At 45.5% G+C, this 144,179-nt stretch overlaps 3 protein-coding genes across 3 annotated transcripts; 2 read left to right on the forward strand and 1 right to left on the reverse strand.

The window, feature by feature from the left end:
* The first annotated feature begins 12,662 nt into the window (after positions 1-12,662).
* Positions 12,663-55,164, forward strand: LOC102463832 (all-trans-retinol dehydrogenase [NAD(+)] ADH4). The gene is made up of 9 exons (XM_006130140.5): positions 12,663-12,829; positions 28,015-28,116; positions 29,425-29,566; positions 38,750-38,837; positions 43,912-44,143; positions 47,199-47,459; positions 49,133-49,268; positions 53,649-53,787; positions 54,793-55,164. The coding sequence occupies exons 1-9, from the start codon at positions 12,812-12,814 to the stop codon at positions 54,815-54,817; spliced, it is 1,143 nt and encodes a 380-aa protein (XP_006130202.2). The 5' UTR covers positions 12,663-12,811; the 3' UTR covers positions 54,818-55,164.
* Positions 55,165-61,996: 6,832 nt separating this feature from the next.
* On the forward strand, positions 61,997-80,312 carry LOC102463576 (alcohol dehydrogenase class-3). The gene is made up of 9 exons (XM_006130139.5): positions 61,997-62,149; positions 67,275-67,376; positions 68,417-68,558; positions 69,888-69,975; positions 72,997-73,216; positions 73,977-74,237; positions 76,092-76,227; positions 77,804-77,942; positions 80,129-80,312. Exons 1-9 carry the CDS (start codon positions 62,069-62,071, stop codon positions 80,151-80,153), a joined length of 1,194 nt encoding a protein of 397 aa, XP_006130201.1. The 5' UTR covers positions 61,997-62,068; the 3' UTR covers positions 80,154-80,312.
* A 3,092-nt stretch (positions 80,313-83,404) lies between these two features.
* Positions 83,405-126,176, reverse strand: METAP1 (methionyl aminopeptidase 1). The gene is made up of 12 exons (XM_075929646.2): positions 125,874-126,176; positions 109,483-109,534; positions 107,754-107,866; positions 105,286-105,346; positions 100,241-100,332; positions 99,503-99,586; positions 97,430-97,568; positions 96,824-96,955; positions 91,888-92,031; positions 86,678-86,743; positions 85,120-85,307; positions 83,405-84,610 (listed from the first exon to the last, which is right to left on the reverse strand). Exons 1-11 carry the CDS (start codon positions 125,985-125,987, stop codon positions 85,144-85,146), a joined length of 1,161 nt encoding a protein of 386 aa, XP_075785761.1. The 5' UTR covers positions 125,988-126,176; the 3' UTR covers positions 83,405-84,610; positions 85,120-85,143.
* Positions 126,177-144,179: the final 18,003 nt, after the last annotated feature.

Genomic DNA, 144,179 nt, shown 5'->3' on the forward strand with positions numbered 1-144,179 from the left:
CAGGTCCTAACGCAGCTTTCCAAAGCAAGCTCCTTTTTTGAGGGTCCGTCTGTATCCTCTGTGCCTGGCTTTGGTGGAAGCCTGGAGCCAAGAGGAAGGAGGCCCAGCTCAAAGCCTTGCCCCCTATCCTGGCACCCCTTCAAAATCCACCTGAAACAAGGCACTCCCATTACACACCATTCACAATGAGCAATACGTGGACAAACCGGTTCAGGAACCAGCACCAGTGAAGAAAACCACCGCACTCACAAAGCCTACCCCATGTAGCCCAACCAGATCAGGACACAGCCCCGACCCCCGAAGGCAACACTCACCCCAGGTCCTAACGCAGCTTTCCAAGGCAAGCTCTTTTTTCGAGGCTCCCTCTGTATCCTCTGTGCCTGGCTTTGGAGGAAGGCTGGTGGCAAGAGGAAGGAGGCCCAGCTCAAAGCCTTGCCCCCTATCCTGGCACGCTTTCAAAATCCACCTGAAACAAAGCACTCACATTACACACCATTCACAATTAGCAACACGTGGACAAACCATCCCAAGAGACAGCACCAGTGAAGGAAATCATCCCACTCACAAAGCCTACCCCATGTAGCCCCACCAGCTCAGGACACAGCCCCGACCCCAGAAGGCAACACTCACCTCAGGTCCTAACGCAGCTTTCCAAAGCAAGCTCCTTTTTTGAGGGTCCGTCTGTATCCCCTGTGCCTGGCTTTGGTGGAAGGCTGGTGGCAAGAGGAAGGAGGCCCAGCTCAAAGCCTTGCCCCCTATCCTGGCACCCCTTCAAAATCCACCTGAAACAAGGCACTCCCATTACACACCATTCACAATGAGCAATACGTGGACAAACCGGTTCAGGAACCAGCACCAGTGAAGAAAACCACCGCACTCACAAAGCCTACCCCCATGTAGCCCGACCAGCTCAGGACACAGCCCCAACCCCCGAAGACAACACTCACCCCAGGTCCTAAGGCAGCTTTCCAAGGCAAGCTCCTTTTTCGAGGGTCCGTTTCCGCAGTGCCTGGCTTTGGTGGAAGCCTGGTGGCAAGAGGAAGGAGGCCCAGCTCAAAGCCTTGCCCCCTATCCTGGCACCCCTTCAAAATCCACCTGAAACAAAGAACTCCCATTACACACCATTCACAATGAGAAAAATGTGGACAAACCATCCCAGGAGACAGCACCAGTGAAGGAAAACATCGCACTCACAAAGCCTACCCCATGTAGCCCGACCAGCTCAGGACACAGCCCCAACCCCCGAAGGCAACACTCACCCCAGGTCCTAAGGCAGCTTTCCAAGGCAAGCTCTTTTTTCGAGGCTCCCTCTGTTTCCCCAGTGCCTGGCTTTGGAGGAAGGCTGGTGGCAAGAGGAAGGAGGCCCAGCTCAAAGCCTTGCCCCCTATCCTGACACCCCTTCAAAATCCACCTGAAACAAAGCACTGCCATTGCACACCATTCACAATGAGCAATACGTGGACAAACCGGTTCAGGAACCAGCACCAGTGAAGAAAATCACCGCACTCACAAAGCCTACCCCATGTATCCCGACCAGCTCAGGACACAGCCCCAACCCCCGAAGACAACACTCACCCCAGGTTCTATTGCGGTTTCCCGGCTCTCATGTACTCCGGGCGGACGGTCGATTGCAAGACGCGCTTGTCCCTGGCTTCTGTTCTTGCTCTGCCCGGCGCTGCCTCGGTTCCATCTGTTCCCTCAGAGTGAAGAGGAACCAGCCTTCACCCCGAGTCCTATCGCGGTTTTCCCACGTACCCGGGGCGGTTGCGCGACGCGGTTGCTGCCCTTGCTCCGCGCTTCGGGCCGGGAGCGGGAGAAGGCGGCGGGAACGTGACGCCGCGTGGAGGGAAACGCGCTGGCAGGAGCCGAGCTGCCTCTCGCTCCGGACGCGCTGCTGCTGGCGGGTGAGTGCGAGTCCCGGGCTAGGGGCGGGGCGGCGGGGCAGGGAGAACAGCGCTGGCGGGTCCCTCCCGGCGCGGCCGCTCACCTGTAGGAAACTTCCAGACGCCTCCTGGCAACGCGCCGCCGCTGCTGTTCCAGCCCGAGGGTCAGCGGCTCGGCGAGTCTCCTCGATAAACGCGCTGCCCGCCCGGCCGCACGCGGGTCGAGAGAGCGTCTGCGCGGAGTAAAAAAAAAAAGTGGGCGTAGTCAAAAGAGGCCTTTTTATACCTTCTTTTGGCGGGAAAATCTGCGCCTGCGCAGTCAGGAAACGCGTCCGCAGGCCGGCGTTGTCGGTGGGCGGGGCCAATGCGCGTGGGCGTGGCGATCGGGTTCCGCCCTCTTTTGGCGGGAAAATCGGCGCCTGCGCAGTCAAGGAACGCCAAAGTGGGTCGCGGTGGTGTGCGACGTCTTAGTGGCTGTGGGTGCGGTGCTGCGGCTGCCGTAGATGGCCAAGCGGTTTCCGCTTCACCATTCTCCCCCCCCCACCTTCTCCGCGCCACGCCCCCTGCGGCAGCCCGGGCCCCGCCCTTCTCGTTAGCCCCGCCCCTAGACCTAGCTGGTCCCTTGCGGTCGCATCCTGGTCCTCTGTCCGCATCAGTATCTGGCCTCGTGCCCGGGGAAGCGCCTCAGCCAGTCGCGGAGTCACTTTGGTCCTGTCCCTGGGGAAGTGGTGCAGGGGCGGGGCTGCTCCCCTGAGTTAAAAGACATGACTCGGGCACTGCCTGCAGACCAGGGCGCTCTGTTGGTTGGCGGCGGGTTCGATCTCTGCACGGGACATGGCTCCTGTTCTCAGGCGGGAGGCGTTTGCCTTTTCAGTCACTGGTGGGGACAGGCGCAGGGAGCAAAAAGGACCCCTGTAAAGTCTCCGTGCACCTCGGTGCTATAGCTCCTGTCGGGCCGGCACTGCCACCAGCGGGTGGGACAAGCAGAGCCAGTCCTAGGCACCAGCAAAACAAGCAGTTGCTTGGGTGGCACCTGGCCAGGGGCGGCTTTCTGGCCCATGGTAGGAGCAGGGCATCGGGGAGCCTCCAGAGGCCTGGCCGCGGTACAGGGCGGCTGTGGCTGGTGATGCTCAGCTCGGCAGGGCAGGCCGTGGCCATGGTGGCTGCTCCTGGCAGCCAGCTCACTGGAGCGGAGTTCAGGGAGTCAGCAGGCACTGGGGCTCTGTGGAGACCCAAATCCCGAGTGGGGAGCCCCGCAGACGCTGCCCCAAGCTAGGAGCCCCGTGCCTGGCTGCTCAGAGTCTGCGCATGGCTCTGGGGTGCTGGGAGCCCTGTGTGTGCAGCCCGGAGGCATGGCCACTGCTGGGAGGGCAGCGTGGGGCGATCGCAGCTGGTGAGTCGAGCCCGGCGGCCTCTTCTTCGTCTTTGTGAGTGCGGCCTCCCCGCCTATGTGCCCACCTGCTGGATGGCCATCCCTCTCCCCTGCGCCCTCCCCACAACTCCTCCTCTCCTGACCCCTCCCCTGCTTGTGTTCTCTCCCCTACAACTCCCCTAAGTGTGAAACCCTCTTTCCCGGCTGTCTCTCCCCGCCCCTGCTGGCCTGTGTGCCCCTGCCACTGTCCCGCGACCTCCCTTCTGTTACCTCCCCCCTCTCTTCGCCTCCCCCAACTCAGCCTTTGCCCATCAACCCCATCTCCTGGCCCACTGCAACCCTGCTGTGATCCTGTCTCCTCTTCTCCCCTCCCATTTGGATCCCCATCTCCCGTCTGGCTCTCGAAACAATCCCCCCTCCCCCTACTCTCTGGGCCCTGAACTCGCCTCCCCTCCCCCCCCCACACACACACCTGCCCAGGAACCCAGCCCCCTTGTGCTGTGTCCTTACAACCTCACACCTGCCTGGGACCAAGGTGCTTCTCCCTCTCCCTTTGTCTGAGGAAGGGAACTCTGCTGTTCCCAGTGCCCGTGTCCCCAAGTACCTTCCTGTCTGGGGCAGCCCCAGTCCCACTGGTGGGGCCAGGAGGTTACCGGAGATAGCCTCAGCATTGAGGGGGCAGGAATGGGAGCCTGCCAGCCCAGGGCGAGCGTGGGGCCAAGAGCCGTTTCTGGACTTTAGTCTGCTCCAGCCAGAAAGCTCCCAGCCCCAGCGCTGGGATCCTGATTAGTCACTTAACCAGTTAAATATTAGGTTAATCTAACTTTTATCCGGTTAGCTGATTAATCGGGATTTTACATCCCTACTATGGTCAGATAGAATTCTTTTACAGTTAGCATCTAAGCCTGATTAAGTTTGTTATCCCACTGCCTTAAAATGACCCATACAGGAGGACACATATGGCACAATAGGACTCTACACAGACACACGGCTCCTGCCCCATGGTCTGGAACCCATAAATTTATTTTTGCTCTGCCTTACTTGTGAGTAGAAAAGGGAGATTTCCTCATGACATTCTTTTTTTCTCATCATTTCCTTTTCCATCCATTAAGTTTTACAACTGTGAGATTAACATTTTACAATAGTAAAGAGAAGGAGAAGCCTAGCAACCAGCAAACAAATTAGCAGAGATGCATTGTCTATAGTTTTTCTATTAGCAATCATACCAGTTTTATTTTTCTGAATAATCCCATTGCACTTACAAGTTTACAGCAAATGTGTTTCTTTAAGGTTATATTGCTTAAATGATTAACAGAGCCACTACAAAAAGGGAAAATCCTGAGAAAACAGTAAAAAAGCTTTTTAGTTTTTATGTCAGGCAATCAACACCCAAATTAACTTCTGAAGGATGGGGACAGCAACTATTAGAAGGGTTGCTAAGTGGAAGTCTGAACGTGTGTTTCTTGGTTGCCTACTATAAGAGTGGTTGTTATCAGTTGTGATATAATGGTTTGAAACCTTTTCACCTGAATATTGCCAGTTTGAATTTGGATCTGGATTTCATATCCCAGAGTTCAGGAGTGTTTAGTTCTAGATGCGTGATACTGCTTCTTTTGGAGACAGAATGTAACCAATCCTGCTGTTGGACTGGATTACACAGTACAGATGAAGGATAACATACTTTATTTTAAACTCTCGGTTAGGAACTCTCTGGTGCTTTTCAGAGTAGGCATAGGAATTTTGTTGTTTTTATGGAACTATTTAAAAGATCCGTACTCCCTGTATTTGTCTTGAATTTTCTTTAGTTTCTTTTTTATTCTACTGGGCTGTGTCTACCCTGGCGCGATCTTGCGCCAAAGTGGCCGCTTTTGCGCAAAAACATGCTGCCTGTCTACATTGGTGGGGAGTTCTTGCGCAAAGACACTGACGTTCTAATGTGTGAAATCAGTGCTTCGTGCTCAAGGATCATGATGCTCCCGCTCAGGAATAAGCCCTCTTGCGCAACTGTTCTTGCACAAGAGGCCAGTGTAGACAGGCAACATGAATTTCTTGCGCAAGAAAGCCCGATGGCTAAAATGGCCATCGGCGCTTTCTTGCGCAAGAGAGCATCTACAGTGGCACGGATGCTTTTGCGCAAAAGCACATCTCTTGCGCAAAGGCATATGCCAGTGTAGACGATCTCTTGCGCGCAAATACTTTAACGTAAGAACTCTTGCGTTAAAGAGTATTTGCGCAAGATGGTGCCAATGTAGACGTAGCCCTGCAGTATAGTTTTCTCCCAGAAAATAGAACAAGAAATATTATTAATTAGCATAATTGTTTAAAATACACTTAGAGGCCTCAAGATCAGGCTCTCATTTGTGCTAGGCGCTTTAGGCAAACCTAATAAGCGCATCCACTATTGCAGTAACTGCAAAATACAAGATGAGAAACATATACTGAGACCAGGGTACACTTCTGAATTTGTTAAACCTTGCAGTGTATGGTTGCTATGTAGTTAGGAGAGTTTATTCATGTGTTTTGTAGCTTTCAGAACCTCACAGGTGTCATTTCCAAGCTATTCTTATATTTCCTGCTAAATATTATATCTGAGATGTATTTGAAATCATATTTCCATGATACAATAGAATCAGTTTTCTCATTATTTTTCAATCTAGGCAAGGTTTATTGTCTCTGTTAGTTCTAGATATGAAAGGACAAATGTGAAGTCACGTCACACTATTTAGTGACAGATTAGCAGAACACCTTAAACAGTCCTTACCATAAAAGATTGGCTGCAGTTTGATTTTAAGCAATTGTTTTCAATTTATTGTACAAAATATACCTAGCAACATATTCTGCATGAATGCAGGAGATAAAGAAAGAGAAAAGACAGAACCAAAAGCCATGAGCTGAGAATAGATTCCCTCCTAGTAAGCCATAATAATCTTTATTTTGATTATAAATCTGACCCCAATCCTCTTCTCATGGCAAAACTCCAATTGAATTAAATGAAAGAAAAATGGAACATTTAATTAATAAAATAATGCTTACCTACTGGACCATCCAGGAACTTGCAGTACTGAATAGCATTATTAAAATGTTTGTTTCTAGGTGTATGTGGGTAATAAAAAAATCCTTTTCTCTGTTAGCATATCTTCCATCTAAGACTCTCAAAATGCTTTACAAAAACTAATTACATAAAGCAAAACATCTCTTTGAGATTGATAGAGGTAGGTAAGTATTATAAACTCATCTAATTTAACAGTTGGAAACTAAAGTTCATAATTTGTGTTTGACCAAAGTCACACCGGAAGTCTGTAGCTGTGCCTGGAATAGTGCCTGGAATAGCATCCAGCTCTTCTGGCTCCGTTTTCTGTCTTAATAGCAAGGCCATCTTGCCTCCCCAAGAATTCACTTAGGTTAAATCCTACAGATACTGAGCAAGACTCTGGTCCTGATCCAGCAAAGTGCTTACTCATGTGCTTATCTTTTAAGTATGTGAGAGGTCCCATTAACTTTAGGAAGACTCCTCATGTACTTTAAATTAAGCACATAAGTAAGCACTTTGTTAGATCAGGACCAGATACTCATACTCTTGTGGGATCAAGCCCCTTAGTGGTTTAGTTGTTAGCAACAGTGACTATGTAAGGACACTGACAAATGGCACACATGCTGCTGGAAGAGAGCATTCATCAGAGCTAGCTACTATTCATTTTTCTAGAGTAATTTTCACAGATTGCTGAAAGAAATCATTTTAAAATATACAGTATCATCTAATGTTGTGAAGGGACCACAGGTCAGGCACCGAATATGGCATACAGGTGGAAAGAAACAAGTTATTCCTTGTAACATGTTCTCCAGGGCTGTATCTACACTGGTGTGATCTTGCGCAAAAGCAGCCGCTCTTGCGCAAAAACTTGCTGCCTGTCTACACTGGCCAGGTGTTCTTGCGCAAGTACACTGACGTTCTAATGTATAAAATCAGGGCTTCTTGCACCAGAACTCTGACGCTCCCGCTCAGGAATAAGCCCTCTTGCGCAAGAGCTCTTCCAGAAAAGGCCAGTGTAGAGAGGCAACATTTATTTCTTGTGCAAGAATGCCCTATGGTTAAAATAGCCATCAGAGCTTTCTTGCGCAAGAGAGCTTCTACACTGGCATGGATGCTCTTGCGCAAAGCACATACCAGTGTAGATGCTCTCTTCTGGAAGAGTTTTTGCAGAAGAATTCTTCCGCAAAAGAGTTTTTGCGTGAGAACGCGCCAGTGTAGGTGTAGCCCAGTTGTGTTGCATATGCCCATTACACCCGGTGAGCATGCACTTCATGTGCCAGTGCTGGAAAGATTTCCCTAGAAGTACACTAGGCGCATCCCTCGTGCTCCAAGCTGAGAACATGAAGGGTGGTAACATCTGTGAGTTCCTTTATCGGAATCTTAGCTGATAGACTCCAATGTGCTGGGGAAAGAAAGGAGGTCAGGTAATATAGTGGTTCTTGACAAGGGATACATGTACTCATGGGAATATGCACAGAATCTTTCAGGGGTACATCAGTTCATCTAGATACTTGCCTAATTTTACAACAGGCTACATCATAAGCACTAGCTAAGTCAACACAAAATAAATTTCATACAATGACTTGTTTATATTGCTCGATATACTATATATTGAAATGTAAGCACAATATTTATATTAGGCCTCAGTTGGAGTATTGTGTCCAGTTCTGGGCACCACATTTCAAGAAAGATATGGAGAAACTGGAGAAGATCCAGAGAAAAGCAACAAGAATGATTAACGGTCTAGAGAACATGACCTATGAAGGAAGACTGAAAGATTGGGTTTGTTTAGTTTGGAAAAGAGAAGATTGAGAGGAGACATGATAGAATATCTAAAAGGTATCTAAAGAGGTGTCACAAGGAGGAGGGAGGAAAAAATGTTCTTCCTGGCCTCTGAGGATAGAACAAGAAGCAATGGGCTTAAACTGCAGCAACGGAAGTTTAGGTTGGACATTAGGAAAAAGTTCCTAACTGTCAGGGTGGTTAAACACTGGAATAAATTGCCTAAGGAGGTTGTGGAATCTCCATCTCTGGAGATATTTAAGAATAGGTTAGATACATGTCTACCAGGGATGGTCTAGAGAATACTGGGTCCTGCCATGAGGGCAGGGGACTGGACTCGATGACCTCTCGAGGTCCCTTCCAGTCCTAGTATTCTATGATTCCAATTCATTTAGTTTATAATTATATGGTAATGAGAAAATAAGCAACTTTTCTGTAATAATGTGCTGTGACACTTTTGTATATTTATATATGATTTTGTAAGCAAGTAATTTTTTAAGTGAGGTGAAATTAGCAGCACATAAGACAAATCAGACTCCTGAAAGAGGCATAGTTTGACTAGAAAAGTTGAAAGCCACTAGTGTAATGGACTGTGTGTGCCTCTGGCCACATCTGGGACCAGACATCAAGCAGGTAAGGCGGGCAGCACCGACTTCAGCGGCCCCATCCCCGACACTGTGCAGCTGTGTTTCCCCTTCTGTCTATCTCGAGCTGGCTGCACAGTTGCCCCCTGCTCTGTCTCTTGGCCCATAGCTCCACCTATGCCACTCCCCACTGGCACTTCCCACCTGCTCCCCCACCAGTCTCCGTGCCCTGATCCTGCCCCGGAGGCCTGTCTCTCGTAGCTCAGGTGCTTTGGCATCAAAAATCATAAGGATATAACTGGCAGGAAGGAACTGAAGGATGAGCAGGGCAGGGGTGCCCTTTACATAGCCTTTCTTGGGAGCAGAGGGTATATCAGGGCAGGGCATGGCTGCCCCACATGTACTGCTGGGTAGAACTTGATCGTACCGGTGCACACAGCATAGATACAGCTAGTGCAATGGGCATATGAAATTGCTCAAAGAATATACATATAGGCTGTGTCTAGACTGCATCCCTTTTCCATAAAAGGGATGCAAATTAGACACATTGCAATTGCAAACGAAGTGGGGATTTAAATCCCCCCCGCTTCATTTGCATAAAAATGGCTGCCGCTGTTTTCCAGCTCGGAGCTTTGCCGGAAAAAAGCACCAGTCTAGACGCAGATCTTTCGGAAAATAAAGCCTTTTCCGAAAGATCCCTTATTCCTCTTAAAATAAGGAATAAGGGATCTTTTGGAAAAGGCTAAATTTCCAGAGGCAGGTATAAGCGACGGCCACATAAACACCACAATTTATTCCTGCCTCTGGAAATTTCCACTACATGCATCTGACGAAGTGGGTGTTTGCCCACGAAAGCTTATGCTCCAATACTTCTGTTAGTCTATAAGGTGCCACAGGACTCCTCGCTGCTTTAGTAAAGAAAAAGATTCCAGAGCAAAGAGAGTGCTAATTTCCTTTGAACTTAATTAATAGTAAAGACTGGTTTATCAATTGTAACAAACCTTCTGATAAACTGTCTGCTCTATTGGTTTTGCTAGGCTGGAAGGCTTGTTGTCTTGAAAAAATTAATTTTCAGTAAGATTTTTGGGAGAATTTTTAATTTTCAAAAAGATTTGAGTTTTTTGTGTGTCTCTTGGCAGTGGATACTTAGACTACATCCAAAATTTTTATATTTTGAAGGTAGTATTGGAATAGAGTGAATGGAATAGGTCTTTATGTGTAAAGGGATTTATTTATTTAAATAGAATTCTGCATTTTAATACCATCATATTGGTTTTATTACTTAAATAGCACTTGCTGTTTCTCTTGTAGCAGTCCGACATATAATTGGCTGTTCTTATCTATTCATCCATAGCTCCTTTGTTTTGTTTTGAGCAACACCCGTTAGTACCTAGCCACTGACGCTTATTTTTTGTTCTCTGTCTTTTGCACAGTTGGCAATAAGCAGATCATACCTCGGCTTTCCAACTGTGAAAGTTGTTTTTTATACTACCATCATTTTGTGTGTTTTTTTTTTTTTACTGTAGTGAATCAGAAGCAAAAAGTGCTATGTGAGTCTTTAATCATTTCCTTGAAGGCTTTCCACAGTATGGTTGGCAATGCAGATGAATGTAAAAGAAATTATTTACTTTTAAAAAATCCCTATTATATTCAAAGAGAGTTGGTTAGTAACTGTAGTTGGTCATAGAACAGAACTGAATATAAGAACGGCTATACTGGGTTAAACTAAAAACCCATCTAGACCTGTATCCTATGTTCTGAAAGTGGCCAATGCCAGGTGCCCAGAGGGAATGAAGAGGAACAGGTAATCATCAAGTGATCCATCCCTTGTTGCCCGTTCCAAGCTTCTGGAACACAGAGACTACGGACCCTTCCCTGCCCATCCTGGCTAATAGCTATTGATAGACCTAGCCTCCATGAATCAATCTAGCTCTTTTTTTTAACCTTGTTGAAATCTAGGCCTTCACAGTGTCCCCTGGCAAAAAGTTCCACAGGTGGACTGGGCACTATGTGGAGAAATACTTCCTGTTTGTTTTAAACCTGCTGCCCATTAATTTCCTTTAGTGGCCCCTAGCTCTTGTGATGTTCACTTTCTCCACACCAGTTATAATTTTAGACAGTCCCACACAGTTTGTGTTTTTTAGGCGAAATCTAGAGATTTCAACAAAATCAGAGCCTCATTCTAATGCACAAGGAAGCAGTTTATACTAATTGCTGCCTTTGCCCACTAATCTGTTTTTTTTTTTTTTTGGTGGGGGAGATGCCCAAAACTCACATTGACTTAAATAATATTAACGCTATTAAGACTGTCTTTTCCCAAACAAGGGTCCAGATCCTTTTTAATGTACATCTCGGATTCCTTCGCCCCTAAGTGAAAGTTTGTGGTGTACAAAAAAACTGGAATAGGATCCTTAGTGTGAAAAAGCAAAACTTGAGAGTGATATTAGATAGCAGAATGACGTAAGGTGAAAGTGGCCCTACTGGTGTACAGTATGGCTGTGTCTAGACTGCAACCTTTTTCCGTAAAAGGGATGCAAATTAGACACATCGCAATTGCAAATGAAGCGGGGATTTAAATCCCCCCCGCTTCATTTGCATAAAAATGGCTGCCGCTTTTTTCCGGCTCGGAGCTTTGCCAGAAAAAAGCGGCAGTCTAGACACGGATCTTATGGAAAATAAAGCCTTTTCCAAAAGATGCCTTATTTTAAGAGGAAATTTCCAGAGGCAGGTATTAGCGACGGCCACATAAACACCACAATTTATACCTGCCTCTGGAAATTTCCACTACATGCATCTGACGAAGTGGGTCTTTGCCCACGAAAGCTTATGCTCCAACACTTCTGTTCGTCTATAATGTGCCTCCTCGCCGCTTTTGCAGATTCAGACAAATATGGCTATCCCTCTGATACTTTCTGTACTAACAAACCCAAATAATGACCTCACAGATCAATTCATTTAGGTTCATAATATTACCACATAATTGACATAAAATTGTAATGACTACTGGTGATATTTTAAAACCTAGGCCCTGCTCTTGATGCAGGAAGAATCTGTGTAATGCATGTCGGACATCTGAAATGAAGGCTAAACAAAGATAAGTTATATTCTACTGACTGAGGTTCAATGAAACATACTAAATACAATGAAATACTGCAAAAGGTCCCAATCTTTCAAATGATTATGCACCTGAGTAACTTTATGCAACTTCAGTAGAGTTTGTATTACTGGCTGCTATATGCAATACAGATGACAGACTAAAAGAAAACAATTCAGATCACTGGCTTGTTAGGTTGAAGTTAGATGTACAACTTCACTTTACTACTACAGCTCCCGCTGACATTAATATTCAAGAAATTCAAGAAATTATCAATAAATGATTCTTTTAACACTGGACAGCTACTTTTTGGAACAGTAATAAGAGATCACTTCAGAATTATTTATAACTGTGAGTCTGCTGTATTAAACCTGAATCACCCAGAGCTTCAGGTTACCTTTAACTTATTTTTAGCAGTTTTGCTTTCACCAGCTGCAAAGTAAAGCACCAGTGAATTTCGCTCATCAATCTGGTTGCCAAGCATTTTTCCCCTTCTTGTTACTAGAGTGCACAATAAACCAAGAGAAGGCTTTCCCTTAAAGACTGAGGACTGTTCATTCTTCCTTTAAAGTAAACTGATAATAAAAAAATATATCTCTGTCCTGCCATCACCCATAAAGTCAACACATTCCAAGCCAAAGGAAGATGTATCTCTATTCCTTTTGCTTAGTATTTGCTATGCATCAAAAAGAGCACCTTTATTATTTTGCTAGACCATAGAAAACATATGGGATTATATACAAGTTCACCAGTAATTTAACATGGAATTAGAAACAGTCGCTTTTGTGAACTAGAATATTTAATATTTCACATCTCAGGCAAATCCTGGGAAGCACGGAGAAGGGAGTGCTGAAAGGGGAGGAGTGCTGTGGTAGGAGGGGAAAGGGGAGTGGAATGAGGGAAATGCTAGCTAGCTAGCTAGCTGCTATTTAGGACAGTGCAGGCAGCACCCTGGACAGACAGACTTTGTGGGCTGTACCTGGGGAGCTGCTGGCACGGCTGATCTGAGCAAGACTCTTTGAGACTGGACTCCTTCCTGAGGGAGAATCCAGAGAGGGGCAGAAGATGAGCACTGTGGGCAAAGTAAGACAATGGTGTATGCTTGCTGGTTGTTGACTTCCAAGCCTATTTGATAGCATAGCATGGGCCTATCTCCTCAGAGCACTATGCAGGTACCGCCATCTGCACTCTGCCTTTGCCTTTTCTGGGGCTTTTGGGAGAAGATGGATCATACAATTGCGATAGAGAGTGGCAGGGTCAGGCTAAGAGCAATATGTCTGGGCAGCAGTGTGGGGAATGGGCACCACTGTGCAAAGAAGCTGTTTCTGAAATTAAGATGACCAGAAAAGGGGTTTTACTAAATGCAAACTTTTGACCAGCAACAAAATGAGGCAGAATCATAGAATAGAGCACGTTCCTGGTAGATGCTCATAAAATAGAGCATATTCCTGAATAGAGCATGCTCTTGTGACCCAATTGAAGAAAACTGTGGATACCTGCAACCCAACATAATTATATCTTTTGACTGTGCCCCGGAAGTGGTCAGCAAGTGGCTCTGGCACACTGCTCTTGCCTGCATGAACTGTCCCCCCCCCCCCCCCAGCTCTCATTCATTCCCACACCCAAACTCTACTGCTGGCTGCTTCCGGGGCACAACACAGTCCGCAGTGCTGGGACAGGCAAGTAGCCTGCCTTAGTACCCTGCTGGTCACCTTACAGCAAAGTGACGCAGTGCAGTCCACAAACCAGTACTGGGGTCACGAGCCGTAGTTTGAAAACCACTGAATTATAGTATGGCTAGGTTAAATATATGGGACCAATCCTTCAGACTTTATTTCAGTATTGCTTATTATTACTTGTTTGTGTTATGAATATACTTTGTACTCTCCAAAACAGAATGGTGTACACAGCCTCAAGTTTGCCAGAAATCTATTTGGTGCACCTGAGGAAAGGGTGGGGCAAACATGGCTTGCAATAGCCCATAGGAGCCTGTACACAGATGGAAACTGCTGAAACGCAAAGCATTCCAGCCGTACTGCCTCTAGCCATAGGCAAAACACCCCAAACTCTGTCCTATCCCTGTCTCGAGTAACACAGAAGCAACGTATCGGCCCCTTTGAGTAGTGGTACAGTCCTTTTGCACCACATCAGCGGCCAAATGGGACCATGGCAAGGACAAGAATCTGACCCGATTTAAAGGACCCCAAAGAATCTACGCTCCCAGGGCCTGATGCTAGATACCTTTATGTCAGTGATTTTGTTTATGTGACAGTGGCAGTGTTTACATGAGTAGAATTATTCATATGCACAAACGTTGGCAGGAGCAGAGTCTGAAGAGGAGCTATTCAGGAGACATAGCACACTCAAACAACTTAGAGATTGTTGTTTTGTTTTCTGTATTGTTATAATTTTCAGTCCTCATGAGCATTGTGGTTAAAATGTTTTTCAGAGGTATCTCAATGAGGACAGAATAGTGACTTGCTTAACTAGGGCAAGAGAGAGGCCACATTAGGGAAAATTTCCTTCAACTTAAATGGAAACAGATTTAGATCCTGACAGCTACCCTTAATAAATTATTTTACAAGACACTCTCATTCCATTAATTCTGTCCACGTTCACATTTTTTTTCAAGAAACTGTACATTTCAAGAAAAATATAATACTAATAGGAAGAGTTGTGATGAAATATTGAGTGATGGCAACAAGAAAAAAATAACAGGACAACAATGGTTGCTAATTGATTGCAAGATTCCCTTCCTGTATAAACATCTAGTTACATTGGAAGCCAACAGGAATTCATTTCAGCTGTGCTTGAGGCTGTTCCACAGCAAACTAGGACGCTAACTTAAATAGATAGATGGGAAATTAAATTAGGACTGCTGCTGACAATGTTAATTGTTCTACTAACTGAACAATTGTTCAGTCAGACTGTTAGATTATTCCCCTAAAACACTACGATAGCTATGTCTACGTAGCAGCTGAAGTTCTGCAAGCCAGAAAATATTGTTTTAATTTGGAGGTATATTTGAATCCTATATCAGTTTTTTAAATTACATTTCAAGATTTAAAGGATGAAAACTAAATTGAAAGTTTACAATTACTACTTCCATCAAACCTAACAGAATCTGAATTAAAATTGTACATTAAAAGTTGGTCATACAGAAATTAATATAGTCTCTTTAAAGTACTAATATAGCCCCCATAACTACAGTATCCAAACCCCAGATCCACAAAGGAACATAGAACCCAGATTTAGGCTCCAATTCAATCCACAAACCCTCCCATGGTGCTATTTAACTCAATAGTTCCCTAAAACTCGCTCAGCACCTACATTTTTACTAAAAACAAGTTTCCTGGGCATGTAAGTTTCTACCTCCAGGCATCTGTACTACATTCCAATTTTAGTTATCTCGACACTTATCTCATGCATAAGCCTCACACTATGCCCAAACCAGGTGAAAATAGGCATAGCCCCACCTATCTTCCCTCTGGGACTTACTCTCTGGAATTTTTAGCAGATCACATGGCCAATGAGGGCATGGTAAGCTAGCCCAGCTTGCTAGCCACGAAATCACCACATGGACATGTCTTTACTTTGTAAGCTGGTGCCTATGACACTCGCAGGAAGATCCAGGTACAGCCATCTGCTGCAAAAACTGTTTATTTATCTAAAGTGGAATGGCTTCAACAGGAGTCTGTGGCAGAACTACAGATTGAAAGCAAAATCTGTTGAACGCTGATAAAAGATACTGTTGGTCATAGTATCATCTGTGAGTCAGACATGGGGAATTGTAGGCCCAAAATATACAGAACTTCAGTGGTAACTGTATTTTGCTATTTATTTGAAATATAAATAAATCTGAAAATCTCATGTTCAAGTGAAGCAATTCATCTTTCTAGTCCTTTACACTCTGCACAATTCTCAATTGCTCCACTAAGGGAGACCACTTCTGCAGCAGGATCTTTGATTGCTCCACTCCAAGAGTGCCACAGTGATTTCTTCAGTCTCCCATCTCCCTGCATTATTTCAGTCTCAGTTCCACCCAGTATACTCATTGTACAGTACATAGCACAGGGATTAAGGCAGCCTTTCAAAAGTATAGGAAGTTCCAAACTTATGAACAGGTTGTGTTCCAAATGTTTGTTTGTAAATCGGTTGGAACTCGGAACACGTTTTCTCATAGAAACAATGTTATAAATGGTAGTCAGGTTTCCAGGGTAATTTATTTAACAGAAGCCTATGTAACCCATATTGTAGCTGAAATACTCTATATTTGCAATGAAAACTAGTAGAAATAGTTTTTTTTATTTAACCTTGAATGCTGGTGCTTGAGGAAAGGCAAGTTTAATTAGAGGAGGAGGTGGAGATTCTGAAAAGGACTTCCGGGCATCCCCCAGCCACCCATACCCACCTGCAAGCTCTGCTCTCATGCCTGCGGCCAGCTCCATCCCTTGCTGCTCTGGCCTCAGCACCGGTGCCATTAGCCTCCATCCCCCAGCTGCCCCTCCTCATGGGCTGCGCCCGCCTCCACTCACTGGGAGGCAGTGAGTGACATACATATGGATTGGAAGACTCAGGAGCAGCAGAAGGAAGCCACGCTGCCGGTGTCTTGAGATAAGTGGTAGTTTCCCTTCAAAGCACTGCTTCTTTCCAGCCACTGGCTGCATGATTGCCCCCTGCTCCTCCAGAATCCTCCGGCCAGCACTTGCGCCACTTGTCACCACCTCGGCCTCTTCCTGCTCCCCTGATGCTGCAGGTGAGCTTTTGTCTGTATTTGTGGGGACTGGACTCGATGACCTCTTTAGGTCCCTTCCAGTTCTAGGAGTCTGTGTGATTCTATGTTGGTAAATCAGATGTTTGTAACTCAGGGAGTTTTTGTATCTTATTTTCATAGGGGCCATTCATCACTGCCTCCTGTCAGGGATCTGGTCATGCTCCCCCTGCTGGATCCTTGCCAGACTGCTGTGAGGCAATCCAGATGCTGACTCTCATATGCTTTAGCTTGCTCGGGTGGAGCAAAGTTTTTAACACTGTCCCTGGCTTTGGGCATCTTGGCAGACACTCTAGGTGCAGACCTCATTTCTGAAATCCCATAGGGACCCTGCTCTAATTAGAGTGCTGTCTGCACACTGTCTCTAGAAATCCACCCTTTTAAACATTCGTTCATAACTTAGATAAACAAATTCACTTGGAACACAGAATTACTCAGTTTTTAGATCACATCTGACATAGAAGCCTTAATAATGACAACCAGATACAGGTGACTTTTGCTAATGTTTTAAACCCCTAAGGCAGGGGTGGATTCAGTCCCCAAGGCTCAGTGTTCCCCCTCAGCATTAGGGAGTCTGTACTGACACTCCTGCCCCCTGAACCTCAGGTGTTCCAGGCTAGGAGATATTTTGTGCTCCAGCCCCGCAGGGGAGTAGCTGGGGGTCAGGGGAGAATATCTTTCTCCTCAGTGGGGGACCACGTTAGTCTGGGTTTTGTTGTTGGTGGTGGGTTTTTTTTCCTTCTCATTTGTGTGCAGCCCCTGCCTGATTTTTCTGTGGGTCAATGGCCACTGAGCCCAAAAAAACATTTCCTACCTCTCCCTAAGGCATGTAGGGCTTGTTCTTGTATAGGGGGTTATCAGGATGTGGCTGCCTGGGGAAGGAGGCATGGCTAAAGCAGCCCGTTCTTCAAATAAGTCTAGCTGCACAGTGGCTCTTGCCTTTTATTCCTCCACCCATTTTCTTATTTAGATTCCTTCTTGCCGATTGTCAGTAGGCAAAGTAACATGCTCTGTATATCTCTGAAATGGAGCTACGCTATATTCCATGGCATGCTGCATTTTCAACTAACATCTTCACAAGCTGGAATCTATGGTTTTCATAGTTTTGCTTTAAGCTCAGATAATGGGCCTGTTCTTCAGATCTTACGCATTCAAGATTTCAGTGGGAGCTTTGTCTGTGTCAGGACCAAAAGATCAGGAGCAATAACAGCTTCAGTATCTTAGAAAGTTATCATCATACTGTGGGCAAAACTGTTACTAAAAATCACAGATGATAACGAACACATATGTTAGATGCTTACAATACTATAGATTTCTTTCTAAAAATCTGTTACCACTGAAACAGATGCTCCAGGTATTATGGGTAAAGCAAAGCAGCACCTTATTTAGCACCAGTGTCTAAAATCTGTTCTATCTCGGGGACTCTCTTTTTGCCCCGCCACCCCCACTAACATGATACAGATCTGCGGTGATCTGGAAGCCTACTTTTGCCGTCTCCGTCTCAAGGAATACTTCTAACACAACACTGAACAGTGCACTGACACACAGATACCTTCCCACCAACAGCACAAGAAGAACTCCACATGGACGCCTCCTGTGGGCTGAAATGACAGTCTGGACTTCTACATAGAATGCTTCCGCCGACGTGCACAGGCAGAAATTGTGGAAAAACAGCATCGCTTGCCTGGCAACCTCAGTCGTGCAGAACACAATGCCACCCACAGCCTCCAGAACAACTCTGACATTATAATCAAGAGGCTGACAAAGGAGGTACTGTTGTTATCATGAACAGGCCTGACTACCTAAAGGAGGCTGCCAGACAACTCTCCAATACCAAATTCTACAGGCCTCTTTCCTCAGATCCCACTAAGGAATACACTACAAAACTGCACCATCTGTTCAGGACACTCCCTACACAAGCACAGGAACAAATCGACACACCCTTAGAGCCCCGACCAGGGTTGTTCTGTCTATTACCCAAGATCCACAAACCTGGAAATCCCGGACGCCCCATCATCTTGGGCATTCACACTCTCACTGAAGGACTGTCTGGCTAGGTAGACTCTCTACTCAGACCCTACACCACCAGCACTCCTAGTTACCTCCGTGGCACTACGGATTTCCTGAGAAAACTACAATGCATTGGTGATCTTCCAGAAAACACCATCCTAGCCACTATGGATGTAGAGGCTCTCTACACTAGGGGTATGTCTACACTACCCCGCTAGTTCGAACTAGCGGGGTAATGTATGCATACCGCACTTGCTAATGAAGCCCGGGATTTGAATTTCCCGGGCTTCATTAGCATAAGCGGGGAGCCGCCATTTTTAAATCCCCGCTGCTTCGAACCCCGTGTAGCGCGGCTACACGGGGCTCGAACTAGGTAGTTCGGACTAGGGTCCTATTCCGAACTACCGTTACTCCTCGTGAAACGAGGTGTACCGGTAGTTCGGAATAGGCACCCTAGTCCGAACTACCTAGTTCGAGCCCCGTGTAGCCGCGCTACATGGGGTTCGAAGCAGCGGGGATTTAAAAATGGCGGCTCCCCGCTTATGCTAATGAAGCCCGGGAAATTCAAATCCCGGGCTTCATTAGCAAGTGCGGTATGCATACATTACCTTCCTAGTTCGAACTAGGAGGGTAGTGTAGACATACCCAAACATCCCACATGCAGATGGAGTACAAGCTGTCAGGAACAGTATCCCTGATGATGCCACAGCACAACTGGTGGCTGAATTCTGTGAATTTATCCTCACACACAACTATTTCAGATTTGGTGACAATATATATCTCCAGACCAGTGGCACTGCTATGGGCACCCTCATGGGCCCCACAATACTCCAACATTTTTATGGCTGATCTGGAACAACACTTCCTCAGCTCTCGTCCACTTATGCCCCTTCTCTACCTATGCTACATCGATGACATCTTCATCATCTGGACCCATGGGAAGGAGACTCTGGAAGAATTTCACTATGATTTCAGCAGCTTCCACCCCACCATCAACCTCAGCATGGACCAGTCTACATGGGAGGTCCATTTCCTGGACACCATAGTGCAAATAAGTGACGGTCACATCAATACCACCCTATACCGAAAACCTACCGACCGCTATGCTTACCTGCATGCCTCCAGCTTCCATCCCAGACACACCACACGATCCATTGTTTACAGCCAAGCACTGAGGTACAACCGCATATGCTCCAACCCCTCAGACAGAGACCTACACCTACAAGATCTTCAACGAGCATGTAAACTACGATACCCACACAAGGAAGTGGGGAGACAGATTGACAGAGCTAGATGTGTACCCAGAAGCCTCCTGCTACGGGACAAGCCCAAGAAAGAAACCAACAGAACACCACTGGCCATTTTCTACAGTCCTCAGCTAAAACCTCTCCAATGCATCATTAGTGATCTACAACCCATCCTGGACAATGATCCCTCGCTTTCACAGGCCTTGGGAGCAGGCCAGTCCTTGCCCACAGACAACCCACCAACCTGAAGCATATTCTCACCAGCAACTACACACCGCACCATAATAACTCTAACTCAGGAACCAATCCATGCAACAAACCTCGGTGCCAACTCTGCCCACATATATACACCAGCAACACCATCACAGGACCTAACCAGATCAGCCATACTGTCACTGGTTCATTCTCCTGCATATCTACTAATGTAATATATGCCATCATGTGCCAACAATGCCCCACTGCTATATTCATTGGTCAAACTGGACAGTCCCCACGTAAAAGAATCAATGGACACAAATCAGATATTAGGAATGGCAACATACAAAAACCTGTAGAGGAATACTTCAATCTCCCTGGACACACAATTGCAGATCTAAAGGTAGCCCTCCTGCAGCAAAAAAACTTCAGGGCCAGACTTCAAAGAGAAACTGCTGAGCTACAGTTCATCTTCAAGTTTGACACAATCAACTCTGGATTAAACAAAGACTGTGAATGGCTTGCTAACCAAAAAAGCAGCTTCTCCTCTCTTGGAATTCACACCTCCAGATCAGCTTCTAGAAGTGGGCCTCATCCTCCCTGATTGGATCCACCTTGTCATCTCCAGCCTGATTCTGGCCTGCATATTTATACCTGCCTCTGGAAATTTCCACCTCCTGCATCTGACGAAGGGGGTCTTTGCCCACGAAAGCTTATGCTCCAACACTTCAGTTAGTCTATAAGGGTATGTCTACACTGCCACCCTAGTTCGAACTAGGGTGGCTAATGTAGGCATTCGAAGTTGCAAATGAAGCCCGGGATTGAAATATCCGGGCTTCATTTGCATCTTGCCGGGCTCCGCCATTTTAAAATCCCCCTTAGTGCGGACTCCGCGCCCGCGGCTACACGCGGCACAGAGTAGGTAGTTCGAATTAGGCTCTCTAATTCGAACTACCGGTACACCTCATTCCACGAGGAGTAACAGTAGTTCGAATTAGAGAGCCTAATTCAAACTACCTACTCCGTGCTGCGTGTAGCCGTGGGCGCGGAGTCCACACTAAGGGGGATTTTAAAATGGCGGAGCCCGGCAAGATGCAAATGAAGCCCGGGATATTTAAATCCCGGGTTTCATTTGCAACTTTGAATGCCTACGTTATCCACCCTAGTTCGAACTAGGGAGGCAGTGTAGACATACCCTAAGGTGCCACAAGACTCCTCGCCGCTTTTGCAGATTCAGACTAACACTGCTACCCCTTTGATACTTAAAATCCCACAGACAACGATGAGCTATTTTTCACCTAATTTATCTGGACGTATTATACATTTTCATAGATTCAGATTTGTCCTTATTAGCCTATGGCTCCATACTTGGAGATTTTTCAAATGCTTAATCATTAAGGAGGAATTAAATTGTAGAATACGTTTCAGATAACGTAAGAGCCATTATAAGGGCATATTCCTGTATTCTTTACTCAAGCAAAACTCCCTCCCTCTCAATCAATGACAGCTTTGCCTCAGCAAGGACTGGGAGAGACACATGCTGTTCTACTATGGGAGAAGTAGAGGGAAGAAAGAGTATCCAAGCAACTGTGACTCTGAACCTTTCAAATTTGAGTCAGATCCTTCCCTCTGGAGTGAGGTGTTTATGACAGTGGAGAGAAAAGGAGACGGGGCTGGAAACACCAGCAGACTCGATCTACGTGGATCTTTGAACAGAACCAGCCATTTGAGTTCCCTTTCCTGGCAACGTAACTCCCTTTGGAGAAGCGCTGCTATTGGTTCTGCTCCCTCTCCAAGTTGTTACAGCGTACAAAAGAGAATTAAGTCTGCATTATTTAGGAATCATTTAAAATCCACATATCCTGAGAGGTTCCTATTATACAGAGTGGCTAGTGCTGACTTCACCTCAGACCACAGAGCCCTGACTATACATGAAGTTCATCGAGAAGAGCTGCCATAATCCATAGGGGCTAAGGCATCACTTACACGATGCACACAGATCAGGATTGTTATGGTCTATTTTGCCTCTCTTCATCTAGTATTACATAGACGGGGCAGTGGGTAGTCCTATTGCATTTGGATCATAGTATTTGTGATGCTTCTATATCAGAGGGGGAAGAATTAATGTGTCTACAATGTAAATAACTTGGGATGGAAACATAAAAAGGCAGATTAATAAAGAATGAAACATTACTGTCTTTTTAAACAATGCTGATTATCTTGTATCTGAATTCCAAACTTGTCATAGATCTCAACTTCAAGCTGGTTTTATGCGGTATGGATTCCAATTCTGTTTGTTACACCAGCCTTCTTCTGGGGACCAACATTCATAGATTCCAAGGCCAGAAGGGACCATTGTGACCATCTAGTCTGACCTCTAGTATAACTCTTGGACCTACTGATTTAAAAAATGTTACCCCAGACCTTGCACTTGGGAGGAGGGGGGGGGATTCAGTGCTAGCAGCGGGGTTCAAGCCTGCCCCCACTCTTACCAGTGGCAGCTGAAGCCACAGGAAGAGGAGCAATGTGGCCCCAGCCTGTTCCACTCCCCCTCAGCAATGCGGCTGATAGCTGGACTCAAGAGTTCTAATGGGGCTGAAGCCAGGCACCTCTGCTTCCCACTGCTATGGTGAGAGGGCCACTCCCTGCTGACAGCAATAGACTTCCCCAAAACCCCCTAGGTCACATCACCTGGGGAAAGGGTGAAATGGGGGCGGAGCTTAGGGGAAGAGGTAGACTGAAGTGGGGTGGGGGTGGAGCACAAGTGGGAAAAGCAAGGCAAGGAGCACTGTCCCAAGACCCACATCTCCCTAGGGATGGTGCTGGATTTGGTAGTTTCTGTTTAATATCCTCCAGAAATACTAGAAGAATGGAAAGAGTCTTATCCTCACCATGATGAAAATGTACTATTTTTTCCCCAAATACAGAACAGAAATATTTGAATGCCGTCGAGCAGTGTTCCCTCTAAGCTGTGCAGCAGCCTGGCCCTGCAGCTACTTAATGAGCCCCATCCAGCCTGGGGCTCAAGACTCTGCACACAGAACAGCCTGGCAGGGGAGAGGAGGCACTTCTCCCTCAGCGACAGCTGTAGCTCCCTGCTGAGGACAGAGCAGAGTCTCTCCCAGCCAGTAGGGAGGGGACGTGTCCTGAGCCCCTGGCTGGAAGAAGCTGATTAAGAAGCTGCAGGGCTATGCTGCTATGCAGCTTAGAGGGAACACTGCTGTCATGGCTGTTCCCCACTCTGGCACTTCAAGTGCAGAAGGTGGAGGCCTGTAATAGATGTTAAAATACCCTGCCACTAAAGGCTTCTGCTTCAAAAACCTGTCACAGACTCCCTGACCGAGGATGGTACGCTGTCCCCACCCAAATGCAAAAACCTCCTTGAGAGTCCAAGAAAACGGATTTGGAAATTTCTTCCTGCGGGGCAATGCCAAGGTCTTTAACCCTTCCTCAAGAGAGAGCTTTTTTGTAACTGTAATTTCTTAATAGCTGAACTTCAGTTTCAGGCACATGTACACAGGACCTTCCTGCCTTCTAAGACATAGAAATAAGATCAGAGTCTTAAAAACCATGATTTTATTAACAAAACAAAGGAGATATATTTGGTAAAGCATACTCGGTAGGTTAGGTATTACAGAACAACAGATTAAAAGCACAGAGAATTGCTTCCCTAGGATTCAGTTTAAAGGTTCAGTATATGGGGGTATGTCTACACTACAGCGCTAATTCGAACTAAGCTAATTCGAACTAGCGCGTCTAGAACTAAAAACTAGTTCGAATTAGTGTTTTGCTAATTCGAACTAGCGCGTCCACACTGATTGGACGCAGGGGGGCATTTAAGGGCAGCTGAAACAGGTTCTGGCAGGGCATCAGGTCAGTAGTTGCGTTGTGTGGCTGCTGTCTGAGGCTATCTGAGGCTCGAGCTTAAAGGGACCCCCCCGGACAGCCGGTTCTCAGCTTTTCCTGCTTCCTTGCCAACCTCGCCGAGGGACAGGAAAGCATTGGTCTCTGTGCCCGTCTGTGTCGGTGCTTCCCTTCGGGGGGGCCGCCGCAGGTGGCAACATGGAGCCACAGGTCGCCCTGCACCTTCTGGTGCACTTTCTGGACTTGCTGCTGCAAGCCTGCCAGCAATGGCTCGAGGCTGCCTGGCACCACCTGGTGCACGTCAGCCCCCTGCCTCTCCGCCTGGCCGCCCTGGGGGCTGTGGAGGAGCCGCGGCGGCGCCCCAACACTGGTGTGCCCCGCCGCGTCTGGCGTCTGGACACCAGCACCGACTGGTGGGACCGCATCGTCCTGGAGCGCTGGAAGGACCGACAGTGGACCCAGAACTTCAGGATGAGGAGGGACACCTTCCTGGAGCTCTGCGAGTGGCTCGCCCCTGCCCTGCGCAGAAGGGACACTTGCATGAGGCCCGCCATCCCCCTCCAGAAGCGGGTGGCCATCGCCCTCTGGAAGCTCTCTACGCCGGACAGCTACCGATCCGTCGGGAACCAGTTCGGCGTGGGGAGATCCACCGTCGGAGCGGTGCTCATGCAGGTATGGCACTCGTCGGCCACTGAGCCGGTGGGGAGGGGGGCTGCGAGGAGGGGATGGGCCGCCCCAGGGACAAAGGGGGGGCGGGAGGAGGCGAAAGTGCCCCGCATCGGAGGGGTTGGTCTGTCCTGGCCGTACTACACGCCGCCAGGGGGATTGCTACCGGGAGTGGGGCACGGGGCACTGCCAGGGCACGAACGCTCCCAGCCACCCGGGCGCCCCACTGATTGGCGCTTTGCTGTGTCTCTCTCCGCAGGTGGTCAAGGCCATCAGCCGGGTGCTGCTCCGCAGGGTGGTCCGCCTCGCCGACCCGGACGCCGTCATCCAGGGCTTCGGCGCCCTCGGCTTCCCCAACTGTGGGGGGGCCATCGACGGGACGCACATTCCCATCCGTGCCCCGGAACACCAGGCGTCCCGGTACGTCAACTGCAAGGGGTACTTCTCCATGATCCTGCAGGCCGTGTGTGACCACCGGGGCCAGTTCACAGACATTAATGTGGGCTGGTCCGGTAAAGCACACGACGCCCGGGTGTACCGCAACTCTTCCGTGTGCCAGCGGCTGCAGGCCGGAACCTTCTTCCCCGACCGCCACATCAGGGTCGGGGACGTGGACATGCCCGTGTGCCTGGTGGGGGATGCCGCCTACCCACTGCAGCCGTGGCTGATGAAGCCCTACACGGGGCACCTCAATCCCTCCCGCCAGGCCTTCAATGCCAGGCTGACCAGGGCCCGCATCGTGGTGGAGGGGGCCTTCGGGCGACTGAAAGCCCGCTTTCGATGCCTCCTCACCCGTCTGGACCTGGCCGAGCACAACATCCCTCCTGTGGTGGCAGCATGTTGTGTGCTCCACAATTTGTGTGAGCGAAAGGGGGAGGCTTTCCTGCCAGCCTGGATGGCTGAGGCTGACCGCATGGCTAGACACTACGGTCAGCCCCGCACCGCCGCCATCTGGGAAGCCCAGCGGGGGGCCGTCCGGATCCGGGAAGCCCTGCGGGAGAGCTTCCTGGTGGAGGAGGAGGACTGACCTCTCCCTTGCATGCTCCACTGGGGCCTTCTTCCACACTACCCCTCTTCCCCTTTCCCCTCCCTACCTACTGTAAAATAAAGACACCTGTTTTTCAAACAAAAACGTATGTTTATTTAACATAAGTGGGGTGGGGGGAGGGTGGGAGAGGGGAGGGGGAAACCTGGGACGAGGGAGCTGGAAGGGGAGGGAAGGGAGGAAGGGAAAGGAAAGCTCAGTGGTGGGAGTCCGGCTGCTTCTCCCATCTCGCCACACTGCGGATCCGGGGGCGTCGGTGGGAAATGGTTGGGGGGGGCAGGAGGGACAGGGGGTGTGGAGGAAGCAGGAGCGGGAGCAGGGGGAGCAGGAGGAGCAGGAGGAGCAGGGGGAGGAGGAAATGGGAAGCGGTCGAGCAGGCTCTGGAGGTGGCCTCGCAGGGCACGGCCCTGCTCCTCCAGGACCTCCAGACTCCTCCGGCGCAGCCTCAGGTCCTCCTGGACCCAGTGGTCCTGGGTGCGGAGCTGGTGATCCATGAACCGGAGGTGCCGCCTTTGGTACTCCTCCTCATTCCTGGCTCTCCTGCTTGCCCGGGCACGGGCAGCTGCTGCAAGCGGTGTGGTGCGCCCTGCAGGCCCAGGTGTTGCAGCTGTGGTGCAACAAGACCAGCGGTCAATTATCCCAGGGCCCAAGTGTGTGAAACCCAGCTCCCCTCTGCAAGGCCAGGGCCCCTGCAGGATCCCCAGCTGCTGCTCCTTGGTGGGCAAGGCCCAGGCGCACGGTCCCGGGGCTCCCATGGTACTCACATGTGGACGCCTCCCCGGCCTCGGACGACACAGGCAAGTGGCTCCGTGGGGTGCCTCGGGGGTCCCGGGTCCTGGGCAGGCTGGCGGCAGGCTCCTGGCTCTCAGAGCCCTCCTCCTCCTCCTCCGTCTCCTAGAGCGGGCCCTCTGCCCCGGGGTCTGTCACGTCCCGGGGGGCAGGGACGGCATGAGCCCCCAGGAGGCGGTCCAGGGCGTGGAAGTGGAGGCAGGCCTCCGGGTCGGCCCCTGGCTGGCAGGCCCGGGAGTAGGACTGCCGCAGATCTTTAATCTTGCAGCGCTCCTGCTCCCGGCTGCGCTGGTGGCCCCTGGCGGCCAGGCTGGCAGCCATGCGGCCGTAGATGGCCGCGTTCCTGTGGCTAGTGCGGAGATCGTGGACATTGGAGGCTTCCCCCCAAACCTCGATGAGGTCCACGATCTCCGCACTTGACCAAGCGGGCGCCCGCCTTTTGCGCCCCCAGGCAGGCTCCTGGGAGCCGCCAGGCTGGTCCTGGGGAGCAGTGGAGGGCTGGGTGTTCTCGGGTGGCTGGCTCATAGTGTGGCAGGTACAGGGTGTGCTGGCATGAGTGCTGGCAGCCTTGCAACTGGCACAAACTGTGTAGCCAGCCCGTGGCCCTTTAAGGGCTCCGGGGCCGGGAGGGGGGCAATAGAGTTTCCCTGGTGTTGGCCAGAGTGGCCACCAGGGAAACCTGGGAAGCCTTAGCCTCCCACTAGTTCGAATTAAGGGTCTACACAGCCCTTAATTCGAACTAGCTAGTTCGAACTAGGCTTAATCCTCGTAAAATGAGGTTTACCTAGTTCGAACTAAGCGCTCCGTTAGTTCGAATTAAGTTCGAACTAACGGAGTGCTAGTGTAGCGCCTATCAAAGTTAGTTCGAACTAACATCCGTTAGTTCGAACTAACTTTGTAGTGTAGACATACCCCAGGGGAGGGAAGTTACCTGGATTCAGAGCAGAGGGGTTCACAAACCAGAAAATAATCTGATCTCGTCTAACTAAACATTCCCTGTTCACTTATATATCTCTTGTTCCAAGGTTTAGTCTTTTCTAGACATGGATATTGCTGAAAATTCCATGCTTTATTCCTGGCTCAGTCTCTCTCTCTCCCCCAGCTCCTGCTCTGAACTCACACAAAGAACTGAAGCAGGCAGAACCTGTTTTCCAATTCATATCTCACACTTTTTTCACATTGGCTCTCCTGGCTTCCCGAAGACACACCATCTCAGTTTAATCCTTTACAGGCAATTTAGTTAACTGAACGGCTAAGGTGTCTAGAAAAGGGTGCCTCCCATTCATCAGAAATTGTCTTTTCGGCATTATTACAGATAAATCTACTGTTTCCCTCTAGTAAAGAATCAATACCTGTATAAGGATTCTTTTTTTCTTAACGTATTTTAAAAGTTTCTTATTGTCCTTAACTCTGTTAGCCACAGATTCCTCCTTGTGTCTCCTTGCTTTCCTTATCAATTTTTTACAATTCCTAACTTTTGATTTATATTCATTACTATCAATCTTCCTTCCATTTGTTATACAATTTTATTATTTTTTATTTTTCGTTTATTTAAATGGAATTATTCTTGACTATCCCAGGATGAACGAGATCAGTATCAGGCTCTATTTCTCAAAATGCACTGAAGGGAGTGCAATAAAATTAAATTTCTAAATCTGACATGTACTTACTCTTTTCCAAGGTTATTAAATGCAAGGCAGCCATTGCCTGGGAAGCAGGGAGCCTCTTTTCTATTGAGGAGGTTGAAGTCGCCCCACCCAAAGAACATGAAATTCGAGTTAAGGTAAGTCATGTAGAGTGACACTGGTGTAAAACTGGAGTTGCACAGCAATGAAGGCTATTACATTTGAAAACAGCAATTAAGATTCACAAACATATCCTGAATGTGCAAATCAGACATAAACAAATGGAGTATGAACAGCAGGTGGGCCCCAATTCAGACAAGTTATTCCCCGGCTCCACCCTTCCCACCTGTCCCCTCCACAGCCAGAACCCAGAGAACCCCTGTCCTCTCTGTCTCCAAAGCCCTGAGACACCCCCGCCTTCCCACGTTTCATCCCGTCCCATGGCCAAAGGAATCCTAGACCAGTTGGAGTCCCCTCCCACCATCAACCTGCCCAGAGGAGCCCCAAGCTGGCAAGAGCCCAGGCCAGACAGATACTGCAACTGCACCTCCCCGCGGCAGACCCTAAGCCTCCCCACAGGAAAATTCAAAAGCTCTTCTCCACCTTCTGGAAGAAGAACCTATGCTTTTCCTATGCACATGCAGGTTCTGAGGTGTCTGATGAGGTGGCATGTGTTACTCAACATCCCAGTTTCATTATGAAAGAATTTCATGGAGTCCAGGGATCTTAGCATATGAACCCAGGAAACTGAGTAGCACATACCATCTCCTTAGTTGCCCTGGTACGTGCATGGCACTTAATAAAAAGCAAAAATCCCATCACCACACCAACAAACATGGTCCGGCGACAGTGCAGCACTTCTCTTGGCCTATTGTACCTGCTGCCCATCTTTAAAATCCCATTTAAGATGAGATGATAGCTGCTTTGTATTGCTGAAGAGGGACAGAAGAGCCAGAGTGTACTACATTCCCTAAATCTCACCAAGATGCACATTCTGGCAAAATTTCATGATAATCAGATTTAAATCACTTTGTGTATTCTCAACAAAAAAGAAAGAGAGTCGTCATACGTTTTAGGATTACTTGTCTATCTTAAAAAGGGTAGGCAACTGTTTATTTTCTCCTGTGTATATTGATAAGTGTTGGGTCACACAAAACCACAATACTAATCTGATCTGAGGAAGTGGGTCTGGCCCATGAAAGCTCATCACCTAATAAACCATCTTGTTAGTCTTTAAAGTGCTACATAGTCCTGTTGTTTGTTTCAGCTACACCAGACTAACACGGCTACATTTCTATCAAAATACTAATGAAGTAGTTGGTATTATCAAGGCAGTAACTCACATTTCCCATCAAACTTGGTGGTGTTGGAGTGGTAAGAATAGCTCACTAATTTGATTCAAGTCACAGTTGCAATTCTCCATTATCAACCTACAGTATAAATATAAAGGTGTTACTGCCTTGCAGATTGTTGCTACAGGGGTGTGCCGTAGTGATGCGCATGCTATAAGCCCCAGTTTTAAGGAGGGTCTTTTTCCAGTCATCCTGGGCCATGAAGGAGCAGGAATTGTGGAGAGCACTGGACCAGGAGTGACTAAATTTAAACCAGGTACTGAGATATTATCTATACCATTGCAATGTCTGGGCTTTATTCACCATTCTGAACAATGGCTATTTGTTGATGGTACTCTGTTAAAGTCAATGCTTTATACTGGTGTGAACTGCTGCAAACAGTGAAGAACCTCTACTAGGGTTGAAGTTTAGCTATAATTAAACTTTGGTGTTTATACATTGTGGAGGAGAAAATGCAATAGGATGCAATAGGATCCAGATTTATGGATTACGCCAAGAAGACATAGCACTAGTACATTTTTTTAAAAGAGTGCACATAAACTGAACTACTCCTTCACGCCACACCACTCTTCCCCCAAATGTGATCAGGGGATATGATTACTTTCTCTAAATACATTGCAGGGGACAGGAGTAAACACTAAGGCTACGTCTACACTGGCCCCTTTTCCGGAAGGGGCATGTAAATTTCACCTATCATAGTAGGGAAATCCGCGGGGGATTTAAATATCCCCCGCGGCATTTAAATAAAAATGTCCGCCGCTTTTTTCCAGCTTTTAAAAAAGCCGGAAAAGAGCGTCTACACTGGCCCCAATCCTCCGGAAAAAGCGCCCTTTTCCGGAGGCTCTTATTGAAGTAGGAATAAGAGCCTCCGGAAAAGGGCGCTTTTTCCGGAGGATCGGGGCCAGTGTAGACGCTCTTTTCCGGCTTTTTTAAAAGCCGGAAAAAAGTGGCGGACATTTTTATTTAAATGCCGCGGGGGATATTTAAATCCCCCGCGGATTTCCCTACTACGATAGGTGAAATTTACATGCCCCTTCCGGAAAAGGGGCCAGTGTAGACGAGCCCTAAGGAAGTTGAAGAGCTATTTAAGCTGAAAGATAATGCTGGTACGAGAACAAATGGGTATAAACTGGCCTTGAACAAATTCAGTCTGGACATTAGAAGGACTAACTATCAGAGGACTGAGATTATGAAACTGCTTCCCAATAGGAGTGGTGGAGGCATACAATTAATTGTAACAAATAGAGCTAGACAAATTTGAGTGGGATTTCACGACAGAGTTGCTTGTGAGGATACTGGGCAAGGCTCAGCAGCCCTGATTGTCCTTCCAGTTTGTCTTACATTCCTGAAATCTCATGCTTCGGGGCATATCCCTTCAGGTCAGAAAGGGACTTCCCCCTCACAGTGTGTTTGGAAGGATAGGGGTGTCTTCTTATTCTGAAAAAACAGGGATAGGGTGGGCTGGTACACACTGGAAGTGGCATTAGGGTTTTTGGTTTTGGTGGCCTGTGATATACAAGAGGTCAAGCTAGAAGACCTAGAGGATCTGGAGGTCCTTTCTAGTTTTGATCTCTAGGACTATGTCTAGACTGCAAGCTTCTTTTGGAAGAAGCTTTTCCGGAAGAGATCTTCCAGGAATACTTTTTTCGAAAGAGAGCATCCACACAGCAAAAGTGCAATGAAAAAGCAATATGCTTTTTCAAAAGTTGGCATCCACATTGATTGGACGCTATCTTGCATTTAAGTTGTGGTTAATATGGATGGAGTAGCCACTAGGACACCTGTGTTATTTCCTGGAGGCCTCTTCCTTAGAAAGAACTCCCTCTTCTATGTCCACACGCACATTTTTCTGAAAAAGCTTTTTCAGAAAAAGGCTTCTTCCTTGTAGAAAGAGATTTATCGCTGTTGGAAAAACCCCTCTGTTCTTTCAGCTTTCTGTCAAAAGAGTACAATAGCAGTGTGGATGATAAGTATAGTTTTTCTGGAAAAACGCTGCAGTGTATACATATTCTAGGAGTCTGGGACAAGCAATAACTCAGATGTTGATTATGACTGATTAGGGTTTAGGATTTGTGAAGGAAAGACCACAGTGCGGTTCACATGGATGTTGCTGAAGATGTATCACCTTCAGTTATAATGCACAAAAATAACTAACAAAAAAAACCTGCAGCTGCAGAGCAATCTAGAAATGGACACTTATGCTGCCGGGCCAAAGAATTCTCACTTGCTGTGTCTAGACTGGCCAGTTTTTCCAGAAAATCAGCCGCTTTTCCAGAAAAACTTACCAGCTGTCTACACTGGCCACTTGAATTTCCACAAAAGCACTGACTTCCTACTGTAAGAAATCAGTGCTTCTTGCGGAAATACTATTCTTCTCCCGTTCAGGCAAAAGTCCCTTTTACGCAAAGCTTTTGCACAAAAGGGCCAGTGTAGACAACTCAGATTTGTTTTCCGCAAAAAAGCTCCGATGACAAAAATGGCGATCGGGGCTTTTTTGCGGAAAAGCGCGTCTAGATTGGCACGGACGCTTTTCCGCAAAAAATGCTTTTGCGGAAAAGCGTCCATGCCAATCTAGATCCGTGGTCCCCAACATGGTGCCCGTGGGCGCCATGGCGCCCGTGGGGGCATTTCCATGCACCCACCAGGTGCTCGGGGCTGGCCTGGCCCCGGGCACATGGCGCATGGCGGGGGGAGCGCCGGCCCTGGGCGCGCGGCGCTGGGCGGGGGGAGCGCCGGCCCCGGGCGCGCGGCACTTGGCGGGGGGAGTGCCGGCCCCGGGCACGCGGCGCTTGAGGGTGGGGGGTGCCGGCCCCGGGCGCGCGGCGCTTGAGGGTGGGGGCGCCAGCCCTGAGCGCGCGGCGCTTGAGGGTGGGGGCGCCGGCCCCGGGCGCGCGGCGCTTGAGGGTGGGGGCGCCGGCCCCGGGCGTGCGGTGCTTGGCGGGGGGAGCGCCGGCCCCGGGCACGCGGCGCTTGGCGGGGGGGGCGCCAGCCCCAGGCGCGCAGCCCTCGGAGGGGGCAACGGCCCCAGGCGCGTGGCTATGGGGGGGCCCCCGCCCCCGGGCATGCAGCTATGGGGGGGCCACCCCCGGGCGCGCAAGTGTCCCCGCCCCCTGGCATCCGGCGGGCAAACGGACACGCCCCCTGGCTCCCGACAACCTCAAAAGGTTGGGGACCACTGATCTAGATGCTCTGTTCCGAAAATGCTTTTAACAGAAAACTTTTCCGTTAAAAGCATTTCCGGAAAATCTTGCCAGTCTAGACGCAGCCACTGTATTTAGACTGAACAGCTTGGTGTCTGCTGCGCCTGTTGCTGAAACACCCAAGTTCTATCCCTTCCTTCCTCACTTCTCCACTCTCAAGTTGAAAGAACAGGTTCTGAAACTGATGCCCCGGGGGTTGGTCAGCAACAAATTATTGAATATCACCAGGGGCTGTCACTTCTCCCCAGATCCAAAGCTAATGTCTCCACACCAAAACTCAGGCAAGGAGGCTAACAAACACACACAACACAGTGCTAGCACAATTACTGATCGCAGGCTTCAGGGCCCCAGCCTCCATCAGCTCTGCTTCTTCCCAGAGCAGCTACTACAGGACTGCTTCCTTAACTCCCTTACTCTAGGGGCCCACCACAGGAGCTAGCTTCACTCCAGTGCAGCTTCCTCTTTAGGGCTCAACATATTTCACTCCTTCCTTCTCCCACCTACCTATTAGCAGCCCTTTACAGATCCAGCTGCTTATCTGAATTGGGATCACTCACCTAGTCCAGCCTCCCTGTGACAATGAGTAAAGCAGGTGGCTCTTTGCCATCTGATCAGCTATTGTACTGTAGTCAGGCTTCCCCCTTCCCTTCTATAACCCCTTTTGGGGGGTGGTTTTTGTGTGGGTGTTGTTTTGTTTTTACACAGCTGCATGGTGAGGCAACCTCTTCTTTTCTGGCTTGCTGCATCGACATCTTTAGTTCAACCTAAAGGTGGCGGCTAAAATTATTTCTTCTTTGAGTGGCCCCGTGGATGCTCCACTCTAGGCGCTGCTGGTCTGAAGATTTCAGAGCCATCTTCAGCCGGTCTGCACATGACTCCTGCAGCTTTCACGCCTGTGATCACGAATGCAGACCGGCCCCCCCCCCGCCAGTTCCTCTCTACCATCCTAGGTTGCTGGCGGAGCTTTGCGATCTCCTCAGACACAGAGAAAATTCTGTCAGAAAGAATTGTAAAATAGTTAGTCTTTGTTCAGTAGTTAGTTTCCTGTTAATTAGTTAGTTTTGAAAGGGAAAAAAAAGAGAGACTTTGTTCTAGTCAATTTCTGCCAGTGCGGCAGTTTGCCTAGTCAATTTCATCATGCCTGGGACACCAGGATTCAAACGGTGTTCCCAGTGCAAAGAGGCTATGCCAGCCTCAGACAATCACACAGTCTTTGTCCGTTGTTTGGGGGAGTCTCATGTACCCCAAAAATGCACTCATTGCTTGAAATTAACTCCGCGGGCGCGCAGGGACAGGGATCTCCGGCTCAAGCTTCTTCTCTGCGACAAGGCTCTTCAGCCTGTACAAACTTCACAGGAGCAAATAACTGCTCCGAAGAGAAGGGCACTATCACCAGGAGTGCCTAAAACAAAAAAGAAAAAGGCTTCTCCCACCCGCTCTCTCCCCGCCGTCCCCCTGCCGCGGGTGAATCAGGACAAGTCAGAGGCAGCAACAGTGGGCATTCGACCGGCATTTAAATCACTTTCCTGGTCTGTGGCAGAATCATCCAAGCTGCGCGCAGTTTGGGCTCCTGCAGCAGCTTCCCCTACTTATAGGGAGCATGCACGGACCAGAACCCCTTTGGAGGATAAGCTGGCCATGCCACTAATGCCACCAACGATGCCGCCTGACAAGGAACCGTCCCTGCAGCAGCGGGACGAGTCAGGAGCAGCACCGGAGTCTGCACTGCTGAGGGCACCCCTGACCCCTCCATAGGAGTGAGCACTGGCCGCTCCAGAGAAGAGACAGCGGCACTGGGAGACCACGGCTCACCATGCCGTAGACACGGTGCCGACAGGGCAGCCGGCACCGCAAGAGAGCAATTCCCACGGAGCACCCCGGGTGCCGTGTGAGACCATTCACTCCATGCCATGTGAGATCATTCACTCCGTGCCATGTGAGATCATTCACTCCGTGCCATGTGAGATCATTCACTCGGTAGAGCTGCTCAGTCTTCCCACCCCTCGGCACTGAGATTACAATCAACCTCTCTGCCTCCAAGACACTGTCAGCCGGTGCATGATGAGCGTAACTATGGCAACCCAGCAGGAGACCTGACAGCTGCTCTGCAGTCCTTGACAGCTGTTCCTACTAAGGCAGCAAGGAAATCAGCACCTAGAAACCATTCCAGGTCGCCTTCACCGTACTTCTTGCCTGAGCCTTCCCCACCTGCATGTCACTCAGACGGGGTGCTTATTCCTCTGCATATAGCAATTCTCATAGACGCTCTTGCTCAAATTACTCCTATAGATATGTTTGTGTCTCTCCACATAGATCTCACTCGCTGACCTACTCTCCTCCCAGATCATATTGGAGCAGGCATGGCAGAATATATGCATCAAGGAGATCATCTCCTGACTATGATTATCACGCTCACAGGAGTTATCATGCCCCTATAAGGAAGGGCAGATCACACTCCCATTCCCACTCTTGCTGTTGCCATCAGTCTTATCATAGACGATCTTCACCACATGCTCCAGAATATCAAAGACCTCAGTCACCGAAGCCGCCCCTTCCCACGGCCCCCTCAGTATCAGTCCTTTCTGATGCAGAGGCGGGTCAAATTTCAGATACGGACGAGCACATGCCTGCAGCTTCCCCTGGGGATGTCCAATCATCCTCCCCAGATGACGCAGTTTTCGTGGCGGATCCTTCACCACCGGACGATGCCCGTGAATTCCAAGACCTATTCAAGAGGGTGGCACAGTCGCAGGAAGTTCAACTAACGGACGTGCAGGCGAAACAACATAAGTTGTGGAAGAACTTGCACCCTAGGCATCAGTCCAGAGCGGCCTTACCGCTAGACGAGGCAATTCTAGAGTCAGCTTCAGAGATCTGGAACACGCCGGCTTCAGTTACCCCATCGTGTAAAAGGGCTGAGAAAAGATATTTCATAGCAGCCAAAGGGGCAGAGTTCCTGTTCACACACCCAGCCTAATTCACTGGTGGTGGAGACAGCCTTGCAGAGAGCAAAGAGCCCACAGGTCAGAAATTCAGCAGCTGACAAGGATGCAAAAAAGCTAGACATTTTTGGATGTAAGGTGTATTCTTCATCCACACTTCTCCTGCGTATCGCTAATTATGCGGCGCTCTTGTCCAATCATAGCTTCGATAACATTGCAAGATTGACAGAAATTGCACAACGAATCACTGAGGCCAATAGTTCCAGAGCAGGGATCGGCAAGGGATCCCTAGGCGATGCACTACTAACCAACTAGAAAAAATCACTACTGTACGCATTTCCTCCGATAGTTCTCATTCCCAGAACACAGGAGAAGATCAGAATGGAGGCAGCAACGGTAATACTGATAGCACCGGCTGGCCCAGACAAGCTTGGTATCCGTTCTTGCACAGGATGTCTCTACGGCCTCCGTGGCCTCTGCCTTTACACCAGAACCTTCTCTCTCAAGAACGGGGTTCTCTTCTACATCCCAAGCTAGAGATGTTACATCTGACAGTGTGGCTCCTGACTGGCTCGAACGAGATGAGAACCTTTGCTCACAGCAGGTCAAGTCCATTCTGATTCACAGTAGAAAAGATTCAACAAGACGTACTTACCTTGCTAAATGGCGCAGATATTCATCTTGGTGCCTTCAAAACAATGTCCGACGGCTGTCTACTCCGTTACACCAGGTCCTCGAGACATGCTTCACTTGCGGACTTCAAAACTCTCATTGGCATCCCTTTGTGTTCATCTATCAGCCATCAGTGCTTTCCATTGTCTGATACAGGGTTTCTCATTGTTTTCACACCCGACCACCAAGCGATTCCTCAAGGGTCTAAATAATATAAGTCCACCTCGGAGACCTCCTCCACCGTCGTGGAATTTGGACTTAGTACTCGAAATGCTTATGTTTCCCCCCTTTGAACCACTGGCATCCGTAGCACTGCAGATACTAACTATGAAGACTGCTTTCCTGCTTGCAATTACATCAGCGCGCAGTCAGTGAGTTAGGAGCGATGATGTCGACTCCCCCATTCACATTGTTTCAAAAGAAGCAGTGACGCTACGATTGCACCCGGCGTTCATTCCCAAGATCTCTTCGTCGTTTCACATCAACGAACAGATTGTACTTCCTTCTTTTTATCCAAAGCCGCATGCCTCAAATAAGGAGGCTATGCTTCATACACTGGATGTCAGACGTGCCCTTGCCTTCTACATAGACAGAACCAGACAGTGGTGCTGAACAGATAAACTTTTGGTATCAACAGCGCAGCGATCCAAAGGGCAGGCGCTTTCAACTCAACGCATAGCTAAGCTTATCTCCCTCTGCATAACCCACGTGTCACTCTATTCATAACAGACCGTTGCCCTCTAATCCACGGGCACATTCGACTAGGGCAGTAGCAACCTCTATGGCCTTTTCCAGGGGAGTTCCCCTAGCGGATATTTGTAGAGCCACTAAGTGGGCTTCAAGTACTTCTTTTATGAGACACTATGCCATAGTGCAACGATGGGCGTCAGACCACGCGGTGGCTTCCGCAGTCCTGTCTTTTACAGGCAATAATTAATTGACCCGGAGTGCTGGTGTTCCGGTTACTGCTCTACAGTCACCTAGAGTGGAGCACCCACAGGGCCACTCGAAGAAGAAGAAGAAATTATTCACCCTGTGTAGTAACGGTGGTTCTTCAAGATGTGCCCCGTGGGTGCTCCACGACCCACCCTCCTCTCCGCTCCAGGTCTCTCCCTTTGATTTATCATTTCAGGGACTGAGCGGTGAGAGGAACTGGCGGGGGGGGCCGGTCTGCGCTCGTGATCAAAGGCGTGAAAGCCACGTGCTGCAGGGGGCATGCGCAGACCGGCCGAAGATGGCTCTGAAATCTTCTGACCAGTGGTGCCGGGATGGACCCGACACCTAGAGTGGAGCACCCACGGGGCACATCTCGAAGAACCACCGTTAATACACAGGGTGAGTAACTTGTTCTTTCTTTGCCCGGTGATCTAAATATCACACTCCCTCTCTGAATTCCTCCATTGTTTCCCATGTGCCCAACAAGCAGAATTTGAACTCCTTTTCTTCCCCTTTCAGACTCTGCCCAACTCAGGGTATGTCTTTACTACACAGCTTTTAGCAACACATCTGTGTTGACAGTCATGTCACAGGGGCTGTGTCTAGACTACATGCCTCTGTCGTCAGAGGCATGTAGATTAGACACATAGGCAAAGTCAAATGAAGCCGCGATTTAAATGATCGTGGCTTCATTTAAATTTACATGGCTGCCGCGCTGAGCCAACAAACAGCTGATCAGCTTCATCTGACTTTGTCAAACAAACAAATCTACATGGCTCCGTCGACAGAGCCACGTAGTTTAGACGTACCCTAAGAGTCAGGAAGTATAAACACTGTTTGTCCACACTTTTGTGGACAGAAAACTTCCATCCCTTGTGAGCTGCGTTAATGCACTGTTTACACTAGTGCTTGCTGTGGCAAAGTAGAGAAGGTGGGAGGTTAAGCACCTGTGAATGACAAGAGTTTGTCTCTCAATTGCCAGTGTAGACAGAGTCTCAGTTCTGGCTTTTATCTATCTCATCCCTTGTCTCCTTCAGTCTCTGTGCCCTGTTGCTGCTCCACTCCTAGCTCTGTCTTTCCCCAAGCTTCCCCAAATACATAGAATGCTTGCTTCCTAGCCACCATCTCCTCACTCAAGTCCTTCTTAACTATTCACAAGAAGTATGCACTGGAGATCAATTAATAACTGCTAATAAAACTCACTCCCTTTTGTGAGTTGATCACTGCAACCCATTTCCTCTGTATATGCTCTCCAGGTCAAGAACTGTTATTCTGTGTTTTGTACAGCACTCATCTGCCCTATATTCCAAGGTCAGTTGACAGACCTAACTTGGAAAAAATGTAGAGCTGTTCCAGTTTCTAGTGTTGGACAGGGAATATAAACAACATCTGGATTATTATTCTGCTAAGCTATATTATAGTATCACATACTGTGTGGAAAATAGAAATTCAATGTAATATGGTATAAGTAATGTTGTTAGAAACCATATCGTAAGCTAAAATATTGAATGTAATATTTAACATCTCAAGCAAACCAGACGTTGAAAAACTAACAGAGAACTAAACATATATAGGGGCTTCAGAAGTTCTAAGAATGGAGAACTAGGAGGTCTGGGCCTATGAGACTTTGAAAAAAAATGTCATAATAACTTTAAACAAACCATATCCAATAAATATTGTTTCTTCTAGGTGACAAGGTTATTCCACTCTATATGCCTCAGTGTGGCCAATGTAAGTTCTGCTTGAGTCCAAAGACCAACCTTTGTGAAAAGATCAGGTAGGCATTACAAATATTCTCTCTTGCAGGGAGCAGTAGGGGAGGCTATTTGATGGGGCCTTAGCTAGAAGTGGCTGAGAAGCAATCATGGAAACAGTTACATTTCCATGATTCTCTGTGTAGCTTGATCCTGGGGACTGCTCTAACTTTCACCAGCTGGGATAGACCATCCACTAACCAGCAATAGCTGGAGTACAGCTGGATCCAACTGTGCCTTATCCTTCCTGCCCCTAACTTGTTTCTTACACTGTAATGAGAAGGACAGCCTAGCAGTAAGCTACATTTTGTCCGTCGCACCAGGGAAACACCCTGCAGCAGAGATTCAGGAGCTCCCTTTTTGTGCCAGTATGAGAGAACACTACATTTTTTAATCATCTTGCTTATCAAACACTTAGAAAGTGTAATGAATAAAATATTGGGCTTTGCCAGCTTCTAAGTACAAGTAATAGCCATGGGAGATTTATTCTCAGGTATGTTGTTGGAAAAGCTGATCGTTAGGATCTAGGTGGTTCACTAATCTTGCAGAGGGGAACATCTGGAGGTCCCAGTTAAAATCCTTGTTCAGGACAGACATGACAGTGAATTTGATGGTTGGGCTCCTCCTAAATTCTCCTGTTCACAGTCTACAAATACCAATTCACCATTTGGCAAAATTGACAACCTTTGTTCAAGTGGAGCCTCTGACTGGCGTAGCAAAAGGATAGTGAATCAGTAGAGGGACTCTGACAGTAGGGGGCAGTGAAACAATCATAGACTCATAGAATCCTAGAAATGGAAGGGATCTTGAGACAGAGTTGTTGACTCAAGTCCCGTGACTTGAACTTGAGTCCGACTTAAGTCGCCTAGGTGACTCGACTTGAGACTCGACTCGGGTTCATTGTTTGTGACTTGAGACTCGACTTGAGTCTTGCTAATTTTGTTAAGTTGACTTGGTGAAAAAATTGTCCGAAAATGCCGATATTGATGGCTTGCACAAAAGTGATGACATTTTTAAATTTAAGACTTGGGACTTGACTTGAAAGTGACTTTAGGGACTTGAGACTCGACTTGAGACTTTAACTGTAGTGACTTAAGACTCGATTTGGATTTGACAATGATGACTTGAAGATAACACTGCCCTGAGATCAAGTCCAGTCCCCTGCCCTCACGGCAGGACCAAGCACCTCTAGACCATCCCTGATAGATGTCTGTCTAACCTGCTCTTAAATATCTCCAGCAATCCACAACCTCCCTTAGGCAATGTATTCATGTTCAACCACCCTGACATTAGAAAGTTTTTCCTAATGTCCAACCTAAACCTCGCTTGCTGCAATTTATAGGGTTGCCAGGTGTCCGGTTTTGAACCGGACAGTCCGGTATTTGAGCTTTCTGTTTGGGAAACAAACTGAGAAAATATAAATGAGAAAATGTAAATATCCAGTATTTTCTAAATAAGATGTAATGTAGATTGTGATGTAATGTCAAGTGTGTCTGGTATTTTTGTTGAAACCATCTGGCAACCCTAGCAATTTAAGCCCATTGCTTCTTGTCTTATCATCAGAGGCCAAGGAGAACAATTTTCCCCCCTCCTCCCTGAGACACCCTTTTAGATACCTGAAAACTGCTATCATGTCCCCTCTCGGTCTTCTCTTTTCAAAACTAAATAAGTCCTATTCCTTCAGCTTTCCTTCATAGCTCATATTTTCTAGACCTGAAATAATTTTTGTTGCTCTTCTCTGGACCGTCTCCAATTTCTCCCCATCTTTCCTGAAATGTGGTGCCCAGAAATAGACATAATACTCCAACTGAGGCCGAATCAGTGCAGAGTAGAGCAGAAGAATGACTTCTCTTGTCTTGCTCACAACACTTCTGTTAATGCATCCCAGAATCATGTTTGCTTTTTTTGCAACAATGTCACCCTGTTGACTCATATTTAGCTTATGACCCCTAGAACATAAGAATGGCCGTACTGGGTCAGACCAAAGGTCCTTCTAGCCCAGTAGCCTGTCTGCCGACAGGGGCCAGCACCAGGTGCCCCAGGGAGGGTGGACCAAAGACAATGATCAAGCAATTTGTCGCCTGCCATCCTTCTCCAGCCTCTGACAAACAGAGGCCAGGGACACCATTTCTATCCCCTGGCTAATAGCCTTTTATGGACCTAACCTCCATGAAATTATCTAGCTTCTCTTTAAACTCTGTTATAGTCCTAGCCTTCACAGCCTCCTCTGCAAAGGAGTTCCACAGGTTGACTACACGCTGTGTGAAGAACTTTCTTTTATTAGTTTTAAACTTGCTATCCATTTATTTCATTTGGTGTCCTCTAGTTCTTCTATTATTGGAACTAAAAAATAACTTTTCTTTATCCGCCCTCTCCATACCACTCATGACTTTATATACCTCTATCATACCCCCCTCAGTCTCCTCTTTCCAAAACTGAAAAATCCCAGTCGCTTTAACCTCTCTTCATATGGGACCCGTTCCAAACCCCTAATCATTTTAGTTGCCCTTTTCTGAACCCTCTCCAAGGCCAAAATATCTTTTTTGAGGTGAGGAGGCCACATCTATAAACAGTAATCAAGATGTGGGCGTACATAGTTTTAAACAGAGGGGCAGTAAGATATTTTGTGTCTTATTTTCTATCCCTTTCTTAATAATTCCTAACATCCTATTTGCCTTTTTGACCGCCGCTGCACACTGCGTGGAAGTTTTCAAAGAACTATCCACAATAACTCCAAGATCTCTTTCCTGATTTGTCATAGCCAAATTAGCCCCCATCATACTGTACGTATAGTTGGGGTTATTTTTCCCGATGTGCATTACTTTACACTTATCCACATTAAATTTCATTTGCCATTTTGTTGCCCAATCACTCAGTTTGGTGAGATCTTTTTGGAGTCCCTCACAGTCTGCTTCTGTCTTGACTATCCTAAACAGGTTGGTATCGTCCGCAAACTTTACCACCTCACTGCTTACCCCTTTCTCCAGATCATTTATGAATAAGTTGAAAAGGATTGGTCCCAGGACTGACCCTTGGGGGACACCACTAGTTACCCCTCTCCATTCTGAAAATTTACTATTTATTCCTACCCTTTGTTTCCTGTCTTTTAACCAGTTCTCAATCCAAGAAAGGACCTTCCCTCTTATCCCATGGCAGTGTAATTGACACAAGAGCCTTTGGTGAGGGACCTTGTCAAAGGCTTTCTGAAAATCTAAGCATACTATATCTACTGGATCCCCCTTGTCTGCATGTTTTTAACCCCTTAAAAGAAGTCTAATAGATTAGTAAGACATGATTTCCCTTTACAGAAACCATGTTGACTTTTGTCCAACAAATTATGTTCTTCTACATGCCTCACAATTTTATTCTTTACTATTATTTCGACTAATTTTCCCGGTACTGAAGTTAGACTTACCGGTTTGTAATTGCCAGGATTGCCTCTAGAGTCCTTTTTTTTAATATTGGTGTCACGTTGGCTACCTTCCAGTCATTAAGTACGGAAGCCCATTTAAAGGATAGCTTACAAACCACACCCTCTAGGATGGACCGCCAGCACTTCTTTCTCACACTCATCGGCATATGCAAGATAAAACAGATAAATTAAATAAATATAGCTCACAAGTTGGCCTTAAGATAAACCAGAAGAAGTCAGAAGTCATGACTCTGAACACTATAACACAAACCCCTATCAAGATCAATAACAACGATTTTCCCTTTACTGATAGATTTGTATATTTGGGTAGTATCATCACCCCAGATGGTGGAAGTAAGCAAGACATTCAGAATAGACTGAGTAAAGCACGAAATGCCTTTATCAGTATGAATAACATCTGGAAATCCTCAAAGTACAGCGTGTGCACTAAGCTGAAACTATACAACAGCTGTGTTCTTCCAGTGCTTCTCTATGGAGCAGAATGTTGGCGCATGATACAACGAGACCTTACTAAATTGTCTACATTCCATACCAAGAATCTTAGAAGAATAATCAGGATATTTTGGCCAAATAAAATTTCCAACGAAAATCTACTGTCTCAGTGTAAACAAGAAGACATGGCTACTATAATTATGAAAAGACGCTGGCGATGGATAGGTCATGTGTTACGAAGAGAAGACGGATCTATTATGAAAATTGCACTCCACTGGAAACCAGATGGGAAGAGAAAGAGAGAAAGACCAAAAACAACCTGGCGCCGAACGGTAGAACAAGAATTAAAAGACCATCATCACACTTGAGGAACAATAGGCGCTTTGGCCTGCGACCGACAGAAGTGGAAGGACTTTGTTGCTGCCCTATGCGCCATTGGCGTAACGGGCAGTAAGTAAGTAAGTAAGTTACAAACCACAGATAATAGTTCAGCAATTTCCCATTTGAGTTCTATTAGAACCCTTGGATGAATGCCATCTGGTCCTGGAGATTTGTTAACATTAAGTTTTTCTATTTGTTCCAAAACCTCCTCTAATGACACTTCAGTCCGGGACAGTTCCTCAGATTCATCACCCACAAAGGACGCAGCAGATTTGGGAATCTCCCTAACGTCCTCAGCCGTGAAGACTGAAGCAAAGAAATCATTTAGTTTATCCACAATGGCTTTATCGTCCTTGATTGCTCCTTTTATATCTCGATCATCTAGGGGACCCATAGGTTTTTTAGCAGGCTTCCTGATTCTAATGTACTTAAAAAACATTTTGTTATTTCTTTTTGAGTTTTTGGCTAGCTGTTCCTCAAAATCTTTTTTTCTTTTCTTATTACATTTTTACACTTGATTTGACAGTGTTTATGTTCCTTTCTATTTATCACACTAGGATTGGACTCACTTCTTAAAAGATGCCTTTTTGTCCCTCACTGCTTCTTTTACCCCTAGATCCCTTTCTGTAGTACTCCTTCCTAGACAGTCACTTCCATTCTGTATGTGTGAAACTGATTGTTCTTTGTTATGGGGAGTACTTTGCATTTGTCCTTATTAAACTTCAGATTACTATTTACTTCAGGCCCCTATTCACTTCAGACCACTTCTCCAGTTTGTCCATATCATTTTGATTTATGACCCCATCCTGCAAAGCACAATATTAATTCAATTTTTGTTGTTATCTCTCTAGCAAAATTAAAACAGCTATATCTGATCAAGACCTGATGCCTGATGGTACCAGCAGGTTTACCTGCAAAGGGAAGCAGATTTACCACTTCATGGGAACTAGCACCTTCTCTGAATACACTGTTGTAGCAGAAACCTCTCTTGTCAAAATTGACGATGCTGCTCCTCTGGAAAAAGTCTGCCTGATAGGCTGTGGATTTTCCACTGGTTATGGAGCTGCTATCAATACTGCCAAGGTGAGCTAATTAAAGCCCATCTCCTAGTCACTATACCTATACTAACATGAATAGCCCCTTCTATTAGGGAACTTGTTCCATATGATTATAATGAATTCTGTAGGTCTGTTTGCATGAAATAGTGAGCAATACTGTCTCCAAAAGTTAATTTAAAAAAAGAATATACTCTTCTAGAACATTAGCCTTAACCATTTTATATTATACATATCTACTACATATTTGACTTTGTCTGTCTTCACTGAGTGAGTGTGTGTCTCTGTCTATTCAAGAACTCTTCCTAAATGGTAAGAGTTAGGTCCCAAATTAAGTATGCAGCTTCCTATTATTATAACTTAAAGCAAGGTAAGGGTTTGGTTGTGCTAGGAAAATGGGATGTGCCTGGAATATAATTGTTTGTCATAACATGGGAGGGTTCTGCGAGCAGGGACAGTTATACTGTAGAATGACCACAGGTGATAGATGGAGACCAGGACAGCTATAACCCTATTGGGGCAGCAGGGGACAGGGATAGAGAAAGGGACAGCAATCTACTATATATTTCAGAGAGTTTGTCTGTTCATGTGTCTTTCTGTCTGTCCCCCAGCCAGCGGACATGCACATGTCTCCGGGCTGTGCCTCCTATAGCGGCCATTAACAGGTGATTCACACCTCACCCCAAGCTGCTGCAGTGAGAGAGGGCTAGGATTGATCTCTCTCCCTGGGGCAGCCTGCATACTGAACCCCTCATCTCCAGCTCTACTCCACAGCAATGGTTTAAATTAAGAAAAACAAAAATAATTTCAGTTAAGGAAGCAAGCACTATTGGGAAATCTTCTAGTTTGTGTGTGTATGTGTGTGTGTATGTATATATAGATATATAGATATATATACACGTAAAATGTAAAATAACTTAATAAAAAGTTTACTCTTTGTTCCTGTACTTGTACTATGTCATTTTAAAAATCTTTAGTACAGTTCTAGTTTTAAAAACAAAACTGTACTTGATGGCTTGCATATAACCTCAGTTTCAAATTTCAACATTTCTGGTATTAATTAGAAGTCATGAATACTTAACCAACACACCAAACTCTATTTGAGAGGTGTGGTCTCTTGGGTCAGTCATGAATCAAAGATCTTGATGGTAAACACTGCTGACTGGAGTTTTATTAGGAATTTGCTGAGGAGGCTCACCAATCTGACCAGAAGGTTTCTAGGTTTCTCCTCCTTCCGGCCACAGAAGTTACAAACCAGACAGCTCTATGTCAGAAGGCAGATTTCGGGATTCACAACAATGACACTTAGACCACTGACATTTAAAACTGAATGCTTTTAATGATAAGAGTATTATGAGTATACATGGTAAAAGGCTTTAAATGATTACCTCAAAAATGGCGGCAGTGGCCTCTGATTGCACTATCAATGTAAATGTAACATCAAGACTAAACATATATGAAGACCCTCAGGAGATGAAGGAACCAGCCTCATTCTGCAGATGAAGCAGGGTTCTTAGTGGGGGAACAAGAAGATACGGTAGCAAGGAATAGAAGTGAGTGTAAAGAACAGTATGAAAGGCAAGGAAAGATAGGGGAATGTTGACCCCAGGCAGAACATTCATAGCCTTTTTATTGGCATTTTTACGTAAACCAATAACCAATGCAAAAACAGATTTCCGCAACTTAAGATTTGAAGGTGTACATATTTGATTGGAAATAATACATCTTAACTCCAAAAATGGGCACGATGCTGAAACTGACCAGGTGTTCACCTTTATTGGACAAACAGGACACCTCATTTATATTTTTGGGTCTCTCTGCTCTTCAATATACAATACAATATAATGCATACAATATAAAAGGATGTCTAATATATATTTTTACTTTGGCTAGCACTCTAGACATCTTTGTGGTTTTGACCCGGCCTTATGGACAAGATTGGAAATTTCCATGCATGCTAATAAGCTATATGTTATAACTTACCCTACTCCATCTTAGAATCATAGAATCATAGAATAATAGGACTGGAAGGGACCTCGAGAGGTCATCGAGTCCAGCCCCCCGCCCTCAAGGCAGGACCAAGCTCCGTCTACACCATCCCTGGCAGATGTCTATCTAACCTGTTCTTAAATATCTCCAGAGAGGGAGATTCCACCACTTCCCTTGGCAATTTATTCCAATATTTGACCACCCTGACAGTTAGAAATTTTTTCCTAATGTCCAATCTAAACCTCCCCTGCTGCACTTTAAGCCCATTACTCCTTGTCCTGTCCTCAGTAACCAAGAGGAACAAATTTTCTCCTTCCTCCTTGTGACACCCTTTTAGATATTTGAAAACCGCTATCATGTCCCCCCTTAATCTTCTTTTTTCCAAACTAAACAAGCCCAGTTCATGAAGCCTGGCTTCATAGGTCATGTTCTTTAGACCTTTAATCATTCTTGTCACTCTTCTCTGTACCCTTTCCAATTTCTCCACATCTTTCTTGAAATGTGGCGCCCAGAACTGGACACAGTACTCCAGCTGAGGCCTAACTAGTGCAGAGTAGAGCGGCAGAATGACTTCACGAGTTTTGCTTACAACACACCTGTTGATACAACCTAGAATTATATTTGCTTTTTTTGCAACAGCATCACACTGTTGACTCATATTCAACTTGTGGTCCACTATGACCCCTAGATCCCTTTCCGCTATGCTCCTTCCTAGACAGTCGCTTCCCATCTTGTATGTATGGAACTGATTACCTACTTTATTCCCAATGCTAACTTCTTACAGAAATAAGATTTCTGCAGGTCCCTTGCATTACTGCTAAAACAGAACAAATGGAGTGAGATAGTTAAAAGGTTTTGGAAAGTATATAAGCTGCAGGCAAGGTTTGGAAGAAGATACAAGGCTTACAGGCTACAAAACACAAGAAGTGGATCATTTATTTTATTTTTCAAACAATGCAACTGATATAGTCCCATCCGACCTGTGCATTTGCTGTGGTTTATTGATATGAACCGGAGATCACAGACAGACATTTAGAAGGTGCTTTTATCTCCAGAATTCTAAAGCCATTTTCTAACCTTTCTTCTTATTGCAGGTGGAACCTGGGTCTACTTGTGCTGTCTTTGGCTTAGGAGGAGTTGGCCTGTCAGCTGTTATGGGCTGTAAAGTTTCTGGAGCTTCTCGGATCTTTGCAATTGACATCAACAAAGATAAATTTTCATTGGCAAAAGAGTTAGGAGCTACCGACTGCCTCAATCCTCAGGATTTCAAGAAACCCATTCAGGAGGTTATAACTGAAATGAATGATGGTGGTGTCGATTTTGCCATTGAATGCATCGGTAACGTTGCAGTCATGGTATGTTTATGTTCTTCTGTACCACAGACTGGTCACAGGGCTTGCTTATGGATAATAGATGTGTTCATCATAAGATCCTTTGCTGCTCTGCCAGGCAGAGCCATCCTTACGTATATTCAAAATATGCAGTTGCATAGGACACCTGAAAATTTGGGGCACCATTGGGTCTTAATGTCCACCCACCCACTCTTCCTATCCCTGCTCTGCTTCCTCCAGAGAGGATCTAGTTAACTTAAAAGTGAAAAAGCCTGCCAGATCCATTAGCCGAACATCAAATCTGTGATAGAGCCATTCAAGTGGTAATGATGCCATTTAACGGGCATTTGCCAACACCCTGGTATATACACTATCAGTATCTGAATTTACTGTGTTAATCTATAGGACTTGTCAGGGCTGTTCCCCGCTCTAGCACTCCAAGTGCAGAAGATGGGGGCCCACAAGAGACTTTAAAAATACCTTGCCTCTACAGGCTCTGCTTACAAAAACTCCCTAGAGTCACAGATTCTCTGACACTGTCACCATCAGGTGTCCAACTCCTTCTTTTAAAACTCAGGAAGAATCACTTGAACTTCTTCCAGAGGAGTACCTCAAGCTCTTTTACCAAAAGAGAGCTTGAAAAAAGAAAACAGAAAACAAACTTCAATCTCTAGTAGCTGACCTCTCAGCCTAGACAGGCACACAAACAGACCTGTTACCTTCCAGGACACAAGAATCAAATCATCACCTTAAAAAAGGTGATTTTATTAACCAAACAAAAAGATATACTTGAGCAACTGAGAAAAAGAGCAGATTAAAACACAGAGAAGAATGGAATCTCTGGCACATCTTAGTTATAGTGAATGAGGGAGGGGAAGGCGGCACATGGATTTCACACAGAAAAGTTTAACCAAACAGCAAAATAAAGAAAAATACCCTGATTGTGACTAAACATACATTTCTTTATATACTCATAATCTGTACTAATCTGCACTTCAAGGCCCAGTCCATTCCCATGCCCAATATTTCTTGTAGGCATGGTAATTCCATTTGATTACTTCATCTTGTTTCCTCCAGCTACTAACTTAGAACTTCCACAAACAGAGCAGACAGCAGGAATATATTTACAATTTAAATTTCAGCACTGTATCTCATTGGTTCTTCTGGCTCCCTGCCAACACTGTTAGCTACTTGAGTTTAACCCATTAGTCACTGAGTGCTGGCCAGCACTCCTTCTATCCATCACAGAGCCTTAGGATGTGTCTAGACTACATGGCTCCGTCGACAGAGCCATGTAAATTAGATTATTTGGCATAGTCAAAGAAGTGGGGTTTTAAATAATCCCCACTTCGTTAAAATAAACATGGCCACCGCGCTGTGCTGACAATCAGCTGATCCGATACAGCACGGCAGTCTAGACGCGGATCTGTCGGCTGGGGAAGCCTTTGCCGACCGATCCTGTAAACCTCGTTTACAGGATCCCCAGCCGACAGATCCACGTCTAGACTGCCACGCTCTGTCGGATCGGCTGATCCATGACAATATGTTACCTCTTAATCCATGGCTATCACCACAGTCCTCACTCAAACTCCCGTTAAAGTCCATGGAAGTGTAATTGATTGAATTATGAATGGAGTAAAGGGCCTAAAGTCTGACTAATTTCTGCTCTCTAAATCTGAGTTTGCTTTGTTTTTCAGAATGCTGCCCTTGAGTGCACCACAGTGGGCTGGGGAACTTGTGTGATTGTTGGAGTGGCTGTGGGAGGACAAACAATCGCTGTTTCTCCAATGCAACTGATAATGGGAAAGAAAATAAATGCCACTTTCTTTGGAGGTCAGTTTTCTTACATAGTTTCACCATAAGGAAGGCGCCGGGGGAGGGAATGGAAGAACAGTATTATCCATCTCATGTGAGATCTAAGATATAAACATGTTGGCAACTGTTTTGCACTACATCTGGGGAAATGTAAACAAAAATAAAAAGACTATCGTCCAATTCAAGAAAATTAATCCAAAATTGCACAATCTTGCCCCTTCTTCAGATAGCGTTCTTGGAAGCTAAGCTGTTTGCTGTCTTGTATTTTTATAGGAAAAACAAAATGTTTCCATACAAGAGAGTAAACATGGAAGTGAGATTTTTCACAAGGAGAAAATGGGAAGAGGAATCCTGTGAAATTTAGCAATTCCAAAAATTTCAAGCCCAAAGTCTGGTGTATTCACCCTATCTTTTTATAGGGATGTGAATCACTGTAATTATTTTCATCAGAAAAGACTAGAATTACTGCTCAGTAGGAGCATTTCACCCCTGGGCTTCAATCACTACATTGGTGCCCTACTAAATCCTGGATCAAGTTCAAGTTCATGGCTCTCGCCTTCAAAGATATACATCAGCAAGCCTCTTTGATGAGCTGCACCTTCCTCCACCACAAAGATTTGCCATTATGGCTTTTTTTTTTTGAGAAGCACAGTTCTCTGTCAAACTCAGCAGAACTGGAGACTGAGCTTTCTTAGCAGCCTGTGCAACTCAGTTCCTGAAAGTGTCAGGATGATCATGGATCACTGATTTCAACTTCCACAAACACAAACCCATCTCTACGCCCTACCTGCCTTGAACGACAATAATAATAATGAAACACTACAAGCCAAATCACCAACCCAATTTAACATTCAGTGTCATAGGAAGTGAGAGAGAACACAACAAAGATTCATGGGAGAAATTCACCATGGCAGAAGTCCAGCACAAGGGCTATTCACCACTCACACCCTCAAAGCAAAACTGACAGAACTGGTGCACAGGCCTCATGTGCAGATGTCACCACGCCCACTTGATTACTTGGTTGTGGTCTTTTAAGGCTCAGATGCCACAATGACGAACAGGGTATAAATATGTATCTCAGTAGTCTAAATGGCCCTTAAATAAGCTCTGCCCCAAAATAAGATAAGGATATGATTTATATTGCTGTACATACAGATTATCAAACTTGTAGATCTTCAAAACAAACAAATTACTATTCTAAATTGTACAACTAGTTTGAAAAGAGGTGGCTTGTGGCCTATCAATTTAGAGAGACCATGCTCTCCATGCTGTGAAATGAAGTATGTGAATGACCCCTTCTGGGCTGCTAAACAAGGAAGATATTTTGCCTACAATTTTGCTTTTCTGGGCCAAATCCCCATTGACTTCAATGGCCATTCCACATATGGAATGAGAGTAAGAGGTGACTTTAAATGCTTGTTTAATGACTGACAACACCATACGCTACAACCTTGCATAACTCATGCTTTAAGCAAGAGAGTGTGTTAAATAATTGTTCTGAACTTAAATTAGTTTATATATGCGTGCTCTTACCTAAAAACTGTTAAGCCTCTTCAGGGCTGGATTAAGACCTGGTGCCCCCCCCCCCCCCATATGTAATTCAAAATAAAAATACTATACCATAAAATCTTTTATTTTTAGTGCCCCTGCTTTGCTGGTGCCCTAAGCACATGCTTAGTCTGCCTATTGGGTAATCCAACCCTGATGCCTCTTGGTAATTCCAGAGGTAACGAGGAGTAGTTTAAAAAAAACTCACAGGAAAAATATGTTCAAGTTGAGCACTGATTTAATGACTAAGCCCCACTGTTACTTTCCTCTCTTCATAGAAAATACAGAAAGCTTTTTGTACTCCATGGGGTTAGCCAGGGAATACCAACAGAATCACTACATTCCTATAGTGGAAAGTGCAACATAAGAACAGCCGTACTGGGTCAGACCAAAGGTCCATCTAGCCCAGTAGCCTGTCTGCCAACAGTGGCCAGCACCAGATGCACCAGAGAGGATGGACCGAAGACAATGATCAAGTGATTTGTCTCCTGCCATTCTTCTCCAGCCTCTGACAAACAAAGGCGAGGGACACCATTTCTATCCCCTGGCTAATAGCCTTTTATGGACCTAACCTCCGTGAAATTATCTAGCTTCTCTTTAAACTCTGTTATAGTCCTAGCCTTCACAGCCTCCTCTGGTAAGGAGTTCCACAGGTTGACTACATGCTGTGTAAAGAACTTTCTTTTATTAGTTTTAAACCTGCTACCCATTAATTTCATTTGGTGTCCTCTAGTTCTTCTACTATGGGAACTAATAAATAACTTTTCTTTATCCGCCCTCTCCACACCACTCATGATTTATATACCTCTATCATATCCCCCCTCAGTCTCCTCTTTTCTAAACTGAAAAGTCCTAGTTGCTTTAACCTCTCTTCATATGGGATCCGTTCCAAGCCTCTAATCATTTTAGTTGCCCTTTTCTGAACCCTTTCCAAGGCCAAAATATCTTTTTTGAGGTGAGAAGACCACATCTGTACACAGTATTCAAGATGTGGGCGAATCATAGTTTTATACAGGGGCAGTAAGATATTTTGTGTCTTATTTTCTATCCCTTTCTTAATAATTCCTTGCATCCTATTTGCCTTTTTGACCACCGCTGCACACTGTGTGGAAGTTTTTAGAGAACTATCCATGATAACTCCAAGATCTCTTTCCTGATTTGTCATAGCCAAATTAGCCCCCATCATACTGTACGTATAGTTGGGGTTATTTTTCCTGATGTGCATTACTTTACACTTATCCACATTAAATTTCATTTGCCATTTTGTTGCCCAATCGCTCAGTTTGGTGAGATCTTCTTGGAGTACCACACAGTCTGCTTCTGTCTTGACTATCCTAAACAGGTTGGCATCGTCCGCAAACTTTACCACCTCACTGCTTACCCCTTTCTCCAAGATCATTTATGAATAAGTTGAAAAGGATTGGTCCGAGAACTGAACCTTGGGAGACACCACTAGTTACCCCTCTCCATTCTGAAAATTTACTATTTATTCCTACCCTTTGTTTCCTGTCTTTTAACCAGTTCTCAATCCAAGAAAGGACCTTCCCTCTTATCCCATGGCCATGTAATTTACACAAGAGCCTTTGGTGAGGGACCTTGTCAAAGGCTTTCTGAAAATCTAAGTATACTGGATCTACTGGATCCCCCTTGTCCGCATGTTTATTATCCCCTTCAAAGAATTCTAATAGATTAGTAAGACATGATTTCCCTTTACAGAAACCATGTTGACTTTTGACCAACAAATTATGTTCTTCTACATGCCTCACAATTTTATTCTTTACTATTGTTCGACTAATTTGCCCGGTAGTGAAGTTAGACTTACCAGTCTGTAATTGCCAGGATCACTGCTAGATCCCTTTTAAAATATTGGTGTCATGTTGGCTACGTTCCAGTCATTAGGTACGGAAGCCCATTTAAAGGATAGCTTACAAACCACAGATAATAGTTCAGCAGTTTCCCATTTGAGTTCTTTTAGAACCCTTGGATGAATGCTATCCGGTCCTGGAGATTTGTTAACATTAAGTTTTTCTATTTGTTCCAAAACCTCCTCTAATGACACTTCAATCCGGGACAGTTCCTCAGATTCATCACCCACAAAGGACGCAGCAGATTTGGGAATCTCCCTAACGTCCTCAGCCGTGAAGACTGAAGCAAAGAAATCATTTAGTTTATCCACAATGGCTTTATCGTCCTTGATTGCTCCTTTTATATCTCAATCGTCTAGGGGACCCACAGGTTTCTTAGCAGGCTTCCTGCTTCTAATGTACTTAAAAAACATTTTGTTATTTCTTTTTGAGTTTTTGGCTAGCTATTCCTCACAGTCTTTTTTTGCTTTTCTTATTATATTTTTACACTTGATTTGACAGTGTTTATGTTCCTTTCTATTTATCTCACTAGGATTTGACTTCCACTTCTTTGGATGAGTTGAGGTGACATAGGCTTACCTGTATCTTCAGTCCCCCGAAGGAACTTGGAGGCAGCCAAAACTTCCCTGAATGAAGGGGCTGCTTCGGAGAGGGCATAATAAGTGTGCCTAGGATATGCACTGATCCAGAATACCTCTTGGGCAGCCTTTGGGTAGACAGGTTCCTTCCGCAGACTCACTGCCATAATTAATGCTGATCTCTCCCAGTGAAACTCAAGGGGAGAATCACAGTATAAGAATCCTCCAGAGAAGGAAAATCAAGCCCACTTAAGGATGACTTTGATCTTTTCAATGAAGTGCTGACTCAGACACACCTCCCTGACTACTTTCCTATTCCTATTCCTGAACCAAAATTATCTTTTTTTTATGACCTAGTTATATAAATACAACCTGTTTGATTTTTGGTATTACATGGTTTGTTGCAGGTTGGAAGAGTATAGATTCTGTACCGAAGCTGGTGTCTGACTATATGGCAAAGAAATTCAATTTGGATGCGTTGGTGACTTACACTCTGCCATTTGAAAAAATCAACAAAGCTTTTGATCTTATGTGTGAGGGGAAGAGGTAGGTCATTATCAAGAAATTAAATCTGTCTTATCTTGCTGATATAGCACCTTTAAAACAAAGCACCTTTAAAAACCCATCAAAACCTTATTCCTGCTATGTAGAATAGTAGTAGCCGTGTTATCTGGCCTTGCAGGCTTCCTGCAAGGGTCTGGCCCACGAAAGCTCATCACCTAATAAACCATCTTGTTAGTCTTTAAAGTGCTGCACAGTCCTGCCTTTTATTCCTGCTACTCTCTTAGCAGATTACAACTGATAGGGTAATCAGACAGTATTTTCAATGGGCTCTAACAGTTTCCTAATCAGCCCAATGTATCAGGCAGTGGTTCATGTGCTTCCACAAAGGAGAGTAAAGGGAATGGGAAATCTACATTTAAACAGAATACCTCCTTTTTTAGTTTTGTTTATATTAGAAATTATCAGCACTAACAAACCTTCTTTTAAAAAGTTCTAAACTGTACTTTTGCTGGAAATATTTATACTTTATTCCTAGATATAAACTGAGTACATTGATAGCACAGCACTGCATTCAACTTGTGTAATTAGAAGGGTGCATGCAAGGACACATTTTGGAGGGGCCAGGGTGATGGCCATCTGATACAATTTGGCCTATTGCAAAAGCCAAAAGTTTGTCTTGTCATTTTAGTGACACTCCCCCACTGGGTTATCTGTGGCCTGGCCAGGTTTAGCAAAGAACAGGTGGCTCCATCCAAGGCAGGAAAACTAGCCAAATTTCCTTTTACTGGGGTAACAATTTTAAGAGGGACCCAAAGATCCCCTGTACTCCATCAGTGAATCCTGTGAATCCTAGCACTTTATCTTCCCAGCACAAGAACAGTTCTGCTAAATTGGTCAACAGCTGACAGAGGTGGGAGAGGCTGAGGCTTTAAACAGAAGCAGCCAGGGACAGTAAAAAACAAGCATTTTCCCTATGCAGATGCTATGTACAAATGTCTAAAAGCTTCAAATAAATAAAACTGATATTTTTTTATTTTCTGTTTGCAGCACCAGAACCGTCTTAGTTTTTTAAGGATTCAACTTAAGTTTTTGCAGACTCCCATATGAATTTGAGCCTCGTCCTTTGCCTGCCTTATTGCTTATTGATTCAATTATCTTTTCTTTCCATATTCCTGAAAGTACTTATGCTCAGTACATAATAATATAGAACAGGTAAGAATTAAAGGTCACATTAGACAGTAGCTAAAAAACATACAGATGTAAGTGTTGCGTAGCACTGTGATACTAATACATAACATTTATACATGAATGTGCAAACAGTGGGTCCTTTAGTGCAACATGCTTTTTTGCTAACTCTGCGATATGCTATTTTTTTAGCTAACAGTATCTAAAGTCATGGAATAAACTATATAACATGTGTTTCCTAATTTATGCCAAGAAAGTAGCTAAAGCTTGCTCCTCCTGGGAAATTAGGCACTTAATTCCACTACTAGGGATTCAACGCTTGTGGAATTGGACACGTAAACCAGGTCAGCCCTTTCTCCCAAAGGGCAGGATACTTCTATTGTCACCAGTAACCCAGTGGTTAGGGCACTCACCTGAGATGTGGGAGGCCTGTTTTCAAATCCCTTTTACTGCCTGATTTGGAGCAGGGACTTGAGCATTGATCTCCCATATTATAAAAGCAGCAGAGTGCCATAATCCCTGAGGGTATGTCTACACTACAGCACTAATTCGAACTAACTTAATTCGAATTAGTTAATTCGAACTAAGCTAATTCAAATTAGTGCATCTAGACCTAAAAACTAGTTCGAATTAGCATTTTGCTAATTCGAACTAGCAAGTCCACATTGAGTGGACCCTGAACGAGGTTAAGGATGGCCGGAAGCAGTGCCGGCAGGGCATCAGATTAGGATTTAGAGCATGGAGCTACTGTCTCAGGCTAGCAGAGGGCTGTGCTTTAAGGGACCTGACCCCCACCCTGGACAGACAGTTCTCAGGGGTTCCCCGCTTGCAAAGCAGTCCTGGCTTGGAGTGCCCTGAGTGCCCACACTCGGCACATCACAGCATTCGGCCATCAGCCTGGCTGCACTTGCTGCAGGCTGCCATCCGGCGGGGGGGGGGGTCAATCGGGGGACTGCAGGAGAGCTTCCACCCCGAGGAGCCCACAGAGCCACCCCAGTCCTCCCCATCAGGGGCTCGTACCCCATTCCTCCCTCACCTCCTTCTACTTACCCCTCCCTAGCCCCGCTTCCTGATGTACAAAATAAAGGACACGTGTGTTCAAAAATCGAAACTCTCTTTATTGAACAAAACTCGGGGAGACTGGGAAAAGGAGGTGGGAGAGGGGAAGAGAGAGGCTGGGAGAGGGGAGGGCAACTAAAATGATCAGGGGTTTGGAACAGGTCCCATATGAAGAGAGGCTAAAGAGACTGGGACTTCTCAGCTTAGAAAAGAGGAGACTGAGGGGGGATATGATAGAGGTCTATAAAAGCATGAGTGGTGTGGAGAGGGTGCATAAAGAAAAGTTCTTCATTACTTCCCATAATAGAAGGACTAGAGGACACCAAATGAAATGAATGGGTAGCAGGTTTCAATCTAATAACAGAAAGTTCTTCTTCACAAAGCAAGTAATCAACCTGTGGAACTCCTTGCTGCAGGAGGCTGTGAAGGCTAGAACTATAACTGAGTTTAAAGAGAAGTGAGATAAAGTCATGGAGGCTGGGTCCATGGAGTGCTATTAGCCAGGGGGTAGAAATGGTGTCCCTGGCCTCTGTTTGTGGAAGGCTGGTGATGGATGGCACGAGACAAATGGCTTGGTCATTGTTTTGGTCCATCCTCTCCAGGGTCCCTAGTGTTGGCCACTGTCGGCAGACAGGCTACTGGGCTAGATGGACCTTTGGTCTGACCCAGTACAGCCATTCTAAGCTCAGGGTCGGGGGTCTCACTGGACCACCCTGATTTTCATGCAAACCTGCTCCTGGGTGGCCAGGCTGGCAGCTATCCTGCCCTAGACGGCCACTTTCCTGTGCCTAGTGCGGACGTCGTGGATGAGGTCCACGATCTCCGCACTAGACCAGGTGGGCGCCTGCCTCTTGCGGACCCGGGCAGGCTCCCGGGAGCCACCAGCCTGGTCCCGGGAAGAGGCGGAGGGCTGGGTGGCAGCGGGTAGCTGGTTCGTGCCGTACCAGGTGCAGGGTCCGCTGGCTGGGTGCTGGCAGGCTTGCACCTGGCACGGGCACCGTAGCCAGCCCGGGCCCCTTTAAGGGCTCTGGGGCCGGGAGGGGGACAGACGAGTTTTCCTGGTGGTGCCCAGAGTGGCCACCAGGGAAAGCTGGGGAGGGCTAGCCTCCCACTAGTTCGAATTAAGTGGCCACACAGCCCTTAATTCAAACTGCTTAATTCGAACTAGGCGTTAGTCCTCGTAGAATGATGTTTACCTAGTTCTAATTAAGCGCTCCGCTAGTTCGAATTAAGTTCGAACTAGCGGTTTGTATGTGTAGCGCCTATCAAAGTTAATTCGAACTAACGTCCCAAAATTTACCTGAGGCAAGCCAGCCTTTTCTGAGTTTTTTTAAAAAAACTAAAAACTAATGCTAAAAATTATAGCATTAGTAAGTATAATTTATAGAGTATCAAATAATAGAAAATAGACCCATATAAACATTAGAACAAAAATGTGTTCGGCTGGGCAGTTAAGGTTGAATCATAACATCTGCCAACTATCCAAAACCTTGAAAGCATCAACATAAGAAGTTATGGGGAAATACTCTTGCTTTCCTTGTCACTATCACACATCATCCCGGAAGCACTGATTTCCACCTCTAACAAATACTGAAAAGCAATATGCAACACAGCTTCATGCAACTCTTACGCAAAACTTTAAAACCTTCTACTTTCTTGTATCAAGAGATCAGCACAGCTGACTGTCACAGGCCATTCATTTGGGAATTTATTCTGCTTTCATATTACTGAAATCACAACCAAAGTTTTCCCTTTGAAATAAAAAATTTCAATACCTATTCCAATAACATTTTCAAAAATGTTTTGACAAAACATTTTTTTAATCCATTAAAAATTGTGGGAAAAAATGAAATGTGGGTCAATTTAGTACTTTCTTAAATATTTCAAAATTATTTTCATTTTGAAGATAGGTTTTCATTTTTCAACCATCTCTACTCAACAAAAATAAGTAAATAAAATTGATACCTTCTAATTTTTCAAAATGCTACATAAACATTGGTCTCCCCTCTCTCCTACAAAGTACACTGCTATAGGAGTGGTGGTTGGTAAGAATCATCTTGAGGTTAGGTGGTTGTCTATAGGAGACTATGGGTCTGTCTCCCAGAGCCTCTTTGTACAAATCAACAATGGAAAATTAGACACCACTCTCTACAGAAAACCCACCGACTCATAGAGTTACCTACATGCATCCAGCTCCCATCCAGAACACACCACACGATCCATCGTCTATAGCCAAGCCCTTCGATACAACCGCATCTGCTCTAATCCCACTGACAGAGACCAGAAGCTTCAGGATCTCTACCAAGCATTTATAAATCTCAACTACCCACCCAGAGAAATAAAAAAGCAAATTGAAAGAGCCAGACGAATACCTAGAAACCATCTACTTCAAGACAGACCCAAGAAAACCAACAATAGAACACCACTTGTCATCACCTACAACCCCCAACTTAAACCTGTCCAACACATTATCAATAAACTACAGCCTATATTGGAACAGGATACCATACTCAAAGAGGCTCTGGGAGACAGACCCATAGTCTCCTATAGACAACCACCTAACCTCAAGATGATTCTTACCAACCACCACAGGACATACCACACTAATACCAACCCTGGTACCTTCCCTTGCAACAAACCCCGTTGCCAGCTTTGTCCACATATTCATTCTGCTGATACCATTATTGGACCTAACCAAGTGACCTAACCTAAGATCAAGAACACATATTCCTGCGCATCCAGAAATATAATCTATGCTATCATGTGCCAAAAGTGTCCGTCTGCTATGTACATTGGACAAACATCTCAGACACTTCGCCAAAGGATTAATGCCCACAAAACAGATATCAGACAAGATCACAAAGAGAAAACAGTTTCTTGCCATTTTAACCAGAAAGGACACTCTCTCAATGACTTAACCACCTGCATTCTGCTACAAAGACCTTTTACATCTGCACTTGAAAGGGAATCCTCTGAACTGTCATTCATGTTAAAATTCGACACTTTCCAACAAGGACTTAACAAACATTTGAACTATCTCACCCATTACCAAGACAGTTTCCCCAATTATCACCTCTAATACCATTAACTCACAAACATCCCACTCTCCCTACCTCTAATATCATCAATTCACAGACACTTACCTTCCTTCCTTCCCCTCCCCCCCCCCCGCATCCCCCTCCTGTTCTGCAATGTGATTTGTCCTTTTCATATTTGTTCATTTTTTTTAATTGTATCCTTTGGTATATATGGTTGTGACTACTTTCTTCCACTATTTGATCTGAGGAAGTGGGTCTGGCCCACGAAAGCTCATCATCTAATAAACCATCTTGTTAGTCTTTAAAGTGCTACATTTTCCTGCATTTTGCTTCAACTACCCCAGACTAACACGGCTACATTTCTATCACTTTAAAGGTAGTGGCATGATATGGCCAGATATAATATGGCTTTGTGGTTCTACAAAAAAAATACCCTGAATAAATTTAGCCTGATCCTGGAAATTTTTGTTCAAAATGGACAAAAGGGGCTATTGGGACAGGTATGTTGGGAAAAATAACATAGTCGGGGGGGATCCTGTCTTCCCAGGACATTCATAAGATCTGTCCAGGATCTAAAAATAATTCAATACTTTCAGTTACTTTAGGACAGTGGTGTTTACAGAGAACTTGGAAGGAAAGGTTGATATAAATATTCGTGTATCTAGTACTGCATTTGGGTAATCAAAAAAGCACCTCCACAAGAATAAGGAGAGCAGAGTGTCAAAGTGTAAGGAGAGAAGGGACAAGAGGGTGAATCCTCTGCTTATCTAATGTTAACTAAATAGCCCAGCAAGTCTCTATAAGAGGTAAATATTTGCAATATATGCATTTTATATATTAAAATAATAAAAGAACACCTCAACTACACCTATGGCCCTTGTATCATATAAAATTCCATTCTTGTAGAAGTCATGGATAAAAAACAATCTTGAGGAGAAATTTAAATAAGATAGAGTAGTATTCTTTCGGACCTGTTTAGACGAGGCATTATATGAATGAAATAATTATTGAGTGTGGATCAGTTAGGATGTCACAAAATAGGGATTATGACTTAATTCAGGGGAAGAATGAAAACTGGTGTAATGCAAAAGCATGTTTGTATCATATCATGACAATCTAAATAGTGTGAAAATGTTACAAACAATCACATGATATACAAATGATGACACATGGAAACACCATTGGGCTATGTCTGCACTGGCATGATTTTGTGCAAGAACTCTTTTGCAGAAGAGTTCTTGTTCAAAAACTCTTCCAGAAGAGAGCATCTACACTGGCATGTGCCTTTGCACAAGAGATGTGCTTTTGCACAAGCGCATCCTTGCCAGTGTAGATGCTCTTGCACAAGAAAGCTCCGATAGCCATTTTAACCATAGGGCTTTCTTGCATAAGAAATTCATGTTGTCTATCTACACTGGCCTCTTGTGCAAGAACAGTTGTGCAAGAAGGCTTATTCCTGAGCGGGAGCATCATAGTTCTTGCGCAAGAACCACTGATTTCATACATTAGAACAGTGGTCCCGAACACGGTGCCCACGGGCGCCATGGTGCCCGCCGGGGCATTTATGTGCACCCGCTGAAACATCTGGGCTGGCCCCGCCCCCGGCGTGCGGCACATGCATGATGCTGGCTCCAGGCGCAGGACGGCCCCTCCCTGGGTGCGCGGCCCATGCGCAGGGCCGGCCCGGGATGCGTGGGTGGCCCCAGCCCGCACGGCCCATGTGCTGTGCCAACCCCGGGCGCATAGCTTGTGGGTGGCCCCGCCCCCGGAAGCACGGTGTGTGAGCGGCTCTGCCCCAGGATGCCCAGCCCGTGAGCGGCTCTGCCCCCGGGCACCCAGCAGCCATGCAACGTTGGGGACCACTGCATTAGAACGTCAGTGTTCTTGTGCAAGAACTCACGGCCAGTGTAGACAGGCAGCAATTGCTTTTGCGCAAGATCGCACTAATGTAGACACAGCCCATGACAATATTTCTGGTAAGCTGTGAGCTTGTGCTGCCCCTCAGGAGAAATTCACATGCCACCCAGCTATTTAGCAGAGCTCACACAGCTAGGTTTTGTGTTTCTGGTGTTGGACATTCGCACAGGCTTCAGTGCACATAAAATTGATTCTCTGCATGGATGGAAAAGATTAGAGGGAACATTGCAGAGAACCCGTTTCTCACTGCACCAACTCTGAAAAACAAAATAATGTTGCAAGATAATGATGTAAAATTCACAATAGGTAGCAACCCTGCTGGATCTCCCTGCTCCCAAGTAAAGGCAACCAGTCATTAAATTCAGTAAAAAACAACAGGAAAAATAAATACATAAAGTATAAAAATGTTTCTTACTGTAACTTTTTTAAAGTCACCAAGAGACACTAGGGACTCGAAAAGAATGAGATGTGGGAGGGGGCAGAAATGTTTAGGAAAGACTGGCAGCTGTTTCTGTCCAATCCCACTCCTGGGACATATGGCCTGAAAGTGCTCTGCCAGTGCTCTTTGATATTTTTTATTCGCTATGCACTTGAAGGCAATTAACCTATTAGCTGCAACAGGGTCCCGGTACGTGCAGCAGGAGTGCTTTGCAGGGAGCATAGCCTGTAAGATGCGCCAGGCGGGGGGCAACCTGACTCCGCACCTCTATTTTTTTTACGTCCATGTTGTTCAGTGTCCCGCAGACCCTCTTCCCCTGCGTACAACGCTGGAGGCTCTTTCATGAGAGACCAGTCCCCATTTCTTCGGAGCGGCCCCCGCTTGGCCACAGACCGCCAGGAGACGCCCCTGGGCGGGCGCGTTGCCTCGGTGGGAGCCAGCTGTAGCTGATGCACAGCGGGGCACCGTCCCAGCCACGCCGCCCTGCCCAGGGACAAACGGGGCGCAGATTAGGAGGGGGTGTCACGTTTCCCCTCCTCCTTAGCACACCGGTCCTGCTGACACTGCGCTTGCATTGCACGTGGCCCTTCGTACCCGCCTCCCCACCGCGAGCAAACATCCGGCTGGCGCCTCGCTCGCCTGTGTCCCGGCCGGCCCTACGGAGGCGGTGCTCGCCGCACCGCGCATGCACCGTGGCGGCCCCTTCGGAGCGCGCCTGGCGGGGCTGGGAGGTGGAGGACGCGCGGCGGGGCCCATGGCGAGCGGGGTAAGAGGCTCCCGCGGGCGTGGGACGTTCCCGGGCGGGCGGAAGCTCGAGCAGCTCCGGGGCTGGGAGGGCTGCAGAGCAGGGAGCGCAGCGGGCTGCTCCGGTGCGGCCCCAGCGCCTGTCTGACCCGCACTCAGGCGGCCTGCTGGGGCTGGAGCTCGCCAAGTCCTCGAGGTTGCTCACGCTGGGGGGTTTTAGAGCAAGCAGGGGGAAGCTGGGCATCTAGGGTGTTCCCCGGCTCCGTCGCCTCGTCTTCATTGCACTGTTGCTTTTTCATACGCTTTGCGGTGCAGCGTCTGCCAGAGACCCCAAATGGGATGCGGGGTGCTAAGTACTGTGTGGTACTGGACAAAGCCATGTCCTCTCCCAGAGAGTTCATGATCTAAGCCCCTAGGGGTGAAACGTCCCATTGAATTGACAGATTACACCAGGGCTACTCAACTTTGGAAGCCCTCGGGGCCACAGTGATACAGCACATCTCCAGGCCGGCAACTTATGTGTGGTTGCATGTACATGCAATTACCTTATTTTCCGGCGTATAAGACGACTTTTGATGCTAAAAAACATCCCCCAAAAATCGGGGGTCGTCTTATACGCCGGGTATACAGGCGGTGGGGCATCCCAGGCGCGCCTGGGCTGCTCCGAGCCCCTCCGCGGCTTTGCAAAGCCTCGGGGGAAGCCCCGCCGCCGGCTTCCCCCCGAGGCTTTGCAAAGCCGCGGAGGGGCTCCGGTGGCGGGGCAGCCCAGGCGCGCCGGGGCTGTCCCGCTGCTGGGGCGTCCTCAGAGGCTTTGCTCCCGGTGTCCCTGGTCTGCTGGGGACCGTCTCCAGCAGACCAGGGACACTGGGAGCAAAGCTGGGAAGGCGGAGGGGCGCTGGGGTATAAGACGAAAACCTATCTTTTAACTAAAAAATTAGGGGGTCGTCTTATACGCCCAGTAGCTTTATATGCCGGAAAATACGGTATATATGCAAATTCCATCTCCCAAACAGGAGTGAAAACCTTGTGTTCAACAAGTGTCTCTTATTTGTTTCCATTTTTAATGCTTCTTATTAAAAAGAAAAACGTATAATTTCTGAGTGGTATCCTTCCTGTTTTAGCAATCTATTGACTTTGATCTTTATCTGCTTAGGTTTAGCACCCCTTCTCCAGATACTCAAAGAAAAAATAGGAAAGGGGGGTGGAAGAAAGAGCATCATTCTCTTCCCCCCCATTTATTTTGAGTTTTCAAATCCCCTACTCATAACTCCGGTCATCTGAAGAAGTGGGGAGCTGGGCAAGTCAGGCTGGACATGAGGCAAAAAAGGTGCCTGGGAGCCCCGTCCTGGATTCCCAGCAGGACTCAGGATCCCACATGGGTGTCGGTTGCTTCATGCAGGATGGAGGCAGGGCTGCCCGGCCACGGCGCCAGACCCAAACGTGGCCAGTGTGAGCCAGTCAGCACCTCTCAGGCTCTCCCCACAAAGCCAAGCAGCCAGCTCTTCCCACAGTGCCCCGGCTAGAAATACCGATATCCTGTACCCGTCTGTTCCAGCCAGCCTGTCCGCTTGCATGTTTCAGTGCTCACACCCTCCCCGCTCTGTGGGAGACACCGCACTGTTGTGGAGCATGTTCCCAGTGGAGGCCATGTTCAAAGGATCCCACCCACAGGCCGAGCATTGAGCCCTGCATAAACCCAAACTGCACCACTGGCCGCAAACAGTGAAGCCTGCAGGCCGTGTGTTGAGTAGCCCTGGATTACACATGTGCGTAAAGTTATGCAGATACTGTTTGCAGGAGCATAGGCCTAAAATGAAAAGTAGCTTTGCACAGATAAGATCAGGGGGAAATACCCAACTTTCTTCACTCTAAAATGAACTATGATCACGATAAATATGTATACATCAGTCTGGAAGGCTGGGTACATAATTACTTGGGAAACTTGTTACTCTCTTCTGCCTCTGCTCCTGTGTGGTTGCTGTGAAATGATTGGCATATCAGTCTCTCCTACAGCTATAAAATCAACAAACACTGTTCACCCAGGGACAATAAGTTGGCCATTTGCAAAATCTCTTGTAGGTAAGTTAGCGAGTAGTCAACTGGATAATTGACTACTCGCTCCTCCCCCCCTTGCTGCCTCTATAAGAGGTAGCAAGGGGGGAGCGGAGGGACAGGAGCCAGTGCTGGGGGGAGGGAGCCGGCTTAAAAAGCCAGTTCCCTCCAGCACTATCTCTGCGGTGCTCCTCTACCCCCTCTGCTGCTTCTAGCCGAGGCAGCGGGAGCGGGGGGGGGGGGGGGAGAGGAGGAAGGAGAGGCTCCAGAGAGGTGCCAGAGCAGCCTCTGTTTGTGGCAGCCAGGATTGGCCATGGGCAGGGGCTGCTGGACTCAGCACGGGCAGGGACCGAGCAGTCCCAGTTTGTGCTAGTCTGAGATGCTACACCTCTGCATTTTAAATGTAAGAGCCTGGTGGCTCTTACAACATTTAAAATGCAGAGCCATAGTTCGGGTGGCCCCCAGTCCAAGCATGAGCCAGGACTTCTCATTCCCGGCTCGAGCTGGCTCCTGGAGCTATCCCCACTGCAGTTCTGCACAGTGGTCCTCATCGGCTAATTGTGTAGTGGATACAAATTGTGTCCACTACACAATTAGTCAGATAACTGCAGTTTAACATCCAAAGCTCAGCTGTAATGTCATAAATAGAAGATGATTGTGTGTGTGTGTTGGAGGGCTAGCTTGCTTGAGTTAACAAAGATACTGTTTTGATGCTAATATCCATACTAAAGAACAAGAAAAGTATAGTATTATTTAAATGTTTTCAGACATCTCAGTAAAACAAAAGAAAATTGAATTTCAGCCTAATAATTTCTACAACTCTTTGATACCCTAATTTAACTTTTTAATATTGCAAGGAGCCTGGATAACCAGTAACTGCTTATTTCAAGCCTTCTTTATAGAGTACAACAGCATGTTGTAGAAAAGGGGTGGGAAAGTTATGGCCCAGGGGCTGAATCCAGCCCCCCAAGCCTTTCGGTCTAGCCAGCGGCAGACAGGGAGCAGCCCCAGGGTTCAAAACGGCTGGCTGCTCCATCTCCCTCTCTACACTGGGGATGAGGGGCTTTCTTGTGCTGCAAACCCCCTCCTTCACCCAAACTCTCTGATCCCACACCCTCTCCTACACCCCAGTTCCCTACCCCAAGCTCCCTTCTGCAGCCAACTTCCATCTCAGACCCCTCGTCCCCTCCATAGAAAAGTGTAGGCCTTGATCATTTATCAAAATCTTGGAGTGGCCACCCCATCAAAAATTATTGTCCACCCCTGTTGTAGACCGAGAGGTACTTGGAATGAGCCTTCTGCAACATCTTGTCATAGCTGTTGAATTGTCTTACCTTTTTTTGCTTTTTATTTTTAGAGATATGTATGTGGGGAAAAACTAGGAGCGTCTACTTTTATCATAAATTTAAGAGTTAAAATGTTTGTTCACTGAACGTTCCCAGCCAACTAAGAAGGTCTAAGTCTATTCTATAACTTTTAAGCCTTCTCTTTATTTAAATAACCAATATCCTTGCATATTTTGAAAACATTTACTCTTAAATGTTCACATTTAATTTGAGAGAATGAATACATTTTTATAAAGTGGGGGGGGGGGGGGGGAAGGCTTAAGTGAAAACTTCCAAGTTTTTTAAAGATTGACAATTCCTTTTGTACTTTGATCCCTGGAAACTGACTAGATTTCCTGGCAAACTTTCAGGAGTTTAGTCACTGTTCCCCAAGTGCAAAGCAGTGCAACTTGTTGATTTCTATGCAGCTGCTTTACCAAGTTAATATATCATGTTTATTATATGCATACAGACAATAATGCAGAATAAACTAACCTTATGTTTGTGAAAGAGGATGGGAAAGAAGTAACAAAACCCTTTTCTACTTGTGGGAAATTTATTGCTGTGACTTTTCCAATATAAGGTAACTATTTTGCAATAGCTTCCCCATGTTGGCACTCAGTTTTGGAATGCTCTGCTCACAAAACAATAGCTCTAGCTGTGCTAGTCAGTTTCTGTGTAGACAAGGCCTTAAACGCAGCTTCAGAATTTATTATAATAGGCAAACTATGTTCTGTGGCAAGCTATTATATATAGCATTTCTCTAACAAATATGCTGCTTTGTGTGATTAAAAAGGAGTGTTAGGTTGACCAATGTACTACCAATGTAAGATTTTCCCACACCTCCTCAGACAATGGAGATGAAGCTCATCAAACTTTTAAAAAGAAATCTAAGAGCAGTCCTCATTCTCACAGGACCCATTTTTTCCTCTTTGTTGCCTGGACATAATTCCTTCTGACTTTGTTGGCTGGAAGTGCAACCTTGTTACTGGAAGCATTGGTTCAAAAAATGTTGCTTTTTTCAGAACTGAAGTTCTGTTTTTCTTCAAAATGTTTCTATCTTTCTTGCTTGAGAAAGTGAGCTTCCCTCCCTAGATAAATAAACGGACTGTGTTATAAGGGTGAAATTTATCCACGATGCAGAAGCCTACACAGAGTGTTGATGAGGAGCAGTTCTGTTGAGTCTTCACATGGGATATCTGTGCATCCCCTATGCATTGCTTAAAGATTCTCTGTGCTGGCTGCCTATAATCTGTCCCAGAAAGGCACAATGGGAGTGGGCTGGGTGTGGGGCAACAGACTGACATTTATGAGGCTCCACACTCTTACGTATACAAATGTCTTAACATTTTCCAAACGTTGTAATCTCGATTGCATGTACTGTTGGCACTAGCTGTAGAAAAACATCTTGTGCTTTACATGCATGCTGAATGCTTATTTTAAAATGTTACTGACATTATCTAAATTTTTTCATATGACACCCCCTCCTCCCACACACACATCTTGCTACAGCATATTGTCTTCAAAGTTCTAAAATAAAACTTAAAGTCCAGATCTTGGCGATTCTTGTTTCTGTACCTGAAAACAAATGAAGGGGCAGCTGTTCCTTTGTTCTAAAGTCATTGGAAGTTGTGAGTAGGATCTGACCCATAATTTCATATCTGGGATTATTTCCAAAAATTAGTAGCCTTTTTCTTGTTTGTTCACTCCAGTGAGCAGGAATTGTTATAAACGAACAGTGCAGTAACTATGTTCTTCTCTCTCATTTAGGTTATTAAATGCAAGGCCGCTGTTGCCTGGGAGGCAGGTAAACCTCTCTCTATAGAAGAGGTGGAGGTTGCACCACCAAAAGTACATGAAGTCCGTATTAAGGTAATTTAAGCAAATGTTTATTTGGGAGACCAAATAAGAAAGCTGAATAATTTGTTTGCCCTTGCAGGAAAAAATATTGAATTTATAGTGTTTGTGTTATCTGTTTGCTTGTTAAATCTAGGTATGGCTCTAAAGAAAATGATTGTGTCTGGTTTTTGGGGATGGCATAAAATGAAATTGCTGCTGGTCAGAGGCCTAACACCTACTTTGGGAGCAAGCCTAAAAATCACTGCTAGTCTCTGGAATCAATGGCAATTTTAAACCATCTGAGCTAGGAATACGTGCTTTATCCCACTGGAAAACTGATTTCATTCATTTATTTTAATTTTTCAAATTGTATGAGTCATTCAGTGCTAGCCATTTTAAGTCATAATTTATCAGACTTTAAATGAAATTGGATGTATGTGGTGCCCTATGATAGCATATGGACTCTCTGGATGAGGTGATTTTTTTTCACTTGTAAATTGACTTGATCCCATTTGAACTCTGGTGTGGCACGTTGTTTTCAGATGACATAGACCATTGGCTTTAGCAGATCTTCAGCCAGTGGCTGCCATTTTCATGTCAGAACTGAAGGGATGAGAAACAATTCATGGAGGTTAAATCCATAAATGGCTGTTAGCCAGTATGGGTAAGGAATGGTGTCCCTGGCCTCTGTTTTTCAGAGGGTGGAGATGGATGGCAGGAGAGAGATCACTTGATCATTAACTGTTCGATTCACTCCCTCTGGGATACCTGGCATTGGCCACTGTTGGCAGACAGGGTACTGGGCTTGGATGGTCCTTTGGTCTGACCCAGTATGGCCATTCTTATGTAAGCAGAGATCAAAGCGATGTGATTATTTTTTCAGGTCCAAGATATCTTGTGAGTTGCCAGAGCTAAAAACATTTTTGTTAAACTACTACATAAGTTTTCAGAATAGTGAATTCATCCTAGCACTAGTCTTGGATTGCTGACTTAGGAAACACATTAATACCATTTATCTCTTTAGATTCTCCTTTTTTACCTGCAGGATATTTCTGATTATTATATTTCTTTAGGTTGTTGCCACTGCTGTCTGTCACACGGATGCCTATACACTGAGTGGTGCTGATCCTGAGGGGTGTTTTCCAGTGATTTTGGGTCATGAAGGAGCAGGAATTGTGGAGAGTGTTGGAGAAGGAGTGACTAAGGTAAAACCAGGTAGGAAAACATTTGGCTCTTCACAAAAATAATCTTTTCTAATTTCTTTGGAAATCTTCCTTCACTAAAATAAATTGTCACAGAGAGGTAGCTGTATTAGTCTGATCATGATAAAATAAAAAAGCAGTCCTGTAGCACTTTAAAGACTTACAGGATGGTTTATTAGGTGATGAGCTTTCGTGGGGCAGACCCACTTTAGAAGTGGGTCTGCCCCACGAAAGCTCATCACCTAATAAACCATCCTGTAAGTCTTTAAAGTGCTACAGGACTGCTTTTTTGGTTTACTAAAATAAATTGCTCATACTTGTCCGCTGAAAAGCAGAGTTATTGAGCTGCAGTGATGTTTCTGTTGGGCTATGCCTGCCTAAAATTTTCCTCAATGCTGGTGGTCCAATACTAGCCTAACTACTGTGATCTTGGTTTACTGTTCAGAAGAGAATAGTTTACAGCAGGGGTGGGCAATAATTTTTTGCCAGGGGCCACTTCAGAAATTTTTTAAATGGCCCCAGGCTGCACCAGAAGGGGTGGGGCCAGGATACTTCCCTGCTTCCCCACCTACAGCCCATGATTGGTTGGGGGGAACCCCCCCACAAGGCTCCCATGCCCCTGGCGGTGGGAGGAGACTTTGCACGCTCCCCCTGCCCCCAGGCCAGTCAGGTTTGGGGGTGGGGAGCGTGCAAAGTCTTCTCCCGTCCTGCCAGGAGTGCGTGGAACTTCTAAGTGCCGCATGCTCCTGGCAGGGTGGAGGAAACTTTATGTGTTTCCTCTGCCCCTGGGCCTTAAATGGCCTGGGGGTGGGGGAGTGGGGGAGTGGAAGGGCCTCCATGGGCTGGATCAACCTGCTTGATGGGCCGGATCCAGCTCACGGAGGCCCTTTTGCCCACCCCTGGATACAGGTTTATTATGTAATACTGTATGAAGAAACTGTTTGAATTTGGTTTGTGTTTAAAAAAAGTGTCAGTTGTTTTTAATCAGTTGAACAATTAGAGCTAACAGCTGTCTAAATATGCTGGTTTCTCAGGATAGGTTTTATATCTTTGTTCCTTGTGTTCTTTTTTAACTTTAGATGGAAATTGATTATTCAGGCATCAGATGAATCAGGTTTTTTATACACTTCACTTTACAAAACCTGTACTTTGTCATTCTATATTTGTAAGCACTTTGGAAATTTCAGATGGACAAATAAGATTGCATGAATGATTGCCGCAATTAACATTTCACGGTATTGACCATGTTACATTTGACCACATACCAAATGTGTGTATATTCTGACACGCTGTCCTTTAGATAGTTAGTCATATACAATGTTTCTCTCGTTATGTTCTCTAGGTGACACAGTCATCCCACTGTACGTCCCACAATGTGGAGAATGCAAGTTCTGTTTGAACCCTAAAACCAATCTCTGTCAAAAGATAAGGTTGGTGTATTTTTTTCTTGATACACAGGGAATAATAATTGTTCAGTGTGTGCTCGCTTATGTAACAAAGCTACCTGACTTTGAATCACGTTGTTTTGACTTCATGTGTCATCTTATTACATGCAGAGCAAGGTCACTTAATTGGAAAGATGCATGTTTAAGGTTTGTTGTGCAATACCCATTTCCCCCCCTCCTTTCAAGGCTTAGTAGTAGGGGTTTTCAGTCTCCTTTTTTAGTCTGTCTTAAATTCACTTCTGTATGTGTAGGCATGATACTACACCACTGATACAGGGTTTCTCAAAGTGGGCCGTGGGCTCACTTTGAGAGAGCTGCTAACAGGCAGCTCCACGGCCACAGAACCTCGTGGCTTCCATTGACTCCAGTGTGCCATTTCCAGCCAAGGGGAGCTGCAGCCCGGGCCACACCACTGCAGAGCCTTTAGTTAGGCAAAGTGTAGTGGTCTGTTAGCAGTTTTCTCAATGCGAGTCCACGGCCCACTTTGAGAAGCACTGCACTAATACTGTCGTTTGAAAGGGGACCTAGGGAGTGAGGATCTATTCAAAATTCTAGATTCAAGTGGTAGCTGATGTTCAAAGAGTAATAATTTTTACTAAGGAAAAACAAGACTCACTGTAGTCCATAGCTTCAGCCCACGGAATAGTATTACTCCACAGACTGCGTATTCTGCCCTTTAATATGTCTTTGTCCTAAATGTGTGCACTTCAGTTAGCCTGGGCTAAGGTGTCATACATGTTGATGTCAGTCTTGTACACCACTGTGTCTCCTCCTTTCCAGACTACTGTACCCCTCCTCAAGAATCTGGTCTTGTAAACCCCAAAATTTTACCTCACTTGAAAATCACTTGCTAACAAAATCAGACAAAAATACTGTAGGACTAAAAGGTACAGGATATGTTGGGACAGGAGGGGAGGTTTTGACAAGCAGAGTTATGGTTTATCAACGTAAGGGTGAAGTCAGAGACTTAAATGCATTCTTAATGCACTTAATTGTGCATTAAGAATTGTGGCATTGGAGCATGATCCATAGCCTATAACAGGCCTGTAGTCTCTAAGGGTATGTCTACTTCGAACTAACTTTCATAGGCGGTACACTAGCGCTCCGTTAGTTCGAATTTAATTCGAACTAACGGAGCGCTTAGTTCGAACTAGGTAATCCTCATTCCATGAGGATTAAGCCTAGTTCGAATTTACTAGTTCGAATTAAGGGCTGTGTAGACCCTTAATTCAAACTATTGGGAGGCTAGCCCTCCCCAGGTTTCCCTGGTGGCCACTCTGGCCAACACCAGGGAAACTCTACTGCCCCCCTCCCGGCCCCGGAGCCCTTAAAGGGGCACGGGCTGGCTACGGTGCCCGTGCCAGGTTCAAGCCTACCAGCACCCAGCCAGCAGACCCTGCACCTGGCACGGATCGAGCCACCCACCCGATGCCCCCCAGCCCTCCCCCTCTTCCCGGGACCAGGCTGGCGGCTCCCGGGACTGCAAGAGGCGGGCACCTTCCTGGGCTAGTGCAGACATCGTGGACCTCGTCCACGACCTCTGCACTAGGCACAGGAAAGTGGCCAGCTAGGGCAGGAGAGCTGCCAGCCTGGCCACCCAGGAGCAGGTTTGCATGAAAATCAGGGTGGTCCAGTGAGACCCCCGACCCTGAGCTTAGAATGGCTGTACTGGGTCAGACCAAAGGTCCATCTAGCCCAGTAGCCTGTCTACCGACAGCGACCAACCCTAGGGACCCTGGAGGGGATGGACCAAAGACAGTGACCAAGCCATTTGTCTCGTGCCATCCCTCTCCAGCCTTCCACAAACCTTGGGCAGGGACACCACTCCTACCCCCTGGCTAATAGCACTCCATGGGCCCAACCTCCATGACTAGATCTCACGTCCCTTTAAACTCTGTTCTAGTTCTAGCCTTCACAGCCTCCTGCAGCAAGGAGTTCCACAGGTTGACTCTTTGCTTTGTGAAGAATAACTTTCTCTTACTAGTTTGAAGCCTGCTACCCATTCCTTTCCTTTGGTGTCCTCTAGTCCTTCTTTATGGGAACTAATGAAGAACTTTTCTGTATTCACCCTCTCCACCCAACTCCTGCTTTTAGAGACCTCTATCCTGTCCCCCCCTCCGTCTCCTCTTTTCTAAGCTGAAAAGTCCCAGTCTCTTTAGCCTCTCTTCATATGGGACCTGTTCCCAACCCCTGATCATTTTAGTTGCCCTCCCCTCTCCCAGCCTGTCTCTTCCCCTCTCCCACCTCCTTTTCCCAGTCTCCCCCAGTTTTGTTCAATAAAGACAGATTCCATTTTTGAACACAATTGTCCTTTATTTTGTACATCAAGAAGAGGGTCTAGGGAAGGGTAAGTGGAAGGAAGTGAGGGAGGAATGGGGGGTATGAGCACCCAATGGGGAGGACTGGGCTGGCTCTGCAGGCTTTTGGGGTGGAAGCTCTCCTGCAGCCCTCCAATTGCCCCCTCTCCCCAGAAGGCAGCCTGCGGCAAGTGCAGCCGGTCAGATGGCCAAGTGCTGTGATGTGCCCAGTGTGGGTACTCCGGGCAATCCAAGCCAGGACTGCTTTGCAAGCGGGGCGCCCCTGAGAACTGTCTGTCCGGGGTGGGGGTCGGGACCCTTTAAGCACAGCCCTCGGCTAGCCTGAGACAGCATCTCCACGCTCTAAGTCCTCCTCTGATGCCCTGCCGGCACTGCTTCCGGCCATCCTTAAGCCTGGTTCAGGGTCCACTTAATGTGGACATGCTAGTTCGAATTAGCTTAGTTCGAATTAACTAATTCGAACTAAGTTAGTTCGAATTAACGTTGTAGTGTAGACGTACCCTCACTTCCATGAAGTCAAGATTTACTTAAATATTTTCAAAGTGTTTAAGGGTAATCATTAGCTAAATCTCCATGCATGCACTGTTACTGTACCACTTCGTTAATTTTCACGACTTTGCTCCCTAGACTTTGTCCTATAACTTTCTGTGACACTACAATAAATACTATTTGTTGTATTGTGTTTAAGAGTTACCCAAGGAAAAGGACTAATGCCAGATGGTACCAGCAGGTTTACCTGCAAAGGGAAGCAGATTTATCACTTCATGGGGACTAGCACGTTCTCTGAATACACTGTTGTGGCGGATATCTCTTTGGCTAAAATAGATGCTGCGGCACCTCTGGATAAAGTTTGTCTTTTGGGCTGTGGAATTTCAACAGGCTATGGAGCTGTCATCAACACTGCCAAGGTATGGGCTATAGCTGATCGTGTGGCTAATGACCCTGAACTGGAGACCAAGTACTGTAATGAAAATCTGTTGGGGCCAGGAGCAAGTAAGACCAGAGGAATAACTGCCTACTGGGTAGAGGGTGAGGAGACGTGTTCACCCCTTTGTTCCTTCTCCACTGCCAAATTTGACAGGAAGCAAGACGTAGTAGGAAACAGGGATATTGACCTGGGTTTCCACCTGCTTTAGCCTCAGCAGACAGAATCAAATACAGATGAAAACCCCTGTTCCTCCTCCTGCCAGTGCTCTCTGTAGAGAATGGGGTAGAGGAAGCCTGTCTTGATGGAGACACATGGCTGTGGAGAGGAGCCACTTTGCAATGTTCAAGGATTTATTTGTGGATGGACATTAGGGTCTAGTGGTGGGGGGTTATCTTAGAGTAAGGACAGACTTGTACATATTGACAATGCAAAGCTGTTTTAAATATCCCCTTTGGCAAAGTGAGCTCTGCTTCCTTCTGCCCTTATACCATCCTATTATGTGCCAAGTTCTCCCCCTGCATTTGGAAGAAGCACAGCCCATTAGAGCACTTCAAAAAACAATTCATAGACCAGCAAAATCTCTGACATAGTTCCCTACCTCTGAGCGATAATGAATTTGCAACTTTTGGGAATTTTTAGTCTGTTTTTCTTAATATATAATAAATAATCTGTATTTCTCATACCCATAGGCGGATGTGTTTCTTTCCTTCCTCCTGAACTGATTTCTCTTGCTCTGTTAGGTGGAACCTGGTTCGACTTGCGCCATCTTTGGTTTGGGAGGAGTTGGGCTGGCAGTTATTATGGGCTGTAAAGTGGCTGGAGCTTCCCGGATCATTGGAGTTGATCTCAACAAAGATAAATTTGCCAAGGCTAAGGAGTTTGGAGCCACTGAGTGCATCAACCCTCAGGACTTTAAGAAGCCCATACAAGAGGTGCTGGTGGAGCTTACTGAGGGTGGTGTGGACTACTCTTTTGAGTGCATTGGGAATGTTGGTGTTATGGTAAGTGTATACGTGGCAGTACTGACAGGGAAGAGAAATCTGACTGTGACTTGGGACAGTTACTTACCTTAAAAGAAAGACAAGGACCTTTACCAGGGAACAGTTTATCAACTTCAGTTTTTATTGAGAGGAGCTTGGTAGTTCTTTCACAGTAGCTTAAAAGGGTTTATTTCAACAAGAGTTGCTAGGTGTCTGGTTTGGTATTTTTTTGGAACACCCAGTCAAAAAGTGATAGTGGCTCTAGTCTCCACTGCGGACAGGGCAGATAGAAACTCAATCGGTGGTGAGCCAGAGTTAAAACAGGCTGCCTGTCCTGGCTGCTTTGTGTGGCTCTTGGAAGCAGTTGGCATGTTCAACTCACAGGTGGAAGGGTTAGGAAGTGCCCTCGGCACGGCTGCCACCCCGGGCAGGGGTAACACCTGCAGGCTTCAGCATTGCACAGAGTCCCCCTAGCTCCTCCACTTGGCAGCTTCTGGGAATCACACAGAGTCCGGGCAAAGCCCCATTGTGCCACCAGTTGGGACCTACCCAAGGATAAGCACCACCTAGCCAGCCCAGGCCCCTAAATTCCTTCTGGTACTTCAACCACCCAGCCCTAAGCCCCTCTCCCTCCCACACCTCAACCATGGACCCACTCCAAAGCCCATACCTCCAGCTGGAATCCTCATTCTCTCCTGCACCCCAACCCCAGTCCAGTGAAAATGAGTGAGGGTGGGGGAGAGCAAGTGACAGAGGATGAGCTGAGTGGGGGCAGGGCCCCAGTGCAGGGGTGGGGTAAGGTAAGGGGAAGGGTGTTCAGTTTTGTGCAATTAGAAAGTTGGCAGCCTTATTTCAACCCATCCGGATTATAAAATGAAGAAATAACTTTACCGCTTAGGTGAAGAATAGCTCCTTTATGTTCTAAAATATAGTTATGGAAGAAAATGTGTTATGCAAACTCTGTTAGGGCTGAAAAGCATCTGTTATATATATTGATGTTATCTAGCCCCACAGATTTCACCATTTTTTAAACATTGAGAGTAAATGTCAGAGGTGATGTACATAGTTAAGAAAAAATGGACATAATTTAATAAAACTTAAAAAACAAAAAATAGTCTGGTAGCACTTTAAAGACTAACAAAACACATAGATGGTGCTGGGCTGTGCCCATGAAAGCTCATGATACCATCTACATGTTTTGTTAGTCTTTAAAGTGCCACCAGACTATTTGTAGTTTAAGTTTATTCTGTACAGACTAACTCAGCTACCTGAATTAGTCTGATAATTTAATTAGTTCAAGACACTTCCTTGGTGAAAAGGAGCACTATTAATACCTTGCCCTGCAAATTATTTTTAACAGTGCATTCCTATCTTTTACCAGGAGTTAAATGGAGTTTGTTTATTTCAATGGGTGCTGGATTGGTCTATTCTATTATTGAAAGAATTAGCATTATTTCCTAGCAATATTGTAATTAAGGGTAGGTCTACACAGCAGGGCTAAAGTCAATTTAAGCAACACAACTTCACCTATGTCAATTGCGTAGCTTAAGTTGAAATAGCTTAATTCGGCTTTTGGCGTTGTCTGCACAGTGGGAAGTCGAAGAACACTCTTCCTTCGACTTCCTTTACTCCTCGTGAAATGAGGGTTACAAGAGTCAGAGTAAGAAGTCCTCCAGCTTGACATTATTTCGAAATAAAGGCTTGTAGTGTAGATGCGTACTATGTTATATCATCAGTTATTCTGAAATAACTCCACTGTGTAGCCATACCCTAAGCTATTAAGTTTGTCATAGGGGAAGAAAGATGAAGTCACAAGGAATCTGTGCTGAAACTTTATTTCTAACCAGCTATTTGCTTTGTTCTTTCTGTCTGAAGAGGGCTGCCTTGGAAGCCTGTCACAAAGGCTGGGGAGTCAGTGTGATAGTTGGAGTAGCAGCTGCTGGTCAGGAGATCGCTACCCGGCCCTTCCAACTAGTAACGGGTCGCACATGGAAAGGGACTGCCTTTGGAGGTAACTTTCTGGTACACTCATGCTCTCTTATCTAGGAAAAGAGGGTGAAAATACTGTCTTCCTCTCTAGTAAACTTCTTCCTATCAAGACATTGTTATGTTGGCTTTTCAAATATAACCTTTTATAAATAACTGTCCCCATAGACAAGCTGTGAATTATCATCCTTCTGCTGCACATATATGAATTTAAAATGCAAAAAGTAGCCATAATGGGAGTACTTCTTCTGTATAGGTCTGTGGTTGAAGTGCCAAATTATTACTTTTGAAAACTTGAGCAATAGTAAGGAGAGGTGTTCACTGGGACACAGGGAATAATGTAAATGGGTTTGTATAAGTAACTCTGCACTTTTCAGTCACTGAGAAAATGAAAGCATTGTCCTCAGTTGTGAGGATACGTAGTTTGAGGTGAGGAGGGAATGGGTTTAGACAGTAAAACGGGAGGCTTTATGAAGAAACTGTTTAAAATACAGGAAGCATAGTTGACCTCTTACCTGTCAGAACAGAAACTTGTCATCTTTCACTGAATTTATTATCTAACCTCTTTGTGGACATAATTCAGGCATGAAAAGCTGCTGGAATCTTTACAAAGTGTCCAAAATTGATAACACTTTTATGCAACTCTCTTACATGCAACTCAAACCGGTGCTGCGGTCTGGTTAGAAAATACACAAATGTAGAACAGGAAGAATAGACAGAGCCAGTTTTGTGAGGTGATCTCCGCTAGGGATTTTAAAAGACATGTATTTGTGTAAATGTGTAACCACTGAAATTTTTAACATGTACACGTTTACATGCAGGGCGGGGCAGGCCAGAGCTGGTGCTCTCAGTGAGCTGGCTGCCCTCCCCTCTTCCCCCGCCACAGCCTCCCAAAGAGGCAGCAGAGGTGGGGGGAGGTAGGAGCTGGTATGTGCCCGTGGAGCTGCCTGCCCACCCCACATGCTGCTGTTTCTGATAGAGAGGCAGCTCCATGGGAGCCGGTATGTGCAGGGAGCCGGTTTGAAAGTTGGCTTCACACATGTACCCTCTCCTGCCTGCCCCTCTCACGCTGCTGCCTCTGTCAGAGGCAATAGCATGTGGGGAGGGTCCAGCGTCTCCCCACCAGTTCTTGCCTACCCTCCAGCGCTACCTCTATGGGAAGGAGCGGGTAGTGGGCAGCCAGCTCCCCATGGGCACTGGCTCCTGACTCCAATACAGAGGCAGCAAGGGAGCAGTGCATATAATCATTAAGATTAACTGATGAGCCCAGGCTTATCGGTTAATCATGTGTAAACATACACACTAACCATCCCTAATCTCAGCTAGATATTGAATGCAGATCCCTGCAGTGAAAAGTACTACAATTAAGCCCTCCATTTTGACTGATTTCAGCTGTACTCTTGCATTCTTTACTACAGTGCTATTCTACAGCCAGATAGGTATGGATATTATAACATGATCCCAGGATCTCTCTCTCACCAAGGAAACTGAGTTTTAATGACTCATACTATTGGGGGTAGGGTTGATAGATTTTGTGTCCAACCTCTGTCCTTCTGTGGCTTTGAATTTAGTCAATTAAAAAATATAATTTTTTTTTTCAGGTTGGAAGAGTGTAGAGAGTGTACCAAAGCTGGTGACTGAATATATGTCAAAAAAGATCAAGGTTGATGAATTCGTGACTCACACTCTCCCTTTTGACAGAATTAATGAGGCTTTTGAGTTGATGCACGCAGGGAAGAGGTAGGTTTAAATGTCTTATGTCTGTAAGATTGAGTAGCTCAATAAAAGTTGGTAGACCACTATGTTCTTCCTCTCTGCCTCTTTTGACTGGCATTCCTGCCTTTTCATGCATCCCACAGCTAAAGCAACTAGTTGCTCACACTGCTCTTAGGTGAGTGCTCTAGTATAAGCCGCTATCTTGGGTGGGGGCAGGTGAAAGGCAAGGAAAATTATAATGGTTGGTGTCTGAGCAGAGGAGGAAAACAAACTAGAGAAGGAAAACTCAAGCCATAAAGGACAAAAATAAATAAATGGAGTGCTAACTTCTAGCACCAGAATAAAAGTAGAGACTGAAAAGGAAATAACAAAAGAAAGTACTTGATATTAAAATCTCCATTAAACTTAATTCAGAACAATTAGCATTATTTTAGAACAGTTATTACAGTCATACCTCAGAGTTATGAATTCAGCAGTCAACCACAAGCCTTATTTGGAACTAGAAGTACACAATCAGACAGCAGCAGACAAAAAAACCCCACGTACAATACAGTGTTAAACTACTGCAAAAGTAAAGGGAAACAGCATTTTTCTCCTGCTTAGTAAAATTTCAAAGCTGTATTAAGTCAATGTTTGCTTGTAAACTTTTGACAGAGCATAATATTGTGTTCACAGCTACGAACAAGCTCGGTGCCCTACATATACAGTTTCTACAGTATTTAACTTCATTAAATGCAATGTTCCTCAAACAGAGTAGTTTAAATAACTGGCTGATAGCTATGCTAGATTCAATATTGACAGTTATATGATAGTGAACTGTTAATGTGAAGTTTACATTTATTAACAAGTTGTTGTATTCATTCTGTTCTTATCTTGCAAACCAATGAATGTTTTCCCCCTCTCTAACATAAGACTTCAGGCAGAACTAAAGAAAACTTTAGTCACTGGCTGTGTGACTTCTGCCCATGTTATCTTGCCCAGAGTTTTTGCTCTGCTCAGGTAAATGTGCTTCTGTTTCCAGAGCAAAGCCTCGGCTATAACAGTAAGTAAATTCAACACTTTTCCTCAAGAAAGGCTAACTGAGGCTCTCATTGAGCTTGGTACAAACCTGGAAGAAAAAACATGCATGTTATTTACAGATTGTGAATCAAAGCACGAGCAACTCTGCCACCTGGTGAATAACAAGTGACATATCATCAACACATAATGCACACAGTCCAGGATCTGTTCCAGTCATATCATATAGTATAACCCTCTCAGCTTTTGTGAAAGGGAGGATCTCTCCATGTAAAGCAAAAGCTGGATCCACTTATGTATTTTTGTATACAATTTCTCCACACATGTGAAGAAGAGAGCCTGTATGGAGACACAATGGCAGACTACACAGCTTGTGAGCTTAAGATTAAACTCAGAGGAAAAGGCAACACCCAGTGTCAGTCTTAGCAGTAACATTAAGGTTTGTTCTCCAAGGGTGGTGAGGTCTATGCCTGTAAGCTGTAGGCCAGACTACTGGGAATTCATTTTTGTTCAGGGTAGTAAGTGAGAGCATTAATTCCCAACTCCTAATTGAGTTTCTAGACCATTTGTATGAAATAGCTATCTTTCCCTGTAGAAACAGAAACAGGATTAATAAATGGTCCAGGTCACCTATCTATTAATAGCATGAGTAAATAGAGAAGAGGGAATCGCTTAGTGGACATGAAATCAGACAAACATGCCGTTGTCTTTTTTTTCCTAGTAATTATGAGGCTTTATATTTTCTGCAGACACTGCATTGCCTGCACCAATTCTATTTATGAATTAGCTTGTAGGAAATGATTCTTATAAATGGAATAATTCCAACTATTTAGTGCACTTTCGTGCTCCCCTGTGAGAGCACTTTCTGATTATAATAGAGAGAGCAGTTTTTAAATTCAGGTGGGAGAAGAAGAAAATGCATTTAAAGCCGTCCCTTTGGCCCAGCTAATACAAATAGCCTCAAACTGAGCATGGAAGAACACACATCTTTGAAGAGAGGGTTTTAAGAGAATAGAGAATTTAAGACCTTAACCAATGTGAGTGACCAGTTCAACTTAGCAGCTAATTCAGCATTAAAAAAAAAGAAGAAACACTCATTTGACAGGGAGCATCTTAGAAGAGGTTTAACAACATTTTAGGGGCAGTGGTGAAACAGTCTTCTTATTGATTCCTATTTTTTTCTTTTGTTGAAGCATTCGAAGTGTCCTGAAATTTTAAGGATCCCAAAGATGGATCCAGCCAGTCTTCGTGTTGTGCCATGCCTGCTGGATAATGGAGCTTTTTGAAGAAGTGTAGGATCAGCTGGAGAAAAAAATTGTGTGATGGGAAAACCATCTGCTTTAGGATCATAGTCTCTAATAAAATATGGTAACCTGATCTCAGACTAATGGTAAATACTGAATCCACATATGGTAACTAATGCTGGTTGTAGTCATGAAATTCATGTTTCCTTTTTTTGAATTTTGACAGTGCCTAAATCTTTAAAGCTGGTTAACTTTTTGTAAACATCACCTGGACCCTTTCATTCCTTTTGCCATGGATTTTTTTTCTAGTTCTGTAGTTATTAGATGGAGTACTTACTACCTAAAGGTATGTGGGCTTCACATGTGTACAGAACTCCCTCCCCGTGCAAAATGATTTAGGAGAGAAAATACACCTGCTTCTGCAGCAGCTTACAAAGTTTCATGCTGAGGGATCTTCCTGCAGTAAAAGCTGAGTATTGCAGTGAATCTCTCACATTGCTGAGAATCCTCTGGCTGAAGGCAATATTTTACATCATTTTATTAATTTTCGTGTGGGTGGGGTTTTTGTTATTTTGGGGAGGAACAGGATTCTTTTATTGGGGGGGGGGGGCAGGATTCTTAAGGTAAGCTGTGTTGCTGAAGATGGAGATGCCAGTGAAATGCTGCACTACAGGCTGCAATTGACATAATCCTTCGTATAAACTTTCTTTCCTGGTTAAGTTTAAGGAAAAGACCTCAGAGCAAACTCCTGGCCAACTTGCGGAAGTTATGGGGCACAGGAGAGAATGATTTATCTCAAGGCCCAATACTCAGCCAACATGTTACCCCTTAGGGCTGTTTACAGTAGCAGGGACTAATTTCCCCTCCCCCAAAAACATTAGAACTAATCAGAGGTTGCTGTGATGATGTTGCAGTATGAAGCCAGAAACCACTGCCGTGTGGGTTGTGATTTGTCTACTATTGTAAGCAGTGTGAGGAAAGTTCACTCTGACACAGTAGTGCTGAAGGAAAACTGAGCACAGTGTGAAGTGATGAGAGATTCACTTTGTTCCTCTTGGCCAAAAAATGGCTGGCCTATGTAGTACAGCCATTCCCAACCAATGGCTGCTGGGCTGTGGGAACTGGGGCTAGGGTACACCCAGCATCTCCTCTCCTGCCACAGCTGTTGGAAGAGGTATGTCCTGCCGCACCTCACAACCAACCAGCACTGGGGGGCATGGTCTCCCCGGTGCAGAAGAGCAGTTGGCTGTGCAGCAGGAGGGTTGCATAAGCACATTAGGGCAGACACTGGGACCCTCTGGGGGTAGCAATAGTAGTGGGGTGGCTACAGGGGCTGGGGTTTTTGATGGACTGATCACATTTTATGTGCATATTCATAATGCAGATAAAATGTTAGTGTAAAAAAGGTTAGGAACCACTCCTGTAGTAAATGTGACCAATATCAAGGGCCAAATTAAGTACCATGAACATCCCTTGGTAACTTCACAAGATGCTGGTTGCTTCGTCCTGCTTCCTTTCCCATTTGGCTAAAATTATACTTTGCCTTCCACTCCTGTGCTACAGTGTCACTGTTAATGAGCTAGCAGTAGTAAATAAAGTATGCTGGAGGCCTGCTTGCAGATCAGTATAATGGAAATCCTACACGATCATGCCATACTCCTATCTACAGATTCATGTTTAGTCCATTGTTCAGACATGGTTTCATGCTGACGAAGTGTTTAGGAAGAAACAATTTGATTCATTTACCACCTTAGATTGTAGGTATTCCAATTAAGTGGATGCAAGACCAGTTAAGTCTAAGAAAAAGTTAAAGTAGGGAGTGAAGAATCCCAATGAGATCACCCTGAACAGGGTTTCTTAACATGCAACTTCAGACATATCAATTCTGGTTAAGTCATAGCATCCATAACTTCTAGGGTGCGCTGCCTGCACTACTACATGATGTGAGTAAGTAGTGTGACACAGAGACTCCATTCGCTCTTGTTCCAAAAATGAGAAAGTAATTAAATATTAATTATATCTTAAGTATCTGGCTCAATTAGTAAAAAGCCAGTTTTTGTAATAACTGGAAAATAATTATAAGGATCCCACCCCAAACCAACAGGCCTAAAAGCCCTCTTAGCCACTTAATATTTTGACCAGTTGACCATTCAGTTAAACGGCAATTTTTGTGATGTAGCATCTGCTAAAGAATAAGAAGGGATAAAGCAAAAGTTTTTCCTCTTAATAAAAATTGTGCTGATGTCACTCACACTGTTATGAATTGTAGCATGTGAAATATTTACCCATTTTGAGGACTTTCAGACAAATCTGATTCCACGTAGGAGCAATACGAGCCTATCAGCCAAGCCCATGCAATGACAGTCACGTAAAGGTTGGAGAATTCACTCTGCATTTCTTTATTCCACCCCTTCCCCTTCACGTAGTTCAAGAATTTGTTTAGTTTCATGCTGTGCATTGATCTTCAGCATAAATTGTAACTGCTTGTCTCCTTGGAAAATATCCATGCATAGCCAAAACTACTACATGCTACAAGGAAATGGAAGCAGCTTCCCTAACCCCATGTATGGGCTGAGGAACGAAGTAGGTACCTAAAAGGTAGCTTCAGAGCAACTCCACAGTTGTGCTTTTGGCAGCATCCTTCAAGTAAAGAGAAACGCTCAGAAATTCAAGACTCTTTGTAAACAGTTTAAATCTTATCAAAGTTTCCATCTATTTCCAAAAATTTGGAAGAACCAGAAATCTAGTATGCATGTGTAAGCAAAACTACAGCTGGACACTTTTTAAATCTAGACACTGGAAAAAAATACAGATAGGAGGAGAGAGAAGCCAAACTGTTCTGCTTTTTAGACTGATTTGCTATCTGGTGTATTAAAGTTAAGATCCTAAATATAAATTATTAATTGAGAACCAAAATCCCATTTGAGAATTGTCCATTTAGTTATCCTACTGCAAATACTTAACAAATGTATATTAAACCATGCCTGAGGGAGTTTAGCGCATTGTTAAATTAATGGAATTAACCTACGATGAATCTGATAAGGATTTTTACAGGTTCAAATACTCTTGTATGTCCCCAGGGCTCAGAAATACTGTGTTATAATTTTATACTATAAAAATAGTTTCCATTAAAAGAAGCTGCAATTTTTATATGCCAAAGTGAAGACTTCCTGTCACATATGCGCACACAAAAAAGTCAAGACAATTGTACCCACTCAGGTGGCATGGTGGGCAAATTTCCATGATAGTCATCCCAACTTTTAATCTCCTTAGTACATTACATACATGGCACTCAACACAGGTAATTCCACTCAAATATTGCAGTCTGTTTTGTTAAAATCTACACTTACACACGTGCGCACACGTGTGAACCATTTTAGGTCATTTTTTACTGTATCATTAAAAATAATAAAGGTAATGAAAATGTTATCACAATGATACTCTTACAGCAATAAAGGTCTGAGGCACTGTGGGAAGAGAAGACATTTTCTGGCAAGTTTCACATTTCATTGTGTCCACAATGGGTCCAGTTCTGTGATGCATTAATTGCTCTCAAGTTTAATTGGTGCCAACAACAGGTGAGAACACTCAGTGCCTTCAAAGACCAGGCCCGCTGTGTGACAAGAAGTCAGACACCAAGTAAAATGTGCACTTTATGCCCATGATTTTATGATTTGATTTGTCTTCATTGGTTTAAGTTTTTCTGGCATTATAGTGTTTCAAGGAAAATAGACATTGGAACTGCAACTGTGGGTGAAACCATTTTCATTACTGATTCAGAAAAGAAAAAAATCTCGGCAGAAACACTAAAGACTCAAGGGTAGGGCAGGGGGAGAGGCTAACCAGCTCCCATACTCCTTTCAGAGCAGGATGGTGGCACCCTAGTCAAGATGCATGGGGAAAATTGTTCTACTGCTGCCCACACTGTATCTGGTCTGAGGCCAGCACTTCAGTTTCCAGGGCTGTCAGCCTGACACTTCTCAAGAGCTTGAAATTCACATAAAACTTTCTTAAAATTCCAAGAAAACTAATACAGCAGCAGTAGCTCAGACATTTCCTCTTCACTCAGATATGAGCATTATTTTGAAATAGTTCTGAATCTCCTCTTGCTGTAATGTCTTCACTTTGCAGTCCCCATCCCCTCATATCTCTAGGGGAGAGGCCCCTCAATAACATGCACAGTAGCGTGTAAATAATTTTGTCTTGGTGACCCAGCTTATTCCTTTTCATGTTCAGGTATGAAGTAGCAGTTTCACGGTGAACTTTTGGTGCACCGAAAATTCTGACCACCGAAAATTCTGCTCTTCAGAAAGGCAGCTCTTTGCAGGAAGCAATTTTCAAGTGATTTTATAAGCAGAGAAGCAGCATTAACAATTTCCAGCAAGAAAGATGTCTATGGTCTCAATTACAGCAGTGGCAATTGACAAAGATCTGGGACAGAACTAAGGAAGACAAGTCTTGGCAACAAGTGCCTCTTTCTAAGTAGTTATCCCCCTCCTCTGTCTGGTTATAAACAAAGCCCATTTGCAGAAATGGCAACAATTAAAATTGCAGGTGCCACTATACATAGAGAAAGGTCAGGCACATTGAAGAAGTGAGAAAAGACTTGATGCACAACACATCAAGTCCTCAGTGGGAAAGTAACCTACACTTTCTAGATAATACCATGCATGTGCAGAAAAAACTGTAGGTCGGGTTGAAAGCAAGGGGGGGGGAAATGAAAGAAAACAAAAATAAAGAAAATACAGTGTGTTGTGGACAGGATGGAAGCAGAAAATATTTTAAATACTTCGTTTTCAGATGCTGGGTCAGGTTCTTCAAAATATGTACCAAATGCTGTATTCCTCTCTTAACTACAGTCAATGAGAACAAAACAAATGATAAAATCCCCCTCTGTTCTGTACTCTTAATAAAATGCATAGTACAGAGACAAAAGATACTCATATCCATCAGTTCAGTCTAAACTAACACTGGGACATGAAGTGAGGACGAATACTGTCCAATCGCCGGGTTAAGATTTCACAACCAGTATCTGTGACCAGAAGCGTGTGCTCAAACTGTGCAGACCGCTTTCCATCTCTTGTCACTGCAGTCCAGCCATCAGGCCAGGTTTCATCTTGCCACCCACCTAGCAAAATAATTTAAATATTAAAATTCACTGAGTGTTACTTTTTGACTTTTGTTTTCAAAATCACGCAAAGTATGGACAACGGTAGTTCTTAAAGGTGTCTCTTCTAAGTAGTATAGAAACAGTGAATTATGAATGTGTATTACACTTGAATCAGAATTAATTTGTCAAAGGCCTCTTAAAATTTCCAATTTTTGGCATACTTTTTCCACTTAGCTTCTATCACTGCTACACCATGCCTGCTTAATAATACACAATGAAACATAAGACAGACAACAAATGAAGACAGAACTTCAAACTCAGTTTTCTTCAGTCATTACAGTCTTTTAGAGCTTATTAAAGTTGTTAACTTCATTCTGCAATAGCAGCAGACTTACCATGGCAGAGTGTCACTAAGCTGAGAGTATAAAGTTAACTGGCAAGAGGCAAAATTTTGCCTTCCACATCAGACCACAGTATTTCTCTTTAGCTTGCCAAGTTCAGTATCACATTTAAAGACAAATAGTCTTAAAAAAAAAAGTGCACGAGGAAACCTCTTTTCCTCTGCTCATTAATTCAGCTCTGCATCCCCTCAATACAGGTCATACCCTCTACCCTCTTATGATTTCTCCTTACCCATGACCTCAATTTTCCTCACCAGCATGTATATGCACACCTGCTTTACCTTTGGAGACTATCTATTGCCCATGTGTCTCACTCTTTCTCCCAGTGAGGAGTCTCTCCTCCCTTCCAGTTCTGCCCACATCCTGTTCCCTGGAATTGGGGGAATGAAAAAGAACCTACTTCCCAGAACCTGCTCCTGTGGGACTCAGCAACAGTGCAGTACAGGGAATAAAGGTTTGAGCGCTGCTGGGCTCAGTGTCAGCAGGGACCAGGGAAGGAGTGAGGAAAAAAAAAAGAGAAGGAGCCCAGCTCTTGGAGGGTCTAGTAGAGAAATAAGGCTTGGCAAGGAGGGACAAAGAACTGGAAAGATGCCTCTTCAGAACCCTGGTATGTAGGGGGTTATAGCATCCCCACTGGCTGCATGAAGCATCATTGCAAGCAAAGGGGAGAAGAAGGGGCAGGGGCAGAATCCCGCATCCAATCTGGCACTGGCTCCCTCAGAAACTCCACCAACTGAAGCTCTAAACTGGCTTCATCCCAGCCCCTTAGAACTGGCACAGCCAGGCAACTGTAGGTAGAAACCCTCTGTAAATTGCAAAGGTATTTGCAGGATGGAAAAAAAAGCTTTCGGGGATGAATATGGCCCCTGGGCCATCTGTTTGACACTTCCCGTTTAGAGGAAGCTCCATACCAAGAAATGACACCCCCAACAAATTCCACTTCCTCACTCTTTACTTAAGTCCCCTTCTTCACACCTCACCACTTACCTTCACAAATCATTGGTTCAATTGTAAAGACATGACCAGGCTTCATCACTCCAACAGCCTTATTTTCTGAAATGAAATTAGAACATTAATTATAGTTGAACACATCTTCCAAGAGTGAAGGTCAAAAGATGTATGCAAGGGATGCTCAATCCCCTCAATGCAGTGTACTGCAGAGCCACCTACATTCCTCCAAGTTATATTTCTATCTCCCTCCCCTCCCTTCTCAGCCTAATATACATTATTGTTATGCTTCCATTTCATGAAAAGTGCTTGCAATTCATTCCTGTCTTTTCTAGACCTCAGTTTTCACTCCATGAAAGCAATCAAGTCAACAAAATGCAGAAACTCCAAGAGAAGTTTTTTTTAAGAATATGAAAAGCACAAGTGGCAGGTTGAATGAAAAGCATATGGCATAATTGTTTAAAAATATTCAAAGAAGATTTTAAAATGTCAATTTGTTTCTATCGTTGATTCTTCTCCGAGCAACAAAAAGTCAAGAAGAGATGGGATTCAGATCATCTTGCTGTCCAGAGTTGCCATGTCAACAAAAAGGTTTTTTATCTTTACTTTGGCAAGTAGAGTCATTGTGTTACATAAGCAATTTAAGAATCTGGGGTATACTAATAACGTTTGAATAGGGAATATATCTAATGAAAGTGGTATGTCAAAAATCATCTACATAGCTTTGACAAATCTCAACCATTATGTCTTCACACTGATTCACTGTACATAGTACAGTAAATCTTTCTTACACTTAACAAGGCTTCCCTTAACCCAATCATGTGCTGCTGTTGCATGCTATAAACAATTATGCTAAGCTTTCACACACACCCCTTTGTTTCTGTACGAGTTTCACTCCTCTTGTAGATTCTGCTTCTAATCTTGTTCAGCAGAGTTTGTGGACTAAACTGAGTGGTTTTTGTGGTTTGTTTGTTTTTTCTTTTAAAATGCATTTGGGTTTAGCCAGAAAGGAACTGACCCTTCCACTCTGTTCTCATTAACAATTCCACTTTAGATTTTTCCTTTTTGCTTTTGTCACTCATCCAAACCTAAGGAAAATAATGCATTTCCCTCCTCAAAATGAAGCTTGCTTATTGTTTCCATCAATAAGCGTCCATTGTCCCTAATATCCAAGAAGAATGTGAATTTCTCTCTCAGGTTTTTTTTTAGTTACACTAAGAAAATTGGGTAATTACATATCCACCACCATTCTAGGTCCACCTAGCCCAGTATCCTGTCCTCCAATAGTAGCCAATGCCACTTGTCTCAGAAGGAATAATCATCAAATGATCCCTCTCTCCCAGCTTCTGGCAAAAAGTGGCTAGGGACACCATTCCTATCAATTCTGGCTAATGACATATCCTCCATGAATTTATCTAGCTCATTTTTTAACCCTGTTATAGTCTTGGACTTCACAACATACTCCAGCAATGAGTTCCACAAGTTAACTGTACATTGTGTAAAGTAGTATTTCCTTTTGTTTGTTTTAAATTTTCTACCTATTTCATTTGGTGACCCCTAGTTCTTGTATTATGGGAAGGAGCAAATAACTCTTCTTTATTCACTTTTACACACCAGTCATGATTTTATAAACCTCTATCATAATCCTTCTTATCATATCCAAACTGAAAAGTCTCAGTCTTATTAATCTCTCCTGTTTTATACTTGTAGACATTTTGTTGCCTTTTTCTGAACTTCTTTCAATACCCAGATATCTTTTTTGAGATGAGGCAACCACATCTGTACACAATAGTGAAGATGTGAATGTTCCATGAATGTATAGATATGCAATTAATTATTCTCTGTTTAAGTCTTAATCCCTTTTTAATCATCCCTAACATTGTTTGCTTTTTTCACTGATGCTGCACATTGAATGGATATTTTTAGAGACCTATCCAATATCTCTTAAGTGGTAATAACTAATTTAGTCCCCATCATTTTATACGTGTAGTTGGGATTATGTTTTCCTATATGCATTACTTTGCATTAATCAACATTAAAATTAATCTGCCATTTTGCTACCCAGTCACCTAGTTTTGTCAGATCCTTTGTATGCTCTTCACAGTCTACTTTGAACTTAACTAGCTTGAGCAGTTTAGTATCAGCAGCTAATTTTGCCACCTTTTTCCAGATCATTTGTGAATATATGGAATAGGACTGGTCCCAGTACAGACCCCTGGGCGACACCACTAGTTACCTCACTCCATTCTGAAAACTGACCATTTATTCTTAACCTTTGTTTCCTTTCTTTTAATCAGTTATCAATCCATAAGAGGACTCATGGATTTTTATCTCAGGACAGCTTACTTTGCTTAAGAGCCTTTGGTGAGGGACCTTGTCAAAGGTTGTCTGGAAATCTAAGTACACTATATCCACTGGATCTACCTTGTCCTCTTGCTTGTTGATCCCCTGAAAGAATTCTAATAGATTGGTGAGGCATGATTTCCTTTTACAAAAACCATGTTGACTTTTGCCCACCAACAAATTATGTTTATTTATGTGTCTGATAATTCTGCTCTTTACTATAGTTTCAATGAATTTGCCCAGTACTGACATTACACTTACTGGCCCGTAATTGCCAAGCTCACCTCTAGAGCCCTTTTTAAAGACTGGCATCACATTAGCTATCTTCCAGTCATTTGGTACAGAAGATGATTTAAAGGGTAAGTTACAAACAACAGATAGTAGTTCTGCAATTTCCAAAACAACCTCTGATGACAATTCAACCTGAGACAGTTCCTCATATTTGTCATCTAAAAAACTGGCTCAGGTTTGGCAATCTTCCTTACATCTACTGCAAAGAATTCATTTATTTTTTCCACAATGGTCTTATTGTTGTTGAGTGCTCCTTTAGCATCTCAATCATCCAGTGGCCCTACTGGTTGTTTAGCAGGTGGCTTCTTGCTTCTCATAAACTTAAAAAACCTGCTATTATTTTCTGAAATTTTGGCTAGCTGTTCTTCAAATTCCTTTTTGGCCCTCCTAATTATATTTTTATACTTCATATGACAATTTATGCTCCTTTCTATTTTTCTCACTAGGATGTAACTTCCACTTTTTATATGATGCCTTTTTATCTCTCACTGCTTCTTTTACTTAAGCCAAGCCATGGTGGCACTTATTTAGTTCTCTTACTGTGGTTTTCTTAAATTTCAGGTAGACATTTAAATTGAACCTGTATTATGGTGTCTGAAAAGTTTCCATGCAGTTTGCAGGGATTTCACTTTTGGCCCTGTACCTTTTAATATGTTTAACCTCCATAGTTCCCCTTTCTGGAATTAAATGCTACAGTGTTGAGCTGCTGTGGTGTTTTTCCCAGCACAAGGATGTTAAACGTAATTATATTATGGTCACTATTTTCAAGCAGGCCAGCTCTTACCTACCTCTTGGACCAGATCCTATGCTCCACTTAGGACTAAATCAAGACTTCCATTGTGGAATTCAAGACTAGCTGTTCCAAAAAGCAGTCATTGAAGGTATCAAGAAACTTGATCTCTGCATTTTGTCCTGAGGTGACATATACCCAGTCAATATGGGGATTACCTATTATTAATTATTATTATTATTTTATTAAGTTTTTTTTATTTTTATAGACTCTTTAATCTCCCTTAACACTTCACAATCACTTTCACCACCCTGGTCAAGTGGTCAATAATATATCCCTGCTGTTATATTCATATTATTACAGCATGGAATTACTATCCACAGAAATTCTATGGAACAATGTGGTTCATTTAAGATTTTTACTTAATTTGACTCTGCTTTTTCTTTCACATATAGTGCCACTCCCCCACCAGCATGATCTGTTTTGTCCTTCTGATATATTTTGTATCCTGTATTACTGTGTCCAACTGAGTATCTTAATTTCAGCCAGTTTCAATTATGCCTATTATTATACCCAGGGCTTGACAAGTGATGGTGAGCCCTGCTCGCCAGCCGCACGATTTGGCACGCTGCGCATGCGCAGATCGCACTGCAGAGCCGTGCTGGCTTATAATCTACTCGCCCCGGGCGAGTAGATTGACTAATTTGTCGAGCCCTGATTATACAAAATATCCTCATTCAATATGAGACACTCTAGTTGACCTATCTTAATATTTATTGTTCTAGCAGTTATAATATAAGCATTTTACAAACTTGTCTCTGTACAAACATGTACTCCTCTGCATCTGTCAGCTTTCTCCCAGCCCTTACTTTAAAAACTGCTCTATGACCTTTTTTAACTTTTAAGTGCCAGCAATCTGGTTCCATTTTAGTTTAGGTGGAGCCCATCCTTCGTGTATAGACTCCCCCTTTTCCAAAAGGTTCCCTGTTTCCTAAAATCTAAACCCTTCCTCCCTACACCATCATCTCATCCACACACTGACACCTTGCAGTTCTGCCTGTCTACCTAGCACTTGATGTGGAACTGGAAGCATTTCACAGAACACTACCATGGAGGTCCCAGATTTCACTCTCTTACCTAGCAAGTAAATTTGGCCTCCAGGAGCTCTTCCCTATGTCATTGGTACCTACATATACCAGGACCACCAACTCCTCCCCAGCACTACACGTAAGTCTATCTAGATGTCTCAAGAGGTCCACAACCTTCACACCAGACAGGTAAGTCTCAGTTTTCCCGGTCATCCCAAATTTCAGCTCTTTATGCTTCTAATGATCAAAGCCCCAATTACTGACACCTGTCTTCCACCGAATGCACATATATGCCACCTGTCCATAGGGCAGGTAATCCTGCCTGGTACATTGGGTGCAATAAACTGGAGAGCCCCCACGCTGCTGCTGGGCTTCTGCCTCCATTCTCTTTTTACTCCTCGAACTTATTCCTCTCTCAGTAGGGTTTTGTTTTTTTAAATCAAGTAATTTTGGTTTTAGTTTAGTCTAAACAATTTTAAAGAATGTTAAGTGTATCTAGTCCTCTTCAAACTCCTCCTCTAAATGTCTTGAATCAACAAAATCGGGAATTGTCACATGGCAAGTTGTCATTCATTCACAGCAGCAAGGGTCCATTCCCCACCTCCAAAGCAGATGCACGTTGGCCCAGTTTGTTCATAACATATTTTAAATTCAACATTCAAGAAATTATTCTGTAAATACAAAAATCCAAAGGGACAGGCTGTCAAGCCACATACATGACGTTAGTAGGAAAGGAACAAACGTTAATTGTGTTTATACATCACTAGCCATGTACTGGCAGATAACTGAATACTCACTGGCATAATGTGGCACATTAGGAGCAGTATGGAAAAGCTTGTGGATCCCATGCCCACAGTAGCTCCGAACAACTGAAAAGCCATTTGCTTGGGCGTGTTTCTGAATAATATTTCCCAGCTCTCTATATCGAACGCCAGGTTTTACTGAAAGACAAGACATGCATGTTTTTAACAAGAGCCCTCCTTCAACACATTTCCATCTACTTTGTATGGGCCAAGGTTGCCACCTCCATCTAGCTATCAAGTCAGATTCCATAATGGTCACTGTCTAGGCATCACTCTGAAGTCTGGAATGTCTGTAGCATCAGCGTGAAATGATGGAAACAGGTCCCTGCATAGTTTAGAGCTCTTTTAGTTTCAAATATCCCCATGTTCAACCACCGGGATTCATAGTCTGTAACCATCCAATTTTTAAGTTTACAATTATTTTTGGCTTTTTTTTTTAAAACACGCATGATTTTGTGAATTACAGCAATCAACCAACATACGTGTTCCCTCATCTTCACAGGTGATTAATCAGCCCCGCCCAGTCAGAGGCTCCCCCTTTTCCAAAAACTTCCCTGTTTCCTAAAAATCTAATCCCTTCCTCCCTACACCATCATCTTTCGCAAAAAGGCGTGTGTGGATAGGGAAGAGAGTTTTCTTTCGAAAAAAGAGGCCTCCAGGAAATAACACAGGTGCCCTGGTAGACACCAGCCATACTTATCACAACTCTATACTTCCTGTCTCCTGCCAGCTCTTAAAGCTGCAAGCACCCTGGACAAGGCTTGTGGCAGGAAGCTGGCCTGAGAGCAGCACCTTGACCGCATGGCTCTCCCTACTACAGGCCTTGCCACCCAGGGTGGAGCCACAAAACCCCGCGCCTCCTCCCCCCGGGTGATCACAGGAAGAAGCCCCAGGGGTTCCAGCACCCAGGGTGCGGCACGCCAGGGCTCAACAAATAATGCAATCTACTTGCCCAGGGCGAGTAGATTGCAACCCAGAAGAGCCGGGTTTAGGCGATCTGTGCATGTGCAGATCGCAGGACAGCGCAGCTGGCGAGTGGGGCTCACCATGGTTCAGCGAGCCCTGCGGCACGCAGACACAGCAGGCAGCCCGAGCATGGGTGGGATCCTGATGCCAGGCTCAGGGGAGGCCACACACACGTCTGCCCCTTCCCCCAGAGGGGGGGAGGTTGGGACTCCCAGCACCAGCCACGGCTGGAAGCAAGCTAGCCACAAGGGCACAGGCACGACCTCAGACACCCCAAGGAGTGCCGCACACAGCACACAGGCATGCCTGCACATGCAAGGCACCACCCACTCATGCGGGCAGTGCTGTGAGGCGCAGGTGTGTGTGTGCAGACCCCAGGGAGGGCCAGGCTGCTCCCAGCTCCTCTGATGCCCATGGGATCCCACTGTCGCTGGACACCTCCCTTGCCTGCATGGGGCCCTTGTGAGGCAGAGCCTGCTGTCCAGGCCACACATGGACAGGACTGTTGGTGGCTGCTCACAGAGGAGGCACGGCCTCAGGGACAGTGTCTGCAGGGATGACTCTCCCTCTTAAGTGTTCTCCACAGCCAGACCAGTCGGGACTGAGGGGTGATCCACGCCACCTGTGCCAGCTATCACAGTCCGGGGGGACCCAAAAGCATGCCAGGGTCCGAGTGGCAGAACCGTGCCTGGGACCATCTCATGCAGCAGTGTGATAGCACGTGTGCCGTCATGAGAGAAATGATGGAAGCCCCGCCTGCTGTCACCCCACCTGCTATGCCCATTCTTCCTCCTTCTGCCCCCCATACAATGCCTCTGCTCCTTCCCCAAGCAATGCCCATGTCCCCTCCCCATGTGATGCCTATGCCCTAACCCTGTGATCCCCGGACCCACACAACCCCAACTCTGATAAGGTCCCTTCACCCGAGGTGGGACATCTAGCTAACCCCCCATGCCACTCTGAGCCTGCCTCCCCCTCCAGCTTATGAGCCCCCCTTCTCCCCTACCCACCTTTTTTAATGAAAGATAAATACAGACTTCATTTTGTTGGAAACCAAACAGGTGTCTTTATTGTGAGGTCAAGGAAAGGACAAAGAGAGGTCGGGGGGGAGGGCTGCAATGCCCTGGGGAGACTTACTGGGGTCTTTGAAAGAACCTCTCCCTCAGGGCTTCCCAGATTCGCACCCCAGCCTGATGGGCCTGGCGGATGGCAGCTGTCCGCGGCTGCTCAATGGCTCACCCCTCGTGGCCAGCATCTCCCCTCCACTCCAGGAGAAAGGCCTGCCCCTTCCTCTCCAAAATGTGTGGCCAAACTGATTGCCCACCAACTGCTAGCTGTCTAGGGTGGCATGCTTCCAAATGGCGATTGCAACCCATTTCTCCAGGGGATGGCAGGCCACAGGTGGGTGTCGTGTCTCTGGAGGGCGGGGGCGAGCCAGGCACACAGCTCCAAAACAGTTTTTGGAGCCACTGCTGGTCTTCCCACTGCTCCAGGACCAGCCGGTCCCATCAGTCCAAACTGGTGTCCAGCCTCCAGAAATGCCTCCACCATGGGGAGCGGTTGCCGGAGTGTAGCTCCCGCACCCAGGGAGAGGGTCCCAAGAATAAGCTCAGGGTCGAGCTTGTGCAGAACCAAGAAGGCAGCTGGCACAAAGTGCTGCAAAAACTGCAGCATGGGCGTGTGGCACCACTGCATGCCCAGGGGCAGCTCTGGCTCCATGGCACCAAGAGAAAAGCTGTGGTGTCCAAAAAAGCAGGGCAACCACAACAGGCCCTGCGAGAACTCTGCTGTCCCTCGAAGAGGTAGGCAAGCACGCAGCAGTAGAAGAGAAACGGCTGTCCGGGGGGGTCCCTTTAAGCGTGTGTCTCTACAAGGACTCCGGCACTAGCACTCAGAAGCAACTGGTGACCTCAAGCCCTGGCTGAAGTGGTGCCAGGTGGCCTTTTATGCGAGAGAGCGTCCAATCAGTCTGCGAAAAAGCAGATCTTTTTTTTGATGTGTGTGGATGCTCTTCCGAAAGAAGTTCTTTCAGAAGATCTCTTCCCAAAAAAACGTCTTTCAAAGGAAGCTTACAGTCTAGACATAGCCAGAGGCTTACAGCAGCCCACAATTTTAAGCACTAAGCCTAGGGCTTTAGTTTGCTGTTTGCTGAGCTCTTTTCATCATCGCCAACGTATGGTAAAACGGAGAATAAACTCCACAGTTCTCTTCCCCAAGTGGAAGTAAGGAGGTGGATGTTGTGGGGAATCTGGGCCCACCCCCTTCTCTGGGTTCCAGCCCAGGGCCCTGTAATAGTAGCTGCCTGTATGAGTCCCCAATAACTGCTGTAAGACAGCTCCAAGACCCTTAGGCTACTTTTCCACACTTTCCTTCTCTCTGGTTCATTCTCGGATGCTATGTCTAGACTGCAGGCTTCTTTTGAAAGAGCCTCTTTCGAAAGCATCTTTTGAAAGAGCCTCTTTCGAAAGCATCTTTTGAAAGAGCCTCTTTCGAAAGCATCTTTTGAAAGAGCCTCTTTCGAAAGCATCTTTTGAAAGAGCCTCTTTCGAAAGAACGCGTCTAGACTGCAGGCGGATCTTTCGAAAGGGAAATCCGCTTTTTCGAAAGAGAGCACCCAGCGAGTCTGGATGCTCTCTTTCGAAGACGGCCTCTTTACATTGAAGAACGCCTTCTTTCGAAAGAGGAACTTTCGAAAGAAGGCGTTCTTCTTCGTGAAATGAGGTTTACCACCATCGAAAGAAAAGCCACGTTCTTTCGAAATAATTTCGAAAGAACGCGGCTTGAGTCTGGACGCAGGGGAAGTTTTTTCGGGAAAAGGCTACTTTTCCCGAAAAAACCCCTGAGTCTGGACACAGCCCTAGTGTTCAGTTGTTGTTTCCTCTCCTCCTCCTCTCAGCAGAACTTTCCTCCATCCTTCCAGCTACACACCTGCACTAACTGCAGGCAAAGCTGCTTAATAGCCAATCTGAACTGTTTTTTTTTTTTTTTAATTACCTGCAGGTGTCCCAAGTAGCCTAGGCTGGCCTGACTCTGCAGGCCTGGTCAAATAGCCCCAGGTGTTCCACTGCAGCCCCCCCACCCATTGCCTCTGCTGGTTCTAAACCAGCCCCTCCCTGTTACTCTGTGAACAGAGATCTTATATATCTCCCCTCCACTACTTTTTTGTAGCCTTCTGCTCTGACCCTATCATAGATAATAAACATAATCTTTACAATTAAAAAGTTACCCCCTCTTGGGTCTCCCAAAGCATCCTGAGCACTGTCTCTTTTTTTTCCCTCCTAGAGCGAGAGCAACTCAGGTCATGGACTCTTAGGGTATGTCTACACTACCACCCTAGTTCAAACTAGGGTGGTAATGTAGGCAACCGGAGTTGCAAATGAAGCCCGGGATTTGAATTTCCCGGGCTTCATTTGCATAAAGCTGGGCGCTGCCATTTTTAAATGTCCGCTAGTGCGGACTCCGTGCCGCGTGGCTACACGCGGCACAGAGTCCGCACTAGCGGACATTTAAAAATGGCGGCGCCCGGTTTTATGCAAATGAAGCCCGGGAAATTCAAATCCTGGGCTTCATTTGCAACTCCGGTTGCCTACATTACTACCCTAGTTCTAACTAGGGTGGTAGTGTAGACATATCCTTATTTCTCTTGCAGAGAATCAAATACATGTTTGCATATGAACAAACCACAGTGTCACATATGAATTAGTTTATCAAATAGAGATTATTACACCTTTTCCTTAACAACGCGCATTCCAAATAAAGTTTGCAACAACCATCAACAGAAACTAAAATACAGCAACTTAAGAATGACCCTGCATTATGCAGTGTTTAAGTGTATTCAACTAGCAACACGCATTAAGTATGGTTCTGTAACAGCAGTAATTCCTAAGTAGCAGTTTAAACATTAGAGTTCTAGCATCAAAAATCAGTACAGCCTGACACCTTAGGCTTCAGCAATGGTACTTACCTGCATCAATTGCTTGCATTAGGCACTCATAAGTTGTCTGAACTAGCCTCCTTGCACCCTCATCAACGTCTCCAACATAAAACGTCTCATTCAGATCCCCATGATAACCATTGCGATATATAGTGATATCCACTGCAAAGAACATCAAAGAGAAAACTTCTCACTTCCTGACCTTTGTTTTGCTTAAGGCACAACAGTAATTAAATACAAAGCATTCTCAGAACTCAAACCATGCAAAACTCCAGTGACATTAACTTAGCCACACTGTCCATCTTATAGATTTTATGGTATGAACTAGCAGAAGTGTAATGTCGTTAAACGGTTCTCATTTAATAATAGCAGCTGGAAACTACATGTGCGCAATATGGTCATAACAAGAGTATTTCTGAGTTCTTTTGTCTAATTCTGTATAGTTGGAATTTTACACAATCCATGAATTTGGATACGTAGATACTACACATAACAAAACGCTAACTCATGAGTGAAGAAAAACAACTTCCAACCACAATGTACCACCCTAAAAATCAAAACCCTACCCTAGTGTTTGAGCTGTAAAGACTGGATGCAAATAGAGCTATTGAAAGGTCTGACTTTCATGTCACCTACCATTAACAATATCACTCTCTTGCAATGGCCGTCTGTCAGGAATTCCATGGCAGATCACTTCATTCACTGACGTACAGCATGACTTGGGGAAATTATAATAATTCAGTGGGGAAGGATAGCAGTTCCTGGCAATGCAGGCCTAAAACAGATTTAGAAAACATACACATAATACATTTTAGATTAGCAAAGCCATTAGTCAAGGAGTAGAATAGATTTTGAGTAATGTCAATATCTTAATTCTGTACAGTAATTCCTCATTTAACTCTATAGATATGTTTCAGAAAATGATCGTGTTAAGTGAAAACGTGCTATGCGGGGTCAATTTTCCCATTGAAAATAATGGAAAAGGTGGGGGTTGAATTTCAAGCGATGGTGTCTGTTGGGACTGGGACATAAGGTTGGGGGAGAAAGGAGACTGGTGTTTGTCTCTGGGGAAGGGAAGGAGAGGAGAGGGGAGGAGACCGGGTTGGGAGTATGCCCCTCTGACAGGTCTGCTGGGACCTGCACTGCGTCCGGCGAGGGGGGGTAACTGGGGAACAGTGCAGCGAGTGACAAACCCTCCGCCCCTTTGCAGGGAGGCGGGGGAAGACCCGCACAGCTGCTGGCAACGGGCCGGTTGGGGAAATCGTGTTATTCCAGGGACAGTCGTGTAATTCAAAAAACGTTCCCTAAAAAAATATTGTGCTATCGCAAAAACGTGTTAAGCGGGCACGTGTTAAATGAGGAATTATTGTATTAGAAGTGATACTTTACATTTCCTCAAATGCTTATTTTCCTATTTGTTTAGACTCATGACACACTTTGTTTAGTTTGTTACTTTTTGCATTTCCTTTCAACATTGACAGTGTGAAATAAGTTTAATTTATTTTCTTTTGTTTACAGATGTTTTCACTTCCAGTTATCAATGCTGAAATGTTCAGGTTCTTCGATACCTTGTGGGAATATTTATTTGTTTAAAAGCTAACTATTTTGGAGTGGGTGATTTTTTTTAAACAATGGAAACACTCTGGCTAGTGTACATATTTATACAATTTCATTTTTACAAAATGTAAGCCTGAGCAAAATTTAAGTTGCTTTTAAAACAAAGAAAAATGTTTAGCTTCTTTTGTCTTTGTAACCATTTAGATGCTTACACAGCTACACACATACATACACACAAAAAAAGTAATTCTGGAAAAATAAAATTGCTCCTAAAACAGTTAACACCATTATTCACTGTTATCAGTGAGTCGTTGAAAGACTACCCAGACACTATTTTGGGTGAGGGTAGGGGCACTAACAATTTACATGCTGGCTGTTCATATTGAAATTTTTAAGAGTAGGTTAATTTAGCCCTTGTAAAACCATATTAAACCAGAACCATCAGGAGGGTTCAGCATCCTCCACTCCTCTCAACTCAAATCAGGGTGTTCCCTGTTGCTTTTGGCCCAGCTGCCTCAAATGCAGATAGCAAAGTAGCTACCATAAAGCTCCCCTACTAATTGCCTCTGATATTACAAGATCTCAGGGAACTGCTGTGCTTTTTGTGAAGTCTACACTCAACCGAGATCCAATATAAACAAATTCCTAAGTGGGCTTTATGAAAACCACAAAATCAAGATAAATTAGAACTTACACCCTGATCCAGGAAAGCACTTGCTAGACTTCAAGTACTGTGCTGGATTTGGGCCTTTGTTTGCCTGATTTGCACAGGGCAGCTAGTTTCAGAGCAGAGGGTGGGTTTTGTATAACAGTCAGTTCCATCCCTGTTCTCTTAAGTGCCCCATTCTGATTCCTGGCAGTAGATCCCTTGGAGCCTCCAAATTTGCAAAGGGGGGGGGGGGAGGTAGAAGGCTTTAAATCTACCACTCTAGCAATGGAATTGTTCTCATGTCTATTATATAGTGGCTTTCATTTGAGAGGATGTGAGGTTTTTTGTTTGGTTGGGGGTTTTTTAGCTGGAAATTAAAGGTAGTTTGGAAATAAAGAAAATCGAAGTAGACATTTCAGCAGTAACACACACTACATAGTCATACCAAAGAAAAGGGAGGAGAGAGCTTGTGCAAATCCAAAAGTATGATAAAGTATCCTTACTAGATGGACAGCATGATCTATTTCTTCAGTAGTTATGCCTGGTTTCACCATCATTGCAGCAACATCCAACACTTCTCTAGCGAGCTGTAAGATGACATCAGGAACTACTTATTCAAAATTATACACAGCCTGAGTCACTTAGAACACAGATTCCTCCCCCCTTTGGGGTTACTCAATCTCCTGTGATTACAACCAGAATAGTAGGGAAGTTGTACTAGGATGCAAGGGAAGACTGGGACTTCTGAAAAGTCAATGGAACTTGTGCTCCTCAATCACTCGGACATCTTTGAAAATCCCACTCACTGTTTATAAATAATTAGATTTACAATCCTGCCAAGTAAAATAAACCACTTAAACCTGGAAATATGGTTATGATCAAGAAACTAATTACAACTCGGAAGTTCTTATTCAACAGATCTACTTATTTTGGAGGCTGAAATAAATAGTTATTTTGTTAGTCCTGTTAGTCAGCAGTCAGCTTAACTTTCAGATCTAAGGTTGATTTTGTAGTGACAAGAGGTAGAAAAATCACCTTTTCGCTTGCAAAATAAGACAATTTAATCTGAAGTTGCTGGGAGAGAAGCAGAGACAGAACCATGCCAATTTTTAGTTAGTCACTTCTCAGAGTACAACTGCATTTTCAAGGTTTATACTCTTCAAGTGAATTGTCACACACTAGCAAGATCACAAGTTCTCTAAGTTTATGGAGAGGATATACATTCTGTAAAATAAGCTCACCCTACACACTACTCTCATCCCTTCTATATCTTCAGATGAGAGGATTTTTATTTGAGACGTTCCTTTAAGTGCCTGTTCTGATTCAGACATGCCTGGAAAAAAAAATCATAAAAAAATCTGGATTATATTTAGGTTCAATTTTACACGTTTATAGTATATAAACACACCAAAATCTCTTTTCGTGGACTTAAATACAAATGTACTTCCTTTCCACAAAACACACTCATACCACACTTATACCAGTCATGGCAAGGTTAACATGTGACTAACCTCAATTTGCATGCCTTCCTACACAATCTCCCCACTTCCACACCTCCACACTAAATGCTCATAAAGAAAGTTAACTCCCATAACGCCCATAATCAATTTCTCAGTCTTGCTCAAAACACATGCTTTTAACTCCAACATCAGATGCTTTAAAGAAACAAAAGTTTCAGATGGGTAGCCAACTTTGTAACAGGAAAAACTTAAACAAATAGTCTATTAGCACCTTACAGACTAAATAGTTAAAAGAGGCTGATTAAGGACCATTAGTTTGCACTAGGAAAGGAAGAGTACTAACACCAGATTCTACACAGACATCAAGAACCATCGGCACTTTCATTTGGTTGGTTGATAACGGGCAACCCATCCGATACCGCGATTTAGACCATTTGCATGAGAGTTAAACTTGAGAATGAAGTGTAGTTCCAATCCTTCTCTGTGTATTTGACTTGTGGAATTGGTTTGAAACAAAACAGCAACTTCTAGATCCCTTAATGAGTGACCAGGGAGGTTAAAGTGTTCCCCAACAGGTTTTTGTGTGTTGCCTTTTCGGATATCTGATTTGTGTCCATTAATTCTTTCCTGTAGGGTCCAGTTTGTCCAATATATATCACCAGGGCTCGACAAATGGTGTAATCTACTCGCCCATGGTGAGTAGATTACACCCTAGAAGAGCCGTCACGGAGTAATCTTCGCATGCGCTGAACGATCTGTGCATGTGCAGAGCGCAGACCCACGCGGCTGGTGAGCAGGGCTCGCCGCCACTCAGCAAGCCCTGTATATCACTGCTGGCATAGACCACATTACTGGATGTGCAGTTAAATGAGCCTCTGATTTTGTGGCTGATGTGGTTGGGTCCAGTGATGAAATCGCTTGTATAGATGTGAGAGCATAGAATTGGCACCGGGGTTGACTGCAGGGTTGGTTCCTGGATCCTTATGATTTAGCTGTGTAGTCTGGTTACCGGAAAGGATTTGTTTCAGGTTAGGGGGTTGTCTGTAAGCGAGAATAGGCTTTTCCCCCAAGGATCGTTTTCCAAGATAGGTTGTAGACGTGGCTAATGCACTGGAGGGGTTTAAGTTGTAGACTATAGGTGGTGATGAGTGGAATTCTGTTGTTTTCTCTTTTGGGTCTGTCTTGAAGTAGTTCATGTCTGGATATTTTTTTGGCTCTGTCAATCTGTTTTTTCACTTCACCAGGTGGGTATATTTCAGTTTTAGGAATGCTCTATATAGGTCCAGTGATAGAAATGTAGCCGTGTTAGTCTGGTGTAGCTGGATTATGTAGCACTTTATGGATTATGTAACAGGATTATGTAGCACTTTAAAGACTAACAAGATGGTTTATTAGGTCATGAGCTTTCTGGTCCACGAAAGCTCATCACCTAATAAACCATCTTGTTAGTCTTTAAAGTGCTACACAGTCTTATTTTTTGTTTCTATATAGGTCCAGTAGGTGTTTGTCTCTGTGAGATTGGAGCAAATTCGGTTGTATCTTAGGGCTTGGCTGTATACAATAGATCGAGAAATGTGTCTGGGATGGAAGCTAGAGGCATGAAGGTAAGTGTAGCGGTCGGTAGGTTTCCGGTATAGGCCGATGGAAATTTGTCCATCATTTAATTGGACTGTAGTGTCAAGGAAGTGGATTTCTCGTGTGGACAGATCGTAAGTAAAGTAAGGGTGGTTAAGGGAGAGCTGAGAAAACGATGTTCAAGGTCAGTCATAAAGATGTTGTAGGCATATTGTGGGGCCATGTGGGTGCCCATGGCTGTGCCACTGACTTGAAGATACAAATTGTCTCTGAATCTGAAGTAGTTGTGGGTGACGACAAAGTCACAGAGCTCTGTAATCAGGTGCACAGTGCTGTCATCAGGGATGGTGTTTCTGACCTGTAATCCGTCTTCATGTGGAACGTTGGTGTAAAGGGTATTCTACGTATTTCTACACTTTAACCTCCCTAGACACTCATTAAGGGATCTAGAACTTGCTGTTCTGTTTCAGACCAATACCACAAGTCAAATACACAGAGAAGGATTGGAATTACACTTCATTCTCAAGTTTAACTCCAGCAAAAGGTCTAAATCGCGATATCGGATAGCTCGCACATTATCAATCAACAAAACAAATGAAGGTGCCAATATTTCTTGATGTCTGTGTAGAATCTGGTGTTAGTACTCTTCGGGTATGTCTACACTACAGCGTTAATTCGAGTTAACTTAATTCGAATTAACTATTTTGAATTAACACATCTACACACAAAACCTATTTCAAAATAGCGTTTTGCTATTTCGAAATAGCGCGTCCACACTGAGTGGATCCTGAACCGAAGTTAAGGATGGCTGGAACCAGTGCCGGCAGGGCATCGGATTAGGACTTAAGTGTGTGGGGCTGCTGCCTGAGGCTAACTGAGCTCTGTGCTTAAAGGGACCCTACTCCCACCCCAGAGCGACAGTTCTCAGGTTTCCCTGCTTGCTTGTCTACCTCGATGAGGGACAGCAAAGCAGTCCTGTCTTGGAGTGCCCTGAGTGCCCGCACTCAGGACACCACAGCACTTGGCCACATGGAGCCAGAGCTGCCCCTGGGCACGCTGGTGCATCTTGTGGGGTCTTTGCCATCAGCCCGCATGCACTTGCTGCAGGTTGCCATCCGGGGGAGAGCGGTCCATTGGTGGGCTATCAGGATCTAGGAGGCCCTGCGGGAGAGCATCCACCCTGATGAGCCCTCAGAGCCACCCCGGTCCTCCCCAACGGGGGAACGTGCCCCATTCCTCCCTCATGTCTTTCCATTTACCCCTCCCTAGCCCCCCTCCCTGACACGAATGTTCAAAAATAGAAACTGGTTTATTGAACAAAACTGGGGAGGGGGCGAGGGAGCAAGGAATCTCCGGGGAGACTGGGGAAAGGAGGTGGGAGAGGGGAAGAGAGAGGGGAGGGGGAAACCTGCGAAGAGGGAGCTGGAAGGGAAAAGCAAGGGGAAGAAGGGGGATGGGAAGCTCAGGGCCTAGGGTTGGAGGTCTCACCGGACCAACTTGATTTTCATGCAAACCTGCTCCTGGGTTCACATGTGGCCTTTGGTGGCCAGGCTGGCAGCTATCCTGCCATAGACAGCCATGTTCCTCCGTCTAGTGCGGAGATCATGGACGTTGAGGGCATCCCCCCCAAACCTGAATAAGGTCCATGATCTCCACCCTGGACCAGGAAGGTGCCCACCTTCTCCAGCCCCGTCAGGCTCCTGGGAGCTAGCAGTCTGCTCCTAGGGAGCGGTGGAGGGCTGGCTACCAGTGGCTTGCTGGCTCCTGTTTTGGGGCCACTGGGTCAGGGGCCCCGGCGGCCACTGCTCGCTCTGGGCTGGCAAGCTTGGAGCTGGCATAGGCACTGTGGCCAGGGTCTACCTCTTTAACGGCTCTGGGGCTGGGAGGGAGGAGAGTAAGTTTTCCTGGTTGTGGCCACCAGGGCTCCCTGGGAAGGGCTGGAGGCCCCCTATTTTGAATTAAGTGTCTACACAGCACTTAATTTTAAACAGCTATTTCAAATTTGGCGTTACTCCTCGTAGAATGAGGTTTACCAAATTCAAATTAAGCGCTCCACTATTTCAAATTAATTTCGAAATAGCGGTTTGCATGTATAGACGCTATTAAAGTTCATTTGAAATAACGGCTGTTATTTAGAATTAACTTTGCAGTGTAGACATCCCTTCCTTTCCTAGTGCAAACGAATGGTTCTTATCAGCCTCTTTTAACTATTTAGTCTTTAAGGTTCTAATAGACTATTCGTTGTTGTTTTAAGTTCTTCCTGTTACAGACTAGCTCAGCTATCCCTTTGAAACTTATCTACCCAATGTCCTCTTTCCTCCCCTCTTCCCAAATTTCGCCTTCCCCCCCTTATTTATTCTTGATTCTGGACTTCCAGCTTTCTGGTCATCTGAAGAAGAGGGCTGTTCCCACAAAAGCTCACGATACCATCTACATGTTTTGCTAGTCTTTAAAGCTAGTGGAATGAATAATTTTCTACAGGAGGCAGAGAGCATTATAAAGATTGTGATAGTAGCTATCTCTCTGTAGCAAAAATGCAATAATTGCTGTACTTGTCTGATGGAAAAGTGTTCAACTTATTCACATTGTGGCTTTCTACAACATCAGTTTTGAAATTTCAGTTAAGAATAAACAATGACTACCAAAATCAGTACTGTGTATTATTTTGATATTAAGTTAAATAATTTAAGTTTGCCTAAGGGTTAAAATGGTTTCTGAGTAACACTTATTTATTGTCTAACATTAACTTATTAGCATTTCCCAGTGTAAAAAAGAAGAAGCAAAGTAACTGAAGAATTAAATAGATTTTGAAGACTCTTTCTCCAGAAATAAGATCCAGCACTAGTATGCCAGGTGCAATAGTTTGTCTTCTCCAAGGATTGCTGTTGAAAAAAAAAGTCATGCAAAAATATCTATGGGTCATTTTATAAAGTACACTTACAGCAGGGGCCCTGATGTCAATGGGAATAGTTTTATACAATCAGTCCTTTCAAGTTAATTTTTTTAAATAATCCTTGTTACATGTACTTTGTTAGACAGGAAGGCACATTTGGAGAAAACAGAGTTCAAAAATCAAAATGACCTGTGAATGATAAGGCACTAGAAAGTCTGGAGTATCTATGATACATAAGCAATCTTATCACAAAAGGACTATTAAATTCCTCTCATACTTTGTTATAACAAGTTCTAGGAATACCTGCAGCCTATATCAAAAAACTAAATTTTTTTAATTGTAGTGCATTTCAAATTACCTAGTGGGTGATCAGCATAATCCGGTCTTTGAATGTAACTTGGCACAGGCCTCGTTGGCATCTAAATGAAGCAAAGTCAAAACTAGTTAAATTGTAAAAGCACATATAGTCATAAAGAACAAGCAAAGGCCCGTACATAAAAACTTAATACAGTCAAACCTGGCAAATCAAATTGATTGCTAATCCCATGCCTTATAGTTTACATACATAGAAATAATGCTCTCTGCTCATTTCTCAGCAAAGATTTAGTAATAGTAATAGGAGACTTCAGAAAAGTGCTCTATACCCTCATTGCTTTTATACTACAGAACCTTTAGTACTCTCATGTGAAGCTTCATAAAAATCACATTTCACATGTCAATTTTGGAATGTGTTATCTTTCTTCACTTACTCCAACTAACAAAATTCACTCATTGCAGACAGATCTCTCCAGTAATTAGTACAAATTAATGAGATTCAACTATCTCTCTCTATATAAATAAAAAAGATTTTTCCTGCCAGGCAACAGAATGACATCATCACACTCTCATGCTCTCTGGCTGTGAAAGCCGCCAGAGGGGAGGAGGCTGGCGAGCATAGCGAGCAGCGTGCGCATCCCCTTAGTTTTGTTTAAATAACATTCCATTTGTTATCAGTCTGTACTGGGGTTTCATAACATTCAGTCTTTAGCAGCCAAGAAGATGTCAGCAGTCAAGAAGGCAAGGATTCAATGATGGTGATGCTGTGCAGCCCAGGTTAGTGGATCAGTATTCCCCATTCCCCCATCCCAATAAATGCACGGAATCTGGGATGTGATCAAACTGTATCAGGCTGTTCTACCTACCTGCAATACATTGAGAAAAACAAATATTCTTAGGTACTACAGTTTACACTATAAGTAAATTAGATAAAGGCACAAATAAAATGCCACTAGACCACCACACCTGGACAGACAACTAATGTATTTTCTTTTGTCATTTCCATAATTTAGGCCCTAATCCTGCAAAATGTAGGCCTTGTCTACCCATAAATTTGCATAAAAGTGTGTTTTTAAATGATTTAGTAAAACTAGCACAAAAATCTGTATAAACCATCTTATTTGACTTTAAGAATGGCCTATATCGAGTAAGTGTAAATAGATGTATTACCAATTTAAAATACTCCTATTTTGGTTTATCTACACAATGTTTTGTGCAAGTTTCACTACACCAGTTATCAAACTGATTTAAATTAAACCAGTATATCTTTCTCATGAAAACCATTCTACACACAAACATAACTTCCATGCCATGAGTAGTCCCATTGACTTACATGCGACTACTCAGGGCATAAAGTCAAACACGTATGCAAGTTTTGCAGGATCATGAGCTCATTTTTTTTAATACTTCGTAGCCATGGAAACAATAGTGAGGTGTTGGCAGCAATACGGCTACAGGATCACACAGATTGGATGCATCATAAATCCATCTTTCAGTGGGATTTAGGTGCATAACTTTGAAACTCTACCCCAATATAATTAAATAAATCTCCAGTAATTTTAGGTTTTGTTTATTTGAGTATTTTAAAATTATTCTCCCTCCCCTTACTCCCCTGCAGTGAGATTAATTTCCAACCTATAATATTATGTGCAGCTCCTAATGGCTGCAGTTCTCCATTCCTGGCCAATGGAAGCCGCAGGAAGCAGTGGCCAGGCACATTCCTGTGGCCCACCACTTCCCACAACTCTCATGGACCAGGAATGGCAAACCATAGCCACTGTGAGCTGCAGGCAGCAGCTGGGGAGGGCAGAGTGGTTGCAAATGGTCAATGTCACCAAAATGTCTCATGGCCCACCAGGGGATTGCCCTGCTGGGCCATTTGCTGCCATAAAACATCCCATACCAGACATCTATGAATGAAAGGATCACACTAGATAGTCTTAAAATATACAATATACACACCTATGTAACAGGTGATAATATTCATAGCTAACCATTTTCTCTAAGGCTACGTCTACACTGCACAGGTATTTTTGGAATAAGCTATTCTGGAATAGTTATTCTGAAATAGCATGTCTACACTGCAGGGAAGCCTCAAAATTAGTCCAAGACAGAGTTCCCTAATGTAGACGTACTATCTTGATTTAGAGCTCCTGGGGGAATAACTTAGAATGGCCCTAGTAAGGTGCTATTTTGAAATAGCAGAAGTGGAGCGTCTACGCATGCCTCTATTTCGAAATAGCTTCTTCGTAGAATGAGGGTTACAGATTTTGGAATAAGTTGTCCATTATCTCAAAATTATTTTGAAATAACAGAATTGTTGTATAGACACTCACATTGTTCTTTCGGTATAATAGCCATTATTCCAAAATAACTTTGCTGTGTAGACACACCCTAAGTGGGCTTAGAACTCAACTGCCAAGGAATTTCCTTGCTCTGATTTTGTTGCTAGCAGTGTTTGGAAAAAGAAGATTATTTCAGCCACTCTTAGTGGATAATACAGCCACTTACTAGTGGATAATGTGGCCTGAGTTTACCAGTATATCGATAACCAGCCCAGGGATCTGTATTTATTTCACCTTCCATAGTCCAAGAAGAAATTTCACGCTTAGCTTTTTCATCTTCTGCAAAATAAAAAAATAAAAAAATAAATTGCATGTTATTGAGACAAACCAACCACCTATTCCCAAAATGGGGAGAATACGAGACCTCTCAGGCGAGTAAATAAATCTACTGTAAAGCGAGTAGATTTATACTGAGCTGTCAAACCTGACAATGACAAGTGGGCAGGAGCACTGTGGGATTGCACTGGGAAGATTAATTCCACCATTGCATCTAAAATACTTGTATATTACTTGCCTATGCCACCACTGCAATGGTGTAAAGTGAACCAGAACCGAATACTACAGTGCCAAGAGTTGCCTTGAGAGAGCCTAAACTAGAAAAAAATCATTGGTGTTTTTCCTCTACTGCTCCCAATATAAAACAACAAAAACACACATGATATTTTATTCTGGGAACAAAAGTCTTATTGAGCGTAAAGTAGGTAAGGTAGGGAAGTGTGTGTGGGTGGGGGGGCTGAATCTGGACGCCAGTTCCGACTTACAAAGGTAGGGAAGTGTGTGTGGGGGGGGGGGAGGGCTGAATCTGGACGCCAGTTCCGACTTACATACAGATTCAACTTAAGAACAAACCTACAGTCCCTATCTTGTACGCAACCCGGGGACTGCCTGTATTCTTGGGGCTCAGGGCTAGTAGATTTTGTGGGGGCCCTCTAGGCTCTGATGTGGGGCCAAAAATGAGGAGTTCAGTGCGCAGGAGCAGGTTTCCAGCAAGTGGGCTGGTGATTGTGGGTCAGGGCAGGAGGGAGAGAAAGAGGGTGCAGAAGTGGGCTGGGGTGAAGGAGTGGGGGAGGGTGCAGGGGATTTGGGGTCTGGGAGGGGACTGGGGATCTGGGCACTTACCAGCTCCCAGAGGGTACTGGGGCACAGGTAGCAGCTCTTTTAGGCACTGCCTCCCACAGTTCCCATTGGCTGAGCTTCCTGGCCAATGGGAGCAATGGGGGAAAAGCCGGGAGGGGTGTGCTAGCTTTCCTGCGCTGCCGTTCCCCAAACCAGGGGGAAGAGCAGCATACAGAGCCACTTCCTCCCCCTCCGCCAGGCAGAGAGCACATTACCCACTGGTAACACTACGTAGAAAGATGTTATAGATAAGCACTAAATATTAAGCACAGCTGTACTCTAGCTTCTGGGATATTTCCGTTTTAGCATAACCATTCAAATTTTTGGTTTTTTAGCCTCAGGCATTAAAAAACACATAATGCAAGAAATCTGGCAATGTTTCAATGCCATAATTTGATCTCCTTTCCCTCTTTACGACCCTGGCAGTTTAAGTCTCAACAATATTTCAGTCACACATGGATATGGCATGAATAGAAATAGATTTCTACGCCCAAACTCTGAAGTTTTACCTAGCTCTATTGTAAAAGTTTAGCTTAGGACCTAAATTGAATCTTAGATTTGCAGTGCACATTGCTATCTCAGAAAAATCTACAACCACTCTAACACATTCATGCACATTAGTAAAGATACAGAGCAGTGTACACCATATAACTTGCCCCTTATTTTGCATTTTCAAACTAGAGTGAAAAAAAAAACCTGAACACTTGTAACAGCAAGAATAGTTAGTCTTCCTGTACAAATTCAAAACTGAATTAAGATGACACAGGGAGCTTACTTACTTGCTTTCTTGTGAAGTAACTTGTGAGTGGCCCAGCTTCCCTTAAAACATTCCTGAAATTGTAAATATAAAAATCAGTGTTGCCCGAGAGAATAATGTGACCTCTACAAAATGGATGACAAACTATATTTAAAAGGAAACTAAAATAAGGAATCTATTATCTACTTTAGCAACACTCAAAAAAGCAGCTTTCACTGTCAGCGTTAAGACTAGAAAATACTGTATTCAACAGGTTTATATTCCATAAGGGAGGGAACCGCGCCAAACAGCTGCAACCATTCCATGACAGCAGGCGTATTTCCTCTCACCTCCTTAATACTGTCCCAATATGACTTTTCTGTGTAACCAAGCACTAGAGCTCCAACAGGGATGATGTACTATCAGAGAGTTGATAGAATCACAGCAGTCAGGAGTGAAAAGGCTCATTCAATCATCTGGTTCACCCCTCTTCCAGTGCATGCTTGGTACTTACCACATTTCCTAGTATTTTAAGTGAGAAGAGGTGTATAGGAGAGGTGCACTACTGTAGGAAATGATTCGCAAAATGAACATGTTTAGGAACCAGGGCTGAGACCATGATGGTCCTCTCTCTGGGCTGCTAGAGCACTGCCTCTTGCAAAATGCATTCTGCCCGCCTATGCTGGAGCACTTCTGTAGAGCAGCAACAGGATTCAACTGGTATGTTGTGCGCTCAGATGAAAAATATATGGGTGTATGTGTGTGCATGCACTAGAGACACAGAAACAGAAATAGGAAATAGAGGGGAAAATGGAGAGAGCCTGAATGTTTGGAAATGGGAGGGTGTGTATGGAGAGAAGAGACAGAAAATGTAGATGGAAAGACGAGTGAATAGAGAATTTCATGGGAATAGGAAAAAGCAAAGCAGTGAACATGCACTGAATGGGTGGAGAGGCAGTAAAGTGAATGGCCGAGAAAGACAGAATGGATAGGAGTGATGGACAGAAGATATGGGGAGCAAACAATAGATTAAGGTAAAAACAGTGAAGGAAGAAGAGATTAAAATAGAAGAGTGGATAAATATGGTGCTGAAAGGAAACCACTTTCAGCTTTTTGCTTGCAGTCCAACATATACCATTTCTAAAAGGGGTTGGTATTTGGGAGGAAGACAGCATGAAAGCTGAGAACAGTAAATTAATTCCTTTCAAGCGCTGCCGGCCTAGCTCCTACGGAGGAGGCTTCCTTGCCATGGCAAAACCGCTGCCCCAGGAGTGAAGCCAGCAAGAGTTGTCGGCCCCCCTCTCAGGGAGGAAGCTGTCTCTCCAAGAGCAGGGCCTGCCAGCCTTGTTTCTGGGGAGCCAGTGTGTAACCTGTAGCAGTGGGGTGAGCAGGGAGCTGCTCTGACCCCTGTGATTAACCAGAACCAGTAAGCATTACCTGTTTAAAGTAATGCTGATTGGTTAATCGGTTAAACTTTCATGTCCCCAGTATGTATCTACACCAGTGTTTCCCAAGTAGTGCTCTGTGGCCAGCATTTTTTTTTTGTTTTTTTGCTCGACAGTATTTCCACTCTCCCCACCCACCCCCACCCCTTTTTTTTTTAAAAGGTTTCCATGATCAAATAAAATTGGGAAACACTGATCTACACAAAGTAGTGAATGGCTCTGGTAGAGGGAAGGGCGTGGGGAAAAGTTACTCCAGTTCTCCATGTGGGAAAAAGGCTTCTGCAGTGAGGAGTTACAGGCGCCTTTCCTGACAGCTCTCCCCTCTCTCCGCCACAGGAGTCTTTCTGTTTAGCAAGGAAAACCCCGGACATCAGGCAGCAGTGGCACACTACACTGCTAAAAGAAGGTACTGCTTGGTGTGTGCAAAGCCACAAAAAGTACATATCCTAAGGCTGTGACATGTTTTTACTCACCTAAGCAGTGCCTCATGCTAGGCGATCTGCAGCATATGTATTCTAAACGCAGCCTTAAGCGAGGGCATAAGCCAGCATGTTGTATGTGCGGCTAATACATATGTACATGAACACAGTACAGTATCACACAATGCCTTCCACGTTGTTCATTCAGTCACTTTGATGAGCTGCCGAAAAAGTATGCTCAGGCTGCCTGAATCTTCCAGGCCAGTCCTTGGTGAAAATCACTGACTTTCCCCATTGTGCTAAGCATCTTACATATCTAAACAGCAGGTATTTAGTCTCCCTCCATATATCAGAAAGCCTAATTACAAATGTCATTCTGTTAGCTGTAAACTTTCTGTTCTTGTAGATGAAAGTTTAATTCGTAGGAACATTGTTTTGGTTGTATTAAATCACATTAAACTGTTCGGAAGAGGGCAATTCCATTGATTTACATCAACAGCTGAAGTTTCAGAAAAAAATAAGCAGACAACAAACTTTTTTTCCTTTATAAGGAAAATCTAGTGCTACTGATGAATCATCATTTTAAACTGCTAGCCAGAGCCAGCAATTTATTAAAACCAGTGTGTGCACATACTGAACCTCTGACTAATACAACAGGTCTGAAAACTACACTCACTTAATAAAGTTCTTCCCATTATTGTAATTACATAATCCAATCTTAGATATATGTTGCAAATGGAAAAATCTTTTTTATTGCTCTTTTTATCATTTAAATTATTAGAGACAAAACCATTCACTTTCTGAACAGGTATCCATGACTGAAATGTTCAATTTGACTTGGTTGCTGAGTAAGTGCTATGAGAACATAGGACCAATCAGCATTTTTCTAAATAAATAGGAGCCACAACTGTAGCTAAACGTGCTTACAACTCAGGTATGCTGTCACATTCAAAGGCAAAAGTGAATGTATCTTGTTACAGTCACACTTTTGTCATGTGTTAAGGCCCTCTGATCTGAAGGGAAAAAGAATTGAAGAGGCTACAAGGAACTTGCAGGGTTACAAGCCAGCTACCCTAATAGTACAGGGGGACAGGGTCTAGGAGGCTGAAACCCACTTCCTGGAGTGAAGGATGAGCACCAAGAGAAAGAGGTGAGAAGCTGCCCTAGGAACATGGGGTAACCTGACAACCCGTACTCACCTTTCACATTGCTGGTGCTAAGTCAAGTCAAGGGCTCTCTTTCCTACCAATTTATGTAAGCAGCAGGGTGGCTGACGGACTTGACAGAGCCCTGGGCAAGGTGATGGAAGGAGGGGGCCCTTGAGGCTCCTGGAAGGGGCAGGGCCTTGGGCTGGAGAAGTGGGGCTAGAAGCTAGCCTCCCCTAGCCAGCCCTCCAGTGCCGTCTGGAGCTCCAATAGCAATTTAAATCTGGTGCTCTGGCCACTGCTACTATAATGGACTTTCAAATTGCCAGGCCCCAGGGTAGCTGCCTCCTTTGCATGCACAGGCGCACACACCCTGTCAGTGGGCCTGATAAGGAGCATTACACTGTCTATGTACACTGGTGATTGCCCTCTTATCCATAGAAGAAAGCTGTTCCTTCCCTTCATCAGGCCCTCTTACTCCATCTGGTTGAAGTACTCTTATCATTTAAAAAGTTCCAATCCCATGGCCACTTTCTTTAACCTATCTGACCTTTCCTATCTTTAATGGCTTCTTAGTCATTCCTGTACCATAAGCAAAACAAGAGAGAGAGAGATGCTCTATGGTTAAGTGGAGGAGACCTGGGGAAAATATTGGGTGCAATTTAACTTTAAAGACAAAGCACTGTCTATACCAGTGCTTTTCAGTGCTAAAACTTTTTGTCGCTTGGAGAATGGTTTTTCATGCTCCTGAACAACTAAAATATTAGCACTAAAAATGGCAGTGTAGACACAACCAGACAGTCCTAAATTCTATTCTTAACTCAGCCCAAAGTGACTTCTGCAATCTCCCCGCTGCTTAAGTCAAGGAACTGGCCCAGAAATGTTTTTTTTTTTACTGTGTTATACTGTACTGCACCAATTCAACAGTAAAGTTGCACACACATTCCATTTTAAAACTCTATTGAAGCTGCTCATAATATTCAAAAATTGCCCAAGAGAATGACTGATGGCATTTAAGCCAGATTTCAGTTATGCAAAAATGAAAAAAAAACTTTAAAATGCACAATAGTGAGAATGATTTAAAAAAAAATACAACATAAAACTGTTTAACCTTAAAATGTCATACTCCCCTAGTCCTCATACGGGCACAGAAACTTACAAATAACAGGCTGAAAGGAACCTCAAGAGGTTATCTAGGTCACCCCCCCATGCTGAATCAGAATTAGGGATGCCTAGATCATCCCTAGTCGATTTTTTCTAATTTGTTCTTTAAAGCCTCCAAAGATTTCCCAGCTCGGGCAATTCATGAGTGTGAGCTTTTAAAAAGGTTGAAAACTTTTGTTTACGGTTTGTGATAAATAAATTAGGAGACTCACAGGGAACTGAGCTCAATATGCAGGAAATGAATTTCATATGTTTTTTTAAATGTAAATAGTGCTAAGCCTGACCCTTATTTAGATGGAAGATCTCCACAGAAATAAGAAGTCTATGGAATAGGTGTACTTTTTTGTGCAGCTATTATTCACATATCTTAAAGCAGCCTTCTTCACATGCAGTCACCAGGGGTTTTTTTTGCAGCCACAGCCTCCTAGGTAGTGATAGCAGCAGGGGCAAAGCAGCAGTCCCTCCCCTGGCGCTGCAAGATGGGGTAGGATCCTGCCCCCCTCTGAAGTCAAAAACACTGGAGGAGCAGACATTCAGTCTGTATTCCCCACTTTCCTGGTGGCTGTGGGACTCAGGCTTCTGGCTTCAGCCCCTGAGGTGGCAGGCAGCATGTTCAGACCACATGGCAGCTGGCCCCACCCCAACTGACTGTGGGGCTCCAAACTTAGAGTCTGCTGATGGACAGCCAGTCCCGGTGCTTCTGGGCTCACCTCTCCGTTCATTGCCCCTGGTTCCCAATACTGCCCCAGGCGCCTCATCCATCCACCACATCACCCCAGTCCCTAGCTGCCGCCCTACATACCTCCCCATTCCAGGCTGAATTCTCCACCACGGGGCTAAACCTTCCATGAAAAGTGATTTTTGCAAATATCACTTTTTAGCTAGCTGGAAGCAGTGAAAAGGCTGCTGCTTTGAAAAGTGACATTAACAAAATAAAAACACCACTTTTCACAGAAGCTGACTTACTAGCTAGCAACCAAAAAAGCAAAAGAAACAACAAAAAAGGACAAGAATATGCACAACATCTTGTGTTTCTATCCTGTTTAGCGCCAAAAATAAAATAAAATAAAGACAACTGTAAATTATTATTGAGTCTGCAACCAAAAACCCTCCATAAATATATTAGTATGATTTGGACATGTGTATGTGCATATTTATTTGTTTTTCCTCCAAGTTCATTAAGTATTTTAGGAAAAAAGTGTCAGAGTGGCATGAGTCAATGGTTACCCTCTGCAGCAGTGAGGGGGCCACATGAGTGGCCCTACATCTTAGTAGGCTGCAAGATTGACGATGGTCTCCCAGGATAAGGTAGTTTTGGTAACTGCATGCATACCTAGAACTTGCAGAGCAGACAGACTGAACCATAGCAGCACTTTGATTGGATGCAGAGGGAGCACACTGTTCCCACAATGTTGTGTGCAATCAGTACTCAACTCACTTCAAATGCCCTTGCTTTAAGTGCATATTACTTTTGTAATTCTGGTAGAAAGAAAAACTATGCAGACAAAAACATGCAGAATTTGGTAACCCTGTGTGTGGTATCTAGTTATTTTTTTAACCCTGTTAAAATCCTGGTCTTCGCAACAAATGTGAAGTGTGCGCCATGTGCTACTGGAAAGGATTAATCAGAAACAACAGTCAAAATGCTTTGTACTTTTCCAACACCTTTCATTCAAAGATCTCAAAATGCTTTATAACTGTAAATTACCCCTCACGATAATTGTGTGAAAAAGTAACGAATATGTAACTTGACTCTACCCACCATTAAAATTAAGCAACTTCAACAGAAGACAGTAGCTGGGTAACAAAACAGATGGTTGAAGACCAGAAGCGAACAGGAATGACAGTATACTTAAAGTTAAATATTCATTTTAGACAGACTAAAGGGACCTTAGACCAAGAAACAAAATTCAAGGGAGAGTCAGACAAATTCAGAGTACCGTATTTTCCGGCGTATAAGGCGACTGGGCGTATAAGACGACCCCCTAATTTTTTAGTTAAAAGATAGGGTTTCGTCTTATACCCCAGCGCCCCTCCTCCTCCTTTGCTCCCGGTGTCCCTGGTCTGCTGGAGATGGTCCCCAGCAGACCAGAGGCACTGGGAGCAAAGCCAGAGCAAAGCCTCAGAAGCGCGGCACCCAGCCGCCGCTTCAGCTTTGCTCCCGGTGCCTCTGGTCTGCTGGGGACCGTCTCCAGCAGACCAGGGACACCGGGAGCAAAGCCTCTGAGGACGCCCCGGCAGCGGGACAGTCCCGGCGCGCCTGGGCTGCCCCGCCGCCGGAGCCCCTCCGTGGCTTTGCAAAGCCTCGGGGGAAGCCGGCGGCAGGGCATCCCAGGCGCGCCTGAGCTGCCCCGCCACCGGAGCCCCTCCGCGGCTTTGCAAAGTCTCGGGGGAAGCCAGCGGCGGGGCATCCCAGGCGCACCTGAGCTGCCCCGCCACCGGAGCCCCTCTGCAGCTTTGCAAAGCCTCGGGGGAAGCCGGCGGCGGGGCATCCCAGGCGCACCTGAGTTGCCCCGCCGCCGGCTTCTCCCGAGACTTTGCAAAGCTGCATACCCAGCGTATAAGACGACCCCCGATTTTGGGGGGATGTTTTTTAACATCAAAAGTCATCTTATACGCCGGAAAATACGGTAACCATTTTTTGGGCAAATTGCTGAAATCTCCTTTCCAGCATTCCCTGGAAGCTGTGTGCTTGGGTGGCCAGGAGAGATCCAATGCTTCCCAGTTCATTAGCAGAGCATCCACAGCTGCCAATATGTACACCACCACCAACACATCTGCACTTGCCTTGGTGCACATAAAATTTATTCTGCACACGGATGGAAAAAATTAGAAGGAACATTGTTCCTCTCTCAGGGAGGAAGAAAAAAATTTCATTTACAAGAAAAAGTGATATTTACCAGGGAAAGGAAAAATGAAGATAACTGAGGTCCACTAGAGCAGTGGTTCCCAACTTTTTTGAAACCAGGGATTGGCAAATCCATTCACAAACTTTTGGCCAACCAGAAACATGTTATTTGTATATCGGAATATTTATTATGCAAATCATGAATATGTAAATATGCAAATAAAATGTTGCTGGTTTGCCAAAAGCCCTGGTCTCTAGAGCCCCCCAGTGCCAGCCCTAAAGCCCTCCACCCCTCATTAACCCCCCTAATGCCAGCTACTGAACCCAGAGCCCCCTGCATTAAACCCCCCAGTGCAGTCCCTTAGAACCCCCACCACCACCAGACCCCCCCGTGCCAACCTCCTGTTTTCAGAGCCCCACTGCACCAAACTCCTCTAGAGCCCCCCCAATACTGTGCCCAGAGCCCCCAAGTGCCAGCCATATCCTCATAGTCCCCCCCATACTAGCCCTGCCCCCAGAGACCCCAATTCCAGCCCCTCGCCCCCAGAGTCCTCCTGCACTAGCCCCATCCTTGGAGCTCCAAGTGCCTGCCCCACTCCTCTCACCTAGACTGAGCTGCCTCCCAGCCCCAGCTGAATGCCACTGCCCGCATCATGGTGGCTCTGGGGGCCATGGCTGGGGAACACCACTCAGCACCTCCCTCCCTCTGTGGCTGTTGGGAAAGGCATATCCTGCCCCGCCTCTCAGCCAAACAGCGCCGGGCAAGGGCGCGATCTTCTCTCAGCTGCGGAACAGTGCTACCCTGTGCGGTGGAGGGCCGTGCAGAGCCCAGGATGGCAGCGTGCCGGGCTCTGCGCAGCCCTCCAGCTGTGCAGCAAACCGCTCTTCCTCAGCCAGGAGGAGACCCTCCTCATGCCTGGTGCTATCTGTCTGCGAGATGGAGCAGGACATGCCTTCCCCCAACAGCCGTGGCAGGAGGGGAGGCACTGGGCAATGTTCCCCAGCCACGGCCCCCAGAGTTGCCGTGGTCCGTAGCCCACTGCCAGTCTGTGGACCAGCGGTTAGGAACTGCTGCACTAGAGACCTTGCCATCCAAATATAAATTTACCTGGAAAATACTATAACTATAGTATTAGAAAACCCTAAAAAGAGATAAAATGTTTAATTTCCTCACTACTCTTCATTTAAACACTCAATACTGCATACATTTAACAGTTTGTATTGAGTTATATATTACTACTTATATTTTCAGACATTTTCCATATTGGGCAATGGATTTCTACATCAGGACACACTGTACATCTTCTCCAGTCTATGCCAGGAGCAAACAAACAAATCAGGAACAATTTTTGTGTGTGAAAATACATATTGAATACGAATGAATTCAGGATCTTTCTATGGAATTTGTTTTCTCTTGAATGTTAGGCCTGTGAATCTTTTACACCCCCGAGTGAGTTAAGGCAACCTAACCCTTGGTGCAAGGTAAGAATTCTTCCACTCAGGGAGTCAGATCAACTACAGCAACAGGAACCCCCTTTTGTTGCAGTAGGCAACATCTATATTATGGAACTACAATGGTACAGCTGTAAAGCTTTTAATACCACCTATGTTTTCTGTTTACCTATGTTTGTAATGTTTTTCACCCATAGCTCTCAAAGCAGTGTACAAAGGAGATGAGAGTCATTGTCTCGATTTTACCAATGGGGAAACTGAGGCACAGACCAGTGAAGTGATTTGCCCAAGTGTTATTCAGCCATTGAAAAGTTGAGCAACAAACAGAAATCAGGTTTCCCAAGTCCCTGTCTAGTGCACTGTCCACTAGGCTGCATTGCTTTTCTGTGTCGCAAGACTGAGCTTTTAAAATTAAGTTGCTGCACTATAATTTTGAATAACCATCCATGTATCTTAGGGCATATGTCTACACTACCAAATTGTGTCACCAAAACCTGTCTTTTGGTGATAAAACTGCAAGAGCGAACACCACAACTTTTGTTGTGAAAAACACTCAATTTCAGCTACAAAAAACTTCCACAATCATGAGGGACTTTCTTCTTTCTCCCTTCTGTGACTGTCGACAAACACACATTGTGGACACCATGAGGCTTTTATTCGCAATTATTGCCCTCCAGGAAGTTTCCCCATAATGTCCCCAAGCAGCTGCTCTCGGAAGTGCTTTGAACTCCGCTGCCCTGCAGCCAAGTACACAGCAATTCACCCCTCCCCCTTACAAGCCCCCAAAACTTGACTTCACGCTGAGCCAGCCAGCAGGACACAGAGTTTAATCTCATGACACTCCTTATCTAGAACCACTATGGAACTTTTGGATCTGATCAGTATTAGGGATGTAAGTGACTAGTCGACTACCTGATAATTAAATGCTTAGCGGGAAGCTGAGTAGGAACTCGACTAATTGCTTCCCCCCACCCTTACTGCCTCTCTCTGATAGAGGCAGCAAGTGGGGGGGGGGGAGCACAAGCCAGTGCTGGGAGGAACCTGCTTAAAAGATGGTCGTCCCCCCAGCACCATCTCCACAGGGGGCAGAGGAGCCAGGGGGATGAGGGGAAACAGCATGAGCGGGGACTGGTTCACTCACGCCAGTCTCACTGCTGCTCCTCTCTCTTCGGAATGTACAAGCGCCGTCTGCAATTCTTTGCTCCCCGCTGGCGTGGGTTCCCACTGTCTCTCTCCCTTTGAAATGTACAGGAGCTGCGGGGAGCCCGGGTGGCTCCTGTACATTTTAGAGCAGCGATTCCCAACCTTTGCCAGATGGGAACCCATTTTGACAATTCAGGAAGACTTGGTGACCCAAGGCAATTCAAAAACGGGGGAAGGAGAGAGGGAAGAGCCACCTGGGGAGACACTTGGCGACCCTTTTGAAATGTAATGGCGACCTTAGTTGGGTCCCGACCCATAGGTTGGGAAACCCTGTTTTAGAGGGACAGGCAAAGGGAACTCACTGCCTCTCACCCTTTGAAATATACAAGAGCCTGGGAGGAAGGAAGAGAAGCAGAGGGAACTGCTTTGTCTCTCCCTCTGAAATATACAAGAGCTGTGGCTGACTCTTGTACATTTCAAAGGGAGAGGCACAGTGGGATAGCGAGCGCCCCCCCCCCTTACTGACTAATTGAATAGTCGATGGAAATTCCATTGACTACTCAATTAGCTGATTAATTGAAATATAACAACCCTAATCAGTATACAGGGAGAGGAGTCTGTGTAGTCCCAGCTGCAAGTGATCCATAGGAACTGGGACACGTACAGGCAAATTTCACAAAGCCTGTGAGAAAAGAGCTAAGCTACAGTGCAGATCGAAGATAAAGGAGCTGATGTAGCCATACCATAAGGTGAGTAAGGCAAAGGGTTGCTCTGGTGCTGTACCCAAGATGCCCAGGAGATGAGACACTAGGTAAGTGGCTCTGGCAGAGGTGCGTGCAGGACACAGAAAAGTGGGAGCCTGGCTGTGATTCTGTGGGCTGAGCGTAGCCCTGTGTAGCTAACTGTTATGTCCAAGCACGGCACTGATGCACACCAAGGTGTGAATAGAATCTTGTAGAAAGATGCTCTGGAAACTTTGCCTGAGGTACTTGTCAAGTCTCTGCTGCAAGTTCCACAGCAGTGCTGCAGTGTTTCTTCCCCCGTTGTAGAGCACTGTCCCATACCTTTCTGCAATCAATGGCGCAGGGACCAAAGCAGCACATACATGAGCTGCATACAGAGCCGGGAAATAACTACTGGCATCCAGTAGTTGAGCCCTGGTTTCCCTCCTTACCCTCAGCAGTGTGAGGTCTGCTACAGTGATACCCGCCTGTAGAGAAGAACAATTTCTCTGCACAGCTGCTCCACAAGCCACAATTGTACTCTCTTTTGCCCCAATGCATGTCCATCACCCCTCTTTCCCCCACACTCACCATGTTTACAGTGCCTGCAGAGATGTATGTGTCTTGCAAGGATCAGTGAGAAAGCGATTAGGAGTGTTGTAAAAGGTGCTTGTAAATTAAATGTTTCAATGTTGAACTAGAATTTAACAATTCTTCCCTTTGTGCATTGTGTTTTACAGCAGAGAACTTGTGGACATAGGGGCCTACCCCAGCAGTCATACAAGAAAGCAGCCCAAACGCAACAGAGAGGACTTAGTGAGGGAAGTGATCAAGCACTCCTCCATATAGGGTAAGAGGACCAATGGATAAAAGAGAGGCAGGATAGGAAAGATGGTATGATCAAGGTCGTGGAGGAGCAAACCGAGATGCTCAAGTGTGCAATCAAGCTGCAAAGTGAGCAGATCTGGGCTTAACCTCTCCTGCAGCACATATACAATTCTTTGTCCAGCAGCCCATCCTGTACAGTACACGCACACATTCCTTTTCACTCTCTTTGAATCCTCAGTTTCCCCTGCATTCCACCCCCTCTCACAACTTTAACCATGACAGCTGGACCTACAGTTGTGAGGTTTCACGCTTTCGAAGCCCCTCCCTTACCAGAAAACATGGGTGCTGTGGTATATCACTGACTAATACAGGCAAACTTTTTTAATGGCACAATTATTTTATTTTCTGCTCTACAAAGCATAGCAATCACTTTGGTCCAAGGTACAGGCCGCTCAAGCATTTTCTTGTACAGATATGTGTTAAATGGGATGCAGCAGGGAATCAACGGCAAAAGAGGTAGGTTTCAGTGCTGCTCATTGTCAAAGTGTTTCCTCAAAACCTCGCTGATGTTCCCTCTGGAATCTTCTGACATCCCTAATGTCTGGCTGCTCAAACTCTGCAGCTAAACACTGTGCCTCTGTACAACATCTCTGAGCAAACCTTTCACTCTTAGATTCACAGAGATTATGCAAAGTGCAGCACACAGCTATGGTCATAGAAAGTCTGTTCTATAAGGTCTAGCCTTACAAAGACATTTACTTCCTTTCAATCTGCCAAAGGCACGTTCCACTTCCATGAGGCACAGACTCGGCGGCTACGTCTAGACTGGCATGATTTTCCACAAATGCTTTTAACGGAAAAGTTTTCCATTAAAAGCATTTGTGGAAAAGAGCGTCTAGATTGGCACGGACGCTTTTCTGCAAAAGCACTTTCGTCATTTTCGCGATTGGGGCTTTTTTGCGCAAAACAATACCGCGTTGTCTACACTGGCCCTCTTGCGCAAAAGCATTTGCGCAAGATGGCTTTTGCCGAAACGGGAGCAGCTTAGTATTTCCGCAAATACTTACATGAGATTGTCAGTGTTCTTGCGGAAATTCAAGCAGCCAGTGTGGACAGCTGGCAAGTCTTTCCGCAAAAGCAAACTTGCCAGTCTAGACGCAGCCAGCCTGTTAAAGCACTTCTTGCTGCTGTCCAGGTGCTCTGTACAAGGTTTCATGAGCCAGGGCTACAAGGAGTAAGCCGAGTCTTCCAAGATTACTTCCATTACTTCCAAGATGGGGTATTTCCATATCCTCCCACTGAAATCTTGTGGTCTGGAAAGAAAGTCCTTGCCTGCAGCTTTCTGCACAGGCCAATGTTCCTAAAGATGTATACATCATCCACCTTTCCAGACCATCTTTCACTGATGTTTGTCAAATTCCCATGGTGACCCCACCTGTAGCACCATCAAGCAGTATCCCTTCCTATTGCTCTCTACTGTGACAAGGCCGTCTGGTGCTAAAGTCAAAATGTGTTCCATCTTCTACCTCCCACACAGCTAGGAAGGCCCATTTCTGCAAAGCCATCCAGTATGTCATGCATATTTCCTGAAGTCGCAATCCTCCATAGCAGAATGGGACTTATTGCCCTGCAAACTTGCAGTAGCACAGCCCCAATGGTCAACTTCCCCACTTCAAACTGAGATGCCAGCTTCCAGACAGTAACTGCCCCACACTTCTCTACTGAGAGGGCAGCTCTCATTCTGGTGTCCCTGTGCCGCAGTTCACTGGGTCAGCTCAGCATACAGTTCCAGGAAGTCTGCTTTATGCATCTTTAAGTAACCACTGGTCTTCATCTCACATGTGCATGATAATGTGATCCCACCAATCATGCTGGTTTCCTTAGCCCTGTGGTTCTCAACTGGTGGTCCATGGGCCACTGGTGGTCCACAGTGACTTTTTCGGTGGTCCACAGGAACATTGTCCAAAGTCACACGACATGAGTAGGTGCTGCCGTTAGGCTGTTTTACGCCATGTTCACAAGCACGCAGCGCATCATCCATAGCGTCACCTAGGATGCAACTGCGTTGTGTTGCCAGTAACTTCCGTCTGAGGCTCTGAGCATCAGTGTAGCTGCTGCCATCATGCTGAGTGGTTGCTGTGTTGTTCGTCCTGTGCTACATGTGCTGGAGGTGGTCCTTGAAAATGTTTTGATTGGCCTGGTGGTCCACAGACTGAAACAAGTCGAGAACAACTGCCCAAGCCCAAAAGAGACACTCTGCCTTACCAGTCTGTAAGTGTCAAATGCAATGACAGATTGCTGCTGTCCCAGCTCACACAGAACATCAGCTGCCTGTGACTCTTATTCCTCTGTTAATTCTGCTACAATGCGTGATGATCTCACGACACTAAACAGAGCATAGGAGAGAAGTGTGGGATCCATGCTTTTTCACTAAAGATATTGGAGCGCACAATGGTGCAAAAGCAAACCGGAAACCCCTAGAAGCTGGAAAACAAAGCAGTGGCTGACAGGATGTTTTGCACGGTCCCCAAGATGTGGCATGTGCCATTACACATTCTCACCACAATACCTATCAACAGACGGTGTTGCCACGCACTGTGGGATACTGTGAGCAATGCACTGTTGGTGTGTATCAACAACGGAGCTAAAAATGTAGACACAACCTGCCAAAAGAAGAAGCAAGTGTGAACACGCTTTGGCGACTCTAATTTTGACGACTTCTGCATGTCAATATTCCTTTCAGCAGCAAAACTTGGCAGTGTAGACAAACCCTTACAACATACTTGTTATTCCAGTAAAAGAGTAGGCATAATAGAAAATAAGAATCCCTTCCAACTATACAGACATTCTGCAGGTTTTGGGGGAGGGGTCCTGCAGATATGCCTAGAATTTCTCCACAGACTTTTAACTGGCTAGTAACTTATTGTATTCACCAATGTCTATATCAGTGCAGACAAGATCTGGCCCACCAAGCCACTGGGTCATCCCATGGGCCACCCAATCGGGTTCACAGGCCTCCCCACCAAACTCTATGGCACAGAGAAGCGAGCCATCTGCTTCAAAGTGGCTCCACATTGCTTTAAGCAGCTAGCTGCTCCTTGTGGCTCGCTGCATCGGGCACGGGGAGAGGCTCCACAAAAAGAAGCCAATGGGAGCTGAGAGATTTTGTTGGGGGCCGGGACAGTGTGCAAAGCCCCCTCCCTCCTCCTCCGAGCACCCAGAGCAAAGAGTGACACGGAGCAGCCAGCCATATTGAGCAGCCAGGAGCTGCAGCAGTCAAGGAGTCTGCCTCAGGGTCCTGCAGGGCTGCTAGCCGGGAGCCGCCTAGGTAAGCGCTTACCGGCCACAGCCTGACTTTGGCACCCCAACCTCTCCCTCTCCCTGCCCCAGGTCACCACCTCCTCCTGCCCCAGGTCACCATCCAAACCCTCTGCACCCCCTCTTCCCGCCCCCATCCTTGGTCAAAGCTCCCTCCCTGCACCCCCTGCTACTAGGGATGTAAAATCCCATTTAATTGGTTAACTAGTTAAATATATTAGTTAGCCTGTTAACCAATTAAAGAGAGGCCAGGGAGAGCTGCTGCAGCCCAGCTAAAGCAGCCTCTCCATCAGCTCCTAGACAGCAATGCCATCCCATCCCCCATCCTGCCACAGGCAGGGGATGCACCAGCAGGATGCCAGGGCAGCCCCTACCTGCAGAAGGCCCATGGCAGGCTGGGAGCTACTCCAGCCCCCACAGGTTAATCTTAACCAGTAAACCTCATCCATTAAGGATGAGGCTTACTGGTTAACCAGTTAAACATTCACATCCCTACCTCCTACACTCCTCCCCCAGGCCAGATGCCTCTCCTGCACCTGGTTTATACTCTGAAGCAGGAGCATTCATGTGCCTTATAAATAAATGGACCAAAATCCTTATTCCTCTTATCATCAACTATGCTTTTGACTATTGCACCAGTTAATTATGCACCAAAATATTACTATTTGTTCACTAATGTCAACAGGAGAGGACTAAACAGCTTGTTTTACTACTTATTTTACATTTTTCCAAGTAAGAAAAAATATTACAACTGTGGTAGTAACTGAAAATAAGTAGGCCTATCAGGTTGGCTTCTTTTTAAAAAAACATGGAGATGATTAACCACACGTGAATTATAGTTTTTACCTTAAATCTGCAGAGCCTAACATTTTTTTCCAAAAGCTTATTTAATTAACATAGCCAGAGAAGTCATATCTTCAAAGCAGTCAGTCCACGGTCACAGAAACGTTCTAAAAACAATTTATCAGGTTTCATTTTAATGTATTAAGTACATACTTTAAAGAGGACACAACATATGTGAAATATGAAGAAAAACTTTCATGCTACAATTACTCTGTCTAATCAAGACTGGAATATTACACACATGTATAGGATAACAGATACAGTGATTTACACAGATAAAAATCCAGACCATAACACCTAACTTCCTATCCAATAACATTTTGATTTCTGTGAAAATAAAAGCAAACACACACATATTGAAATGCCTTGTTCCCTTCTTTCTTAAATGCACTGAGAATCTGCCAGAGCAAATTGAACTGCAAATTAACCTGCAGTTAATTAAATCCAGCAAGAGAGACTGGAGATTGGGGGGAGAAGGAAATAGGTGACAGAGCTGAAAAAAAGATGTAAGGTGCTAAACTGTAGTATGAAAGACACAAAAAGAGAACTGTTTCAGCATTTCCACATGCTTGCATCCAGCATGGCCCCTATTAAAGTATCTTCCTACAGGGTCTAATTTACTGGTGTGAACTTTCCTCTAGGGTCCAAGTACAGTCCTCCCCCACTTGGCCTCTGCAAAAGGAACACACCATATCTAGCCCAAGCCTATACAAACCAAGATTGTGTTTCTGCCTGTCCATTGCAAATGCAGATCTCAGAGGGGAAAGAACGTGAAAGGGTGCAAAGTTGGACGCCTCGCTGCAAGGATCTCAGGCCCATCTGCCGCTCCTCACCCTCGCCCAGTCGCACACCAGCCCTCGCCCCACCTGAACCCGCCTGCTCGCCGCCAGACACAATCACGGGACTTGGCAAACTACGGCCAGGGCCGGAGCCCTGCAGGGGAGGCAGCGGGGGTCCCGCTCGCGGCTGTGCTGCCCCGGGCAGGCGCCCCAGCAGCAGCGCCGGGAGGGGGCACCGGGACAGGAAGCAGCGCCCTGTCTGCAGCCGCGTGCGCCCGGGCGGGCGGGCGGGCAAGGCGCCGGTCCGAGGGCCGCGGCGGGGGCTCACCTGGGAGCAGAAGTAGGAGCCCTGGATGCCCAGCTTGATGCAGGTGGGGCACTGCAGCTTGGCCTCGCGGCTGCACCCATCGGTCTCGCACACCCGGCTCTCCACGGCCGCCATGCTGCTGCCTGCCACAGGAGCGACTCGGCAGCCGGGAGGGAGGAGCCGGGGCCGGCGGGGCCCTCTGACTGAGGCGGGGGAGGAGCCCGGCCGAGCCCGAGCCGGCGGCGCCTCTCACGTAGGGGCGGGCCGAGGTGACTGTGGGCAGCCGGTCTGTACGCGCCGCCGCCCGGCTGGATCGCACCGCAGCGCCGAGCCCCGCCCAGGCACTGGGCGCCCTTCGCCTGCGGGGCGGGCGGTGACAACGACTTGCAGCCTGAGGCGCAGCTCCAGGTCCTGTTCTTCCCCCTGCCTCTCTGGGAACCGGCGGTGCTGGAGCACCCCGTATGTATGGGGGGTCTTGGAATCAAGCTCTAAACCCTGGGTAGATGAGACCTGTTGCAAGGCACAGGGCACCCCTAGCGCCCCTTAGTTCATAGAAAACTAGGGCTGTGTCTAGACTGGCCAGTTTTTCCGGAAAATCAGCCACTTTTCCGGAAAAACTTGCCAGCATCTACACTGGCCGCTTGAATTTCTGCAAAAGCACTGGCTTCCTATCGTAAGAAATCAGTGCTTCTTGCAGAAATACTATTCTGCTCCCGTTCAGGCAAAAGTCCCTTTTGCACAAAGCTTTTGTGCAAAAGGGCCAGTGTAGACAGCTCAGATTTGTTTTCCGCAAAAAGCCCCGATCGCAAAAATGGTGATCGGGGCTTTTTTTGCGGAAAAGCGCGTCTAGATTGGCACGGACGCTTTTCCGCAAAAAGTGCTTTTGCGGAAAAGCGTCCTTGCCAATCTAGACGCTCTGTTCCGAAAACGCTTTTAACGGAAAACTTTTCCGTTAAAAGCATTTCCGGAAAATCATGCCAATCTAGACGCAGCCTAGGACTAAAAGGGAGCTTGAGAGGTCATCGAGTCCAGTCCCCTACCCTCATGGCAGGACCCAATACCATCTGACCATCCGTGATAGATGTCTATCTAGCCTGCTCCTTAATATATTCTAGTGTTTAACCACCCTGACTGGAAATTTTTCCTAATGTCCAACCTAAACATCCCTTGCTGCAGTTTAAGCTCATTACCTCTCGTCCTAGCCTCAGAGGCCAAGGAGAACAATTTTTCTCCAGCCTCATTGTGACACCCTTTTGGATACCTGAAATCGGCTATAATGTCCCCTCTCAGTCTTCTCCTTTCCAAACTAAACAAGCCCAATTCTTTCAGTCTTCCTTCATAGGTCGTGTGCTCTAGTCCTTTAATCATTCTTGTTGCTCTTCTCTGGACCTCCTTCAATTTTCCCACATCTTTCTTGAAATGTGGTGCCCAGAACTGGACACAAAACTCCAATTGAGGTCTAATCAGTACAGAGTAGAGCGGAAGAATGACTTCCCATGTCTTGCTCACAACACTCCTGTTAATGCATTCCAGAGTCACGTTTGCTTTTTTTGCAACAGCGTCACACTGTTGACTCATATTTAGCTTGTGGTCCACTATAACTCCTAGATCCCTTTCTGCAGTACTCCTTCCTAGACAGTTGCTTCCCATTCCGTATGTGTGAGACTGATTGTTCCTTCCTAAGTGGAGCACTTTGCATTTGTCCTTATTAAACTTCATCCTATTTACCTCAGACCATTTCTCCAGTTTGATCAGATCATTTTCAATTATGACCCTGTCCTCCAAAGCAGTTGCAACCCCTCCCATCTTGGTATCATCTGAAAACTTAATAAGTGTACTCTCTATGCCAATATTTAAATAGTTGATAATGATATTGAACAGAACCAGTCCCAAAACAGACCCCTGCAGAACCCCACTTGGTATGCCCTTCCAGCAGGATTGTGAACAGTTAACTACTCTCTGAGAATGGTTATCCAGCCAGTTATGCACCCCCCTTATATTAGCCCCATCTAAGTTGTATTTGCCTAGTTTATTGATAAGAATATCATGCAAGACCATGATATCAGGGAACATGCGCTCCTTGTTCTTAGGGTCATTTGAGGTCTGGCTGCATCCCCATGCACACCTAGAAAGGACAGATGGGAAGGAAGATGTTCCTGTCTTTTTACCTTGGGCCATGCAATGTGGGTGCTATCAAAAGAAGTTACAGCAGGGTTCAGTCACTGGGTTGGAATGGGCCTGGCTGAAATGTAGCTGATGGGTGTCAGCTAGCTTGCATACATCCCGAGATAGAGAGGCAAAAATGCAGCTAGGTGTATGCCTACACTTACGAAAAGTTAAATAAGCATACTTCTTGGTGCTTTATGCAGCTGTTTGTATCCAAGGATCCCAAAGCCCTTTCCTTAAGTTGTACAGAGTGTAATTATTTAATTTGACATGATAGAGAAACTAGGACATGGGGGCCTTCACCATGAAAAAAGGTGCATTCCTTGGGGTAGCTAACTGAAAATAAAATCCTAGGTTGCCGGTTGTTTTCACATGAGTTAGCAGATCAAGCTAAAAGTAGGCTCACACATAGTCTGATTCAACCTTCTAATCCATGTGAAAACTACTAACTGCCCTGTCTTCACTGGGTTTTTTAATTGCAAGTAGTTAACTGGCAGGGTTTAAAGACTCATGAGACAAGGTTTATCTTCCAGCAAAGCCTTAGTGACATGTTAAGTAGCCAAGATCCCCCAGACGACTGTCTCCAGGCATGGTCTTTTCTGAAAACCGCTGTCCTGAAAACCTGCGGTGAAACTGGTGGCTACACCAAGCGAAGGAACCAGGATTGGTTTGATACTAACCATAAGGAGATCCAGGGCCAGATTGATGTTAAACACAGAGCATTCGAAGCCTGGCATAGCAACTTCTCATTTCAGCAGAAGAAACATGATTATAAGCTTACCAAGGGCGAAGCACAACAAAGAATTAGAGTCCTTAAAAACAACTGGTGGAGAGAGAAAGTAAAGGAAATACAGGCAGGGCTGTGCTGACTCCAACAACAGTCATGAGTTCTTCAGTGCTGTTAGGGCAATTTATGGTCTGTCAAAACAGGGTGTCACTCCCCTACAATCAGCAGACGGGACATTGCCTGTCAAGACCAAAGTTGTCATCAATAGCTGGTGGCAGGAACACTTCAGCCACCTTTCAACTGTGATGCAATTGTCAACAATAGCTTTTTCAACGTGATCATCAATCTACCTGTCTGGCTCTATATGGATCGTGAACCCTCCATCTGCGAAATCCAAGGATCCACAAAAAAGATGAAAGACAACAAGGCCATAGGCACCGATGGAATCCCTGCCAAGAGATTCAAACGGAGGTCCATCCCTGTTGTAGTGCTTATACTCCCTCGTTCTGGTGACCTGGAGAGAGGAGACCATACCCAGCGAGCTCAGAGACACCATCGTAGTGACCATCTTTTAAGAAGGGTGACAGGACGGACTGCGGAAACTACCGAGGGATCTCCTTGATTCCAACCGCAGATAAAATTTTCATCTGAATCCTTCTGAACCATCTCCTTCCACTGGCTTAAGAAGTCCTTCCAGAGTCACAATGTGGCATCTGACCAGGGCGAGGAACAACAGATATGATCTTTTCTGCCTGTTTAATACAAGAGAAATGTCAGGAACAACGTCAGCTTCTGTATATGGCGTTCCTCAATTTGACTAAAGCTTTTGACTCCGTCAATCGCGAGGCCCTCTAGAAGATCCTGCAACACTTTGGCTGTCCACCAAAATTTGTCAATATCATATGTCTCTTATACAACAACATGCAGGCTGTGATACTCAACAATGGTGATGCAACTGAACCAGTTGATGTAAGGACTGGAGTCAAACAATGTTGTGTGATAGTAGCTATGCTATTTAATATCTTTCTGGCAGCTATGCTCCAGACTGTTGGAGATGATTTTCCAAGTGGAGTCAAAATAACCTACAGGATGCATGGTAGCCTCTTTAATTGGGCTGCTTCTGAGCCAAGACCAAGACAACAACAATGTCAGTGGGTCAGTGGTAGAATGTCAGTACGCTGACAACACCGAGGTCAGTGCTACCTTGGAAAATGGTCTCCAAGCAATCTTTGATGTTTTCATCATGGCTTACCGCAGATTGGGACTGACGCTCAATACACGAAAGACCCAGGTACTCGTTCAGCTAACACCTGCCATACCATTACCCGAACCAGCCATCATGGCGGACGACCACGTACTGAAGAATGTCAACAGCTTCCCCTGTCTCGGAATCTATCTGTCCAGCAGTGCTGACATTGATGATGAAATCCGCTGGTGTCAGCGCTGATGGAGATAGAGGCCTCATGTGCAGCCAATGCCAGAGGGTATGTCTACTCTACCCTGCTAGCTCGTGAAATGAGGAGTAACGGTAGTTCGAACTAGGAAGCCTAGTTCGAACTACCTAGTTCATGCCCCGTGTAGCCGCGCTGCACGGGGTTCGAACCAGCGAGGTTTTAAAAATGGCGGTTCCCCGCTTATGCAAATGAAGCCCGGGAAATTCAAATCCCGGGCTTCATTTGCAAGTGCGGTATGCCTACATTACCCCGCTAGTTCGAACTAGGAGGGTAGTGTAGACATACCCAGAGAGTGTTTCTTGCCAGTATTGGCCTAATTTCTCATCTTTGCACTCATTGGTTATAGGCATCCCAGGGGAAATCTTACTCCATTTGAGGGATCCCAGAGAGGCTAACTGCCCTGTCTTCACTGCGTTTTTAACTGAAGGTAGTTAACTGGAGTTAGCTAACAAGTGAGGAACACACCTTATTCTCATATTGAAGACCAGACCTGCCATTGGGAGGGGGGACAAAGGGGCCAGTTGCCCTGGGGCCCAGCAATTCAAAGGTGCCCAGGGCTCCCAGTTGCTGCTACTGCAGCAAGGGCAGAGGTTAGAGCCCCAGGACCTTTAAATCCTTACTGGAGCACTGCACTGTGTGCTTTGGGCAGCTCTTGAAGGGTTGGGGGGGCACATCATAGTCTGGGAAGCCCTGAGGGCTAGTTACCCTTTTCTGCCCAAGCTCCATCTTCCCCTGAACCCCTTGCCCAGGAGCTGGTGGAAGCTGTTGGCTCCCTTGGTGAAGACAAGGCCAGGGAGGTGAAGTGACTTGATCCAGATCATGTAGCAATGAAGCAGCAGAGTTAGAAATAGAGTATTGGATGCCTGTTTCCCAACCTCATTCTGTAACTGTGAGACACGCTAGCAAAAAAATTATTTCTGTAAAGTGCTTTGAAAATAAAGATTTTAACGTATTGTAATCATTTGCCGTGCCCATGTGTCCTCAATGTCCATGTATGGCACAGAGGATATACTTTTAAAGGTTTCATTTGAAAGACCCACTCTTAGTAAACTGCAAGCTACTCAATATGACTATTCAGACTGAATAAAACATGACACGCAGAGAGTGAGATGAAGGCCTCTGCACTATCATTTAACATCCCATAGCTAGCCCGGGCCATTTGACGTGGTCTGATGGGGCGTGGGCTTGGTCTGATGTTGTTTGGCCTGCAGCTTGATCTCTGGAATCCCCCAAGCAGGGAAGGTCCCAGAGTCCAAGCTCCAGTGTGAGCCCAAAAATCTACACAGCAATTTTTAGCCCCACAGCCAGAGGCAGCTGATTCAGGCCAGCTGCAGCTATGCTGTGGGTCTTTTATTCCAGTGTAGATGTGCCTACACAGAGTTAGCCAGCTGCTTAGTATCTCTGGTACACTTCATTGTTATTGATTAACTTAGGGGGTAAAAAAGAAACATTTTTTGTGTTGGAAACTTGTCACGGAGTTTGGTAGGACTCCGGGCTGGTTTATTAGCTTGTTCTATTTGAAATCTAGGCTTGGCTGCTGATTGAGCTAACTTGCCCTTCAGTTAGGTGAGCTGGCATCTGATTTTTAGAATTCTCAGATGAGAGCTATGCATTTTTGTAATAGCCTAGTGATTAGGGCAGAGGAAGGCAAAATACATCTCGCAGATCAGATTTGGCCTCCCAAGCCTTTGGATCCAGCCTGCCATGGTCCTCAGGCAGGCTCCCTGCCTGACTCACCTTCAAACATTTTCAACTTGGAGATCTTTGCTAAAATGTGGATTTTTTGCCCCTGACCCTTTATTTGCCAGAGAATGGCCATTTAGCAGGTAATGGTCCGTCAGTCTTGTTTACACCTTGCTAAGGTGTCGAGGTGTCAGATTGCCCTTTGTTTCTGAGGAATTAGTTTGGCCACTCCCCAGACTTATGTGGAAACAATATGTTAGTCATCATGATCTCAATTTATGTTTATAACTTCATATACAACACTGTTAAGTGCATTTTGCCATGATATGGTAGGTCAGAAAATTATGAGTTTTTAAATAATACCTCACAAGACATGCTTAGTACAAAACATAATACAATAGAATGTAGGTTATGAATTCAGGAGTATATTCTGTCACACTGAGATGATAGCTGCATGTTGTGTTTTGCATAATATTTATGAGAGAAAGGGAGATTGACTTAGTGATGGGTGGGAGGCTGAGGTACAGAGACTTGTTTAGCAGTCTGTGAAATCAGCAGGTATTAAAAATGAAAATAGCTTTGTCAATACTGTCAGAGCTGCTATGACTCTGACTTTGAGACTCATAGCTAATAAGTGATGCACCTGCATAGCCAGCTGCTTTCCCAGAGCAGGGATGGAGGAGGAATTGTGAGTAGTTCAGTCTTTGACAGGAGGTAAAAGTAGCATGTCATGGCTCTCCTTATTTTAGCTTCCGAGAGTGATTTGATAACTTTGCAAAGCCCTGTGACTTATGCAAAGTGTATAGATATTCTGTGCAGATTGCATTGCCTGTTTTTTATAAATTAATTTAAAGGCTGCATCTAGACTGGCAAGATTTTGCGCAAAAGCGGCCGCTTTTGTGCAAAATCTTGCTGCCTGTCTAGACTGGCCGCGAGTATTTGCGCAAGAACACTGACTTTGTACTGTACAAAATCAGTGGTTCTTGCACAAATACTCTGACGCTCCCGCTCAGGGATAAGCCCTCTTGCACAAGTATTCTTGCGCAAGAGGTCTAGTGTAGATAGCCAAGTTAATTTCTTGCGCAAGAAAGTCCGATGGCTAAAGCCATCAGAGCTTTCTTGCGCAAGAGCGCGTCTACGCTGGCATGGATGCTTTTGCGCAAAAGCAAATCTTTTGTGCAAAGGCCCATGCCAGTATAGATGCTCTCTTGCACAAATACTTTTAACGGAAAAACTTTTCCGTTAAAAGTATTTGTGCAAAATCATGCCAGTCTAGATGCAGCCAAAGTGTTTTTAGTATTAAATAATAATGATGTAACAACCAGAAATAAACATTTGATTTAAATTGCTGATGAAACAGCTTTAAAGTGACACTGCAATGGATGGCAGGGTACAACAATAGGGGCACTCCATTTCGTAGACAAGCATGTGCCTTGTGTCTTCCTCTTCTTGTTCTCGGGCCTCCTGCTGTTGAATGGTGGGACTCGAACTTATTGGGACACTGGATGGCTCACAAGAACTGGGCTTCAAGGTGCAACTGTTCCTGCTGTCCTCGGATTCAGAAGAGTGGAGCAGCTTGGGGTGCTCTGCTTCCCAGCACAACAGGCCTCCAGGGTGGCACAACCCTGCTGGTGATAGGGCTGGGGGCCGTGCAACCACACAGTTGGGAGGAGCTGCCAGCACAAGGTGCTGGCTCCTGGGAGTGGCAACACCACATTCCACTCCTTTGGCTGCAGCGTCTCCCGGGAGCAGAGCCCTGTGGATCAGCAGATACCAATGTCTATCCATGGGCTCTAGCATAGGGCTGGGGCCAGAGCAAACAGGGAGCCTGTCTTGGCCATGCTGCACCTCCATCCTGGAGCTCCCGGCAGTAAATGCCACCTAGTGGGTGCCTGCACCACAACCCTTAATTATCTCCCAGAGCCAGCACTCTCTTCTGCACCCCAACCCCCAGCTCTGATTCCCTTCCCAGAGCCTGCACCACCACCCTTGCCCTGACCCCTCTCAGAGCCAGCACCTCATATGCCCTACTGCACCCCAAAGCCCAACCCTTACCCGCTCCCAGAGCCAGCATACATACCCCTCCTGTACCCCAGACTCCCTCCTGTACTCCTAGCACCTGCCTCAGCCCTGCCCCCCACACCCTCCAAGAGCCAGCACTCCCTCCTGCACCCCAAGCTGCAGCCCTGAGGTGCCTTCCAAAGCCAGCACCTATACCCCCTTCTGCATCCCAAGCCCCCTCACAAAGCCCAATCCCCTGTCCCAGCCCAGTGAATGGGGGTGGGGGCGGGATGGAGTGAGCAGAGTGGGGCTTTGGGAAAGGAGCAGGGTAGATCTAGAGCCGGCCCCAGGCCACCTGGCCACAACAACCTTCGGGGAGATCTGTGGCTACTGTGCCTTGGGGCCTGTTTTGGAGTGTGTGGCCACGGCAGCAGTGTCTCCTGCCTCTGGGGCTGGCCTATGGCCGCAGCAGCGGCATCTCCTGCCTCCAGGGCCACGTGGCCATGGCAGTGGTGCCTCCAGGGCTGGTCCCGGGCTGTGTGGCCGCAGCAGCAGTACCTCTGGCCTTCGGGGCTGATCTGCGGCCAGAGGTGCCCCCGGGGCCGGCCCTGGACTTCATGGCCGCTGCGGCAGCAGGGCCTCCCTCCTGGGTAGCCGGGACAGCATGGCTGCAGTCGTTGCTGCAAGGGGGCACGAAGCCAGGTAAGGTTCCCTTTCATCCTCAGATCTACCCCCCACTCCAGTCCTGCCACTTCTCTCCTCCTCCGCCTTCCCCCTCCCCCCCAAAGACACGGCACCTTCAGCTTCCTCCAGCACTTTTCCCTGTTCTTGCACCCTCTCTCCTGGCCACACAGTGTACCCTTCCTTGTTCCTGCTCCTTCCACCTGGCCAGACACCCTACTCCCAGCCTGCTTCTGCACTCCACCTCCCTCCCAGATCCTGCACCCCATCCCTATCCTACTTGCTGCCTGCCTCCCACACTGTACCCCTCATTTTTGTCCGTACCCCAGAGCCTAAGGAGCTCCATAAAATCCACTAGCTGAATGTCAGTCCCCACCTTCCCTTCCCCTCACCCGTAAAGCTGGGTCACCAGAGGAGTGAGATCTCTTGGAGCCACATCAGTGAGCTTTGGGGGGTTTTGGAGGAGATTTTGCTTCTCACTTGTGAGATTCAGCTGATTTTTTTGTGGGTCAGTGACCCCCGACCCAAAAAGGGTTCCTCACCCCTGCCATAAATAAAGAAAACATTGAAGCCTTTTATGTTGGACATAATATTTTACTTTATTTAAAATGAAGTTTGATAAACTATCATTAAAAAATTAAAATGCTTAATCTATTTCATAATTTAAATTAAACTGTTCTTACTAGCTGCAGCTGGTTCAGAAAATAAGGTAACCGTACCCAACCCCCTTCCACTTGATGCCCCACCCTCTTCCAGGTCGGCCCACGGACACTTCTGAAATTTGTGAAATGGCCCCCCTTCCAAAATTATTGCCCACCACTGCTATACAGGAACACTTTAACCTCCCTGGACATTCAATAATGTATTTAAAAGTAGTGATTCTTTTACAAGGGAATTTTATTGCCCAATTGGTCAGTCCTGGGACCAATCCTTTTCAACTTATTCATAAATGATCTGGAGAAAGGGGTAAGCAGTGAGGTAGTACAGTTTGCAGATGATACCAAACTGTTTAGGATAGTCAAGACAGAAACAGACTGTGAGGGACTCCAAGAAGATCTCACCAAACTGAGCGATTGGGCAACAAAATGGCAAATGAAATTTAATGTGGATAAGTGTAAAGTAATGCACATCGGGAAAAATAACCCCAACTATATGTACAGTATGATGGGGGCTAATTTGGCTACGACAAATCAGGAAAGAGATCTTGGAGTTATCATGGACAGTTCTCTGAAAACTTCCACGCAGTGTGCAGCGGCAGTCAAAAAGGCAAATAGGATGCTAGGAATTATTAAGAAAGGGATAGAAAATAAGACCCAGAATATCTTACTGCCCTGTATAAAACTATGGTTCGCCCACATCTTGAATACTGTGTACAGATGTGGTCTCTTCACCTCAAAAAAGATATTTTGGCCTTGGAAAGGGTTCAGAAAAGGACAACTAAAATGATTAGGGGTTTGGAACGGGTCCCATATGAGGAGAGATTAAAGCGACTGGGACTTTTCAGTTTAGAAAATAGGAGACTGAGGGGGGATATGATAGAGGTATATAAAATCATGAGTGGTGTGGAGAGGGCCGATAAAGAAAAGTTATTTATTAGTTCCCTAAATAGAAGAACTAGAGGACACCAAATGAAATTAATGGGTAGCAGGTTTAAAACTAATAAAAGAAAGTTCTTCTTCATTCAGCGTGTAGTCAACCTGTGGAACTCCTTGCCAGAGGAGGCTGTGAAAGCTAGGACTATAATAGATTTTAAAGAGAAGCTAGATAATTTCATGGAGGTTAGGTCCATAAAAGGCTATTAGCCGGGGATAAAATGGTGTCTTTGGCCTCTGTTTGTCAGAGGCTGGAGAGGGATGGCAGGAGACAAATCGCTTGATCATTGTCTTCGGTCCATCCTCTCTGGGGCACTTGGTGCTGGCCACTGTCGGCAGACAGGATACTGGGCTAGATGGACCTTTGGTCTGACCCAGTACGGCTGTTCTTATGTTAATTACAGAGGGAGACTGCTGAACTGTAATTCATTTACAAGTTCCGTTCTATACTATCAACTTGGGCTTGAATAAAGATATTAACTGGTTAACACACTACAAAAGCAATTTCCCCTGCCTTTGATATTAGCATTTATACATTAAAAGCTCTGAATGATACACATCCAGCCTGTTTCAATTAGTGTTATAAACACTGGTCCCACAATTTACAGGTAACTGCTTTTGCTGTTATATATACTCTGGATTCTGTAATTCCACTCCAGTTCATCTGAAGAAGTGTGTTTTACCCATGAAAGCTCACAGAAGACCCCGCTGGGCAGCTTCCCAGAGAGCTGACAAAACCACTGACACTCACCTCCTTGCTCTCATGGCCATCACACCAACCTGTCCTGCTGGGCCAGATCTCCTGGTCTTCCCCTGCCAAGGCACAGACAGGGCTGAGATCATGTCCGTCCCTTCTCCCGCTCCCCCGCCAAAGAGCAATACAGACACTGAAGCTCTTCAGGACTGAGGTAAATGCAGTTTTGGGCTCAGCTTCCAGGGACTCCACTCCCCAAATGAGATCAGAACCCCAAATAAATCATTCAGGTTAGCCTCCATTAACAACAAAAGGGGGAATGTACACACTGATTGCTCCCTCAAGTAACAGTTATTTACACTGGGCTTGATAGTAAATAAAAGTGACTTTATTGAGTACAAACAGTATGATTTAAGTGGTTGCAAGTGAAAACAGGCAGAGCAAAGTAGATTACAAATTTAAAATAACAGAAAACATAGCTAGTTCTTACACTAAAAGCTCAGTGCAAACGTATCCTAAAACTGTTCTTATCTCAGCTAAACCTCCAAGCCAAGGAAGATTTTTTTCCCCTGGTGTCTCTGGTTCATTCTCTTGGGAGTGTCATGCCAGCCAAAGACAAAGAGCCTGAAAACTTTGCTTCTTAGCCTTCCTTTTAGGCGGGAATTCTTTGTTTCACATTCTTCCCTTCCATGAAAAATTATCTGGTCAGACCCTACCATTTGGGATGGACACATGTCTTCCTAAGACCAACCACTTCTTAGACTTAAAGGACAAAAGAGGCTGTTTACAGGTGATTACACAGACATCAGCATTGGAAACACCGTTGATGGCTTTCATTTGCACATTTAAAACCATAAACCATTCCATACTCCATATTTCTAACTCTACATACAAGAATGATACATACACCAAAATAAGATATGCAGATCCAGCAAACTGTGACATTAACATTGATATGTTACATGAGGTATTTTGTCCAAAGCATCTTCAAGTTATGCATATTTGTATCTATAAGTCAATTTCATAAAGCCTGTGGGAAGGAGAAACCATCCCATTCATGATATATTTATTAGTCTAAGGGTATGTCTACACTGCACAGCTATTTTGGGATACCAGAGGTATCCCACAAGCCACCTGTTATTTCAAAAAAAAATTTTTTTAAATAACAGGCGTGCTATTTTGCCATCCTCATTGCACAAAGGATAAAGGATGGCTCGAAATAGCCCGTTATTTCAAAATTTAGTGCTGTGTAGATGTGCCAAGTTTCAAAATAAGCCATTTTGAAATAGATTCAAGATAAGATTTGTAATTTGTGTAAGGCAAATTCTGTATCTTATTTTGAGTGTAGGGTGCTGCACAGATGCACCCTAAGGTGTCACAGGACTGCTCCTTGATTTTAAAGTTTTTCTCTATGTAAGCTAGTGAAAAAGCCATTAGGAGCTTTACTCCTAAGCTGTTTGCAGTTTGTTTTGGACTTAGCTATCTTGAGCAATTTAGTATCATCTACAAACTTTTCCCCCTCACTATTTTACCCCCTTTTCCAGATCACTATGGCTGTGTCTAGACTGGCCAGTTTTTCTGGAAAATCAGCCGCTTTTCCGGAAAAACTTGCCAGCTGTCTACACTGGCCGCTTGAATTTCCGCAAAAGCACTGGCTTCCTACTGTAAGAAATCAATGCTTTTTGCGGAAATACTATGCTGCTCCCGTTCGGGCAAAAGTCCCTTTTGCGCAAAACTTTTGCGCAAAAGGGCCAGTGTAGACAGCTGAGATTTGTTTTCCGCTAAAAAGCCCCGATCGTGAAAATGGCGATCGGGGCTTTTTTGCGCAAAAGCGCGTCTAGATTGGCACGGATGCTTTTCCGCAAAAAGTGCTTTTGCAGAAAAGTGTCAGTGCCAATCTAGACGCTCTTTTTCCGCAAATGCTTTTAATGGAAAACTTTTCCATTAAAAGCATTTCCGGAAAATCATGCCAGTCTAGACATAGCCTATGAGTATGTTGAACCGCATGATCCCAGGTTCTTTGGGATACATTTCTTGACCTATAGGAATACATGTTACAGGTCGTTTAAACCTCAGCAGAGAGCTGTAGTTCTGTATGGGCACATAAGCTGTGTCTACACTGGCATGAATTTCCGGAACTGCTTAAAACAGAATACTATTCCGTTTTCAGTTTTTCTGGAAAAGGAGCGTCTACATTGGCAGGCTGCTTTTCCAGAAAAGCCCTTTTTCCGGAAAAGCGTCTGTGGCCAATGTAGACGCGCTTTTCCGGAAAAGAGCCCCGATCGCCATTTTCGCAATCAGGGCTTTTTTCCGGAAAAGACTACTGGGCTGTCTACACTGGCCCTTTTCCGGAACAGTGTTCCGGAGTAAGAACTTATGCCCGAGCGGGAGCAGAATAGTTTTTCCGGAATAGCGGCTGATTTTGTACAGTAGAGCATCGTTGCTTTTCCGGAAATTCAAGGGCCAGTGTAGACAGCTCGCAGCTTATTCCGGAAAAGCGGCTGATTTTCCGGAATAAGTGGCCCAGTGTAGACACAGCCATAATGTCCATGTCTACCTCATGAAAACGGAGAAGGGAGAGACTGTGTTGTATATGCTTTCCTTCACAACGAAGAAAGAGGCGAACTTCATATAACTATGAATTTGTACACCAAGGGTGTGATGTAAACCTCTGGGTGTTGGAGTAAATCCCTTAAACTGAGTCCTCCTAGAGCTAATCTCAGTGTGTGTATATCTGCAGCTTGATGTGGCTTTGCCTGTGGGTTTTGCTGGTGGAGGTTAGAGATAGGGATGTAAAAATTAATGAATTAACTAATTGAATAGTCAGTGGGATTTCCATCGACTATTCAATTAGTTGATAAGGCCACCTCTGCCTTTGAACTATAGCAAGAGTCCTGCCAGACTCTTGGTACATTTCAAAAGTGAAAGCCCCGCAGGGAGTGCAGGGCCAAAGGGGGACTGATCCCACGCTCTCTGTGGCACCTGAGCCTTTGAAATGTACAAGAGCCCCAGCGGGGGTCTTGTACATTTCAAAAGCAGAAGCCCCGCAGGGAGCGCAGGACCAGAGGGGGACTCCCCTGCTGGCCCCGCACTCCTTTTGGGGCTTCTGCTTTTCTGCTTGTACATTTCAAAAGCCAGGTCCCCCCAGCACCAGCTCCTGCTCCCCGCCCCCTTGCTGTCGCTCTCTGATAGAGGCAGCAAGGGTGGCAAAGTGACTAGTCACTTACATCCCTAGTTGGAGAGCCTGACTAAGCAAGACCTGGTGACAGGGCTTTCAGGCTGGCAGAGTAAGGAGGCTGAGTGGTATCTAAGAATCTCAGGTGACATTCCATGGGAGTCAGAAGCAGGAATCCTTCCAAACAACCAATAGGGCCATTGAACAATCAAGAGCACTCAAGGAAAACAAGGTCATTGTGGAGAAGCTAAATGAATTTTATTTTGCATTGCTCTTCACCGCAGAGGATATGAGGGAGATTCCTGCAGCTGAGCCATTTTTTGGGTGACAAATCTGAGAAACTGTCCCAGACAGGTTTTAAAGAAGGCTTTGAAAGAAATAGGCATATTGACCTGTAATAAGTCACCAGGACCCATTCATCCAAGAGCTCTGAAGGAACTCCAGTATGAAAATGCAGAATCACTAACTGTGGTATGTACCCTATCACTTAAATCAGTCTTTGTACCTGATGATGGGGTGATAGCTAAGGACACATTGATTTTTAGGCAAGGCTCCAGCGGCGATCATGGCAATGAAAGGCTGGTAAACCTGAAGTCAGTACCAGGCAAACTGATTGCATTTATAGCAAGGAAAAGAATCAGAAAGGGCACGTCTAAACTACAAAGATTCTGATCACGCTTTCAAAAGAGGATCTTTCAAAAATGAAAATATTCTGGACGCGTTTTTTTTTGGAAAAAAACCCTTTTTCGAAAAAACCACGTAAACCTCCTTTTTTTAGGAAGAGCATCCAGACTACTTTCATTTTCAAAAGATCTTTCACAAATGCGATCCCCTGGAATTTGCATGTCTTGTGAAGTCTAGTGCCATACTGCTCCCCAATATAATAGTGAAATATATAGACAGATATTATGTTCTTAAACTCTGTGTTTGTGGTTGGTCCCCAGCAAAGAAGAAAAATCAGGTTTCTATCAGACAAGACATGTCTAGCCATCTATATGTTTCCATGTAAATTGAGTATTTGTCTTGTTCACAATGGGCATGAACTGAATGCAAATGAAGAATTGTGAGAATTTTTTTTAAAAAACACAAGAAAAACCGAGCAGGGAAAACCTGATATGGAGGTGCACTTCGAAGATTTGCTTATCATATATATGGTAGCCCAATGTCTGTGACTCTGTAATGCTGAAATGCTGGCTGTTGCCTCTGGGTGGCGCTGTTGCCTGAGTCATGTCCTTCACTTCCCGCCGTGGTGCTCAGCTGACTTCTGCGCCGTTCAGCCGGGCTTCCATGGGGGAGCAAGCAGCGCAAGCGGCCATGCGGCAGCCTGGCTGAGCAGCGCAGAAGTCAGCCGAGTGCCATGACGATAGGGAAAGAGGGGTGGGGCAGTGACGTACAGAGCCAAGGGGCGGGGCCTGGCTGTGTACTTTACTGCCCCGCCTCCCTCCGCCCCCCCCTTCGCCTCCCGCCATGGTGTTCGGCTGACTTCTGTGCCGCTCAGTCAGGCAGCAGCGGGGGAGCCCAAATGGCCACTTGCTCCACTTGGTCCCCCGCGGTGGCCCGGCTGAGTGGTGCAGAAGTCAGCCGAGTGCCACGGCAGGAGGCGAAGGGGGGCCGGGCAGTGACATGTGGCATGACAGCAGCTCCAGGCCCCACCCCCTGGCTGTGAACGTCACTGCTCCACCATCCTTTGCCTCACGCAGTGGCGCTCGGCTGACTTCTGTACCGCTCAGCCGGGCCACCACACGGGAGCAAGTAGCACAAGCGACCGTTTGGGCTCTGTGCTCCCCATGCAGAATGGGGAGCGCGGAGCCCAAGTGGCCGTTTGGGTTCCGCGGTCCCCCGAGTGAGAGGCAGGAGGGGGAGGAGAAGAGAAAGAGAGAGACGGAGAGAGAGGCAGGAGGCGGAGGAGAGCAGAGGGGGGGGGGATGCAGTAGGAGGAGGAGAGAGAGAGAGAGAGAGAGACATAGAGGAGAGACCCGAAAATCCCGTCTTATGACAGGCTATTGGCTAGTTATATTTGAAGAGCAGAAAAGAAACACCCAGGCACCGTTCTCCGAGGAAGTAACAGGACAACGATTTTACTTCAGTGATTTTAGCCAACCGTGATTGAGACCCATTTTCATGGAGAGAACTTTGGGTGTGATAGCCTTCTTCAGACAAGAGAGTAACTTGTTAAAGTTTAGTCTCTAGAAAATTGTTTTTCTATATAACCATTTGTTTCTAATATTTGTACCCCTTTTTACTTTAATCCCTATTATTTGATAATAAACATTTTCTTGTTTTCGCTATAAATCTTTAATGCTGTGGTGTTAAGCAAAGTATTAGTCCTGAGTTGAATCTAACAAGCTGATGTGCACTGTTTCTTTGGGAACAACAACAAGTCTCCAGCATTATTTCAGATCCAAAATTGTAGCGTGGACACCTTTTCACTTTTGGGGGAGCCTAGAAACCACGTTGACTGTGCCTTCTTTCCACATGTACTCTATGCTGATCAGGGGAGCCGACAACTTGTGCAGGGCCCAGGGCAAGCTGGGGGAGGGCTGACTCTGCACTCCTGGGAGGGACGGGGGCTCTGGTGGAAGGGGCAGGGTTGGCTGCATCCAGCCCTCCATTTTGTCCCCAGCCCTCAGAGCTGCACAGAGCATGGGACACGGCACTCAGATGACAATATAAAGGGCCCGGGGCTCCAGCTGCCAAGGCTGCTATAGTAGTAGCAGTGGTAGTCAGGAGCCCTGGACCACTTTGAATCTCTGGGTTCTGGTTCAACTGCCTCCAGTGTCTCCTCCCCCCCCACCACAAACACACATTGGCCTGGCTTATGCTGATTAGCTGTGTGCACCAACTCTCCTCCTCCCAGTCTCTTCATCACAGAGGGTATGTCTACACTTGCACCCTCTTTCGAGAGAGGGATGCAAATGCAGCTGAGCAAAATTGCAAATGAAGCCGGGATTTAAATATCCCGCACTTCATTTGCATATTCGCGTTATGGTGCTATTTCGAAATAGTGCTACAAGCAGTCCCCGAGTTACGCGGATCTGACTTATGTCAGATTCGCACTTACGAACGGGGCTTTCTCGCCCCGGAGCTCGCAGGCAGTGGGACCACCCAGAGCGCAGCAGTCCCGCCACCTCGACCTCCGGGGCGAGAAAAGCTGCTCCAGGTGCCCCTGGTCTGCTGGGGACCGTCTCCAGCAGACCAGGGACACCTGGAGCAAAGCTGGGGAGGTGGAGGGGTCCCGCGCCTCTGAGGCTTTGCCAGAGCAAAGCCTCAGAGGCACGGCACCCCGCCGCTACTGCGGCTTTCCTCCCCGTGTCCCTGGTCTGCTGGGGGGGGGGGCGGGGTGCAGCTAGTTGAAAGAGCCAAACGAATACCTAGAAACCATCTACTACAAGACAGACCCAAGAAAACCAACAATAGAACACCACTTGTCATCACCTACAGCTCCCAACTTAAACCTGTCCAACACATTATCAATAGATTACAACCTATACTGGAACAGGACACTAAACTCCAAGAAGCTCTGGGAGACAGACCCATAGTCTCCTATAGACAACCACCTAACCTCAAGATGATTCTTACCAACAACCACAGGACATACCACACTAATACCAACCCTGGTACTTTCCCTTGCAACAAACCCCGCTGCCAGCTTTGTCCACATATTCACTCTGCTGACACCATTATTGGGCCTAACCAAGTGAGTTATAAGATCAAGAACACATATTCCTGCACCTCCAGAAATATAATCTATGCTACCATGTGCCAAAAGTGTCCATCTGCTATGTACATTGGACAAACGACTCAGATACTTCGCCAAAGAATCAATGCCCACAAAACAGACATTAGACAGGATCACAAAGAAAAAACAGTTGCTTGTCATTTCAACCAGAAAGGACACTGTCTCAATGACCTGCTAACCTGCATCCTACTTCAGAAGACATTCAAATCTGCACTTGAAAGGGAATCCTCTGAACTGGCATTCATGCTAAAAATCGACACTCTCCACAGGGGACTTAACAAAGACTCCAACAATCTTAGCCATTACAAAGATAGCTTCCCCAATTATCACCTCTAATACTATTAACTCACAGACATCTACCCTTCCCCACCTCTAATATCATTAACTCACTGGCATTCACCTTCCTTTCCCCCAC

Source organism: Pelodiscus sinensis, chromosome 4, assembly GCF_052426305.1.
Source record: "Pelodiscus sinensis isolate ZL-2025 chromosome 4, ASM5242630v1, whole genome shotgun sequence".
Taxonomy (NCBI): Eukaryota; Metazoa; Chordata; order Testudines; family Trionychidae; genus Pelodiscus; species Pelodiscus sinensis.

Coding starts and splice junctions, on each gene's coding strand:
- LOC102463832 (XM_006130140.5), top strand. Junction 38,838..43,911: donor AACCTTTGTGAAAAGATCAG/GTAGGCATTACA, acceptor TTATCTCTCTAG/CAAAATTAAAACAGCTATAT. Junction 49,269..53,648: donor AAATGCCACTTTCTTTGGAG/GTCAGTTTTCTT, acceptor GGTTTGTTGCAG/GTTGGAAGAGTATAGATTCT.
- LOC102463576 (XM_006130139.5), top strand. CDS start 62,069: ATGCACCGTGGCGGCCCCTTCGGAGCGCGCCTGGCGGGGCTGGGAGGT. Junction 67,377..68,416: donor TACATGAAGTCCGTATTAAG/GTAATTTAAGCA, acceptor ATATTTCTTTAG/GTTGTTGCCACTGCTGTCTG. Junction 69,976..72,996: donor AATCTCTGTCAAAAGATAAG/GTTGGTGTATTT, acceptor ATTGTGTTTAAG/AGTTACCCAAGGAAAAGGAC.
- METAP1 (XM_075929646.2), bottom strand. CDS start 125,987: ATGGCGGCCGTGGAGAGCCGGGTGTGCGAGACCGATGGGTGCAGCCGC. Junction 109,535..125,873: donor GCTCCTACTTCTGCTCCCAG/GTGAGCCCCCGC, acceptor TTACAATTTCAG/GAATGTTTTAAGGGAAGCTG. Junction 97,569..99,502: donor TAGATCATGCTGTCCATCTA/GTAAGGATACTT, acceptor AATCTGTTTTAG/GCCTGCATTGCCAGGAACTG.